Genomic DNA, 128178 nt, shown 5'->3' on the forward strand with positions numbered 1-128178 from the left:
CCTAGCTCAGACTCAGACAGACCATGGGTTGAGGGCAAGTAATACAAAAACGCCAAACCTTCAATATTCTCAGTCGTTTTGCTGTGAGTGGGCACAGCTGGGTCCCACTGGCAGCCACAACACGGGGTCAAGGGGGGAGAGGATGCAGGCAGAGGGCTGGGAGGTCCACTCAGCACACAGGGAACACAGCAAAGAGATTTAAGGTCCTGTCATACCGAGGAGTTTTATTAGTTCTTCTGCAGCAGTTATAGGGCTGAATTTTTTATTATTATTTTTTAAGAGAATAGGCATAGCGGTAAGGTCCTAGCAATAAAAAGTGCCAGAATGGAATAAAAACTGAAGTATCTCTGTTCATCATACTCACAGAGTCATGCTATTGAACCAAGGTCACACAGAGGTAGGACACAAACCCACATTTCTCTGTCCCTCTGCCCACAGCTGAGCCCCATGGGCGGCCCCACTCCTCTGCCTCCAGCAGCAGCTCCTCACCATCAGCACAGCGACCTCAACTCAAACCACACAGCCAGAGAGCACAACGTAATCAACGCAGAAAGGCTGAGAAAATTAACTTAAAAATGTTAACTGAGAGGAACAAAGACTTCGGACGTGAGCTGGAAGATGAATCGTGCTGAGAGAGGAAAGCTGTCCGGGATCTTGGGTGCAAAGGCGCCGTGTTCACAGCGGCTGCGACACGGAGGAGGTGGCAGGCGAGATATTGATTTGATAAGCAGATGAGTTGAAATGCTGAGTGCATTGAAGATGCTGATAGAAAAAAGGGATGGATGGAGAGACAGGGGAAAGCAAGAGAACAGCTGTGTACACTGAGATGCACGAGACGTTATGGAAAATAGAAGGTCATCACGATCCATGAAATTCTCAAAAGAAATAGGAGAAGTGGAGATCGCAGAGAGACAGCAGATGTTTTCATGCCAAGACAATGATGGAACCGTAATTACAGCGAGATGGAGCATCCTGCATAGTCACAGCGACGGAGAAACAAAACAAACCCCCAAACCAGACACATCTGATTGGCAACTGGAAAAGGCTACAAAAAGGTAATAAGCACTTAGCCCTTCTATTACACTGAAGTCAGATGAGCGGAGGAGAGAGGGCACTTCACCAGTGCAGGGCACCAGCACCAGCCAGGAGGTCAATCAAGCCGTTGATGGGAACCCACAGGTCTGCCTGCGTCCTTCCCACAGCCTGCTGCCAGGGGCTCACAGGGCCGCAGCAGAGTCAGGAGGAACATTTTGTCCCTCATTTCAATATGGGGGAGCCCAGACACACAAGGATGGGGGTCAGGACACCCGCCAGCATGGCGAGTACCGCCCTGGGTCAGGGCTAAGGCTTAGGGCTCTGAGCCTTGGGGGGCTCTGGGTATGCAGCCCAGTCCAGGGGCTTCCCCAAGCACCACTGGGAAAGCAACTGCCCAGCTGGTATTAAGCTTATAGCAAGCAAAGGCAACTAAGGCCAGATTGGATGGGGCCCTGGGCAGTCTGGTCTAGCATTAGGTGGAATGGTTGGTGGCCCTGCCTGTGGCAGGGGGGTTGGAGATTCATGATCCTTGAGGTCCCTTCCAACCCTGGCCATTCTGTGATTCTGTGATTCTGTAAGGGAAGAAAATCCAAAACTCGTGGGGACTGGAGCAGCATAGGACTCCACAGGAGGCAAAAAGAGTGCACGGATGTGAGTGCCTGCATGAACATCACCACGGGGCCTCAGTTTCTGACTCATCTGTGCAATGACTTCTGCTTTTGCAAGCCAGTTCAGACTCAGCCTGCCCCTGAGCACAGGCAGCTGTCCTAGGAGGTATACAGCACTGCTGGAAGGAAAACAAGAAGGCCTCGGGCTCTCGATATTTTTAGCAGGTGCCAAGATACACTTCCAAATGCAAAAGTGACCACTGTTACAGTAAATCTGCAAAGCGCATTTAGATCCTGGGCTGAGGCAGCACAGCACCGAAACTTCTCTGCTCCTCTGGGCTTCATACCGGCCATCTCTGAGCCTCCGTGTGCACAAAGAAGATAATTAGCTCGATCTGCAACACTAAAAGCTTGGTTTCGCACCGTTCAGGAAGGCACGCCGCTAACAAAATAAATACATTAAAGCCATTTAAATTAGGGAGCAGACTCCGCGAAGTGAAAAGCAGCGCTTTGTCACCTCGAGTCCGAGCACCGCGTGAGGACAAATCGCGAGCAGAGAGACGATCCGCGCGTGCGAGCGGAAGGCAGCGCTCCGAGCTCGTGAATGAACGCCTGCAGGCTCCGCTCACGGCTCCGCACCGCCCCGCGCGGGGACCCCTGGGCTGGAGCTCGAGTGCCACCTGCAGCACCGCCACGGACGGCCGGGCTGAAGCGAGCGCGGAGCTCCCCGCGGGCGGCCCCTGCACGGCTGGGCGGCCTCGAGCTCCGGCAGCCGCGGGGCCTCCAGCAGCGCCATAAAGGAGCCGAAGGGTGAACGCGAGGCAGCCGAAGCCTTCCGTCCCGCTCCGGGAAACAACCGCGCCAGCAACGCGAACACCTCGAGGAAGGGATGAGAGCTGAGCCTGGGCAAGGACAGAGGGTCCTGCGGCTCTGTGCGGGGCAACAAAGCACCGTGAGCCTCCCAGCATCGTGCTTTCTGCAACCGCTGATGAAGGAGTGTTTGCAGGGTGCCAGAAAGGTGCACTCAGACACACTCTAGACCCAGACAGCACGTGGAAAAAAACCAAATCCACAAATTACTTTGACAGTGCTGTTTTTCCCGCTTGAAACAGCATCAAGCATTGCTTCAGCATCCTTGAATCCAAACCAGGGAGTTCTGATGTAAAACAAAACAAAAAAACAACCACCAGTGTCACCCACTGACATGGCTTCAGAGGGAACCAGGGCTGCTATCATGCCTCTGACCACGTTTTCAGGCACAACACCACACACCTGACACTCAGCAGCTGTTCTCCTGTTCCAAATTCAGCAGAGGAAGGAAGCTCTGCTACGTGTCCCATTCAAAAGGCTGACACAGGACTAGGACAGGCACAGGGTGCACAGCAGGGAATCACCCACCAACATCCACCTGAGGAGCTGAAGGCACTGCGGGCATCTCACCCTGGAACAGAGGCCAGGGACAGAAGTGTATAAACTGCTCACAGCACAGATAGGCAAAGCAGGGACCATTGCTCACCTCAGGCAGCAGTCAGGAAGGTGGATTATCCAGGGACGTGCTCAGGCAATTCTCAAGGCAAAGAGGAAATAACTCTTTCACCCACACTTACGTTAGGAGATGCGTTGCCACTGATCTTAGAGGTCAGAAGGATGGACGGCCTCACACATGAGGGCATCTGAGCATCTGCTATGGCCACACGTGGCACCTGGTGCCACTCCCAGGGGGAAAGTGGGAGAGCCCCTGGGCCAGGAACATTGCATTCAGCTTTTGCATCATGCACCTCAAATACTTGAAGGGACAGAGCTGACGGGGGCCAGCCAGAGCTACAGCACGACCAAGGCAGAGCCCCGACACGGGGCCATCCCTCTCACAGCAGCCCCAAGCACACTCCTGCCCCTTTGCCCAACATAGCCCCACTTTCACGTTTGCAGTGCTGCTGCCCCTCCTGCGTCCCGAGAGCCAACGTGGCTCAGAGGTGCGGAGCTCAGCGCGCTGCTCAGCTGCCCTGCAAACCGATGGCACCACGACAGGGAGCGATGCGTGTGTGTGACTCGGTAGCAAAGGAAAACAGATGTAAATTTCATTTTTACTTTCACAGGAAAAGAACCACCATCAATAAGGCTTTCACTCCCCAAAGACAAAAGCCGGGCTCCACCTGCACCAACACAGAGCTCTTCGCTCCGGCCCGCAGGCAGGAAGCGCTCCAGAAGGAAGCGATCCATCAGGCTTTCTCCAGAGACCTCATCGATTCCGCCCGTAATAAAATTACAGCTTTTCAACGGGGACAGCGCCTCCGCACGGCGTCGAAGCCGCCCCGCGGGACGGCCCGGCCCGAGGCTCCGCCGCTGGGGGCGGCCACCGCGGCCGCACGTGGGCAGCGCCGCGGGGGGAACGGGGCGGCACCGCGGAGCCCGAGCCGCGGACAGCCGCTCCTTTTCAACGCGCCCCGCTTACCGAACCGCCTCGCTCCCCTCAGCCTGAGCCCCCCGCCCTCCCTCTCCGTCCCAGCCCACGAGCCGCCCCGCTCCTCCCGCCCAGGAGCTCCTTACCCACGGGCCGCCGTCCGGCCGCGCTGACCGCAGCTCCGAGGAAGGCACTGCGGCGGCCCCGGGCCGTGCGGGCGCTGAGCGCCGCGCCGTTGCCTCGCGGCTGTTCCCCAGCACCGCTCCCGGCTGCGCTGCTCGGAGCTCCGGCCAACAGCGCGGCACCCGGGGCGGCTCGAGGAAGGGAACGCCGGCTCGTTGCTCGCCCTACCACCTGCCTCTTTCGGTAACTTCACCTCCAGCGTTCCACTCGCTACAGCTTAAAGCACAAACATGGAACGGCAAGGCATTTGTGCTGCCGAGCCTGAGGAAAACAGAAGATGCAGAGCACACAGAGGAGAGCTCCCACAGCCACTGCAGCAGATCGCTGATGGCCCCACGAGGCCGGGGAAATGTGCAGAGGAGCTGAACTTCATAGTCAGGTGCAGTGAGTACACACCCATCCCCACCAGCACAGACTGGAAGTCCAGAGCTCGTCTCAAGATCCTGAGAAGAAAAAACCACACTTCCAGGCTAACCTGCACTTGTTTGAAACCAACAACCGCAGGCTCTGGGATATGGGAGTGGCCACAGGAGATCTGTTTGCTTAGATCTAAAAACTCTGAAAACTGCAGTGTCTGCATTACCTTGGGATGGCAATAGCGCCTCTGAACTGCCAGGCTAAACTGTATTCTCCATCTTTGACATCTACAAAGAGACAACAGGCAGGCGCTTTGAACCAGCCACTCCAGCCTGCAGCTGGGGCAGAGCTGTGTGCTTGCACAGCTGCCAGCACCCACCACTCCAAGGTGTGCTAGGAAGCAGTAATGATAACCACCCACAGCACCTGCCACCAGCTGCTTACCTGGGAGACCATACCCCACAGCAAAGCCATCCCTCGGCAGATGCTGAGTGTGACTGCAAGGACTCAGGAATCTCATGAAATGAAACTCACCTTCTGCAGTGAGAAGCAAGGAAAGACACTGCTGAACTCTGCATGCTTCCAAAGCACTACACCTCCCAGCATCAAGATGCTTTGTCTCCTGTCCTTGCCTATACAGCTCCGAGGTGCAGTCGGCAGAATCCACAGACTGTATATTCTGCAATGAACCCGACAGACTGGTTTTAAACCTTGGGACCAGGAGGACTGACACCTCGAACAACTATACAGTCCACAGATATGTATGCACTCACAAAGGCAATACTCTCAAGTTTAACACTTTGTTTTGTGCCACCTCGGAGTCAGCTCATTCAGTGCTTTCATTTCTCTTCCTTTCAGAAAGCACAGATACATCCTGCTGCCAAAAAAAATACTTGACCAATTGCAGGGTGCTCTGGTACCAGATATGGACAAACTATTCACTGGGATACCAATTCACATCATTGCTCTGCTTGGCTCAAACAACAAACTTGTCAGTGTTTTAAAGAGGTATTGCTTCTGCACCATAGGAGGACTCCCACGTTTTGGGAGCTTTCAACACACGTGGGAGCAAGCAGTTCCTGAGTCCACAGGGTAAATTCACTGCATGTATACATCAGCTGTGAGCACCACCGCTCAAACGAGGGCTTTCTAAAAAGCAATTCATCACAAGGTTGAGTCCAGTTTTCAGTTCTTTCCCAAAATTTGAAGTAAAAACAAACCCAAAACCAGGAGACTTGAAGCTTGACCTTTAGGTATCTGTTGAAAAGCCATTGGGACTGTACCTCAGCTGCTTATCCCACTGAGCTCTCTTCCCCACCCTACATCCCAAAAGGTCCAGAAATGAAGGCTCTTAGTCATCACAGTTTGATTAAGACGGCTTAAAATTTGAGCTTTAATTGAAATGGAAAGAAACATTCCAAAAGGATATATGTTTTATAGATTTAACTGAATTACCAAATTTAGTTTCCGTTGGAAATTATTGCAAATATGAACATTAAATCATAAGCGCCAAATAGGAGAAAATTCAAGAAAGGATATAATAATCATAACAGAGGGACTGGACCAAATGCTTCTGTAGGCAGTTATCCAAACGTGCAATGTACTGACACATGAGCTCATTGGATGTAAAGACACCTTGGAATCCACCTGAAAAAACCTGGGAGGCCCTGACTACATCATTTGCCTGGCAAGTATTTTCTCCATCAGCAATAAATCCCGACTCAATACGTATCTAAAGTGATATACATTAGAGGGCATGTGCTTAAGAGCATTAAGTCAGCTTAAATTACTTGGGCAAAAAATGTTGTAAGTTTGTGATACAAATAAATCTAAAAAGGAGCAAAAAAAACAAAACAAAAAAAAACTGTGAGAGAGAACACCACTGCAATATTAATGCCAAATTGTTACTTTTTTTTTTTTTTTTTAACAGGTCTGTACAGCAACATAGCAAAGAATGCAGTGATCACAATTCAAACCAGACAGCAACCTAAGGGAATGCTAATCCTGTATACATACAGCAGAAACACTCCCATCTCCAGATGCTCCAAATACGTTGGCTACCCTAACGCACTCCAAACCAGCTCTACCTACATAGGACATTTTGGTGTGAAAAAGTTTCTGTAAAGTTCCCTTTGTTTCCAGTGTTTTTCTTGTACAAAATATTACAATGTTTTTATATATATTTACAGACTTGCACAGCTAGAAAAATACAAATTACAATTAGGCTTGGCAATCAGTTCTTTTCTTTAAATACATGATATTTCTGAGCAAAACTGTAGTGGTAATGTATCCTGCACTTCAAGCATTTCTTCCGTAAGCATATCAAGCATAAAAAGCATGATCGCAGTGAGACGTGTCACAGTATGGGCAACAAATGCAGCTCATCAACCTCCTGGCATCAAGAAGATAAAAGATGAATGCAATTTATGCACGTCAGTGGCACAATATAGAAAAATCCATAACTGAACATTAAATTCCTTAATAACATTCATTAATTTCACAGGCAGAGCCTGTTTAAAAAATAAAAAGGACAACCACTGTAACTTCCAGGAGAAGCAGACACCAACTTCATGGGGTTCTATACATCTTCAACACAAACATAGCCACAGCTAACATTTCAGGGGCATCTGGTAGCTTCAAGCAAGCCCCAGGATTTCAAAGGCTTTTGCCTTCTAAGTAGAGGCCAGGCAGGACTTTTTGCCTTAAAGCTACAGTGTCTCTCGTTATGGCTTTTAACACCCTGCCTGTCACTGAGATGAGGTATGTGTTTCTAGTGAAATGGTAACAGTTGAGCAAAACGGTTTTCAATGGACCACAAAACTCTGCAGGCAGGTGTAAACAGATGTTCTGTAAGAGGTTGCCAAACCGAATTGTAACAGTGCAAAACAGGATTTTTTTTTTCCCCATTAGGAAAAAGTTGTCGAGGCATCTAGGACACCGCTAGTAGTTGTCAACCCACTGAGCAAATCCTCTTTCCACCAGAGTTCTGTTTATTGACACCACCTGAAGAAAGGGGAAAAAAGAAAGATGAATAAACCACTAACAAGAAAGGCCAAGTTCTGAATCAGCAGTGTGCATAATCAAACTGAAAGAAGTTAAACAACAGTATGGTAGCATACCTCATCTCCCATCATACTCCACAACTGTATCAGTGGCAGACCTGTTGCACTGTCGTAATTCGTGACCTGGAAACAGAAAATAGTGTGCAGCAATTTGGTCTCATCCATGACAGATGCAAAGCTGGTGTTATTCACTGCATGATACTCAGTTCCTCAACCCATGTGCAGACCAGAGGAAACAGCTGCTGCCGCCACACAGCTGAGGCACTGCTGGCAAGTTTACTTTATTTGCTCAAATCTTTGCCCTTGCCAGAATTACTGATGCCTTTAAGCACTGTGCTAAGCCAAAGGAAGCTATAAAGCTATCACAAACACTATCAAGCTTCCTGCTCATCTCCTTTCAATTCATTTACATGGATAATTACAGCCACTATGGAGAAGCACTTCAAAAGAGGTAAAGTCCCCTTCAGTAAGACCTAGCGCTGTGCATGGAAGCCTGTGAGCTCCACCAGAAGCCCTTCTTCTCTCTGTAACCAGCCACAGGCCACATCTTGTATATCAGTGTGGCAAGAACACTCCACGCTGGCAGGGCAGCGCAGTGCTTAATCTGCTGCATAAGAGTCCACTTTGGCTCCATAAGCCCATTCCTGCATCCACCCTCACCATCTGCATCAGCTGACAAAAGGGAATTCTTGCTCCTTTCTTTGCGCATCTCTTAGAGGCACACAGTCCCATGCAGTGGTGACGCTATACAAGATTGCTACACAAGCCTATTCTCAAGAGCTGAGGCTTCTCAAAAAGAATCTTGCCCAGCAGCCAGGCTTACAGGTTCTGGACTTTGTTTCTGATTAATACACACACTGTACTAGGGGTAGAGAGGATAACAGCAGCAGTAAAATCATCAGCAAGTCTTTTCCAGACAGCTCTCACGTACCTGCGCCAGCAGTGCTGCCCCTCTGGTCATCTCACTAACAGCAGCGTCAGCTTCTGATGAAAAGTGATCCTCATCTTTGGAAAGAAAAGAACAGGAGAAAACAAGTGAGATATTCACAGGCTTTAAAGTCCAGAAGGCACCATTAACCTAATCTTGTCTGACCTCCCACATAAGCTAGGCCAGAGAGAATCCTCACCTACTGCTGCTGCAGGCATTTGCTGAAACCAGTCTATTAAGCTGGAGATCACAAGTATTATGCCTGCTGTGTTGCTGAAGGGAGAGGATGAAATGCTTTTCAAAGCCACTTGCTAAGTTAACGTGAACATAAGCGGTTGATAAATTAGGAAGCTTTAAAGACAGAAATGTTCTTTTGCAGTACCTCTGTCATTAATATTTTGATCCTTAATGAACTAAGCTCAGGAGCCTCAGGCCTTTCCTGACCCTGCAGCATGCAATGCTATATATAGAAGCTCTGAGACATTTGTCCCACTGGCTGGCTGGTACTCGAATGGTGCCAAACGCACTCTGCAAGCACTGGCAGCCCAAATCTCACAACATGCACAGCTGACGGGGTACTGCTGCTAACTCCACACACATCATGCAACAGGAAGCTCTCGTGGCCCAGCCAATGAAGTTAAAATCTACTCAGGAAAGATGAGACAGGACAGAAGTGTTTCCATTTTGGAAGAAAGTTGCTCATTTCCTATCTAGAGGTTACAAAATAAAGTTTCCTCTTTGTATTCCCCATCTTGAGATGATCTCCAGAAACAAAGGAATTCCCTGCACTTCCAGAATAAGGGGGGGAGAAGAAACAACTGAAAACACAGCAAGCATTTCTAGGCAGCAACTGACATCAGAGCGCTTGGAGGGCTGTCTTTTCTAGGCAGAATGTGTACATCAGTCTTTTCAGCAGGAAAATATCTGGTATTTGTCTAGCAGACTGAAAACCAAGTCTGCATTTACGGCTACACTATGTCAGAAGGCAGCAGAATCATTACAGCTGCTTCAGTTACATCCTGCCACACTGCTGTTTATGACAGTAACTCATTCTCTCCTCTATACAGAAAAAAAGCCTAGATATTTATTATCTTCCTCTTAGGTAAGACAGATTGTGTCATACTAGCAGATCCAGAATAATAAAATATAATTTTTCCAATCCTTGATCTCATCACTTCAGAGGCTGCACTTGCAATAGGAGGGACAAGTTTAGACAATCACTGCTTGCACACAGCTGGTGTGCATTTAAACCTGCAGGAGGAACACGAATGGTAGCTCAAGAGCTCCATTACCTGGAAGTGGCACCACGTTGTCTAGTAAAACTTCTGCTCCTTGGAAAGGTAGTGTTACAAAATCAGACCTTAAGAAGAGAATCAGATCAAAATAAGAACATGACTTCAAATCGCTTCTGTATTCTTTAGGTGATATTGATTAATCAACTGCTCTAATAGGAACTCAGTTTATAACATACAATGGCCAAAAGAAAAAAAAAAAAAAATCAACCTATTCCACCAACAACCTAACTAGAAGCAATAAACTACCTGCTTAACAGGCCAAGTCAGTTTGAGCTCCAAGCAAATATCAGCTCCGTGGCAGCCTATGCTTCTTACCTCCAGGCTGTTGGGCCCTCTTTCTAAAACAATTAAGTATTTAACTTGTATGCAGCATTCCCAGCCAATGGGTATGGAGCATACAGAATCTGAATTTTAGTCCTACCTCATCAATTAACAGTACATTAACATACCATTAATAATGGTACTGACTCTGGAAGGCATCCTTTTGTTCAGTTTCCAAGCTGAAGTGGCAGAAGTCACATGGCTTTTTTGAAGGAAGAGAAAAGAAACTGCAAGGGTTTACCACGCACCCAAGAAGTCCACACCCACTGCTGGGACAAACCATTTAACCATCTCCCACTTCAGCAGAGAAGTGTTTCAAACTAGATGGATGCTTTTGATGCAGACTGAAGCCAGATATTGCCTCGGGCTGTGGAAGAGGAGCTGCAGACCTGATTTGTCTGAGTGTGTCAATCTTCACTCTCTCATATCCTCCATAGTCGACGTATCTGATCTCCACTTCACCACTGTCTTTGAAGTAGCCAACAACTTGTGCCCGCCACCATGCCCCATCCAGGCCTGGAGCAGCACAAATAATACCAACTGCAAAGAATAAGAGCACAGAGAAGAGAGGCTCAGCATTAATAGATTTCTGGAAAACTTTCACACGTTAGCAGTACTGCACAGTTATTTACAAGGAGTCAACAGCATTTCTTATGTTGCTTTTATTTTCTCTCAACAGCTCTCACATCCCCAGCACATAAAGCCTGCAGGTGAAACCAGAGATATGCATTTTACCACTAAATCTCAGCCACTATAATGCTGTTCTACGCAGATATTCACTTCTGTTCCAGCCTCTGGTCACTAGTAGCAAGGTCTGCTGTCTCCAACAAGGAAAGCAAGTGCTGATTACTCCTTCCCTGTGATGCACCCTCCACTTCACATCATGTCCAAGTCACTTACCTTCCACAGGCGTTGGCAGGGTTGGAATTCCAGGTTGAGAATAGCAGACATACATCTGCTGGTCCAGGCTACGCAGGACATGGAAAGTGGGGTGTGTATGCTGCTGTAGAAACATGTGTCCTGCATTGACTTGGTTAGCCACAACCACTTCTACAGTGACTCCATCTGGGAGCATCAACTACCACAGGAAGGAGAGAAATATGCATCAGCTTTGACTGTCACATAAGCTTCAGTTGCATTTAGAGACACTGTTTAATTCTTTGTTCTATGAGCAACTCCTAAAGCTAACAGCCACCAGTGGGAGAACATTGACATTCTGGTAGTTGGCTTCCAAAGGCTGCTTTGGAACAGAACCAGAAAAATACCCAGCATTACTCCACACTAAAGGAAATCACATCTGGGAAGGGGCCCATCTTGTGCACAGAAAGATTATTAGCACAGAACAGCTGTGGGATTTACTACACAAAAGATTAGAGAGTCAGCAATGATGTAGGTCAAGTCATGCTGCACTATCGATGCTGTACAACTTCCAAGGATGCCTTGCCCACAGGATTTTTAACATCAAGGCAATCTCTGCAGGGGCTGTCTAGGATTTGTCACAGAGGTTGTTTTAGAAGTTAGTTTGCCCTACATACCAGAAAGCTGCTGTGCTGGGCAACTTCCCAGAACACAAAGCATTAGTCTGCTCAAAATACACCAGAAGTGCCTTTAACTTTACTAAATTTAGTCTTCCTGAACAAAGCCTGTCTTCACATCCACAGAGACAGTTATGTGCACAGGTACTGTACAGATTCTAGATGCCCAATGCAAGCAGTATTTCCAAGTACCTTGCAGCAAAAGCAGCAAAAAAAGCAAAAAAATTATTCTATGAAATGTTAAGGCGTCAGCATTCTCCAAATGCAGTTAGGTATCATAATGCCACCAGAGCCAGCAAACCAGGGCTTACCCAGGAAGTCATAGGGAGGGAATGAAGTGCCAATGATGGTGGAGGTGGAGCATAGATGTTGGTGAGACTCAGCTCTTTGAACTTCTTGCCAATAAGGCTCAGTGCTTTTTCTACGTGATGCTGGGAACCTGGAAGACAGAAGTCCAGCATAAAATCTGTTGTAGAGATATTCTGGGGACATACATGTATCCTATGTGAAGCAATACACCTACAAGAACTTCCTAGGCTACATCAACAATTTCTAGAAAATTAATAGATTGACCATTAAATCTGATGCTGGGGCCATCGTAAGCAACTCAGGTTGCCAGGCCTTCACTTCAACAGCTTTAGCCTGATGGTGACCTATTTCCCAGAGTACTAGTAGATTTTCTCAGCCACGTTTAAGTCCAACTCCCACACAGTCAGAGTCCATTTGTCAGTGCACGTCCCCTAGCTCTTCTCTCAACACTAAGTGATCCTCCAAAGATACCGGTTACAAACTACAGCAGATGAGGACGTTAAACTGCACTCTCACCTCTAAAATAGAGAGCTCACACACTCAGATACAGGTGACTTGGTATACACCTTTATTGTAACAGCACTGTCTGAGAGCAGAAAAGTTTTGTAGAGCACTGGACTCATTAAGCCTGTAAAACTGTTTTAAATTCCTTGCCCATCTAATTACAACCCACAAGCCAGGTATTAGACCATGAATAGACACATCTTACCTTCAATGTGGCAGATTTGGAAGTCGTGGGAATAAGGTAGTGTTGAGATATAAATTTTGGCACCAGATGTTTGCTTCAGGAAGCTCACATACCTCCCTTGTTTGCCAATCAAGCGGCCAACTAAATGCTTTAAAAAGAGATAAGAAAGCAACAGTCAGGAAGAGAAACAGATCAAACAATGCTGCTCTCCATGCCTACTTTCACCCACGCTCCCATTTCCCAGAGCACAAAGGGCCAGGCAGGATGAGTACAAAGCAACACTGGACCAGTTCTGTTTGTCTGCAGTAAGGTAAGGCAGTTTGTACAGGTATTGATCAGCGGGAACTGATTGTTTTGACATCTTCACATCTTGCAAAAAACCCATGAAAACAAAAATAAATGTGATAAAGGCTACTGCCTTCCTACAGCAGTGAAAGAACATCTCCTCCCAGTCTGGACGTATTTTTATTTTTAGGGGACTGTATTCAACATACTACTTTATATTTTGAATAAAACATGTGTCAGTTTTAACACAAGCTAATTAGATTAGAAAGGGAGTAAATCAGGCTATCACGTGCTGGACCATACAGTTCTGGAGCAACTGTGCAGTTTGCACTCAAGGCAGCAGCATGCTTATCCTGACAGAGCTGCTGTTTCACTTCACTGACTGTCAGCATCTAGGTCTGCTGAGGAGCAGAACTGCAAGGGCAGCGATGTGTACAGTAGCCATGGGTGACTGCATACACGAAGTAGGAAAAAAGGGATGAACGCAGTCCACGAAACCATACCCACTCTCTCAAATTCAAAAGAAAGCTCTTTATAATAACAGATGCAAGCCGCTCCACAGAACAGCTCAGATCAGCATTCTGTTTGTGAGGGGTTTAGGCAGGCTGTTAAAACATAATTCTCCTATACAGCGAAAAATAAATCCTCACCTGCTCTTAATAACCTTGTACTCTCAAGCCATTGTGAAAACACTTGTGAAGCAGCACAGTAACAGGCTGGGGTGGAAGATAATGGGGAGTAAAGACTTGAACGCCCGACATTACCCTGGGTATAGACCTTACGTGCCTCTTGGTTACAGCTGTGTACAGGCTCTTCACTCCTGATCAGTTGCAACAGGAGCTAAATGCTTAAATCCTTGTTTATTTGTCGATCTCCTTGGGGTGGCACTGAGCCACTACCAGACCGCAAGAACCAGAAGATCGCTATGTAGGGCAGGGCAAGAAGCACGATGGGCTGGTGGCTGGTTACCTTTGGAACCTCGATTTCCCAGATAGTGAGGTCGGACTTGCTGGATTCTCCTCCTGGCTTAGAGTTCTGGCGGGTCTCTGTCTTCCCCAGGGCACAGCCACTGTCCACAGAATCCATGCTATTTACATCCGAACCTACAAAACACACACACCAGCATTCCCATTACTGCCACAATCCACCCAGCTGCCAGACACAAGGCCATAAGAACACGTCATCTTGCAGAGAGATTAGGTTGAGCTTTTCTTATGTATATTCATGTGACACGCTCCTGTACTGAGTTCTGCAGCATTTCTGTACAGATCAAACCCTGTCACACAGTCTAAACTGTTTCCTTTTGTTCCTGGAGAGGAACCTGAGTACCTCTGGGAACACAACAGTAGGATGCTAGAGTTCAGCACGAGTCCTTCGAACAGGGTGACACCTTACACAGAGACAGGACACTAAAGTCACCACTATCAGCTGAATGGGAGCTACGTTAGCATCAACACACAGCTACTGCTGTGGAAAGATACTCTGCATTTTCCCCACGGCTTATACAGGGCTCCTTGCAGGGAGGGACACACAACCTATTTGTCTGCCTCATATCACATTCCTGCCCGCACAGGAGGAATGCACAGTGAATCCTGAGCACACCCAAACTGCCTCCTGCCTTAATATCTCATATGCCTGAAGAAACACAGCACCAAAGCTGAGCTGTGGTTTGTCCCCAAACCATCTGTCGATATCAAGGTTTCCCTTGGGAAGGGGAAAAACAGTCTCCTTCAGATTAGTGTATCACAAAGTTGATCCTTCGTGCAGAGTAACGCACAGGAACATGAAGACCATCCAGTACAAGACCAAAAAGAAAAGTAATTGAACAGCTACTTTACATTTGCTACATCTCAACTAGTAAGACAGCACAGATGCCAAGAGAGTCAAAGACAAACAGCACAGCTGCTTGCCAGACTCCCCAGACAAGGAGGAGGATTGAAATCCCACAGCCAGGGTGTGAAGGTCAGCTGTAGGACCTCTTCTCCAGCAGTCACATTAACAACTTTACCTGCTGTATCCTTCCTCCCCAGCCTTCAGCTTTAGCACAGAGCTTTCAGCTTTTGTTATTTATCAGCGGGCTCCCAACTCGTTCTTACATCTTCCCATCACATCAGCACTGGCAGCAAGGCACAACCATTCTCTTCCCATAGTTATTCTCACTAGTGAAGATGTTTTGTGGGTTTAATCCTTAATTCTTGGCAGACTCAACCCTTGTCTTGCAACAAGCAGCAACCCTACTATGCAGTGATTACAAAAGACATCCTGTCATTAAGAGCTGTTGGCGCCACAGGATCCTAAAGGATTTTAACACCCATCCCCAAGGTCACATGGGTCAACATTTGCTCAGACAGTTTTGTATTCTGTGAGGCATACATCATCCAGGATCTAGAAGGCAAAAACAATACAGAGACAGATGGAGGATCTCCACAAGCATTGCTGCCTGTTGAGAATTCTTGGCGTGCACCTACACTTCCAAGCAAAAAAGGCTTCAGGGTAATTGGTCTCCAACCAACTGATTTTATCAGGATTTATTAGAGCACTTCGCTGGTTCACCAGCAGCACCTCAGAAGCCTGCCCTACAGGCTCTCGTCAGAAGCAGCCCACAAATGGAGATAAGAACTCACTGCTTACTAGATGTTACCTGAACTGGAGCAGAAACCATTTGCATTAGCAAGTTTCAAACCAGTAAGGTGTTCAATGCCTGACCTACATCCAGTCACACCATTTCATGGGGACACTCACACGCTTCGCTTTAGACAGCAAGCAATGTGCTGGAAGGGAATCACCCCGTTCATCCCTTTGCAACACATCACAGAACCCTGTGATTCAATGGTATGTTGAGCATCCAGCTAACACTTGGGATACCCATCTGAATAAGAAGGCTGAATATTCATCTGCTGGGGAAAATTTAAACAGAAAAAGGAATTATCTGAATGTGTTGTGAAGAAAGGTGTTGCTGCCCATGAAATGTTTATTCCCCGTGTTTTGTTGGAAGCTTTACAAACCCTTTACCTCCTGAGTGATCTCCATCCACCTCTGCTGCCCAGTTACCCTCATGGCGTGAATCTGAACCGTCTTCTTTCAGCGTCCCATTACTGTATGGCACTTTGCTGTCTTCAGGTAGCTTCGGGGTAGGAGGTTTTTCACTTGGTTCTGAGCTCTGCTCAGCAGATGTGTCTTGGGTTGCAGATGTGCTCAGTAAGTCCGAATGCTGGCCTGATGCAACAGACAGCACTGTGTTCTGCAATGGGTCCTCCACACTTGTCCCACCTTCAGATGCACCTGTGCTGCACCCAGAGTCCTCCATAACCAAGCGTGACTTTCCCAGTGATCCTCCATGGCTTGCCACAAGAGTCCTATCAACTCTCTGGGACTCACTGTGCACACAGTTCTTTTCCTGGTGGTCTTGTGCGTCTCCCTGAACCGGGCTAGATAAATGACCAAGTGCTAAACAGCTGGAATATGTCACACACTGATCATGTTCCTTTGTTGGCAGGGACGTTGGTACCGCAGCATCGCTCGTAAGAGCTGTGTTCTCATCCACTTCTCCAGCTTCTGCTACAAGCAGCTGATCAGAAGAAACAGTGCTTGCTCTCTCCTGAGGTCTCTCGACTCGGCTGGCTGCAGCCTGGCAGATCCGACTGGACACATCGCTTACAGAACCAGACAGCACTTCCTCAGTTGCTGCCAAAATGACCTTGGAAATTATTTGTATTGCTACTTGCTCGATTTTCTCAACTTCCTCCTTGTCCAAACTCACTCCTCTGATCCTCTCTCTCTCCAATTCGTTTCCTTTTGCATGCGTGTCCTCCCCCTGACACACAGGTACAATACCATCATTCGACTCAGATGTCTTTTCTTCCCTAGATTGCTCCAAACAGGCAGACTCCAAACTGTCTGATAACATCCTAACTGCAGAATCCTGGTGACTCGATACAACTTCATTAGTGAGAAGGGCTTGCGGGGTATCGGCTTCCTTCTCCAATCCCAAGTGAAGGGCTGTCACACAGCCAGTATCTGACAGCGCAATTTCTGGCATCTGGCTTTCCTTAGGGGGCTTAAATGAAGACTCATCTGACTGCTCTGCATTGCTGATCTCCTCCGTGATTCCCAAAGACCCTTGTGTCAGCACCACCGATGCTGATGGGCACTTAGCTTGGTTTGCACTAGAGCCTGAATCCTCTTCAGGGCTGACTGCAGCACCACTGCGACACTTAGCGCTCTTTGAGATCAGAGGGAGAGAAACACAAGCAGGGACGCTGCTTTCATCTTGAGAACCTTTAATTTCTAGTTTTTCACTGTCGTCCTCAATGGTGCTGGGCTGAGTTGTCCTTATTGCTGGGGCTGAAAGGTCCCGTGAGAAATCTAACCTCTCGTGAGTCTGACGCGTAAGAGAGGGCGTCATCAGCCCTGCTGGCAGCAGGGAGGTCGAGGTTTCATTCTCTGGGCGTTCCTCTTCTGGGGAGAGAGGCAGTCTTTGAGGAACACATGCTTCTGTTTTGGGCGGTGAATCATTCTCTGGCAGTTCTTTCTGCTTCTTTTCCACAATAGCTATTGCTTGTCTGTTACGATTGCTTGGATGCTTTTTTCTATGGGAATAGATCCACCAGCAGCCAAGAAGTGCCAGCACTCCAGGTATGGCATACGGGAAGAAAGTGCGAAAGCGTAAAGCCATTTTACAAAGCCTCAGCAATTAATCCTAGAAAGGGAATAAAAATGGTATTAAAATACAGAAAAGGCAATGAGAAGTTTCACAAATACCTTGAGCTGTTTCTATTAGCAGAACAGGGCTGCTTTCCAGCTGCTTTAAATTCACGTCTCTGCTCGATCAGCAGACCTAGCAACACAACCCTCACCTAGCAGTAGGGATATCTGGACAGCTTTCACCAGTACATTTATCCTGGCCAACACCTTCAGGTTCTTTCTCCTGTCTTGCCTTCGTGGGTCAGCACTGCACACAGGGCAGCATCCCAACAGCACATTTCTCCTGCACCAGGCCGAGTTCCCAGCACAGCCATATTGCAAGCATTCAGCAACTCAGACTTGATACACCACAGGTCTCCCCAGCTCTCTGCTTTGAGGACAGCATCACGTTCTCAAGAGCATTTTATAGGCTGACAAACACCAGCGACTTACTACATTTGAGAAAACAAAGGAGAACTGCTTCACAAACCTCCTCACCCACATCACTGCAGGAGGGCAGCACATGGCACACAGCCCAAGGCAGCACTTCTGGAAGTGCAGAAGAGCACTATGCAGCTACTCCATTGATTTATGAACAAAGCAAAGGCATTCCTGAACAAGGAGCACTTGCCCCCTCATGATGACGCAAGGGTCTGCAATAGCCAGAAGTGCCTTGACAGATTTCACACTTTCTACTGGAAGCCCAACACAGCTATAAAAAAAAAAAAAACACCCTACCCTTCCTCTTATCTAGCTATTACCACCACAGGATGGGTATTCATTGAGAACAAAGGGGCAGTAAGTCCACTCAGAACTTGCAGACCCCTCCACGCCACACATCAATCACTGGATTTGCAAGCTAAGCAGATGGGAGGGCTGACACTGTTCTTATTGCCCATCTGTCCGCAGTGTGGTTTCTGCTAAAAGAACAGAGCTATATAAAGGGAGAACCGCAGCACTAAATCAGGTTACAGCGCTAAGACAGGCAAGTTCCCTTCTCTGGAAAAAGCAACCCCCAAGCCAACAGGTGTCACAAGACCGGCTGGATGCGACCACACATCCGAGCAGAGAGGACAACACGGGCAGGAGAGAGTTACTCTGCCTGCTGCAGAACGATGCCAGGGATCCCGTAACAGAAAGCCCTGCAGGACGGGCTCCGATCCACAAGTGTCTGGGATGTCTCTGCAGCCCGACCTCAGCCGTTTAGTGACTGAGACAGACCAACAACATTTGCAAGCTTCTGTGTGACTACATGACCAGTGTAGAACAGGAAGGCCTGCAGGCAGAGATAACCCCAAGGAATTCAGGCTACAGAGACAGCAGCACGCCAAGGATCCACAAAGCACCCGAGAGCCTGCAGAGGTAGCTATTGGATGCAAGTAAGCCAGTCCTAGCATGCCTTCTGGGCCCTGAGAAGTACATACAGTGCTCAGCCAGGTAAAACAAGCTCTGAACACACAGAGCAGCCGAATCCCCAGCTTGCCATGCACTGATGAGTCAGAAAGCCACCACCACCCCACAGGGCAAGGGGCCTCCAGGCCTTCCGCTGCCTTCTTGAAGGCAGCAGGTGGGTGCTCCAGCAGAGGGTTCTGTGTCACCAGGGCAGCAGCTCTTTTATTCGTGTTAGAAGGATCCCACTGCTCGTCCTGTGAAGCCTTTCAACAGGAATCATCCTACCACTCTAACTGAAAAAATGAACCTTGCCCCCCTTCAAGAGGAGCAAAGTAAGACTGACAGTTGTTATTTCAGTTGCTTCAATCTCACAATTCAACAGAGGGAGAACAAGCAAAGCAGCCTTGAGTGCATCTAACACCATGGGAACTCTGCCTGGGTTTAAGCTGCATACATCCTGCAAAGGCACACGGCTCCTGGGGCATTATGGTGGGCAACAGGATGGTCTCAAAGCTTTCCTACGCTATCTAAATCAGTCTTCCTGCCACTATTAACAGGCAGACAGGAAGAGACTACATTCAGGGCTGTTCCACCCAGGGTCACCACTCAAGATGTGTAGGCTTTGTGTCAGCTGGAGACAAGTACTGATAGATGGAGTATCCTGCCTTCACTGCCAGCAACAAAGGCCTCTTAATACTCAGCAGGTGTCCAAGAACACAACATCATGAGTTCAGAGCTTCAGTCTTTGCACACACTTTTGGAAAGATGCTGTAAAATTTGGAAACATATCTACCCATCTGCAAAGGGACTGCCAGCAAAGGGATGCACGCTCAATGCCTCAGCAGCAGCTCCTCATCACATGTGAAGCTCTAATGCAGGGACAGCACAACCAGGGCTGCACCATGAGCATGCAGCCCTCCAGGGCCCAGCACAGCACATCATCCTCCCACATTGCTCACCGCCCAGTTGTGTTCATGCTATGACCAGAATCCAGGACACAACACATTTCTAACATGCTGAACCTCTTAATTGCAGTTTCAGCCTTTGTTAAAAGGGGTTCTGTGGGTTTTTGAAGCACTGAAGCAACTTTGGAGCACGCTTTCATGTCTATAAATAGAGCAGTAAGCAAGATGGCACACAGCACTTTGCTTCTTCTTTGTATCAGCATGCTGCTTGGATAAAGACAGACATCACTGTGAATCAAGTCCACCACATTAACAAGTGTCCAGGTCACACAGGTGGCTCGTGCACTCCCTGCTCTCAGGCTGGTCATGGCACTTGCACCCATGTCCCCGCTGCTCCCTGAAGACAGGAGGGTCCACACCAGGGATTTTCGGAGTAGCTGCCCTATTCTTTGCCAGCACTGCTCCAATGCACACCTCCCCACAGCCCAGCTGGGTGCACCAGCTGCCCGGCAGGGACATCACACCTACCAGGAGCCCCGGCACTTCCAGGGTGTTACAGCAGCAGACCTGCAGAACTGTGCACACTGTGTGGCCTCACTGGGCCACCCTGCTTCCAGCACTGCTGCAGACAGGGAGGCCTCTCCTGCACTTTGGGCTGAGGCTTGGCCCACACTCTTGCTCTGCCATCACACTCCCTGGTCACCATCCCGCACTGCAGGGCAGGACTGATGTGCCTTTCCTTAAGGAAAGCTGGAACAAAACCCAAACCGCTGCCTGCCCCCCACAGCAGCCTTGCGGCAGAGCACTCGTTACATTTTTACATTTTCTCTGAGCAGGAATTAAAGCAAAACACGACATGCCTGACAATACCCACATACAACAGACTTTTCTCCAACCGGGCCACGACTTTTACCAATGAGTGACACAAATAAGACCTGTTTTCTCAGGAGGTAGCAGCCACAGAAGCGGGAGCCACCCACTAAAAGCGTATTATCTAGTTCCTTTTGAGAAGCATAACATTTCTTAGGGAAGAAAAAACAGTAAGGCAGCCTGTAGACTATGCTTAGTCTGTCTCCACTGAAAAAAAACGATTATCAGAGCAAGTGTTCCAACTGCAATTTCCAAGTACAACCCTCCCAGTCTTCACAAGGAGCTGGGGAACAAAAACATGCCTCCCTCTAGCTCTGAGCGTTCAGGTCCCAGACAAGCCAGTATTCAGTGCACTTTTCACACCTGTTCCTCCAGCCACACTCACAACCTTAGCTGAGCTGGCTCAGTCACGAGCCTCAGCTCCTGGTTCAGTGCAGATACGATTTAAGAAACCCAGTAACGCCTCCTGTACCTCATGAACGAGGCTTTTACGTTGTTCTGTGCAGAAGTGGAAGCTGCGTGCACTGGGCAGTTCTGATCCGTTCTGCAGGAGTTACCTCCTTGCAGTCAGGCAGCAGAGCTCATGGCTGAGAATAATGTTTTGGTTAGTGTGCTTTGGATTTGGAACCGAGGGGAAAAAACAACACAGTTTTGTGCACTAATTTGGATTTTGTTTGGAAGGGTTTTTTTTTGTTGCAGTTTGTTTTTGAACTTGGTCACTGGAAAGTCTGCACACTGCTAAGACAAAAGGTTTGCGTGCGTCCCCTGCAGCACAATGGGACATTGTGAGCCACTGCTGCTGCTCATCTGCTGTCCACTTAAGTCTGTCATAATTAATGCAGAACCACCCCACAAGCTGTCTCATACCACAAACTCAAATTAAAGTAGCTCACAGAAGCCCATTCCCAGCAAGCTCCCCCATGCAGACTGTCCCATTATGATCCATCCCTATGGAGCTGCATCAACCACACACACAACAGTCCCACACACCTCTGCAGTGCAGCAGAGAGCAGCAGGATACCCTACGGGGTCGGGCCTGTCCCAGCCTGGCAGACAGAACACTTCCAAGAGTTATTTTGAACAGTACAATCATTTAAGATAAAGATCTTTGCTCTTCTGTGATATTTAAATCAAAGGGAATTGGCGCTTGGGCTGAGTGCTCCTTGGGAGCCCGTTTCATTTCTGGCTTGCCATTGGACTCATTTCAGCAAGCGCTGCGTGCTGCTCCCAGTGATGCTCTGCCACAGACAGGGGGCCATGGATGCCCCACACTGGGCTGGCAGCTGTCAGGGGGACCCTGGCTGCAAGCAGCTGAGCAAAGGATGCTCTGCTGGACCGGGCTGTGGAAGGTGTGAGGATGTACAGACATACACCTCCATCTTCTCTGAAAGAGTTCCTAAAGCCACATCCATTTTCCAACATGTTCCAGAGTGACAGAGTCCTCTCGCCATTGCTCATCTGACCGTTTGGGCACACGGGGCAATGGGACATTTACACACACGGGGTTGAGCGCCGCAGCCTCCCCCAGCAGCAGCAGGGCACGAGATGGCAGCTTGTCAAGTCACAGGGCCCGAGCACTGCCAGAATGGAGGGGCCTGGTCTGCAGCCCTCACAGCGGGAGGAGCCTGTGGGGGAAGCTCAGCAGCTCCAGAGCCTCAGCTCAGATCAGCGTGCCAGCACCAAGCACTCCTGCCTGGGTCTGTCCTGCCTGCACCAAGAGGAGCCATCACACAACAGAGCTCCCACCATCGGCATCTCAGCAGTCCGCTCTGAACTTCACCAAGGCCCGGCTGCAGCTCCACACGGCGCTGCTCCGCGCTGAGCGCTGCCCTCGGAAGGGGTCAGGACAGCAGGGAAGGCAGCAATCCAGGTCACATTCTGACCTGATTTATGGAGAACTCCTGGCGAGGACCTGGGAGATAAGGACAAGGATGGGCACACATGCTCACCTACCTTAAAAAAAAAAAAAAAAAAAGAAAAAGCTGGGGACAGTCAGCTCATTCCAGTGGCTCGCAATAGGGTCCCAGAGTAGCTTTAAGCTACCTTGCTTCTCCAGCCAGGCCAAGCAATCCTCCAGTGCACGCATCCTTATAAGGCCAGAAATGTTTGCAGGACGAGCTTTGCAAGGGAAGCCAGACAGCTCATTCCTAAGGCCCAAGAGGAGAGCGCAGCCATCCCTGGAGCACAGGAAGGTGCACTGGGGGCACTGTCCCACCGCCTGGTCCCCCAGCCAGAGCCCACCAGCAGGATGGGACACAGCCGGAGCTCAGTACCACCCTTACCAGGCAGCTCTATTGGAAGTATGGCTTTCCCAGCAAGGCTGGGATGCCTCCCTGCAAGCCCTGCAGTTAGCGATACAGCAGATGGGAAATGAATACTATCTGGGTGAAAGAACACTGGGCAAGGCTGCCTTAGCTAAAGCTACACTGCCTCTTAAAACTTTCCATACTAAAAATAACCTGCAGCACACGCTCTGCCTCATAAGAGGCAGATGAACAAGAGCAGACAAAAACCTAAAGAACTGGAAGTAAGAACAGAGGAAGTGCTGCATAGGAACAGCCCAGAGGTGGCAAACACAAGCTGCCACCTCCGGTGCCCAAATGCCTCCACGGGAGGCTGCAGGTCAGGCTGCAGTGAGTGCTGCCCAACATGAAGCTCACAGGACGGGCCGTGAAGCCGCAGCCATCTGCCACATCCCCAGACCACCAGCCTTGTGTCACCCACCTGGGGCACCGCAGGACATTTCAGACTCCTGCCTGTCCCACCCTCTCCTCCCAGGGCAGCGTACCATTCAGAAAGAACATCCACCACCCAGAGCTGAGAGCTCAGGAGATGTGACTCAGAAGCAGCAAGGAGCTGACGGCAGGTAGGAGCCAGGCAGGCAGATCTCAGACAAGATGGTATGTACTTAAAAAAAAAAAAAAAAGTGAACAGGTGAGTTTCTCTGTACTTAATTAAAGTGAAGAGTTCTGCAGCAATTCCTGCCACTAACACCAGCACCGGGACACAGGGGATGCTCCGGAGGCAATACCTCCCTTTACCAGCTGCACAGCTCACAAAGCTGTCTCTCCTACAGATGGAAACTATTAACAAAGCCACTCTACAATCTTCAAGTTCTAAAAAACCAACGAGTGCTAGCTGCAGAGGGGTTATTATGACAAACAAGAGGCTGAAAAAGCTGGTTGTTGTAGAGCTAAACTAGAGCTCTGGAACATGAAACACCAACACCAGGCTGCTTTTATCTCAGAGATAAAGACTGCTTTTGGTGTAATCAGCCCCACTGATGTTCCTACAATAGCTCACTCCCTTCCTCTGCAGCTGAAGCTGCTGTGCTTATGGCCCAACTTTATCACTGCTTCATTCTACAACTCTTCATCTGTGGCCTCTGCCCCGTCAAGGAGCCTGAGATCGGACCAGCAGAGCTGTTCAGCTCCAGCAGCATCACTTCACGGCCCAAAGCAGGTCTCAGAGCCACCTGTATGGACATAATCACAAGCTGAGGTTTACAGTGAAAGTATCAGTTTTGCCAAACTGTATGGTTTTTTTGCAGACGTCTCAGAAAGCACCAAGCAGCCCATGCATACGCAACCACCCAGACCCAGCAGCCCTCCCTGCCTGCGCTGCTGCGCAGATTAATGCAAGGCCCTGAGCTGATGCCACCCGCTATGCAATAAGCCACAGGTTACTCTACGTAATTAACATTAACCCTATCAGATTATCAAGCCCCTTACTGCACTTGGTACCTTACTACCTTCCTGCTCCCTCGTTTCATAATTCAGTTTCCTCAGCCACGCTGGTGACTCGCTGGGAGCCCCCCATCACAGAGAAGGCCAAGGTCAACTGGATAGAAAGGTAAAGGTAAACCTTTCTGTTAAAGGTAAGGTAAACAGAAAGGTAAACAGCTTCTGTACCACTTCATCAGTACCAGCTTCATCTTTCTCATCTATTCCTCAAACATTTGAGGAAGTTTGCCAGCTTGAGTCTGCTTCTGAAGCAGAACCAGACCAAACGCTCTTTTGCTTCGAGCAAGCCAGAAGTTTAGCACACTGGCCACAACCTTTCCATTATCACCCTGCTTTATACAGCGGAGATTCAGAGCCACCCAGCCTTGTCACAGATATCCCCGCTGGGAGCAGCACCACTCCCTGCTGCCCAGGGACCACTCTCTGCTCCTGCCACTCCACAGTCACACAGCCGGCCGTGCTGATGCCCTCCTGCCTGCTGGGACTCACCTCCAGGTGGGCAGTGGGCAGCAGCCAGCACAGCCACGCCGTGTCCCCGCTGCACGGCCTGCATTGCACCAGGGCGACTCAATGTTTTCAGAAGCATTTTTCATAAAATGCTGAAGAGAATCACTCCTTGGTAGTACAGGCAAAGCTGCTTTTATTACCTTTATAATCTACTGACATATTATAATCATTAAAAAAAAGGATTTTTAGCATCATTCCTTCTTTCTGCATCGTTACGCAGCTTGGAAATGACTTCCCTGAACTTCACAACAAACACATTCAATGCATACATGCCTTGTGTTTGCTTCTATATCAATATAAAACTCAGCCTTTGCTAAGGGCAACATTAACGTCCACTGCAAGCGCAGCTTGCAGTTGAAAATCTAAGCAATCAGTGAAGTAAAATGCCTGGCACACACTCTGATTTCCAAAACCCAGGCACGCACAACACCCAGGAGCAGAGACTAAACTAACCAAAGGCTTCCGCTGTGCTCCGCACACCGCGCAACAAACAGACCTGAGTTTTCAAGGAGACAGAGCGGAAAGGTTGACACCACAGCACTGATAGCGCTCACCACAACAAGGCCTTGACAGAGTGCTTCTCAAAACAAAACCTGGGCTAAAACAGAACAGCAAGAGGTGGTGTTGCTCAGCAGGAAACTGCGTGCCGAGGGCTCAGCTCGCTGCAAATAAACCTCAGAAGTGCATGGAAGAAGGATATTGAACATCTGTTGAAAAAAGCTCTCCACGTTCACCTACGCTGGGAAGGAACAGCAAAGGTTTCAGCACAACACTTAGAACAAGCAGGAAGATGACTTTTATGCATTACTAAGCTTGCTACAAGAAGTTACACAGCATACTTGAGACCTAATCAGAGAGACGAGCTTTGCTTTGATCTATATTACAGGAGCAGCTACAAGCCCTCGCCCCAGCTGTGCTGGGGGCTGTTCTCAGGCACAGGACGGCTCCCCCAGACTTCAGTCCACTGCTGGAGGCAGCACACAGACCGACCTTCCTGCAGCCCAAGCTGCACACGCGCTGCCCATCCCTTTTTCCAGCCAGCAAGCAGGACGCTGTATGCTGTTCCTTTAAAATATTTTGGAGTTGGGATGTGCAAACTTCTTTCCTGCAACCCTGAACACCACACTTATCCCCACAATTCAACAGGAAATGGAACAAATCCCAAGCTCACAAACAGAAGAGGCTCCTCATTAAGGAAAGGGGAAAAAAATACAGGATCACACCCTTGAGTTTTATGGAGAGATTTTTCTCTCCAATTCTTGTTCCAGAGACTTCAGGCTTCCAAGCCACTGATACATCCTCAAGCACAGCTGAAGCCCTGGTACAAGAGGCACACACAGACCATGAGCTCTTGCTAGGGTCTGCTGCTATTTATACCCACGGAGCCCAAACCAGCTAGAGCACATGGGAAGTTTCTCATCCTCATTGCCAGGTGGCAGCAGAGGTCACAGGCAGTTCCCCCCAGGACCTCTTCAAGGTCTACAAGCACAGATTTGTTTGCTGAAGAACAATTTAAACAATCTCTTCAATTCTCCCTCTTAGCTCACCTCTGCTAAGAGCAACACATGGGGCCACCACGTGCTGGTCAGCAACAAAGCAGGGGAACAGCTGAGGAGATCATGTGCAAAAGCAGTGACTGACAGGGAAACACCACCTCCTGCAACCCCTGCAAGGAACAAACCCAACAGCCTGACCTTCCAGCAGCGCAGCACGTGCTGAGCAGCACAGCATCCTGCAGACACCTCAAAGCAGCTGAAGTTGGCAGCTTCAGGTTTTACCAACCATTTGTGTGAAGTGTTCCACAGAAGCACTGCAGTTAAAGATCAGGATTTTAGAAAGGGCAGTCATTAGATCTGAAATATTACATAATTAGAAGTAATTAATGGTTTTTAATGACTTAGAGATGTTCTAAGGGCACCTGGGGATACCAATCCTGAGCTCACCGTCCCTCTGGACACTAGAAATATCCAAAATAATTTTTTCACAGCAGTTAAGCACACACGAAAGAGAAGAGCCATAGACCCACAAGAGTCCTGTGGCGGGGGGGATGGAGCTTCATGATCCTTGAGGTCCCTCCCAACCTGGGCCATTCTGCACGAAGCAGAGCACGTTGCTTCTAGAGCATCATGCTCCTCACGTAGCTCTGCTACGGCACAAACACACTCGCTCTTGAATATGCCTCAAGTCAGCCTACAGAGCTTCCAAAGTGAACTTGAGTCTCAACACAGCAGCTGATGGCTCTTGGTGTAGAGCAGCTTTGGCAGCAGCCCTCACACTGCTGGCACTGACTCCCAGGAGAACCTGAGAGGATCAGAGCCCACAGAGCGGGTCCGACCCTCAGGTACCGCTCCTCACACTGTTTGGTGAGGGGAATTCCTGCTGCCTCACCCCCGCGCTGGGGAGCAGCTACCTTTACCCCAAGGCTTTCGAGGCAGCTGATGAAAGAGAGGGAAGCTCTCTATGCAAGCACCCCAATGCATCTCCAGAGCTTTAAGGAATGCAGTTCCTCCAGTGGGTATCTGAGCTTGGCATGACTAACAGGAGCAAACCTAAATAAGGAACAGCCACCAGAGCGTACAAAAATGGGTTCCTGCAGCACTGTCCCATACAGATCCCCACCATCATCAGCTGTTTCACATCTGACAGCCACCAGCCCGTAGCCCCATGGCACAGGCGCTGCAGAGCCTCGTGAGAGCTGCTGGGAGTCCTTCAGCTCTACAAACCACTGCAAGCAGCAGGTGCTGGGTGAGCAGTACAGGCTGTGCAAGTGACGCATTAAGGCAGCTTCTATTGAGTGTCAAGCACAGTTTGAGTCCTACAGGTTTTGTCTCCCTTTCACTTACTAAAACTCGAGTTTCCTTCAGCACAGTAGGCAGCACATGCAAGCAAACCAATCAAACAAGAATGAAGCTGTGAAACGAAGGTGCGCAGAAAGAAGCCGCGCTACCTTCATGCCGAAGGAATCACAGACAGACATCAGCCGGTGCCAGGCACGGCACTGCTTCATCCGGCACCCAGGAAGCTCATAAGAGACAGCGGAGGCTCAGCGCCGAACTGCGTCCCACGGGGAGCTCCGGCAGAGGGGCGGGCGGAGCCCAGCGCAGCTCCACGGCTCCCGGCCCGGCCTCCCTCCCGGCACATGCTCAGTAGATCATTCACAGACAAAGTAAACACGAGAAAAATAAAGTTAGCTTCTCTTGCTACAACTTTCCCCAGCAACGAGCCATTTCCTTTCAGCTCAAAGTCCACGGCGGCTCTGATAACGCTCCCGGGCGCGAGGCAGCGCACGGCCCTGGAAACAGCGAGCAGCCGCGCTGCGCCCCGCCAGCTGCCCGACAGATGGACCGCCGCGGCGGGCGCAGCTCCCGCTCGGTTCCTACCGCGGCGGAACGCCTCCGCAGGGTGCCCGCACCGCGCCGCGCTCCCAGCTCCGCGTCGGGACATCACACAGCTCCGGAAGGCGGCACAGCCCTGCCCGGTAAACGGGACCTTCCTTCGTTACGGGGCGGGGGAGCAGCGCGGGACCGTTCGAGTGCAGCTCAGCGAGCAGCGACGCGCCGGAACGCAACCGCTGCGCTCCCGAGAGCGGACCGCGCGGCGTGCGAGCAAACAAACGAGCCCACGAGCAGAAGCACGCGTTGCACCGGGCGGCGGCTGCTCCCATCGGGAACGCCCGCAGCGCAGCCAGGCCCCGCCGCCTCGGTGGGGGCCGCCGTGCGGAGCCGGAGCGGAGCGGCCCCGAGCGGCTCCCGCCGTCCCGCTCGGTGCCGCCGGGTGACCTCCAGGCCGGGCCGATGGCACTGACCTTGGGCTGGGCGCGGCCACGCGGGACCCTCCGCGGCCCCCGGAGCGCAACGAGCGGCTGCGCGCAGGGCGGGCGGCGGGCGCGGAACCCCCGGCACCAGCGGAGCGGAGCGGCAGAAGCGCCGGGCCCGCGGCCGAAGGCTGGCAGCCCGGGACGGAGGGCCGCGAGGATGAAGGGATCCGGGCCCGGCCGCGCGCGGTACTTACGGACGGTCCGGCGCGGCGCTGCCCCTCCCGGCGCCGGTGCCCGAGCCGGTCCCGGTCCCACCCGCCGCCCCCCGCCCGCGCCGACCCACGTGCCGCCCGGCCGGGCCGCCGCGCTGGGACATGCACGGCACCGCGCCCCGCCCGCGCGCCACGCCCCTCTCGCGAGAGCAGCGCCGGGACCGCCGCGCCTGCGCACCGCGTCCCGCCGGCACCCAAGGGGCGCCCCTCCGCCCCGGCACGCGGAGGGTCGCGGCCCCGCCCCTGCCCGCCGCCATTCGCCGCTCCAGCGCTCCGCCCGGCGGTTCGCGGCGCGGCTCCCGGAGCCGTGGGGACGTTCCGGAGCACGGACGCGGAGCAGCACGGACGCGGAGCACGAGCCGGCGGAGCGCGACCGCGGCCTCTGCGTGCTGGGCGGAAAGGCGCGCGCCGGGGCGGGTAACGCCGCGCTGCGGGCCGTGGGCGCTTCGCTTTCGTTTCAGCGGGAAGCGGCGGCTCCTCGCAGCGCTGCGCGGCTCGGCGCTGTCGAGCTGTCGGTGCGCCGCGAGGAAAAGCTCTGGGGCGGCGCGGTGCTGCGCGCATTTGCGGCGCCTGATGGGGAGAGGTTTCCTTTACCGAGGGTCACGAGGGCGCGTGTGTAACGTAAACGTTTGAGCTGCGGGGACACAAAGCTGCGTCCGTCTGTGTGCGGCACAGAGCCGAGCTCCTCGGTCAGCTGAAGTCCCGGGCTGTGCTGCAGGGAAACCAAATCCGTGTGATGCTGCTGAGCATAACGACGCGCCAGATAAAGCTGACAGCTACCAGTGGATACCCGCTGCTGTCTCACAGTCACGTTCTCAATGAATTTCATGAGCAGGAAACGCCTCCTGGCCGCCTGGCTCAGCTGCCGCCACGGCTTAAAAAGCAAACAAATGTCCCTGGCAAGAAGAATTGGCACCGAACAAAGCAAAAAGGACTGAAAATGAGAAAAGGATGGGCGAGTTATGTCAGCAGCCTCAAGGCCAATTTACTCCTGGTTTGTTTTGTTTTTTACCTCTGCCTTTGCTGCGAATTGCAGGCGTGCCCAGTAGCATCTCAAACAGAACTGAAAAGTGAGAAGGCCAACAGAATGGTACTTGCAGAATTGCTTTGCAGGGTATTTGATTTGTTGTTGGAGTGTGACAGCAGGATCCTGGCTTTCAGTGTGAGCCTGGTTTCATCTCCCTGAACCCACACTGTTGGTCAGCAGTGCTGGCTGCTTGTTGCTCTGGTGCAGAGCAGCACAGCTGGCTGTCAGCTGCAGTTACAAAGGGAGCAGCAGTAATTTTTCCTTTTCCAGGAACCAGGTGAGACCAGCAGTGAAAACCAATGACCACCCTGGCTGGAAAGGGACCAGAGAAGAATCACACCTGGAGAAAGAGATCCCAGCCAGCTTTCCAAAGGACAGGAGACACGGAGCTGGTGACAGCCCCTCCTTTATCCATGAGCAGTAATTCAGCTCACAGAAACTCAGGAGCCAAATGTTTGGAGCAGACATGTAAGTTTCTTCCCTTGTTTTGCTATCCTGCCCCTGCCAACCCCCGGCCTCACCTGTGTTCGTACGGTGAGGCCTTTACTCCTTTGTGTGCTTTGCATTGCTCTGAAGCAGGCTCCCCTTTGGCTCACTGCCACTCTGTGCCATCTCTGGCCCACGTTCAGTCATGTCTGTAGACAGTTGGGTGGGTTTTACACACTGTAGAACTCTGCACATGCTCTCACTGTGAGAAGAGCTGGAAGAACCAGTAAAAAGGGGAAAGAACCCCGGCTGATACCGCAGGGAGCGGGAGGACGCAGCCAGCAAGTGAATGCACTTCACAGAGTGCAAATTAAGTTACGGAGAACAGAAGCCAGGACAGGTGAAGAGGTAGAGGCAGTCACTGCAACCCTCACCTAGCATCTTACCTTAACCACAAGTACTGAATTAATAAACAAGGGCTTGGAAAACTCAGCTCCAGTCAGGCCTGTCTCTGATCTGCCTCTTCAGGACACAGTCACTTCACTTACCTCCCTCTTTAGTGCCACGGTCTGGATGAGCAATTCTTGTACAGCTCAACAAAGCCATTCTGCTGAGCATCCAGCTCTGCACAAAATTCATTCTCTGAGCATATTAGTCAGGAGCAGAAGCTGCAGAGCAGATCTTTGTCATTTTTCTAAAGGACAGTGTGCTATGAAAAAAAAATCAACAGTTTAAAAGTTCAGTGGGAGCTTCTTAAACACACTTAGTCGTCTAGTCATCACTATAATGCTATCATTTGACTGTACCTTAAAATGCAGCTGTTGAACTTCTTCATTGTTGTGTTGAGCAGCAAAGCTGTACTTGTTTTAACAAGTTACATCATGGGAGACTTTATTCTACGCTCTCTACCCACACAACGCCGGGATTTATTTTCACCTGAGAACTTGTTAATAATACCAGCAAAGAAACTAGTGTTCCAAGATGCTTAGGATTCACACACAAATCTTAAATTCTACTGGTAGGAACAGAACATTATTGCTCTGGTAGGAAATAGTCAATAGCATTCTTCACAGCAAGAAGAGTTTTAGCTCAGTTCCATGGTGCTGTGCTGAGCATGATATACTTACTTAGGTCAATGTGTTTTCTGCCTACTTTACCAATCCAGATGGACTTAAAGGGAGGAAAGAAAAATAAGCATTTAACAATCACAGAAGTGACCAACTTGCAGCAGAACTCAGTGCTGTGGTAGGATGCTAAGGACCAGACTTACTACATTTCGTGCACACGGGTGTTTCTCAGATGTAGCAGTTTGCCCATGACAGCATTTGGTCACTTTAACAAATGGCTCTGAGGAACCCTGGGGTCAGCAAAGTGGGGCAAAGAACAGGACATCTCTCCCCCAGCCCTCGAAGCAGTGTGCTGTGATAAACAGAACGGCCACTTTGCTTTTATCTGCTGTGTTTCCTTAAACCAGCTGCGCACAGCTGTGAAGCAGCCTGAGATGAGGCTGATCCTCACAGCAGTGTTACCATTCAGAGGTGTCAGATTCAGCTCAATGCCAAAGTTGCCCTCAGTGCTGGCACCCCACCAGCTTCTGAAATGGGCTTTCAATTGTTACACCTGTGCAACTTCTGTTGTTTTTTAGCATTCACAATAAAGTCTGACATCGTTAAAGAGAACTACAATTTCTTACGAAACATCTGGGCTGTCTGAAGTGTGAATATTGAAAAGACTTGTTATTCCAATCAGAGCCATTTGGAAATATTTATGCTGGCCAGAGACAGCTTAGTGTTTAGGAATTAGCTACTCTCACTACAGGTCAGTCTTATTCCAGGTGTTTACAGCAGTTTTAACAATTGCAGTTTTCCTTCTTGTACAGTTTTACCCTTATTTAACTCTAGAACAAAATTTGTACCCTTTCATCGAAGAAGTTCTGAATTTAGACTTTTTTTTTTCCTTTGTAAAATGTTCTGGCATATTGGTGCCAGCTGGGCAGGGATTCTGAAGTTATTTCCAAATAGAGAAATGGTTGCTCTGAGGATGCCACTTTTTTCCCTTGTGTAGAGTTGTTCAACTGCATAAAGACTGAGCTAAAATAACTTCCCTTTCATTCTGTACCACAAGTAACAGAGAAGGTTAACTGTCCAAAAGAAGAATGTCAGCATTTTTAGCAGCAGTCACTTAGCATGGCTCAGGAAATACCTCTTAGGGCTCCTCTTTACACACAGTGCTGCTATTTCTGATACAGATTAATGCACGTTTCCTCTGAAGTAAAGAAAACGTACTCCTATAGAAGATACTCAACTAGTTATGGTTCATAAAGGCAGCATATAAGTACTTACACATTTTTGGTAGAAAAGTATTCACCTAAAATAATTTTTTTTTTTTTTTTTTTGGTCATAAAGGTTGCCTGACAGTTGGAACTTGAAGCTTTTAAGCTAGAAAAGCCCAAATAGACAAATTATACTGATATGTTCTTTAAAGGCCAAGCAGCTGTTTTATTAAAATACTGAATTTACATTTAAAAGTCTGATTCTTTCAATTATAATAATCTTACTGAAGTGACATGAAATTCACGACAAGGAGCTAGCTTTATTCTGTCCACATTCTGTCCTCAGTTATCCACAGACAGTTCTGCTGCTATTCAAAACCGTGCAAGTTCACACCCACACAGGAGCACATTTGTCTGGAAAGACAAATCCCAAGGCAGTTGGTTCTCATTTTCCCAAGGAAAAACAGCTTTTCAAATCTCAATTTCAAACCCATCCAAATCTGTGTTCCAAGAAACAGAGAAAGGATTCCAGAATATACCAACTCCCTTAAGTGAATGACCTTCAAACAACTTGAAGCAGGTTGAATTTACATTTTACTTCAAAAAAAGGCAAAGTACATACATGAGGAGAAGATGGGAGGAACAACAGTTACCTGAAACCAGGCTCCTACCATTTCTGTCTAAGCTTACCAGCTGTGTCTGAATCAGCAGGGCTCCAGCCCACCCTGGCACACTTGCTTACCATAGGAACAGGACTGTGTATCGAGGGAACGTTTTCAAAGTTGAGGCCCAAATGGAAAGAGTAAGATATCATACACAGTGTAAGTTTATAGTACACAGCTTTGTTTTTAAATGACATAACGCAACAGCAGGAAGGAGAAGTAGTAGTTAACAATTACTAACACTAGAATAATCAAATTTGTATGTTATACATATACAGCAACTAACTGCTTTACAAAAAAAGCAAAATAATACAATATATTGTCACATGTATTTACAGTGTAGTAAATATACTTTTCTGTCAAATTTTACACAAAAAATATTTACAGGTGAATATACTGCATTAAAAAAAATGGTGGGACCAACACTAAAAGTGACTTTCTGTGGTAAGTTTGTTGCATAACAGTAAGACGTGCTTCATTACATTTGTAAAAATTAAATTTAGGATGAAACAGAAAGAGCCCTAAAACCTACAACCCATTTAGGAAGAGAGCACTGGAATGCTCCCAAGTGCTCGGTCCACAATACTTATTTGAAAGGTTTCCTATTCCTGGAAACTTCATGCACATTAAAGCAGAAACATTGGCATAATTAACAGGTAGGTTATGTACTATTCAAATACTACTGAATTATCTTTAAGTCAGGGAAAATACAAACACAAAATGTTAATCATCTTTACAGTACTTAACTGTAGTTAGTACGTAATGGATAGCATGTTCTAAAACAGGGGTGTCAAACATACAGTCCCCATAGTGTAGCTACGTGGTCCACGTGTTACAATCAGATTTTTCTGAATTTAAGTTTTCATTCTGAAGTACACAGACTGCATGGCTGCAGAGCTGATCCTCTGACCATGATGAGGGCAGCCTGTGCAGTGCTGAGCGCCGCCTGAAACAGTGACTGGAAGGTCTGAACTTGGGAGTCTCCCACTTCTTACATCAGGTGTCAAGCCTGTTCTTGAAGCATTGTCACCAGCAACTAACTGCTGATCACTAGCATCAGTGGAATGACAGGATGAGGAGAGGGCTGAAAGAGGCTGGGTTAGAAATGGAGAGCGGTTCTCACAGGAATGAACAGAGCAGGACACAGAATATGCAGAACAGGAAAAGGGAGCAAATAAAGGAGGATATGAGAAAGAAAACAAAAAAGTAAAGCAATAGCAATGGCTATTGCAGGGAGCAAGTTTTCATAGTGATGGATGACAGTAAGGCACTGACCAACCACATACTAATCAGAGTTTACGAATGAAAGGAAGGCGTTTTCCCCCTTGGTCTAAGCACAAACTTTCTAAACCCTGGTGCTGCTGTGTATCAGGGCAAACATAGCCCTGAATTACATCTTTGCTGTCGACTGTGGCCACCTAGAGTACTGCATTCAGGTCTGGGCTCCCCAAAGGCAGATATGGGCCTGCTGGAGCAAGTCCAGAAGAGGCCAGGAGGATGCTCAGAGGAGGGCTGAAGCAGCTCTCCTATGGAGTCAGGCTGAGGGAGTTGGGCTGTTCAGCCTGGAGAAGGCTCTGGAAGACCTCACAGCGGTCCTTGGGGCTGCAGGAAAGGAATGCCTGGGAGTATGAGGGCTTTAAACTAAAAGGGTAGACTTGGACCAGGTAAAAGGAAAAAATTCCTCACAGTGAGGGTGGTGAGGCCTTGGCACAGGCTGCCCGGAGCAGCTATGGGTGCTCCATGCCTGGAGGTGCTGGAGGCCAGGCTGGGTGGGCCCTGGGCAGCCTGTGCTGGTGGGAGGTGCCCCACCATGGCAGAGGCTGCGACGTGAGCTTTAAGGCCCTTCTATCCAAACCATTCTACGGTTCTGTGTCTCCAGTTACACTCAAGCTCAGCTCTTTTTACCGAAAATGTTTGACACCCCTGCTCTGAAAGTTCGGGTCACCTCACTGAACTACAGAGAGAAAACGTTAAATGACTCCTCCCCAAGAAACAGAACAAATTAAACTTTGCCGACTTGTCATTTCTAGTTCTCACTGAAAAGGTAATTTTGGTTTCACCATACTCATAGCTGTAAGAATGCATTAGTTCTTATTTCATGATGCATTTTTTATAGAGGCAATGCAAAATATTAGAAGAGTTGCTCTCAAACGCACTCAGTCCAAACAGAGCAGAGCTGGCAGTTCATCTGGAATTATTTTTAAAGAAAATTTTCTCACAGAGAAACAACTGAACATTAACTTTTTGTATCAGTAAATTACAAGAGATTCTTTTTTCCTTCCACCTGTGGAGGGAATAACTCTATAGGTTTCTACAATTCATTGTCTTCAGCAAAACAGAAAGGGCTGGAAATAGCTTGGTTCAGGATAATCAGGTGCAAACCGACAGCGATAAGAAGCTATTAGCAATTTGATGTACGAGATGAAAAAGGTTTTTAAATCAGTGACTCCCAAAATTACAAATGCATAGCAGCTGAAAAACATGGCACAAGTCACTGCTCTATTCCTTAATTTAAGTCTAGCCTTGTAACCCTTCCGTAGATCTAACAGTTCAGGAATCACGATTCTACTGCAGCTCCTACACAATCAAGAGTAAAAAAATGTGGTTAATTGCACAAGTCTTTGTATTTTTTCCAATGATTCTATTTCAAGATTGCTAATTCTACATTTTCATATTGTTTTGGCAAATTATTTGCATATTAAGCTTGTGTTCATAGTTCTTCCAGGACTGTAAACAAATTAGAAGAATTGTTATTTTATGAATCAATACAATAAAGGCATTTTTATTTACATAAATGTTACATTGTTACTGTGTGGATACACGTGAATTATGTGCTATATCAATAAAATTTGAACACTTATAATTGTACCATTCTCTAATAATTTAGCTGTGGAGTTTGATTTACTGAAAGCCACTAACAAAATTGCACTAGAGGATTTTACTTTTTTCATATAGTGGATATACTTTTTTTTTTCCCTTCTAAAGCCATTTATCAGTTGTTAACTTCTAACATACAACAAAGGTCTGAATCTAGGAAGTTAACTGTTCTTTAGCAGTAGATTTGCTTAGCCCTACAGTGAGCACCTGGATGTCAGGCCTTTGTCAGAATGCCCATCCACCTCTGAGGTCCAACGCTCTGCACATCTTCAGTCCGTGCAGGTAATGCCTGTAGCACCCAGTGCTACATCTTTACACGCCATTCAACATAGCAGCATATTATCACAGTCCCCATTGCTAATGCACTACTGTGGCTGACAAGTCTTTCACAGTGATAGCAATTTCAGTTTCATATAACCCCCAAGTACGAGCCCTTACAAACTAAAACCCCTTGAAAGTTCTGCAAGAAAAGTTTGATTGCAAATGTCTGTACTGACAGCAGAAATTGCACTGCAAACATTCAAACGTAACCTGGATTTGACAAAATGTCAGTTACTTTTAAATTTGTGTACCTTGAGCAAACATTACTGTTTTTATATCACTGCTTGGACAGCACAAAAGCAGCTTTGCCAAACAAGAATTTTCCCCTTTGTATCCCAATAGTTCTTCTGCCAGGAATTTCTCGAAAGAGTGCATTGTTAGAAGGGCAAAACTAAAGCATATGTTAAATGGAAGAAAGAAGCAATAAATTTTAAACACTGCTATAATGACACTGTAATAGTCAGTTCTTGATGGTTTTCTTAGAATCATAGAATCACAAGGTTGGAAACGACCTACAAGATCATCCAGTCCAACCGTCCTCCCATCACCACTGCTACCACAAGCACTAGACCACATCTCACAGCTCCTCGTCCAGGCGCCTCTTGAACACTGCAGGGACGGCGACTCCACCACCTCCCTGTGCAGCCATTGCAGTGCCTGACCACTGAGAGAAAAAGTTCTTCCTTATGTCCTACCTAAACCTCCTCTGGTACAACTTGTGGCCATTTTCTCAGGTCCTGTTTGTTGCCTGGGAGGAGAGGCCAAAATCCTCTTCACCACAGCCTCCCTTCAGGAAGTTGTAGAGAGCAATGAGGTCTCCCCTGAGCCTCCTCTTCTCCAGACTGAACAATCCCAGCTCCCTCAGCCGCTCCTCATAGGACTTGTGCTCCAGACCCCTCACCAGTTTCGTTGCCCTTCTCTGGACACGCTCCAGGGCCTCAATGTCTTTTTTGTAGTGAGGGGCCCAAAACTGAACACAGCACTCGAGGTGCGGCCTCACCAGTGCTGAGTACAGGGGATGATCACCTCCCTGCTCCTGCTGGCCACAATGCAGGCCGGGATGCCGTTGGCCCTAACGGCCACCTGGGCACACTGAGCTCATGTTCAGCCGAGCATCAACCAACACCCCCAGGTCCCTTTCCTCTTCACAGTCATCCAGCCACTCAGCCCCAAGCCTGTAGCTCTGTATGGGGTTGTTGTGGCCAAAGTGCAGGACCCGGCACTGGGCCTTGTTGAACCTCATCCCATTCACCTCAGCCCAGCGATCCAGCTTATCTGGATCCCTCTGAAGGGCCTCCCTACCCTCAGGCACATCGACACTTCCTCCCAACTTGGTGTAATCTGCAAACCTACTGAGGATCCCCTCATCTCGGTCATCAATAAAGATTTTAAACAAGATGGGCCCCAGAACCAACTCCTGGGGGACACCACTTGAAAGGAGTCACCAGCTGGACTTCACTCCATTAACCACTACCCACTGGGCACGGCCCTCCAGCCAGTTCCTTACCCAAAGCAGGGTATACCTGTCCAGGCCACGGGCAGCCAGTTTCCCCAGAAGAATACCGTGAGAGACCGTGTCAAAGGCTGTGCTGAAGTGGTAGGTAGACTAGATCAGGTAGGTAGACTAGGTAGACTACATCAACAGCTTTTCCCTCATCTACTACGTCCCTTGTCTTTCTACTGTACAAGCTTTTATAGTGCAGTTAAAGTACAGCAAAAAAAACAAAAAAACAAAAAAAACCAAAAACAAAAACAAAAAAAAAACTTTGGAAAAGACAGTTTATCCAGTCTGGTCCATATACAGTCCAAGTGTTTGAAGCTATGGTCTGGGGAATGAAGAGACTCATGAAGCCTCCTTGTCCTCTCAATTTATTGCTAATTACTAGGAATTTAATCTAATCAACCAATTCTGGCTAAGCTCATTGTACTGCAGCTATTGTTAACTTTCTTTTAAGCATGGTAAAAAAAAGTCCACAGCTAAAATTCCTACAGGTTTGAATTAAAACCAGGATAATAGTAACTTCCCCTGGCTCATAAAGCCACTACCTTGAGAAGTGTGCAAACAGGATTAAGTATTAACACTTTCCTTTATAGAAGAAACAAACAAGGCGAATCACAGAAGCAAGGTAGAACCGTCTATGGAAATGGCTTTCATATTTGGACAAGGTTCCGCAGTGTTAAAGAACTCACATCTCCTTCGCCTACAAAGTCCTTCAGGGTCTACAAGTGGTTCTGAAACACTGGCTTAAATTAAAAAAAAAAAAAAAAAAAAACAGAAAAAAAGAAAGAAGGCATTAAAATTGAGGCAATGTTTCAGGAGTTGATCATCTGGCAACATGGCTGACAGGATGGGAACTTGAAAAATTAAGTGCAGCATCACAACTGGTGGGGGGCCCTTTGCAAGAGGCCCACGTACGTCAGTCAGTTTCAAAAAAAAAAAAACCAAAAAAACCCAATTAAACAAAAAAACCAGCCCCAAGTTTCACACAATCTTCTTAATGCTGTGACGTTTCAAGCTGCCAGCACTTCGCTGCTTTTGCACCTGGCTGGCAGAGCCGTGGCGCATCCTCCCGCTGTTGGTGTGGCCAGCGGTGGGCGAGAGCTCCACGTTCTCCTTGTCGATCCCTGGGGAAACACACAGACCAAGTGTTAGCCTCGCTGCTTTGCCACCCTGCGACTCAGCACCATAACAACAGACGTTTCTGCAAACGAACAGGTTAGCATGGAAGTGCCTTCACGGTACAAAATACTGTGACACCCTCGATGCCAGAATCAAGGCACCCTGCCGGACCTCGCGGGGCCGGGCGACGGCGACACAGGCGGCACTCGGTGACTGTGCTCAGGATACAACCCAGGTCTGCCATGCGAACAGGTGGCGGTGAGGAGACAGCCTCTGGGAACACAAGCAGCCAGCAGTGCTGCCCTATAGCTGGGAAAGCACCTCAGACATCCAACTAACAAAATATTTAAAATAACTCGTAATTCTCCTGGCAAGAAGTAACACAGCCTTACTGGTGACAATGACTCGCAAATGAGAGATCTGATGCAGCTGTTTTATTGCAGTACTGTAATATGAAGAATGATTTTTTCAGATCAAATGTATAACTCTGAGCTCAGAAAGCACAGCTGCTGACCAGATCCAACACTTCCCTGTGCTAACCTTCGTAAGGACAGGAAAAGTCACTGCAAATACTCCTGAAATTCCACTAGTAACAAACAGGGCAGTGAGACTCAGGTCCAGTTCAGGAGGGAGGGCAGACTGCTCTGCTCTGGAGTTGCCTCAACACCCTGCAGCTGACAGCAGTGTCAGAGCTGGCTGTGCACGAGGCTGCTCGTTTGCAGGAGCACGTGCTCTGATGTATTTGTGGGCAAAATGAACAAGGGTACTTGAAAACAAAATGCTCCATCCATACCCTCAAAAGACACCCTCCCAAATCAAGAATAAAGAAACTCTAGGGCCAAAGCTTGGACATAATTGCACAATCACTGACAAGACATGAGTCTGGAAATATACATGACTGCTATTGCAAAAGTGTTGCTCTCCCAGACAGAGGCAGGAGGGAGAAGGCGAGGATGAAACCAGCCAGGATTTCTACCCCAGTGCACATATTCTCCTAAAAGCTTTAGACGAATTCTACTGTGCTGTGCTAAAGGAATCACATCAAACAACCAGCCTAAACAAACCCCACCAGTTTAACTTCATGCTGACATGATGACAGCACATGATTGGGTATGAGCCACTGCTCTCCATCTCTGGGATACAGTCTGTCATCTGAAGACATAAATGTCTTAGTGCAGACGTGCTTTCAATCAGTCATTACTTTTATGCTAACCCTACTTTGAGTTAATCACTCGTGTGGCAGCATCTTCGTGCAGCTGTCAGTTTACTTCTGCTACAACAAAATGAGTATGCTTGAGGCACGTTTAACAACACTAAACACTTACAGTACATGTGCAGCATTGGAATGAGTAGTAGGAATGGTATGTTAATGGGAGAGGCTCAAAGTATAACCAGCAGCAAAAATTAGGATGTCTGACAGCAAATGAAAAGGTTGGAGCAAAATCCTGTCACTACAAACAGTATCTCCCACACTTTTATGTTTCATCCCTCTAACAAATTGATTCTCATTGGCACAAGAATAGTGATTACACTCCACTGTTTCACACAGTTACAGTGAAAATCAAAACTGCGTTCAGAAGCTGTCTGTGGGCTGCTGTCCTTCTGCTCCGTGTGTGTGTGAGCTCATGAAGTCACAAGCTATGATGAGAACAGGAAGCAACCTGCAAGGTGAGTAAAAAAAGTCTTTTGCAGTCTTATTTATTTATTTTTCCACACAGAAGCAGAAATCAAATGGTGCTGATGAGAATTCATTTTTTTTAACCCTCTGCCTGCTGCAATTTAGTCCAAAGGATTTGTGTCTGTTTCCTGGCAGTGTGCAAATGATGCTGAAGCTGACCTGTGAAACTAAAGAGCTCATGAAATAGTTTTACATTTTAGCTTAGTATGTGCAGCAGAATATTTTCACATACCAAGCTTCCACTTCTCTATTACCAAATGTATCTTACTCTTGAAGATGTGAGTGACCTTTGCCGCTATACCATTAAATATTACTAGCATCAGATGAGAAATGCAATAGCTTAGCACTTACACTGAAGCCATTCCTGTGTCCAGGATTAGTAAACCACTTCTCATGCCACAAGCCCAACCCTAAAGCAGATCAAGCAGCATCTCGTGCAAATATGATGGAAGTAGAGAGTACCTTGATGAGGAAGCTGCATGAAAACTGCAGATTTAGAGCAAGGCAGAGAAGCTTTACAAACACAGAATGAAAGAAAAAACGTAAGTGAATAATGTCCGTGACAAGGGGAATGGGGTGGGGAGAGATGACAGACAAAACATTTAATGCAATTGCAAGAATGCAATCATGTTTGATGTGTAAACACATTAAAAACATAACAAGATGGAGTACTTGGCCGTATAAATTCAGTACACATCCTTACCTATGAAGTACCGCAACTGCTACTGACCTGGGGAGTGCTGGGAAGTTGCGAGCGAGGTCATGGAATTGGAAAGGTTAAGGTTAGCAGTAATGCTAAGCTGGCTCTGCACTGCGGGAGGATACGGAGATGTGGGTGTCAGGAGAGATTCTTCACTGGTTTCCTCATCAATTCCAGGCAAATACGTGTCAATCAAGGCATCAAGAAACTTCACTATGAGCTCAGCATAGTCTGGAATTTGTGTTTGCTGTGAGTGATGGGGGGAAAAAAAAGGTTGGTTCACTTCCTCCTTCTTTACTGTCGATCAGTTTCACCCCTAACTCACTGTAAGTTTTCAATGCTTTTGCCTGAAATTTATAAAAGGCATTTGGAGGCAACTATGTGTGAAAATCCATTTGTGGTCCTTCCCAGATTAATCTAAATGCAACACTACAGAGCACTCGCAGATGTAATTTCAGTACATCTAAGAACTACAAAGCCAGAGGAGGGGGCTGTTCCATTCATAAAGTTCACAGCAACCAAACTTAAAATGTTATTAGGAGTATTACTTGTGCCCCCCAAAGCCTACTGCCAGAACACTGCTACTCTGCTCATGTATTTTTTGTAGCAATGACTAGAAGCAACAAATGGGAGCACAGATGGTCAATGGTTTTATTTCTTCTGTTGTAACATAGAATTTGTCCTTATGGAATTATCACTCTTAACGATTTAAACTCTTAAACAGTAAAATAAGGACAACAGAATCACAGAATGGCCAGGGTTGGAAGGGACCTCAAGGATCATGAATCTCCAACCCCCTGCCACATGCAGGGCCACCAACCTCCTCATTTAATGCAAGACCAGGCTGCCCAGGGCCCCATCCAACCTGGCCTTGAACACTTCCAGGCACGGGGCATCCACAGCCTCTCTGGGCAGCTGTTCCAGCACCTCACCACTCTCTCTGTAAAGAACTTCCCCCTGACATCCAACCTAAATCTCCCCTCCCTCAACTTAAAACCATTTCCCCTCATCCTGCAGTTATCCACCCTTTCAAAGAGTTGATTCCCCTCCCCTCTGTAGGTTCCCATTAGGTACTGAAATGCTGCAATGAGGTCACCCCGCAGCCTTCTTTTCTCCATGCTGAACAAGCCCAGCTCCCTCAGCCTGTCTTCATAGGGGAGGTGCTCCAGTCCCCTGATCATCTTTGTGGCCCTCCTCTGGACCCTCTCCAACAGCTCCCTGTCTTTTTGTACTGCGGGCTCCAGACTTGGACGCAGTATTCCGGATGGGGCCTCACAAGAGCAGAGTAGAGGGGAACAATCACCTCCCTGTCCCTGCTGCCACCCCTCTTTTGATGGAGCCCAGGATACCATTTGCCTTCCGAGCCACAAGGGCACACTGCTGGCTCATGTTAAGTTTTTCATCTATCAGGACCCCCAGGTCCCTCTCCACAGGGCTGCTCTCAAGGACCGCTCCTTCCAGTCTGTAGGGATGCCTGGGATTCCTCCAGCCCAAGTGCAAAACTCTGCACTTTGCCTTGTTGAACCTCATCAGGTTCATCTGGGCCCACCTTTCTAGCCTCTCGAGACAACAAACCAGAGTTTCTGAATAATAATCCATGTCTTTGGAGTCTTTACAAACTTCGGGGTGCTGAAAAGCTGTATTTACCACCTGACTGCTTTTATCCAGCTTCAGTAAGTTTACCTTATTGAGTTCATCAAAATAGCTGCTGCAGGCTAAAAAACTTCTAGCCATAAAAGTGACCCTTATGTTACTGAGTTGCTGGTGTAAGTTTTGTCATTTATCACTTATCTGCATCATACCTGGACCATCAGCGTGGTTTATAAAGAGAACAAAGGTAAAAAAAAAATCCAAGGTAAATCTCTTACCTTGGAAAATGGGCCAGCAAACCTCCACAACCCATTAAATCCGAAACCTACAACAACAAACTGAATGTTATGAAGGTTTTATGAGGTCAGAGAGAATCCACACAACAAAACCGATCAACTCTTTTGCGAAGGCATTTTCATTAGGATATCTAACTTTGAATTCAGCAATAAAAAAAAAATTACTTTGTAGATAAGAAGTTTGGTATTGGGGTGGAGACTCCTCATGGTAGACAACACTCTGAACAATCCCATGAATTGGATTCAACAAATTTGGATCTTGACACAGCGACAAAAGGGTGTTGATCTTGGAATCCAATAAATTATGCCTAAAGAGAAGAACAGTGGATTATCTTTTTCTGCAAGATAAATACACAGTTTTCTAACCCATATCTAAAAAAAATACATTGAAAGAGTATCCTGAAGTACACTTTGTATCAGTTTTGATATGCACTTGGGTTACTGATTAAAAAATTTGAGTCTATCTGGTACAAAATTATATAAAACTGTATATGTTGACTTCTATAGAAAACTAGATGAGTAAAAAGTTATTTGATTATACACTTAAAAAGTAATTTTCCACAGTACCAAATAAATGCCAAAGCCACACTAAGTCACCAGACTACCGAAATGGCAGCAGTGATACTGAAAGCTTTTGGGAGGAATGGATGGCTGCACAGACAGGCAGTCACAGACTGGCTGCTCTGCCAACCTGCCCAGAAACCAGACGTGTGCCAGAGGACCACCTGTAGCAGTGCTATGTGAGGATGCCCATTCCCCTAGAACATTCCTTTTTCCCCTATGTTAAGTAAACATAATGTTCCCAAGCTGTGATGGACATCTGTCTGAAGCAAAGGACAGACTGCTGCTCATAACGTACAAATGTGTAAAGCACCTCACACGTGCTTGCCCTGGTCCAGAGACATTTTATAGGAATGCCAAATACAGAATCATCACAAACAGCTTTAGATACTTACACAACAGGAAAGACCTTTGGGAAGACAACACTGGCTTCTGCTAAATATTCATATAGAATCCGCTGGTCAAATTCATCAGTAGTGTACTTCACTAACGTTGCCTGTGATAATGCAAAGGACTAAATCAGCATGCTTCTCAGGGAGGCTGAGTAGTTACAGGCTTTTTCGCTTGTTACTGTAGTTTAAGGTTTTTAAGATTTCAGGTTCCAGAAGAAGCAGCATTACAGAAGATTAATCTGAAGACATTAAGTTTTTTTATGTCATGAGAAACAATAAGAACAGTTGGATAACAGCTTCTATTTTGGCCCAAAATTAGCTAATCAGTTTTTGACAAAACTGTGCAACTCAGTCTTTCTGCATTATAACAGGAGTGCAAAGTGTATTGTTGTACCTGGTGAAAGCACTTACACACTGGTTGCTACATTACAATTTAGTCAAGGTTTAAATTGAATTGCGCTGGTATTCTAGCAATTTTTTCTTCCTAACTTTTAAAATATGTAATACATAAGAATAGCTTCTTGTTATATAAAATCAGTTTGTAGTAAAATTCTGTCAGGAAAAAGAATCAATTGTTAGACATGTTCTGAACTACAATATAGAATCATGGAAATTCCAGATTTCCCCTTGCGTTGTTTTTTTTAAATGGATTTATAAGACTGATTCCTAGGAAGTGTGAAGGAAAGCAGCAAAAGAGTAGAGTGGCACAATGCATTCTAATTCATGAAGTACCACAAGGAACATTTCTTTGGCCAGTGAAAGAAAATCAGAAAGTAACACACAATAATACACAGAAAGAAGGCTTACAAGAACTGTAAGCAGCAGCGCTTGAATTTTTGGATCAGTCAGAACTTCTTCATCCAGGAGAACATTTGACTCAGAAACAGAAACTTTTCGGAGATGGGGGTGCTGCTGTGGTGATATTCTCTGGGTTTCTGCCAAATAAAAAAGACCAACTAATCGAAAGCAAAATAAACCTAAACCAAAACAGAATTAGATTTTGCATAACAAGCTCAATTATATGCAAACTTCAGAGTTCACCAGAATTTTCATAAAGTATAAAAAAGCAACAATTATGCTGTAATACTAGCAGAGCTAGACTGTCACATGGGATGTATTATCAAATGGCAAACAATAACCCCAATTTCCTATTCAGTGAAATACAGGCCCAGGGGTGGTAAGTAATGTTTTCAGGGTCAGGCAGCAGACTGACATCAGATACAACAGAAGAACCCTGGTCTTGCATTGCAATTGGGGATGGGGTCACAGGAAGCAGATGTGGGAGAAGATGAAGAGAGGCATTCTAGGCATCATGTCAGATTCCACTTGCAAGATCTGCAGCTAGGGCTCAGTAAGCCATAAAAAGCCAAATTTTACTTATTTCACTCCTGTATATGGTACTTTATAGCTGCCCCTTATTCTGCGCCTACAAACTGAGCAACTCTAACTCAAACCTCAATTGCCAGAGATATGGAAGACTACACTCTCCAGAAGCCATTATTAAGATATTTCTCCCTTACCTTGTAGTAACCTAAGCAAATAAACACTGAATTTGGAAATAATCCTTTGTATATAAATACAAAGCATTTATAATTAGTGTTATTCTGAAAATGTTAGTCCTGTTTCTCACCCATTTCATAATCATTTTCGGCTACTCTCCTCATTTTGGGAGGCGTTGTGATTCCAGATTCCATGTCTTGCCTTTTAGGAGCCTTTGTGTCCGATATCAAATGGTCAAAACTTTTCCTTGTACCTAAAAACAATTTATCAGGAAATTAAAAACATTAAACCTAAATCCATACTTTAATATTTCTGATTGTCTGGCCAACCTACTATCCTATCTGCAACATATCAATAGGAATCTGGGGACATTTTCAGAGATGGTAGAGAAATTATGGTTACACCATGCCGCTCTCCATCACAGTTTCCAAAATGCTTCACAATGCATATGAGAATAGCATGCAGTTTATTCAAGTATGTAAGCTGTGGGCATGCTATGGTTTCCTGGTCAACACATCACATTGAATAAACATGCCAAAATGTGATTACTGAAAAGGAAGCAGTAACAGGATTGTAATGAAAGAAATGCCTCTCTTCTTCCATGTACACTTATGTACAAGTTATGTGGAGAACTCTTTTCACAGAATCATAGTATGTTTTGAGATGGAAGGGACCTTTACAGGTCATCTTGTCCCACCCCCCTGCAACGAACAGGGACATCCACAGCTCCACCAGGTGCTCATGGCCTGGTCCAGCCTAAACCTGATTGTCTCCAAGGATGGGCACCACCACTTATCAGGGCAACCTGTTCCAGTGCCTCATCATCCTTGCTGTAAGGAACTTCCTCCCTATATCCAAACTACATCTCCCCTCTTGTAGTTTGAAACCATTGGTCCTTGGTCTGACACAACAGACCCTGCCAAAGAGTCTGCTCCCCAGAAAACTGGCACTATGAACCTTAAGTATCTGAATTATTATTATTTTTTTAAAATCACTTCAGCATGCATATTCTGAGTAACATTTCCCATATTCCTGATCAAAGCAAACCAAATTATTCCTCTTCAATTGTAGTGTCCTCTCTTCCCATTTTGTAGAAATCATGTGTATTTCTCTGAATCAGGAATAAGTACTTAGAGTAAAAACAAATACAAGTATAATTTTTCTCCAGTAACGTTTCATGGAGTATCCTGTAGACAAATTAGTAAATTAGGCATCTTAATAACCTAGAAGCTTTTTAGTGTTTGCTTGCGAAGGCTGCCCCATATCCAAACTCATGGACTTTCGTGTTCGAGGGCTTATCTGTCCCACTGTTGGGTAACTGGCAGCCAGATGTCTGTCCGAGCCCTTTGGTGATGACCACGGTTGATTTTCCTTTAGTGTCCTGAAAGTGCAGAGAAATTAAGAAAATCTTTAAAACTTTTGCATATTCAGACATTAATTTTTCAGCTAGCCAAAGTATCCTTTATTAAAACCGTATTTTCTAGCAGGTTAATCTCCCAGAAATATGTAGTTATATTTATTTGGCTAGAAAAATGTCTGAGCTAGTCAAAATGAACAATTTGGTATGAACCTAATGCTGAAGAGCCAAAAATAAAGCAATAAGAACATAAGCAAATCTGCCCATAAGGCAAAATGTAAGACATTTAAGATCTGCTGCTCCATACTGGATACTAAAAGGAGAGGTACTGAGTGCTCCGTACTGAGAAAATCTGACTCTGCATGGCACTTCAGGGTTGATTTCCTAGCCTACTTTTGTGGATGCATATGGACAGTCAATAAGATGTCAAAGTTTTCCAATGTAAGGAATCAAGCAATTACTTAGCATCTCCTTACTTCTTAAAAAGACAAACAATTTTACTCTAAAATGCAAATGAAGAATGAGGTGAGATTAGATCTCATAGAAAAGGGTTATAAAAAAAGATTAAGAATCTCCAAAGCAGTTAACTGAAGTCTGAAATTGCTCCAGAGATCTCAAAATCATATCTCTAGGGATTCAATAAACAAAATGTCCTATGATTCTTGGTCACAGTAGCATATTGGTCAGGAACCACCAATGTGCAGTTGAACATTGACTTAGCTTTAATGAACATGGGGTTTAGTTTTCTATATATCATAGCTTACCTTTAGATAACTTAGTAAAGAAAACAGAGATCGAAATTTGGGTAACTTTTATTATCGAAAAGCTAGACAACCAACCTATAGCTAGTGTCACTGTGATGTATGGGATATGTATCCATAGGAACATTTTCCATCGCGACATCTGTCAACAAGAGAGACTTCCTGTGTTTTAGGCTGCAGCGACTTCGAACTTCCTCAGACACTGTCAGCAAAGCTAAATTAAAAAAAAATCAAAGAAAGTTGGTGCAAATTTTCTACGTCAGGAATACACTGAAGAAGGTAAGCATCTATTCACATTTTTTACTTAGTACAAAAAAGACCACAGAGACGTAATTACACCTTACTGAAATGTACGGATTAAAAGTAGGTCATTAAAAAAATAATTGTATTCTCCAACCAGCTAGAATTCCATGATCTAAGCATTTGCCCTCATACAGCCATGTTTTCTGTTTCTAGACCACTAGAAATGTAAATTCTGCAAGGAACACCACACTTTAGAATTTAAAACAAAACACCTTCAGTCTCCCTGAAGCATTTTGGAAGTTGCACAGTCGGTCCTGAGCTGACAAGCCTTCAGACCACACTATGTCAGTGATGCACAGCAGCCTAGCCCAGACTCTTGTCCAACTCCAGTTACAAGTTTCCTTCATATTGATAACAGAGTAATTAGCCTAACACCAAAAGATATTCCCACAATAACCCACTCCTTTCCAGTTAATGCAAGTTCAAAAGAATGTTTGTTTAATTTCACCTGCTAGGTAAGCCACGCTCTGGGTGTTCACCTCAAACTTGTCACAGTTCCTGTGTTTGTTAACCAGAGCTAGTAGTGTATGTAGAATCCTTACTGTTCTTGCTACAGTGGTAGGTGAAGGATGCCTGTACCCTGCAAAATGAGGTTTAAACACCAAATCTTGTATTTAATTTTTGAATACATATTTATGAAGCATAAATATTTTTTAAAAGCATTTATAAATATTTTCCAGCATGTTCTCAGGACACTTCACATGTAGGGTAATGAAGTACAACACTAAAAGAAATTGCACATTCAGGACTATTAATTTGGTCCCTCTGTCCAAAATCACATAATTACAAATGTCTGCACATATATTGCATCTATATCTCACAAATCAATCTTCAGTGAGCAGATACAGGCAAGCACAGGGAGAGAAAGTATTCTGGGAGAAAGAAGTAATGTACTATAGCAAATGAAACCACACATTCATTTCCACACACGAGCAACATGCACTCTTACCTTTCAAGAGGTGCCCCACTAGTGCAAAGTTGAAGTTGGAGTTGAAATTTAGCCCAACAAAATGATCCATCTGTTTGCAGTGCCATTCAAGTGGTCTCCTGATCTCCATGAACACCTCTTCTGGGCTCTGACTCAGAGAAAATAAGACATAAGAATATTTCATACAATCAAAGAGTAGTTTTGGTTGGGACCTCAGTGCACATCTCCTGCCATGGGCAGGGACACCTCCCACCAGCTCAGGCTGCCCAGGGCCCAGCCAGGCCTTGAGCATCTCTGGGTATGGGGCATCCACAGCTGCTCTGGGCAGCTGTGCCACGGCCTCACTGCCCCCATTATGAATTTCTTCAGAACAGCCTATTTGATTGAAGGTTACTCATCATAATCAATTAAAACAGTGACAAAACACAGTAACTTAAGAAAGTACAGGAACCTATTGACTGCACTCCTGACTTGAATACATCTATGTATTTCTCTGTTGCAGTTTGGGACTAACCTAGTTAGTTTGTCATCTCTACATCACGGTGTACTGCTGATACTACACAAGTAAACAGCTTGCAATGCAGATTTCAGTTTTAATTGCTTAATTATTGTTCACTTGGACAAGGAATATATGTAGTTTTTCTTTTGATTAGAACTAACTGCTTGCATGAGCTAAGGGTTAATCATAGCTGATTACTAGCAGGGGGCTTGCTTACCTTATCATTGAACACTCGAAGGCTATCCAAGGTATGCAGATTCTGTTCAAGCAGTGCTGTACCTGCTGAGTACAGGTTGACTTCATCCAACTGCAGTACTGCCATGGCTACCCAGAAGAGGGCCTTGTGCATAGGGGAGTCCTGGAAGGAGAAGGGAAACGAAAAGGCCACGATTCTACTTTCACATAAGACAGTGCAAAGCTACCAAGTAAAGAGTGAAACAAACTGAAGTTAATGTTAATTTTTTTTTTTTAAGTCTTTGGCTATGTGAATGAAAGTCAAATGTGCACATTAAAGCAGCCATTCAAATACACCTGGCCGGAAAAACAAGTTTAATTTTTTTAGCATATCTTTTAAGGTATTAACAAAGAAGGAGTTCTGAATACATCCATACTCTCCAGAAATCCCTTCTAGAACTTTGCCATAGAAGTGTGTTCTTTTAAGTGTGCATGACAATGCCACTCCACAGGAAAATTTTGAAGTGATTCATTAATGGTGCATCTACTGATATGCTGAGCAATTCACTGAAGTAACATAAAATGGCTAAATTAATATTACATAAGACATAATCAAAATGTATTACAAGGCATGATCAGAAAGATGTACGAACAATTGCAAATTCAAAAGCCAAGATGGAAAATCTTTTGGTGAGAATGAATGCAAACTGTGGTGCAGCCTTTGCGTACATTGCTATGGCCCAGTTTGATGAAGCAGAACAGTACATTCTGAAGTCTTTTTAAAGCTTCTGCACATACAAACATCTGTGACATACTTCCCATATGTAGTACTTTCAAGCGTGAGTCATAGCAGTGATGTGTGAACATCAGATACCACAAGACTTACATACATTTTTAAGTTTATACTCGTAATTATAACTTACAAAATACATTCTTTTTACTCCAGAAATCCAGTTGCTTACCTTGTTAAGAAGAGGTTGCAGTTTGGTGAGTGCTATAACCGTTGCTTCTATTAGAACTTGGCTATTGTAATTATCAGGGCCTTTTAAACAGCTCTCAAGTCCCTTTTTGTAGAAAAAAAGAATAATAAGAAAACAGAACCCATAATTAGATTTTGCTTTATGAAAAGATGAAAGCTCTAAACTATAATGTAGTTCTCAATTAGTTTACAAAGGCTGAGTTCCCTTTAAACCAATTTGAAAGGAGTTTCAGAAATGAAGATCTACATAAGCATTTATTCATTGCTGTAAACAATCATGCAATGTGTACTAAAAAAGTAAGGGTGCAAGAGCCACAGAATGGCTCTTCTGCAGTTCAGACACTGCACAGCTAAATCTTATGTCCACATAACATTAGTAGAATACTTAAAGAAATTTACCACTGTTCAGCTGCTTTAGAACACAACCTTCTTTAGAAAATATGGACATAATTACCAAGGTAGGTAGTATGTTGCAAAGTTTTCTTATACAAACATTCTGCTTTTTATTGTATTTAGTTGTTATACACTGTTAACGTCCTTAAAAAAAAAAAAAAAAAAAGAGTAACACACACAGCTAGCTGCATTACCAGAAAATTTCTCATTTATCTTAATACTGACTCTTCTGGATCTAAATTCAGTGTCTCAAATTTTAAACTCAATACTGAAAATTAATGTTACTCTAGAAGTAGCTGCACTGATAAACTCATTGTCACCAAACTAATTTAAAATAGAAAGCCAGGCAGGCCTACAAAGACAATTTCCTATCAGGTTTCCCTGTAGAATATGCTTGAAGAATGTATTTCCTGTGAAATTATGCTGAGTTTTATATTCAATAGGAATACTAAAAAATTTAGTTACTTTATGTGTCAGAGAGGAAGACAAATACAGACCCATATACCTTGCTAAGAATTCGGATTATTTGTTTTATTTGTCCATGAGAGACACGCTTACTTATACAGCCAAAGACAACAAGTGCTCTTGGCTGCAGGGATGGATTATACTGGAATGCAAACCTGTGAAGAAACAGAGTACACTACATTAAATGAATATACAGCAGACAAGCTGCACAATGGAAAACTGAAAATTCTATGTGTACTACACAGGCAGTCAGGGGTCATGCTTTGAGATCTGTAACATACTTTTGAGCCAGTTCAGTCCACTGGTCCAGCCACTTGCATGTTGGAATATCTCTCATACAAGCCTAAAAAGAATGACATTGTTTGAACATATATAACATAAAGAAAATGAATTATTTTAATTCAGAATGTTCAGTTATTTTGGTTGTCAGAAGTGTTCCTTATCATGTCATTGGAGGCACTCCTTGTTAAACTGCTTGTGGTAGAATAAGCAGCACTGTAACCTTGTTTTGAAACACATACCTCCATGATCTCCAACAAAGCTTCAGTAACTGTTTCCAAGGAGGTCAGTGCAAAAGTCTCCCTCTCGTAGGAGCCAGGTGAAAATGACCTGTCTCGATAGCTGGAGCGGAATGCTATGACTGCAGCTGACTTCACTTTGCTGATTCCAAACAGCAAATAAAATTTAGGCAGAGAAAATTCAGTCAAGCTCAGTCTTAAAACTTGCTTGGTCTCCTCTGTTGAATAAATTTTTACACATTAGACTTAAAACACTGACACACAATTCATATTTTAAACACACTTAAGCTCACTCTCCCACAACTACACAAGCAGATGATAAACCTACGCACGTTTCTATACTGTTTTCTTTGCTACCTGTCTCAGAACATGCCAGAACAACTGTGGCCTGTTGCACAGACCATTGAAAGCAGTCACGAGAGAGATGCAGTCTGGAAACAGATAAAAAGAAATCTGTCTACAGATGTGATTTTCTGAGACTTTTTCTCATATTTGTTAGGAGAACGGAAACACGGAGTGCTCCTGCTTTGGAAGGCCAACATTATGTCAGTTCAAACTGCAGTTAAATTCTGGTTTGGGCTCCCACTGCAATTAAGTCACTTAGATCAGAAGAAAATGAAGGCCCTAGTACTGGCACTGCATATTCTTACAATCCTGAACTTTGTTCCATTACTTCAAACCCATTTTTTAAACAGGAAGGCTTGCCTTTCTCTTTGTGCATCACAGCAAGGCTTTTCTTTAAATACAAGTGTCTGTTCTATGCACACACTCTGTCAATACACTTAGATACAAAAGGAGCTTTTAGATACTTAAAAAAACAGGATTACATAAACTTCTTGATTTTTTTTTCATGAAATCCAGCCTGATTTTATACTGTACTTCTGTGACTGCTTGAACCTTTGCTATCTCAAATATTTTAGGATTGCTAAAATACAGCTGTATGCAATATTCCTGCTTTAACCATGCAGTTTCAAAATTTCCTTATGTAACTGATATTTGTTACCACATTATGCAACTATTCAAAAGATGCACATCTGCCAGTTTTAGCACAGATGCATTTTATCCTTAATCTGCATTAAAGGAACTTACTGGTATTTACTTTCTTCCCTTTTTCAAAGACACGTTATACAATTCATACTACACACCTGCTTGAAACCAGTCATATTTTAACTCCCTCTTCATAGTTACTCTGGCTCATATCCTTATTCTGGTTTCTACAGAAGCTCAAAAGCAACACAGTGTTTTCAAGCTCAGAATTGTTGGAAGAGAAGAAGATAACTCTGGTATTTCTGAAACTAAGAAGCAACCAATTGAAAACCTGTTAAGAACTTACCACTAAAATGAAGCTGTGAGCAAGTGCACAGAGAATGAATGATGTTGATGACAAGACCATGAGTGGAAGCTCTGAGAGAAAGGGGTCCAGTGGCCACCAACAAAGTAACCACATGAAAGAGGTAGGGGAGATGTGCAGCCACATCCAGAGAATTGTTGAAGGACAGCATCAGCATGTAACGTGCTAGAATGGCAATATCATCCCACATCAGGTGCTGTTCCAGCGTAGGAGTTGGAGACAGACAAGTCTTGTCAATTATTTTGCACATCCTTCCAATCACCTGAAAAGAGAGCAACCATTTTGCTTTTATGAAACAAAGAGCAGAGCTCAAAATTTCAGTAAAATCAACATTGGAGTTATTCTTTTTTTTGTTTTGTTTTCATTATTGCTCAGTCATCAGAAAGCACCTCAGTGCTATGTTGTTATCTAAAGGTGAAATTACTGGTTAAGAGGCAAGGAAGGAACTCACTTTGCTTGAAACCAATTTTACATTTCCAGAAGCAAGTGCTACTGCTGTGTCTGCCATAACCTCAGCTTTAATGGATCCTAAGCCCCCTGTGGCACTAGTTTTGATGAAGCTGTCCAGCACTACGTCAAGGAGATCTGTAATCTGGTAGAGAAAAAAAAGCCTTTCTTACTGTTTGGTTAACATAATTTTTCTACAGTAAACAACCTTCTGAATAAGTAACCATTATATTTTTTTTAGGTGAAGGTGCATAGCTATCATAAATAGAAGAAACAGTCCCAGTGATTTGTCACCTTTTTGGAAAAAGCCTATTGAAATATTAGAATTGCAAAATGAATTGCATCAGATCAAAATGCTTCACAACTGCAGAAGAACTATGATACAGTATCGTTTTTATTTTGTTCTCTGCTTCAAAGCACAGCTATTCATAAAATGCTGCTAAAATGCTATTGAGAAGAAACTGGATTTGAGGTGAAAAAAAAAACCAAAACATACTTCTGAGAAATAAGCAAGGTCCTGTCTGTCAAAAATTTTATCCTTATGTAAGTGATTGAAAACACTATAATCTGCTTATAAACAAATTACAAGAAATCGTTCATAATTTATACCTGTCCAAGACTTCCCCATATTTTAGCCTGAATAGAAGGGTACATCTGTTTTTCATTTATGGTCATTGTTATAAGCTTATCAAGAATAGCAGTGACTCGCTGGCGCTTCGCATCGTCGTTGTGTTTGCAGAATCGAACCAGATTGGACAGCCAGGGAGTCATATACTCCAGACAAAGATGTTTCAGTTCAATACCTGAAATTAAAATTCACTTTGTAACAAAAGATCACTGCTGGTCTCTATGAACAGGTAAATAACTATTTCCAAGCACTACCCCTTTCATTTTCCTCCTAAAGTAACGACTATCAGATCTGAGCAAATAATACCTTAAAACATAGCTTTTGTAAGGAGCACACTGCTAATAACAACATCCAATGAACATCTGTAAGAATCTAGCAAGGAGATTTTGACATTTTATATCTTAAGACATGTGACAAAGATGTGTACGCTTAGTATGAAGTGGGACTAAAGACAATATCTCTTTTTAATCTTGAGAATGTATTCCAAACTGCTTCCAGCAGTAAAATCAGAGCTGTTTTATGTCTGGAAAACAGAGATAACAAAAGCAGAATGGCAGAACCAGATAGGAGATATCATCAATCTGAAAGGCTTAAATTTGAAAGACACGAACTGTTTTCTTAAGGTATCTGCTAGAACTCAGAACTTCATCAAGCTCTTTTTTTCCTTTTTTTTTTTTTTTGTCCTCTGCATTCTTAATTCTGGTGAATCAAAAACAGTGTGATAGGGATCTGATCACCAGATCATTCAGTATACAAAACTGTCAGGGGTATGAAACAAATAATTTGTGTTGTGATCACACTGAGTAATTGTCTAGATAAATGAGATGGCTGGTGTAAGCTAGAAAGACTGGGCTTGGACTGCTTTATTTCTTTTTAAAATATCTGCTTCCTTTCTTTTCATGCAGAAAGAAAAGGGTACACTCAGAAGTGTAAATCAAAGTACTGTTGGAATTTCTGCTCCAGCAGATGCCCCCCAGGTCACAACATTGGCTTCTGAGAATTACACAGCTTCACAGAAACACAGAATTATCTAATTAAACTTGATTATTAAGAAATAAATATAAATGGGTCATCTTAAAAACATCCAAATCAGTTTGAGGAAGCATTAGTAACTTAAAGTTGCTGTGATTCAGTAACATGAGGAAGTTTGTTAAACTTGACAGCTAGCAGCTTAAATTGTTTCATGTTCATGGTTAGCACTGAGGAACACCAGTGTTACTTACTCGATTTGCTAAATCCTGAAATACACTCTTCCAAGAACTCCAAGGTAAGGTGTGGCTCATTAGCTGCAAGAGTCTTACTAATTGACACAATAAAGAGCGTGTTGTTGGCAGGAATACATAGACCTGAAGTTTCCAGTAACTGGCCCTCAATCTTTAAATTAAAGGTACAGGTTAAGGCACACAGAAGATTATAGGCAGCAGACCTGTAAACAAAGCAAGCAATGTGATTTGTAATAGTCTTCTTGTCTGTTTTAAAATACACACATTACACTGAGACATTGCAGCAATGGCAGTCACATTTCCAAAACCAAATCAATATTGTTATATAATGTGCTATATTTAAACCTTGAGCTGCTTTTCTGCATCAGTTAAGATTCAGAGACAACATTTGCCTTGGACAAATGAATTAAATTACTCCTTTGTTTTAAACTGTTTCTGATAAGGTTACAGAGTATGCCTGAAGAATTTGGTACATGACTTCTCAGAAGAGCATCTAGTTCCAGGAAATGCTAGGTATTTCCACATGCACCTCAGTGGCTGAGAGGCAGGAGCCAAGGGCTACAGAGGCTGCCAGTGAGCAAGGACTCATTTTTGGAGGCAGCTCTCTTTGATGAGACCCAAAAACTTGCTCTGCAACGTACAGCTATTAAGCAGGAAGTTCAACAGCAAGCCAATCAAATGTACCCAATAAATATATATTGCAAACCATATTTTTCCTTACAAAGGGAAATTAATTTAAAAGATCAGTACCGCAAACTGGGGTCTGAGCTTCCCAAGTTGAGCAATGCTATGTTCAGTAGTGTTCCAGGAACATCCTTAGGGCGAATTTTAGTGTGCTGTGGGATGGAGTCCGGTTGTGACAGCTCCCACCGTGTCCGTATATGAATAATGGACCTCACAATGGCTTCACACTCCTGATGCATGAAGGTGAGTGGTGTTCCCTGGTTGGCAATTGTCAATGTAAACTGATTCTCATCAACAAGACATATTTCCTCAATTTCAGAGGCGTAGTATATATCATTTAAAAACACTGTCTGTCCCAGGACTCTTGTTCGTTCTGCTGATGTCACCTGCACAGCTGTTGATCCAACCTTAGAAAGAGAATCAAAAAATGGTTGAGCACCTGCTGTTAATGATAGAAGGAGACAAGTCTGACATTTCTATCTGATCAAGATAAATGTATGAAATTGTATGAAATTATACTGTGTTGTGATTTCTCTATGAGACAGAGAAGAAAATTAAAAGACAGCAGAAACGCATTCAAAATCTTATCAAAATACAACAATTCACTAATAAAGCATGAAAATACTTACTTTTATAGACACTTTGGTATCTTTGTGAGCCAATTTGAGGGCATTGTGAAATACTTTCAAGTCCTCTTCCAAAGCTAAGGTAGCTGCTGGAAGCTTCTGCTGGTCATGTTCAATGTGCTCCGCCAGCTTTCCTGGAGAGTCTATGAAAATCAGTCTTTTGCTTCCTTTCAAACCTGTCAAGAGTCTTTCGTGGTATTTGGTGTATTCTCTGACCCAAGAATTACAGTTATAAATAAAAACTGCTGACACATTTTCATAAGCAAAGCCTGGAAAAACTACAAACCATTTAGAAAGAAAGTCAGTTTTAAAGCGATTACTGGGGCCAGCATGTGTGAGGTCCACCACAATTTCATATGGCTTTGCGTAGTATGGCTTCAGAGTTAGCAGGACGTGGTATATCAATAAATCTCCATTGATCTGGCCAGTCTTGAAACTGTAAGAAAACATGACAGGCACTGTTGGGTTTGCCTTTTAGACCCATAATAAAACATTTCAGTGCTGCGTCACACACACTGCTACACTACAACAGACTGACATTTACATAGTCCCAAAAATGTCAAACTCAAAGCAATGACATTGGACTGACATCCATAGCCTAATTTCTGTCACGGCTCATATTCCAACCAAGTTCAGCCCAGTATGCTAAAGCTTGGATTCATTCATTTTGAAGTGCCACATCACCTACCACTGTCATGAAGTCTCTGGACAGCCAGGAGGCTCATCTAGCACCTCCAACAAAAGGTAAAATAAAATCTACACTGGTGAGGAAGAGTGCATCAATTGGCCCAAAGCTGATGCAAGTTAAGGGTTTCTTTGAAAAAAAGTGTAAAGTATCACCTCAAACTCTATTTTTATTATTATTTTTTTTAAGACATTTCTACAGGTTCATATTATACCCACTTTTATAAGTAGAAATAAATTATTTAAATAGTCTTGGTTAAGACTAATTAAACTTCCACATACCATTTTTTTCAGCTAATTTTGTCTGCCAAATACTGCAGCAAGCACAACAATGTACTCTAATGCTTGGTGGATTGTTTCTAAGAATGGTTGGTCCTTTGTGTAGTACAAAGGACCCATCTGTGAAATAATTCTTACCTGAAAAGCATTCAGGTACTATAAAAATATTAAGAACCCTTTGCTCTCATGTAATGCTTTGCTGAATTTTATGAGATCAGACAGAGCATCCGTCTGAACCAAGTTTTCAGAGTTAGTACAGCAGATAAAGTTCTACTAGAAAGAATTAAAAAGCAAACTTAGAGTAGTTTTTGAACTTCTAACGACTCGTGCTTGTTTTGAGCTAGCATCAACCCAACTCTTTCAAAGCAAGACAACAGGCTATGGAAATGTCTGCTAAGCACTGCGAGCACAAGTCATTTTGGTCATAGTGGGACACTGCTCTTGGTAACATCCAGGGTAAACCACCTGAGCACAGGATAACGGAGGAGATACACTTCACAAATGTAAAGTATTTATTTGTCTGCCCAAGAGGCTTTTTTTCCTGTGTTACTTCCTGTTACTCAGAAAGCTAATTTGGGCAAGTTGGTGTTTTTCCCCCTCTAAGATGTCATGGCATCGTAGTTTAGAAGAAAAAAAAAAAGAAGAAAAAAAGAAGGAAGTGTGTCATCACTGTGGTTTTAGTTCTCCACTTAGAATACAGGACATGTAATTTCAGTTACAGATTTGCTTAAAAAAAAAAAAGCAGCACTGTCCAAGCTACTTGCCTCATGTTAATGGACGTTTGCATCCTAAGAGCAAATACATGCACAGAGAAATCTTACTATTAAAGGACTAAATACCTAAACACCAACTTTCTTTTGATTGCACCGTGGAAAGGTAAGTGCACATTTTCCTTCTACTTTCAGTTCCACTTCAAAGTTTCCTAGATTTGGTAGGAAATTATACAAGAAAGTAAGGTTGACTTTTTTTGTTTAAGTACAACTCCACCAGTAACAATAGTTAAAAATCAATCTCTGCCTGATTTAAGGAATCTGGTAAACAATTGCTTTTAGTGATGTTAGAAGTTGTTCACAATCAGACTCTAAAGAAATAACAATAGCAGTCTACATTGCTCTGAAGTTCCTGTTACTGCGCGCTGACAGAGGACCCCATCAATACCTGGGACAAATGGATGAGTTAAAGAAAAAAACTGAAAAGTTTTTAAACTTTAAAAAAAAAAACAGTTCCTTTGCTAACATGATTTTAACTGAAGCCTTTAACAATACTAGTTTCTTTATGTTTAAGAAAAGCATATCTGGTCCAAATAAACATTCATACAGCTGCAGTTCTCGGGCAGTAAGGACTGGAGTGCATCTGTACTGGAAAGTGCACCTCATTTCTGTATGTCATGCAGAAACTCTGTGAAAGGTTTTGTTTCTTTCCATCCCAAAAAAGGCTGTGCTGTTGCTGCTTTTCCTCCTTTTTGAAGAGTGCAACAAGGCATTTCCCCAAGTAACCATTACCACAGAAAGATAAATATTGTACCCAAGCTGTAGCTGATTACTAAGATGGTTTCTAATTCAAACTTAATAATGACTCATCTCGGAGCAGAGTTTAGTTTGCAGTGTGAATTGCAAAGAAAGATACAAATATATTCTCCTCTCCTCTGCCTCGTAAGCAGCCACCACCACCTGCTCCCTGCTCACCCCCCAGGCCCATCACTCCCTTCCCTTCCCTTCCCTGGGGGACTCCAGGAGTATGAAAGATGTCATTTTGGACACTGAAAAGACAGGCAAGCTTAGCTCTCTGATTTTTGAGTGTAAACACATTAAGTTCTCTGGTAGATAAGCTTCAACTATGGCAAAAGCAAATTTATTTCTGGTACATTTCAAAGTTACCAAAACCTAGAAGCATACAGATGTGCTTTGTTACCTTTGAAGTAACAGCTTCAAGAAGAAACGCATTTCTACAAAGAGCACCATTAATGTCAGTCATCCTTTATACACGAACAAGATGTAAACTACAGCACTTGGAGGAAACATTTCATTCTGTTAACAGAGACAGGTAGGAGACGGGAGCACAACAGCCAGCCGTAAGACCTGAGGGTGTCTCACACATGTAAACCTGAGAAGACTCAGCACAGACATGATGCAGTAACTTCTCTCTCTCTCATCAGCATCACTCTGAGGTTATCCTATTTGTCTCTGATTCATGATGCAAATCTGAATATTACCCTAATGTAGAGCAGAGCATAATACTAATGGTAATCTGCATAATTTCAGAGGTTTTAACGGAAATATCACAATCTGAAGTATGTTTGCAATACAGTCTTTTGTACAATAAATCAGATATTAGAGAACAAAGATTTTCCTAGGGATTTATGAAATATTCCAGACATCTGTGATAAGAAATAAAATGACTAGAACAAGTTACTGCTGCCATTTACAGGAACGTTTTCAACTAAAGCTCTCTGCTTGGCCATCTGTACGAGCGCAGTTACTTCTCCCACATTTGGGGAAACATGGTGAAGCAGAAAGCGGTACTTTGTAGGTTTTACATGGGTGCATCCCTTCCCCATTTAAAAGCAGAAGTGATGAACTCAAAGATGTAATATGGTTAGTTTTAAAGAGGAGGAACTACAGCAGAGTCCATATCGACATCCACAAATCACTGAGCACTCAGCAGAAAGCACTTTCCTCTGTTTGCTCCATGTTCTTTTTTCATCTTCATACACATCACACATAAGCCTCCAAACACTGGAATTCAGCACTGTGAGAGCTGAAGTCCAAGACCACCGATTCAGTCAGGATTCCAAGCAGCTGAGTGCTCCCTCCTAACGGTAAGCACGAGGCCAAGATACAACACATTTCTGATCAGAAAAGCTGCTGGCTACTAAACCCGACAAGCCTGATTCAAACCTCTAAGAACTACCATTGCTACTTCCTAACACCAGAATTTCTACTTTTGTAGGTGACTGAAGAGGAAGATGAAGACAAAGAGACGTGGCAAACCACATTCTGCTTTCCCTCTTGCGATAATCTTTTCATTGTGTTTGCAATTAAGTGCAAACCATACTGACTATCCCAGGGTTACCAATGAAATCTGGTATCCAATCTGCCAAAACCGAACTTGCAGTCAGAACATAACAGAAGCCAACACAAGATCTCCTCCAGGCATTGATTTTAATGGCAACCCAACACCCACTGCTGAAATGCTGACAGCCACCTCCCAGTCTTTATCTTCAACAATGGGCCCAAACTCCTCACCTTCCTCTGCCCAAAGCGTTCCTGACACTGGAGGACTTAGGAATACCAGCAAACCCAAGATCCCCATGACAAAAGAAATATGTGAAGACAATAAGTTTCTTACGCTGATTTGCTTCATTATAATAGCAGCCCTTGTACTCATCTGCACCTTTTTGTTCCTGTCAACTGTCGTAATAGCAAATAAACTGTCCTATCTCAAAAAAGCTCAACAGGGAAAACGTCGGCCCAGGAGCAATGGCGATATTCTGGCTACCAACAGCTTCTGGCCAACGGCAGCAGGAACGTGGCAGAGGACACCTAAGGAGACAACTGGCACTAACGTGGTAATGCAGGACTTGCTATCAGAGAGAGATGCTGCAATCCAAATGAGAACCCAAGATGAATCTGCTGAGAGTCACGTTAAAGACACAGATAATAAACATGAAAACAAAGAAACAATGTCAGACAAAAACATTTTAACCAATTTTGTAGTTGAGATTTAGTCAACTAAAAAGACCTTCAGCTTTTACATTTTATACTGGATTAACATGAGACAGAAACTTAGTTTTCAAGAAACAACACACATTGTAACACGGTAAAGCTAACTCTTCAGGTTTCTCATTTTCTCAGGCAGTGGGTATGCTGTAAAAACCTGTACATCAAGAAGGGAGCAGGACTGCATTCAAGAGATTTTTAGAAATAGCACCAGGGCTGTTTTAACTCTCTTAACCAGCAATCATGGTTGTAGGAACCACACAGGATAAAGCAGGACAGAACTTTGCCATTTTTAAAGATCACTGGGGGACAAAAAAAGGAAAGGACAGTTAGAATATGCTATTTAAGCAAACTAAAGTGCTACACAGGCACCTGCTATTTTAAGAAAACCATAATTCAGTCACAACTTTGATGCCATTACAGAATCAGAAACTATTCTGTTAAAATGCCTTTCAGGTTTATTCCAGCAAAACTTCTGAAATCAGCTTAATTGCTTTTGAACCAGATTGAGAGCAGTCATGCTTTTTGCTTTGATTTTAGGTGTAAATATGTGATGTTTGTACTGTATGTTAAAATATAAGAACTCCTTTTTGTAATCATCAATAAACTAGAAACATCAGTTTTTAAATAAAGTTTACATTCTGTTTTTTCTCCAAGTCACAAGGGGTAAAACCGCAGTATTGTGAAAAAGCAGGAAAAAAGTAGAGAATCAGGATCCTATCAGTGGAAAGAAGGAAAAGAAACAGTAATGAGGGTGGGATCTGCAGCCAAAGACAAGTGGAAACTGTGAGGATTGAAGGGAACTTGGATGAGGTAAGACTCAAGAAAGTGTGTGCCATAGTATCAGCATGGGATCAGGATTTGCATGTGCAGCAGGATTTGGTAACAGACTGGAAAAGTGCCAGCACAGCCAGCAGAGCACAGGGACATGGAATGGCTATGGTGGAAGGCACCAGAATGCACTTGCAAAATGCTGTGAGGATAGACTTGTGCACGTTTCTTTTGGCAGGCAGCCTTTCTTGGCCAAAACACTCAAGGAGACAAAAAAGTAGTTTGGGTTACGATAGAAAGCAAAAAACAACTGCTTAGAGCATGCAGTCCTCTTTTAATGGTGGCAACAGGTGCCACCATTGTCCAGACAGAAAAGCAAAGTGGGGAGGGGAGGCAGAGGAAGGGTGAGATCTGCAGCTATCTGCCTGTAACACAGCTACCTAAAGGAAGATGTGCAAGCCAGCACCTCGTGATCAGATAGTGCTCTATGACTCACTGTAGCAAGCCTATGGTTGCATTTCCATTAATAACAACGATAACTCATCAAAACCACCATTGAATTTTTATTAGTAAAAATGAAATCCAATCCAAACTTACTTCTGTGTCATTCAAAAAAATTTGTAAGCACAACCATTTTCAGCAAGGACTGGAAAACAAGCATTCATGAATTCCTACGTAACAGACACATACCCAACAAAGGCCACTTAAATATTTGACTTTTATAAAGACAACTGAGCTGAAAAGTTTGCTTTTAAATCATGCAAACCTTGAGCTAAGCTTCTTAGTAGTCCTCCTACTCTTGACACTTCCTGCAGCAAGTGTTGGTAAACTTCCTCTTTAGCTGCAGAAACTTGCTTCAACGCGCAACAAGCCATTTTAGAGCTGCTCGACTCCTTGCACAGTCTGTCCTCTTAAGGCTTCAAACAAAAACTAAGAGAATGCTTGCTTGACAGAAGACAAAGGTAAGAATCAAATTCAAAATGTAAAGACTTAATATTTGCATTATTTATTTTTAAATGAACTGCACTTTGTACAGCACTTCCTAAGCTAATTCAAAGTTCCTGTAGTACTTGGAAGACGCAGACATTCCATCTAGTGCTGCTACTGTGAACTATCATGAACTCTAAACGTATGCATCATTTTAATATATTTTGAAACAGAATATATTTTCGAGCAGAAGAAAATAAAATGGTGTCATTTTTATCCGTTTTAAATCTCACAGTTTAGACAGTGATCTCTAGAAGCATTAATCTGCTGCTCGTACATGTTTGCATTGTTGCATCTGAAATTGGCTTTTATAGTTACACACACTGAGGCTCCAGGGGCAGCTTCACAAGAGCAGCGTGATCACAAATTATCTCAAAACACACAAAGTAACTTCAGGTAGAAATCACAATAGGTGTCTGTATTTTAATGATGTGCATCATACAGACATTCAAAACCTGAACTCTGAGCAGTACAGAAAAAAGTCTGCTCCATCCCAACCTCCTAACATTAAGACAACCTTCTCTGTTACAAAACCTGCCCCCTGTGCAGGAATTTATTTACAAAGACAGTTAAATATTGCAGTTCTGTACCATTACAGTCGCAATATTTGGTAACTTTTGCAAAATTATTACACTCTAACCTTAACTGCGGAAGTGAGGGAAGAACAGGAAATAGACCTTAAACCTTTCACCCAGGTCTCACTTATCTCTAGGCTTCTCTCTCAGTCCTTCAGGTATAAAGTAGGGCAATTTTCTTTACTCTTGTTTTCAGTACTGCTGTGAGTGTTTATATTTCATTTCACATCCACAATCATTTCTGTGATAGATAAAAGTTATTTTGAAACACCTTTGCACTTCTCTCCAAACACCTTTTTCAGAGAAGGTAGAAAACAAAAAAACCCACCATGATACTGATGTCAGTGACAAAGCTGTTGACCATACAAATGACAAAAAACATGCAAGTTTAATCTGGCCTATTTTTTTTAGACTATAAATATAAAATTGTCTGGTATCAGCACTGTCACTTCAGGTTCAATTTAATGTGTTTTACTTTATTCTTGATGTAGGAGGAGATATTTAAACAGACTGTAGGAAAATGGTCAGCAACGCAGTAATGTGGGTTCTCTTCTGTGGAGAAATTTGGAAATCATTTTCCACTGAAATACCTTCAAATGCTTCCACAAGTGGAAGCACTGTGCACACCAGCACCGGCAGCCCGGCAGAGGACAGATCTACCACCTCCCAGCTGCAAACAGCCGGCCCCAGCATGCAGAAGCCTGCAGGAGCGCTGACTGCGGGGACAACATCGCCACAGCTGCCTGAACCACACATAGAGCCCACCAACGGGAGCTGGGTTGCAGCTATGATAATGGGCATTGTTTTGGTTGGTATGGTAATTGCTATTAGTATGATTGTTCTATGGAGATGCTGCAAGAAGCCATTGCTAGCCGATTCAAACTGGGCAGGTCAGTCTCCGTTTGCAGACGGAGACACTCCAGATACCTTTATGGACTCCAGCCAGGCTACCAAACGTTCATCAGTTTTATTTATGTTGCCTTGGAAATTAAGAGAAGAAGCATCCGTACAGCACGACCCTCCCGCACCGGAGAAATCACCCAACGGCACCGCCGGCAGCGGCAGCAGGCAGCAGCCCCCAGCAGAGCGCGGCTGCCCCGCCAGCGCCGCGGCTGCGGCTCCCGGCCCAGAAGCGGCGAGCCCAGAGCAGGCGCCGCGCCCACCGCCGGCCGAGAGCCCCGAGCTGCCGCCGCCCCCTGCGTGGCTCACGGAGCCGGCCGAGCTGCGCGCCTCGGACCCCGGCCAGCAAGAGGAACTTCACGCGGAAGCGCAGGAAGCGCATCCCCCACCGCTCCCGCTAATTACTGAAGAGATTTGCGAACCGCTGCCGCAGCCAGAACATCCGCAGTAGGTTGCCAAAATAACTTTCCAAAATGCTTCTCATTTTTCTTAAACGAAGCACTCCTCAAATAACTGACTAATGGAGAAGTTGACACAGGCAAGAACAGTGAGACCGCAGCACGAGCAACAGCTCCCCAGCATTTCTCAACGGCAGCTTTCACAAAAGGGAGGAACCCCTCTCTGCCTGAAACAGACCGTGGCAGAGCACAGCACGCCCGGTGCCCGCTGCACGGCCAGCAGTGACTGCGCAGACAACAAACGATTCCTGATTTTGGAGACTGTACCTCTGTGCGTCAGTACAGCCAACACACAGATGTGCAGAGCAAAACTTTAGAGCTTCTTGCAAAGGTTTGTTCTATTAGACTACATAAATGAACGCAATGACTTCAAGTTAATTTTAATAAAGCTTTCTAATTCGAAGATGTTTTGGTTGCTTAAAGCATAACAGAGTTATCTGCTTAGATACAAAGCTTCTAACTCAAAACAGCCTAAACGCCCTGGCATGCACACATGCAGACTCCCTCACACAGAGGCCTATTTTCTGCATCACATGGAGCAACCGCTGGGGAACAGAGGATGAAGGTGTTTAAAGCAAATCCCCCAGCCCTCAGTCCAGACCAAAGACTGATGAAATGCTTCCTGTAAAAACTCCCCTTATTTTGGATTATTTTTCAGTAACATAGTAGCATCTTTTTGGTAGTACAGTGGCTGTGAAAAAGAGGATATGGCTTCACACACATGAAATACGAAAAGGTGGTGTTTTACCCAGACACGGGGTTTTGGTGGATGAAACAAACTGTTCACAGAACACCCAGGCAGACGACTATCAGAATTAACTGCACTGTAATGTTTACTAATTTCTTCCTTTTCTTCCTCTCAAGCAGGATTTTCAGATTGATGTTATTAAACTTCAAAAACTGGTTTAAGGTTGTCTAGACTGCAGGTTCCTTTAACTCCAGATGCCCAGGTGGGCCCATCCTCTTGGGCCTCAAGTACAAGAGAAGTTCACTGTCCTGCCCAGAACCAGGCATTTCTATTTTAACTATTTGATGGTAAATTGAAGGGAATTCTCAGAGGTAAATTATAAGCATGCATATTTTACTGGCATTTAATGCCTAGATTTGTAGAAAAATAAGATTTGTAGAGAGAAGCTGCTAGATACTAGAGCTAGGTTTCCATGACATCTCTGCAAAATGACAAAGAACTTGCAGCCTTGAGTTTGTTGGGGGAGGGAATATATGTTTGGATGTCACATAGGCCGCCTGTTTGTACCTATTACCATGGACATTACATTTTTAAAGTTACCACTAAAAATTAAGTCTGAAGTTGCACATACGCAACTCAACACTGCTGCATGTACAGAGAGAGTAGGAAAAGATGCTTACTATTTCTTTTTCTTATTGTTCATATGAGATGTATGAGCGTGTATGCCTGAAGAACAGCGTTCTGGTTGCTCAAAGACTTTGAGGCTTTATGCATTGCACCATGTTACTATATATGCATATATTTTGTATGTGACAAATGTATGCATTTGAAACTATGCACGCCCTTGCCATATTGTTTGGAGACAAGCAGATAAAGATTTCCTATAGAAAGCAGTAAATTCCTGCAGTATGTGCTGCTGGGTATAACCCCAACAACACAGAGACAACCTGATCCAAGCAGCACAAAACCAAGGATTTTTAAATTAGGAAAAGATATTCTGGCAGGGTAGCTTAAGTAAGCTCAAGATAGGAAACCTAAATTAACACTAACCTTTCTTACTGGAACAGAGACTAAATGAAGGCAGAAAAGAGCACAGCTTACAGGACGTTTAAAATGGAAACATTTAAATGCTATTCATTTAGATGCTGTTCATATGCTAAGCTAAGAAAATTTTATATGTAGTGTCTTGATGCAGTATCACGGCTACAAATACATAAAGAAGTTAACTGACTCAAATTAGAAAACCCAACTAATTTATTGAATATATATGCTTTGCAATAAATTTGAGTCAGCACCAGCGACAGCTCTGCAGTCCTCCAATGTAGTGCAGATCAGGTGGTTGCAGAGCCCCAGCTAGCAGCAATACGATGCAGCTGAAGAGGCAAGCACAATCCACAGACAGCAACTGTAGCTACTCTCTAGAACAAGACGACCTCTAAGCTTAAATCTTTCACAGAAATAATGTGCTGATATTGCAGAAGACATTACGGTAAGTTTGTGTTTTCTGTTTTTAATCACAAAACCTACTACAAAAGTAGAGACAGAAATAAGAACGAAATTATTAGTTGATGAGAGATGCTTGCACCAGGAATTTGCTGCAGTGTCAGAGATTTCTTACTAACATTAATTCAGCTTTCGAACATGTGTTAGCAGCTTTGGGAATGTAACTGACACGGTAATAAGGACAAGTACTAATGTGCATGTTACTATGAATGCAGAATTTGGGTTTTCAACTAAATTCCTAACAATTTAAGATGTATGTTAAGCAATTCTGCTTAAGCAAATAGCATGCCTGTATGGGGGGGTTCTGCTACATTACTGCAGAGATTTGTAAAGCAGATCCAGTTGACAGCCATTTTTTCATCCTGTATAAAAGAACACATTATTCCAAACATAATATAGGCTTGAAATCACTAAAAACAAGAAGCAGACATTGTATAACGTTTGGAAGAGACTTGCATTTTCGGAAGAAAGCCCTCATTTGAGCTTGAGGGGGAAAGGCAGATGAAAAAACAAGTCTCGTTCTGCCAGACAACATGACAGGCTCTGAAGGGATGCTTTGTAAAGTCTCTCTTGAACAATTACAAAAAGGACTGTGCCACAAAGGGGTTTATTGATATTTTTACTTAATTTCTGCTGCAACTGATCACTGCAAAGACAGCCCTTACAATTAAATAAAATATATTACATGGATTTAAAGGGTGTCATTTTTGTATATTTTTAGGCAGCAATGGAACACCAGATACTGAAAGCATCTACCTGCCTGCTGGTCCTTCTATTTTTCATACCCACTGTTCTGGGTATCTGTCCTTCTAACTGTACATGCTCAGGAAACAACAGGAACGTGGACTGCTCAGGCAGAAACTTAACAGTATTGCCACACGGACTCCAAGACAACATTACATATTTAAATCTGTCATTTAACCAGTTCGTAGATCTCGATCATCAGCTGACGAGATTCAGCAATTTGAGGACTCTTGATATTTCAAATAATTGGCTCAAGAATGTTCCTGCTCATCTGCCCAAGTCCTTGTGGGAATTATATGCCACAAATAACAACATTAAAGTCCTTCAGAAACTTGACACAGCTTACCAGTGGAATCTTAAAGTGCTGGATGTTTCCAGGAATATGGTGGAAAGAGCTGTTTTGATCAACAACACACTGAGCAGTCTCAAGTTTCTCAACCTCAGCAGCAACAAACTTTGGACAGTTCCAACCAACATACCCTACAACATAGAGACAGTGGATCTATCCAATAACTTCTTGTCTCAGATACTTCCAGGAACCCTGTTGAGATTACAGCACCTCACAAGTCTCTACCTACACAACAACAAGTTCACATACATTCCCGACAAAGCTTTCGATCAGCTCTTCCAGCTGCAAGTAGTAACACTGTACAACAACCCATGGTCCTGCAGCGACGAACAAAATATCTCTTATTTGCTTAAATGGGTGCAGGGCACCACTGCCAGGGTGCGAGGGGCTCCCTGCGCCGACCAGTCCGTGCTGTGGGCCAACGTCACGCCGACCTCCGGCGCCGCGCCAGATGCCAGCTTGGTGATTAAAGGAATGAAGGCAGCAGACACTGCTGCCTCTCCAGCGGCGGCTGAACCAACCCAAGTGACAAAAACGCACAAACAATTTAAAGCTAAGGAAGTTACTACCTTGGCTTCGTTAAGCCAGACAGTACTGTTCACGAGCACAGAGCGGCCCGTGCTCCTCTACCCTGAAGAGCTGACAACCAGGAAGGTCAGCGCTTACGAGGCGGCTGCCACACACACCATCTACATCAAAGATTCAACCGATGTAAACTCAAGCCTGACTCATTCAGCAGGATCATCCACCACCACTCCAATGACTCTTAGTATCACCAGTGGAATGCCAACAAACTACTCCAGAATGCCTCAAAGCACAACTGCTCCCTTAAGGAGAGAGGAAGCCACTACCAGCGTTCTGAATACTGACGTGCCCTCCAGAGCGAGCATCTGTGAGATATGTTTGTTTTATGCCGTAATGCTTAATGCTGTGGCAGTGTTTATTGGCTAGGAGCTCGTACTCTTTGAGGTTACTCCTGTGATACATAGCTGGGGGAAGGCATCCAGGCCAAACAGTGAATCAAAACATGAGAAGTCTGAAGTTCTGACTGATCTAAAGAAAATAACAGTTCCTAAAGAAGTGCAGACTAATGTCTCGATACTAAGCTGCTACTTATTTTAATATGTCTTAATTGAGTAAAATTAACCTATGATCTTGTTTTTTAAAATGTGCTTATTTTGTATTTAAATTTTTAATTTTACTTGCACAGAATTTTAAGTACTGATTGTATTATTTTGTCACTAAACAACTGGAAAAAACAGAAGTCCTGTATCATATCTGCATTGCCTTGCTTGATTTGCTGGTAAGCAATTCTTGTACTATAGCAGCACAGATTATTTGTAAGTTATGATGCCATGCATAAGGAAGGGAAAATGTAAAGAACCTAAGCCTAGCTGTTTCACTAATCAGAAGTAATTCTTGAGAAAAATCGCTAGCATGTATATCTATGTTTGCTTCATATGTACTAGGATATTTTAAATACAAAGAACAACCACTTTGAATTTAGGAATTAAATATGACAATGCCATCATGTCTATCTACTAAGAGAAGGTCAACTGAGAAGCTAACACAGTCCAGCTTCAGCATGGGAAGAGTGGTAGGGGCTGATCTCTCTTTTTTGCTCTGCCTTGACTTAGAATTGCAGGCAAGTTATTCCCTGCTCTCCATAATAGAAAACAAAAAAAGATAGAAGTAGAGGAAAACGCGACATGTTCAATGCCATGACACTCTCCAATAACACGAGCTTTAATCTACATGCATTAACAAAACCAAACAGCTTAACTTACAGTCAAACATCTGCATTACTTATTGTTAAAACAAAATTCGTCCAGAACGCTTCAAACCTCTTTTTGATCAAAATAAAATAAAATATTGGCCAATTTCAAATGCAAGTTATGTAACATATCAATGGAGCAGTTTGTTTAAAGCTCTCATTTAAACAATTCCTGAATCTTGTGACTTAAAATTTAAGCCAATTTAAGTCATGCCATGGCAATGAACATGCCCAAAGCCTTCCAACGGTGAGCACGAATGCTGTTCTCTTTGACATCCGCTATCAGCAAGTAGAAGTAGATGCACGCATGGTTCTGACCACTCCAGGAAAATTATGTGGCAAAGGTACTTGATATACTACTGATGAAGTTTTGCAAACAGCATGAAATGAAAACTGAAGAACAAGTTAATTGTAAGAGTATTATTCACTTAATATTGCAAATCTTTATTCAATATTTTCCATGCATTTCAGGCCATTTAATTTCCAGTTATTGTAGCACGAAGGTGCCACAAAATCTCGAAAACCTCAATACAACAACTGCAGTCCTTTACCTATTTGTCCTAGGTATCATTCAAGGCTGTAGATCATTTATAACCACTGGTATCAGAAAAATCACAACTTTCAATTGTGAACCGTATTTCTATAATCAGAAATGTGTTTTAATTTCTAACAGTACTGTAAATGTTGCACAATGAATTTGTACAGTTATTTCATTGGCATTTAAGTAAAAATAAAGCTATGTTTGTATTGAAATGAACTAGTGACACTATTTCTTTTCACTATTATCTTGCGGACAGGTAACTGTACAGAATAGATGCTATTGTATTACACAGATCTATTCCAAGTGGGCATTTGGCTCAATCTTTATGCCTTACAGAGATGAACTACGGTTTGATCACATAGTACTATTTTGATACTCAAATTTCCCTAATACTGTTTATTAATAAGCCACTGAAATAACGATAGTTGCCCACCCTTCTGCTTCTTACCATTTAGAACTTGCAAACCCCTAAGACCAATGTCTACCCACCAAAGAAGGCACTCCTTTCTTCATCTTAAAAAAAAATAAAAAGTACCTCCATGCTAAATAGAACAGAAAGCTTTTTAAGACAAAAAGCCCATGCAGGTGATATTTCCTAGGTGTTTTGGGTACATAAGAACCTGTTATCCAAGTCAAAATTTACAGAACTTAGACTATGAGCAACATGTGCAGAAGTGCATCGTTTTAGTAAGTGGCAACATCTGAAATCTGAAAGAGTTCCCCACTTGCACAAGTTCCAGATATTTTCCACATATAATCTGATATAAACAGATAAATTCCAGTAAGCAGCATCAGTATAAAGAAAATGCCATGGCCCGCCATCCTCTTTGGACAGGAATTGTACATGTCAGGTACTGTGACTGGCTCTAAAACAGCATCAACCTACTGACTGTGTTCAGAATTAGGCATTTTCTACAGTTACCTCATTCATATGGTGTCATCCCACACAGTTTAAAGCAGCTTAGACTGAAAGGTAAGACAGTTCACAAAATGAGGTGCTGTGACTCAAAACACCTTAAGTGAATTATGTTGAAAGAATTACACGAAACATGACACGTCTCTTGGCATCCTGTGCTGAATGGCTCAGCAAAATCCTACTGGATGCAAAAAGCCAACATGGAATTAACTTTTAAACACTCTGAGAGTGTTTCAATTGCAATTAGACTACTCAGTGAACAACAAGCCTTTGGGAAATCCTGCTTTTCAGAAGTTATTCAAGGCAAAAACTAAGTCCCGTACTGAATGATGTGCTACCCAGGCTTCAAAGTCTGACGCAAGCTGATAAACATTGGAAGTGGAAATGGGGTTGTGCATACTGAAGGCATACACTGAGAGAGGTGGGGGTGGGGGGAAATCACAGATGTGTATGGAAGTGAGATGTCGTTCCCTTCAAACTCTAGGGCCATGCTCTGTATCCAAAACTTGTCCTTGGTAGGTGCAAGCAAAGAGGGCTTCTCAGTCAGACTGCCTTCAATAAGCAGATTAAATTTGGATTCCCTTGTATTTTTCTGGAATACAAATGAGTTGATAACAGAGCACAAGTAGGCAGGCAGTGTGGGAGGCAGGCACCTGTTGCTTGGCAACAGCACAGTCAGATTGAAATAAAATCAACACGCATGGATGTGAGTGCTGCAGAACAGCTTGCTGTGCTTCTAACAGGCAGGGCACTCAGTCCACGATAAATATAAATACCATAATCCATCCTCAGGAAATTCTTTGTTTCAAAATAACAACACTTCAATATAACATTCAATAGTCTCTTTGAAAATGCTGCTGTCTTTATCTGCTGGCTGCTCCAGACATGATCCAGCACGCCTTGATGCAGAAATATGTTTGCTTTCAAAAGGCTAAAATTGCTCCACGGGCAGCTGCAGTGTGAAGCAACTCTGAGGTTTCTGTTCCCATGCTTCCTATTAATTAGTCTGAGATAGCAGCTTTAAAACTTAATGGCAGTACTTCAGGATCAATATATACTGATGTATTGATCACTGTAGTAACAGAGCAAGGATTAAAGACAGAGAGCACTGGCTTTGGAAGTCTGGTTGTTACCCAGGAAACAAAACACAGAGAAAAAAAGGCAGAAGAGATTAAATTTCACAGCACAAGAGGATATAAACTGATCCAGATATGTCAGAGAAATGACTCAACAATGCCCTAGCAACAAGACTTTAAGCTAAAAAAGAAAACTTGCCTGCTGCAAGCCCTCAGATGTACTGGCAGCTCAGACCTCAGCCGCCTTTCCACATTTCACACCTCAAAACATGACATCTGGCTCAGAACCGTGAGCTCAATACCCCAAAGGAACACCACTCAGCCACGTCCCTGTTTGCAGTGTCAGTGCAGAAAAGAGGTCCCACCTGCTAGGTTTGAACAGCAGCGTCGTGGAAAGAAACCACAGGCTTACATAGCAGCCAAAGAGAAGCAGTAATAAAAAGGGTGGTAAAGGCAATAAATAGTAACTGGCATGACAAATAGGTGCCATCCAGCCTCATTTTCCACATACTGCTTTATTCTGGCCCATTACCAATTTGCCCAACCTGGACAGATTTCTCCCAAACCCCTGGACACAACATTCACACACAGAGCTGGCACCTTATCCAAGGAGCATCAGACATCCAAATCACAGTCAGCATTTAATGACACTAAAGATCATACGTTTTCTCAGATAAAGCAGAAGCTGAATAAATTCCAAGTACAGCTACCAAGTATTCAGGGTTTGCTTCACTTATCTATTTGTGTTCACTATGCATCTCACTTGAAGAAAAGTAGAAGAAGTCCCATTTCAACTGGCTCATTCACATCAAAATTAACTATGCCAGGGTACAACAGCAATTTTAAATGTATTTCAACAGAAATCATATTTATTCAAATATAAAGGAGGTATATTTTTATTTTTGTTGTCATATAGTCAATATAACTTCCGTAAGATATGGAGGGCAGACAGAACAAGTTCCAACCCATTTTCCTCAACAACAGGATTGGTTACCTTGAAAAACTGAAGTATTTCTGAAAGTATACCTTCTGCTTTTTTCCATCCTAAAGAAACTACTTTTCCTCATGATAGATACATGCACGAGTCTCAGAGAAGCAGTTTCCAAAATGCCTTTGACACAACTGAAGGAAGGAGCAATAAATGCAGGAAGGGGTTGAGGTATGAAATGACCCAGCTGGTCCTTCTAACTCACCACGGATAGATGACAACTTTTCAAGCTCATTCAATTACAGCAGTGAACAAACACAACAACTGGGAGAAAATGAGAGTTTCCAAACATCCATTTTTATTCCTGTGTTTTCCATGCTAGTTTTTGTTTTCTCTGTTGAGAGCAGCACAACTAGTTTAGAAGGGGTCTGAACATAATACATCCTATAGTCCTTAAAATTCTACTGACATTCAAGTTAGTTACGTTGTCTGAAACAACCCGCAGGCTTTAAAAAACAAATTTATTCAAGCTGAACCATGCTGGCCCAAGAACGCCATACCCATTTTCAAGCTTATGCAGAAACCAACTTCAGAATAACCCAAAGATATACAATTTTAAGTCACCTACATGATGGAGCAATTAAAAATGGGTCCTTAGCTGAACTTTTGTAACCATGTGTGAATTTAGTTGCAGGAGCCTCTAGGGAAAAAAAAGAACTTAAAAACAAATGGAATACCTCAAGCTAGGTGAGCTAGTTTCAGTCCTGGCACTGGATACGCTCACTTTACTGCCAACTCTCTATCACAGCTCAACCTCTAAGGCATCATTCATGTCTTCTCTACTGCCTAGCATAGATGCAATGCTCAAAAATTAGTTTCTAATTCAGAACAATAAATTGTTGAAAACAGTTCAGAGAGAAGTGAGAAAGAAAACAATTCATGTAGTGAGTGCTTCTTTACGTTCAGTATTCCTTTGACTGGCACAGGCTTACCTATTCATTAAGTATACAACACACAAGCAGCTTGGGCACTTTGCTCTCAATCCCTGGTCTACTTCCACATGGACGAGCTGTCAGACTTCCTTTTTTCTCCACCTTATGACCACCTTACCCAAACGGCCATTTACATAAATTGTTTAATACAAACAAAATATGCTGCCAAGAGATGCCTTCCTCAGCCCGCCACGTGCACACTCAGGCTCTGCTGACAGTTCGCTCCAGCTCACAACGCTGTTAACTGGAAGAGGCCTCACAGAGAGCAGCAGGCCACAGCCACCAGCTTGGGCACCACAAAAGCTGCTCCCAGCCTCACATCAACAAGCAGGAGCACCATCACTCTGACACTGCGCACCCGCCAACACGGTACAGCAAGCAAGCCCCCCACTGCCAGCACACAAACATCCCATCAGCAGCAGAAGCACCAGGAGGAGACAAAGCAACCGCAAACAGTGCATCGGGAGCAGTGCTGGGCAGCTACGTTGGCGTGGCTCTGTACCCAGCAGCACCAGCAAAAATCACATTGCAATAGCAGCAGAAGCACAACCATGAACCCTAGGGGCACCAAAAGGCAAAGCAACAACCCGACCACAGCAGCATCCACAAGACCTGTCAGCATGGGTGAGTGCCACGTGGACACGAGGCCCAGCAGCACTGAGGTACAGCAAAGGCACCACCAACACCGCCACAGGAAAAGCAGCGAGCTCAGGGGCACAGCCTCGCTTGGCTGTGAGCACGAGGACTCTCCTTTCGTTAACAAGTCTGTGCTCAGTACTTAAAGTCATTCTCAGTTTCTATGGATACTGCTTTGAACATGCTGTCCTCACAGATCCACAGATTTTAAAAGGTCATTATTTAGTAACTGAATTAAAATACTAAGTTTCATTTACATTCTTACTGTAGTAGCACCTTCGCAGCCTTATTTCATTTGAATTAAACACAGATTTAAACAGAGAGAATTACTACTTGTTTGATCATAAACTGATTAATATTAACCTTGGGATATTCTTCCTAAATTCAGTATTGCAGCATGCTACTTGTTATGAATAACTGAAGCAACGCTATGGTGTTCACCACATACAAACCTTCTAAGTACTTGTATTACTCTTTAAAATGGGATATGGGGATTTTTTTGAGAAACATTTTAACTTGTTATTCATCTTATACTTCATAGTGTGAAGATGTTATAATCACTGATAAAGGGTTAACAGTAATGTGGTTGAAGGGTAAATAGTAATGTGGTTTACTTCAAACAGTGAAAAAATAAATAAAATTCATTTAAAGCTTCAGGTATATTCCTACAGGTACCCACACAGTCTGGGGTGTAAGAACTATGACAGTTCTAATTTAGTTCTGATCACAGTTCAGAAATATGGTCTCCAAAACTTAGCAGATAAGCTGCTTTCAGAGTCCTGTTTGTGTCACTTCACATATACACTTAATACTTTTGATTTTGCATTTTGTTTATTTTAGACAGGGTAGGCGAAAGATTCCTTACCGCCGAGCAATGTAGTAGAAAACAGGATTGCCAGCTTTAGATGTCCCAGCCTGGTAGAAAATATTTAACGTTTTCAATGCTTTGAACTCTTCTTTTTCATGTACCTGATGCCTAAGAAGTAGAACATGACATCAACTTTTCACAACTGCCTTACCAAAACAAACAAGCAAAACCCAAACCCTCTATTTGCATCTTTAAACAGAAGTATTATGTTCATAAAATCTGGAACCTTTGTTAAATCACAAAAGCTACTGAGGTTTCTCAGTTATTAAGATCTACTTACAACCATAGCAGGTGTGTGCGAAGCCAACTTTTTGAACGCTCTGCAGGCTTAGTAACTACTTACATTACTCAACATGCTGAAGACTAAAAACCCACAATAATCTCATTACCTTGTCATAAATTCTTCAAATTTTGAACTGGTGAGATTTAAACTGGACCAGTGTGTATCTGCCACAGGTTTGTGCTCAGGTGGACCCAGATAGGCAAGAAGAGTAGCCATTTTGTCAAAAGGTCGTCTTCCAACAGCTTTGTGGTCCCTAGAAACAGCAAATTTCTTAAAAGATAGGTCTTTCTTTACTCAGTAATTCTTGTAGTGCTTTGCCCAGTATCCTCCCTTATCTTGAGGAGGCTATATTTTCTTTTTTTAGAGTTTGAAAACTTTTTTTAAGAGAAATAATGAGAAAAATGCGTTACATGTTATTTCTACAAACCATATGACAGACACTGAGATATAACTATGTAAGTGCACAGAAAGCTGGCAGTAAAGAGGCCAAACACCTCAGACCCTTTCCCAGTAATGGGCTGTAAGTAAGGAAAAAAAAACTAAAACTAAAAAGTTCCCAAAGGTAAGACTTCCATCTATGAAATTCTTCTCAATATCAACCACTAAAACATCTGATTCCAAATTCCAAATCTTCATTCCCAATTAGCAGTTCCTTCCATAGCATTCCTAAGTCTTACCTATTACTGGAAAGATACTGGCCAATTTTCTCCTGATTGTTCCACAACAACCGGTGCAAAGCAAGAACATTGCCATCACTGATGAAAGACAGGCTGTGATTGACGGTGTCACTCGCTGGGCAATCGGAAGCAATATCAAGGAAAAACCTAGAGATGAAAACCAGTGATTGCCATAAACATATTAGGGAAATCTGTCACGTAGGCACGAGTTAAAAGGCCATAAGAACACATCTCTGCTTACAGTTCACACAATAAAGATCCTTTGCAGAAATTCCAAAGGGCCTACCTTCGAGCTGCGTCAAAATTGCTTTTCACAAAGTCATTAAAAGGCCTCATATGTTCTTCTTTTGTAAACAGGACGTGGTTGGCAATACTCTGAAGTATCTAAATAACAATAAAAACAGGTAAGGGCACAGAAAGGCTTCATGTCAAAACTGCTATGATAGCCAGTGTAACTTCACTGCCAGAAATACCTATCTTAAGTTGTTGTGAAACCTCAAAACAAAAGAAAGCCACACAAGACAACTAATTCGAAGTTCTTCTTTTACAGTATTTTAAATATTAGGATAAGACTTCACTGAGGCATAAAGGCAATAATATATGCTTATTTAAAGAAAACCACCATTTCTCAGCATTAAAAACACACACAGGTCGCAGAAATACAGAACCATTAAACTATCAATCTTGAGATTCAAGACAGGGGAAAAAAAGTCACTTTAGAACTTGTATGAACTTAATATCAGCACATTCTCTCTACTCAAGAAATAACATTGTTTTCAAATAAGGTTATGATGTGTAAAAGCAGCAAGGCAGCTCAGTTCAAATAAAAGTGATCTTTGCTACTCAGAAACAAGTTTAATTAAACGTTCCTCACATCACTCCGCTGAAGAAGAGAATTACTTCAGATAGAATACGAAATACGGCCAAATAAAGATATAAGCTGATTCACCTTTGACATCAGTTTCAGTCCCCTCTCAATTCTGGGCGGAGGCTTTTTATCTAAGATCCCTGCCTCGTACGGGGAGACGATCGCAGGGTTGATGAACCGCAGGAACATGGCGCTCCCAACCGCCCCAATGCTGTTCTGGGGAAATCGCTGACTAACAACCTACAAAGTCGAGAACCATAAATAATGTATTTGCATTAAAGGGAAGGCAACTGGAGAAAAGCCTCGCACGGCAGTCCCACATTATGTATTCGTTCCATAGCAGCCAAGCTCAACAAGTCTGAGTAGGATTCTCTTGCCTTGATAGGTCTTGCATTGCATGACAATCAAGAAAGAGAAGGAAGGCAGAGAAAGGGAGAGATGGCTGTGCAGACACAGGCCAGCTTCACTTCAGCTTTCACACAAACTTTCTCGCTGGGGTCAATTTCTGAATGCAAAATTCCAAGTTCTTGACTACTTAACTCCAGCCAATGACAAGTGGACAAACACCTTGTAAATGTTTGTAGTCAAGCATGCAGGATTCTAAAGAAACATGGATAATTCTTTTTAGATTCTTAGGTCTTTTTATTTGCATAAATATTTCACTTTTATTCTCAAGGTCCTCTCCATCAATGTGACCTAGGAAACAAAGTTTCAGGAATAATCTGAATTTGAGGGAAGGAGATATTTGTTGAAATACTCTCCATCACCATCGTATCTCATCAGATTTGCCAAAGAAGGAAACACAGAATGGTCCAAAGCTGAGTGGACAATGTCATTAAAAAAATTCAATATTTACACACATTTTTGTAAAACCAACAGCTAGTAATAATAAATCTGATTCTATGTTTCCACATAACAAAATCAGCAGTTTCATATGAAAGTTAAATTGTTTACATAGAACACAAATGCTCCCCAGTTTCCCATACTTCAAACCAAAACCAGAGCAATCTCAAATCATGCTTCTTAAAACAGACAAAGCCATTAGCACATACATAACATATCAAGATTCACTATGGTTCAGTAGCAACTTCATTCATAGTTATCTTGTGATACAATTACTGATAATATGTTCTTGTAAAATATTAGTTTGCAGAGAGATTTTGTATTTCCACACGTTACTGTTCTGCTCAGCTACTGCAAAATGTAAGGGAATGTTTAATAAAAGCCTAAATTTTCATTTTACTCAGTTTTATTCTTACATTATGTTTTGAAGTCACTGTTAAAGAAAAGGGTAAGCCTTAGCTTTTAATGACAGCACTTCATCACAATTTCCAGTAAGTCAGTTGCAATGGGAAATCTGCTTGTCTTCTCTAAGTAAATAAATACGAATGCTAAATTTTATTGCTTACTCACAAGGCAAACAAAAGAAAATATCTGAAATAAGTCATGGGATCTTTTTTTTTCTCCAGCAATTCATCAGTTAAGCGTTCTTCTGGCAGGATGCAAGCTGAAGTCGTTACCTACTAAAGCATTACAACAACTAAACAGACTCAGATTTTCCCCAAAACCAAAGAAAACATTTTCCTTCTCCATTTTTTTTTTTTAATTTGAAGATGGCAAAGGTAGAGGAATCAGAATATTACATACCAAGAAGTAATGTTAAAAATGTTTTTTTGTTTACTCAGATAGGCACACAGAGAATATTTTAAATATAACTTAATTCCAGTGTTAATTGAAATGAAAGCTATTTTGTGCCAGAATTAGTAGAATGATTTCACAGTGAGTTCAAACAGACTAAAGTGAAGATGTTTTGAACAAACAGCAAAAGATTTCTGTTGTGGGTTGAAAGAAATGGCTAGTAAAAAGGTCTCCAAACTTACTGATTTTTTGTTTTCCTTTTTTTCTTTTACGGTAGCTTTATTCAGTAGAGAGTGGCAAGTTGCCTACAGAACAGAGATGAGCACAAACAAGTCACAGCACCAACTACATACAGCAACAAAAAACCAATGTTGACTTGTACGTAAATTGCACAGTAAAATGTAACAAACATAACCAACAGAAAATGAAATATATAAACTAAAGACTGATGATGGAGGTTTTATTCCACTTTTTTTTTTAATTAAATCTTGTTTACAAAGCACTAAATATAAAACAAGCAAATGTTGCGTTTCAATCATTTCTACTATTTCTGGCTAGATTAAAAGTCAAACCACATTAAAGTGTTCATGATACACAATATATGGCATTAAATTGTATATTCAGCTTTCAGATGCAATTCACCATTCCCAAATAATTTTAATAGTACAAATAACAAAGTGTTAAACCTCTGAAATGCGCATTAACTTTTAAAGTAAATTTAGAGTTTAAAATCTTCCCAACGTTTCTCTGTGTGTCCTTCAATTTGGTTAGATCTGTGATTCATCACGGTTATTATGACTTTGATAACACTAACAATAAACACGTTTCTGTGAAAAATGGAGGAAAAAAAAAGCAGGTCTACATGACAGTCTAGATATTCGTTTTGATGACGTTAATTTCAAGGCAAAGGGACCCACCACAATGCATCACATTCTCCCATATTTTACATCAGGATCTGAGCAAAGCTACAGCACATCAGCCCTCTACTGCTCTCCTCCAAAGAGGAACATTTTGCTCTTGGAGCTCAACCCTCCATCTTCCATATAGGCCCTAACACTAAACTAGCATCACCAGATGATTGGAGCTCTATCAATAGAAAAGCTTACAGTGTTCAGTGGTTTGAGATCAAGCACACACCAAGAGTTCATATAATCTTTAGAGTATCAGAGAAGAAAAGAACTGGAAGAGAACTCCTGTAGCTTAAAAATGTGACAGAGTAAAAGCAAATGAGTGAAACTAACCAACTGAAGAGTTCAAATTTACTCAAGACCTTTTAATACTCAACCAATGGTGCATTTACCAAATTTTTGACCTCATATACTTTCCAGAAGGAAACAGTTAATTTCAGAAGCAGTCTTATCCATGCCTATTCATCACACTACTTCATTTAAAGGAACTAAAATTTCCATCTCTCTTTATTAAGAAAAATCATGATGTTTGCGTGTTTAATTCCATATGTTTCTATGTTTTTAGGAAATATTCGGCACCATTTCTTTGTCCAAGGGGCTATAATCCAGTTCATTCCTGACCACATAACATTCCAGAACACACATCACCTGAAAACGAGCAAGTGTGAATGTGATGCAGTTACTGCAGAATTAGCAGTTAGCTGTGTGTGTCCAGGGGAAAATGCTTATTAGGAATCTGTTCTGGCAAAAGAAGCACCTGTCAGTGCAGCCTGCAATATCCAATGAAATACAGCACCTGTTTCTATAATGTTACCACGCTAATTAACATTAGCTACAGACCTCTTACAGAATATGAATACCTGATGAGTATCACTGCTAAGCTAATTCGTTTTTTTCACTCGTTTGATTGATTTGGAGAAGACCAGCAATAATCTGGTTTCAGAAACAAATTATCATTTCTGTTGAAACAATGCAAATACAGCATTCACTTACAAAAAACAAGTAGTACCTACTGTGTACAACTTTTTCTGACTGTTCATAATTAGTTCAAGGTTTTTTCTCCTGTGTCTGCTTCCACTTGCCACAACTATCTCCCACATGCAACAAAGGCTGATACTCCGTGCATGTCCTCCTTCCAAACAAGGCTCAGAAAATCTGTTTTCCTTGTTTCACTTTACACCTGCTCCTCCAGAACACCTCAGGGCTCACAGCTCACAAACTGCTGTGCACAGCTCTTCTGTGACAGCATTCTCCTCCAGGACTGGAGACTAGATTCCGTACAGGTCCCACAGGCAGCAGGAGCATTCTACAGGTTTCCTATGTTCAAGCATTATTTATAAATGGAAGCAGAAACACACAAAGGAACAGTCCCAGTTTGGTCATTTTCTTTTGCAAGTTGACATGACAGCACAAAATAACTTTAGCCACAAGTCACAAACTCAATCTTTGTAATTCGCATCATGAAGAGAACTCCATCAATTTATTTATCTTTGTCTCTTCCAGGTTCTCTTCCTCCTGCTTACTTGCTTTATTCATCAATACTGTGTGTGTGAAAAACATCTGGTCACCCATTTAAGCAAAGCACAGCAGTCCTTTACGCACAACATACTCCAGGCATCTGGCAGGCAACCCTACAGTAACTCCAGGAGAACACGTTGCCCATATCAGTAGGAAGGTATTTACTTTATAGACTAAAATGTACTCCCGTTATCATTCTACATTTCAAATATAACAATTTCTCCTCTGTCTAATCATCCTCAAAGTACAAAGCATCTGCAGCATTCCAGTTGCAAGGTTGATGCTATTTACCAAATGATATGCAAGTGGACATCCTTCCCAGTAAAAGTTAATAGCTTTGCTTACAGCTGTCCACAGCAAACTAGAGACTCCTGCTTTCAGATCTTAATTGAGACACGATGCAGTGAGATCAGAATAACACTTGCATACTGTAATGTCTTGGTTTCACCTGTAAAAGAGCTTATTGAAGGAAGTACACATAACTACAACAACTCTCTACCAAATACAGCCAAAACATTTTAGATATTTCCACTACAATCCACTACAATCAGCTTCTAGTCATGCTTTCTAGAATTCAGGACTTCAGCTAGTTCTGTCTCACCAAAACCCATACAATTTTGTTGCTTTTTGTTGTTGTTTTTAAAATTTATTTATTCACAAGTATTTTATAATCTTTTTAGCCTGCTCTTCTAGCAAAGGTGTAAAGTGTGAGGTTGTATCCACCTGTAAGTATTATTCCCAGAGCAGTGATCTAGGTAAGATATTTAATAGACAGTTTTGGAAAAATTTACTGCAGGGGTGAAAATCCCTTGAAAAATTTGCCAAAATTTTTATGCAGAGAACTTAAGATTAATAACTGCACAAGTAGTTACTATACTCAAGAAGCTGATCAAAGGTATGAAGTTAATAAATTAACTTTAAACAAGACTAATTAAATCAGAAATAAAAAGTGAACAAGTACAGTGCTTTTATATTCAAAATGTAGTTTTGCATTCTGCTGTCCAAGTAGCAATGATTTTTTTTTTTTTGTTCCCTATTTGCTGCCTTCCCTGCAGAGGGAGCTGTATGACAAACTGATAGAAGTGAGTATAACCATTACCTCCATTGTTAACCTTTGGTCTCCCACTCGAGATGCTAAAACACTGAGATTATTAGGTCTGAATTCTTAGCTGTGATACAATTCCTTAAAAAAAGAAAATATTTTAGTCACCTCCTTACTGCCAGCTCAAGTCCTAAAGCAGCATCTCATCTTCAAGCTCAGATCCCTGCTATCCACCAAACTTCTGATAGAAGACTTTCAGTAATACCCACTGTGCACCCATTATCAGACCAAGCTGTCAGAATTGAAAAAACAAACCCCAAAGTTCAGGGGCAAGCAACCATTGCAGGCATACCTGGTACAAACAATGGCACACACTGCGAAGTTGTGGAGGGAATTCCGAAGAAGAATTAATGATTGCATGAAAAAATTTTTCTGTCATTTGCAAGAGACTCCGCTGGTTCTCTTCAAGGCTTTCTGTAGGCTCCAGCCTGAAACAGATCCATAAACATAAGACTGGAAATCAAACAAATCACACTATCTGTACTTGCACTTGGAACAGTAACCTTATTCCACAAAGTAAACAGAATTTTTATAGGAACATTTACAATCTTTCACCACCAATATTTTAAATTGCACAAGTAGAAGGTCATTTAAAACTCAGTAATAAACAGACAGCTAAGTTGGACTCTCTCTTCCATACAAAGACAAGCATTCGTCACTTCCAGAGGTCTGCACTATGAGTTTGATGGTTTCTCTGAAAGCAGTTTCTGAATTAAGAGACAGATGTTTGAGAGCTAAACTATTAAGAAGGCAGACTACTTTTTGTGAGCTTTTTAAAGCAAGAATGATGAAAGTTTTCTAAGAATTAAAGTCAAAACAACTAACAACTAAGTTACTAAATCCAAGTCTTGAAGTGACATGAGAAATTAAAACAAAAAACTGCACACAACATACATGCATTCCATCTTGCTTCTGTAACTAATTCAATGACCTAAACCAGATGCCTTCTGGTACTGCTGGAAAATGCCACATTATGCCTACACAAAAGCATGAAGTAGTATGAAGTAGCAAGCAGATGAGGTTTGTAAGGGCTCTAAGCCCTCAGGGCTTAGTGGACATGCAGCAGAACTCATATCACTACACTGGACAGCTCTGTAAACTCTCCCTGGGTCTAAGAAATGTAGATACAATGAACGTGCCTAGAGGAATGAGGAGCGGAAAGCATGAAAGTGTGAGAAAAATATTTGCAACAATGAAAAGGGAATCACAATGACTGGGAGACAAGTATATAAATAAATACATTTGTTTCCCCCTTTGAATTTCAAACCTTGTAGGATCCACCTCAAAGCTGACATGCTGCCATTCAGAGGATGTGATCACCGTTCTTAATAAAGGTTCCAAAAGCTTCTGCAAATAAGTAGCACCATATACCTGTTGAAAAAAGAAAACCAGCATATATGGCCAGGTTAAGATAGCAGTCCACAGGAACACTACAAAATTGTGTGAATTATGACAACCTGAAAACACTTGATTTGTTTTGGTATTAGACAGACTCTTAAAACACAGTTGTGGTCAACTTCTACAAGTATTTTAACTACTTAGAGAAAACTATAGGTTACTTCAATAACCATAATAAATAGATGAGAATCCTTCTTGGAGCGCAGTGACTCAACACCCCATCTCTGTACAGTACATCACATTTTATACTGAAGTGAAAGCACAAACAAGAGCTTGGAATTCGTCTCACCATCTTTAAATGCCCATTAAGTAAAAGGTCATCATATTACTGAGGTGGACATAAGTTTTAAGAGACTTACTATGACTGAAGATTACGTAGGTTAGGACTTCAAAATAACTAAACTCTGTACAAGTATTTAGCTGTTTTTACCAAGTTAGATCTTCTAAATATCTAGTAATGTTTGTCTTCAAACCTACAAATCTTGCATACGTTTTTGTTAAGCAATCAGCCAGATTTTTCCACAATACAGAGCACACAGAACAAGAGAAATGAAACATTTATTACTTTGGAAACTTTCAAAGGGACTAAATGCAACGAGTCAGACAGTCCTGGTGAAAGGTTAGTTCCAGAAGGATTGGTATTTTTTATCTACAAAATTACTTTTATCAACAAAAAATCATTTCATCAAGCATTAAACACAAAACTCCCTAAGTTTTCAAGAGGTCAGTAGGTACAACCAGTTTAAACTGAGTTTAAATTTAAACTCTGTACTATTTCCATAAAGTCCATTTTCTCAAATGCTTGACACCACAGATGGTTAGCTTTGTATTTCTATATTACTAAACCGTTCCTGTTGTTGACAGGATTTGTAGCAGAAGAAAAGGTTAGATAACATACCTTAAAACAAAAAGTCATTATTTTACTAGCTAAGCTGTTTCCTCGGAAGAGTGTCTGCATGGAATCTGCTAGCTCAACTTCCTTTGAAAACATATTCCAAAGTAGCTGGTAGAGCAAGTGTCGGGAATCAAAGAGCGTGACCAGGACGCGAGCTAGCTCATCCTGAAAAGAATCAAGGAAACATTCATCTGAGTGCCCAGTTAAAGCTTGTACTAATGCTTTAAATTTGCTATTTGAATATAAATATCCAATTAAGCACACACAACCTTTTCTTAAATCTTCCCTATGCTACTGTGTAGAAATCTCTTTCATTGTAACTCCTCATGCAATTTCAGAACGTCCAGATAGATAAGCAGCTATTCTGCTCTATAACAAAGATCAATTAATCTTGCTAAAATCTCTGCACAGGAGCAAACAGAGTTTTGTTTTTCTGCATTACAGCACACAATCTGTAATAAGTAACGTCAATCAAAACAAATACATTATAATAACCGTATATAAAATTACTTAGACATCAACTAAAATTTAAAATAAAACTCTCATTTGTAATTAAGATTTCTTAAAACTGAATACATTTTTTGAGAATATACTAAGAAAAGCTAACTGCTACAAAAGAGAGGTCTAATCTCACTTTGGTGGGCACTGTTACACTTCAAAAATGTTTGCACTAATTATTTCAAGTCTTATTACTTTCAAAAAACATAGGAAATAAAATGCATGAATCAACTCACCCACTGAGAACAAGGCACCACGTTTGCTAAAGCCATAGCAATAGGAAGCTCCCCCTGATCACCCATCATCGTAACCAACTCCACCAGCCTCTCAAACCGATCTGCCAGCACCGTTTCTGCTAACGTATCAAATTCTGTTCCCTGCTGTAGAATTTTGGTGAGCACTTCCATAAATGTAGCTCTTGTCTGGAGGTCTTTATGATAGCCCAAGCCTCATTTAAAAAAAGCAAAAAAAAAAACAACCATCCAATAAAGCTACTAAGAAAACATGTAAAAATAGATGGAATACATAATTACACACAGTTTTCTCCAATTACATTACCTATTGAATGCATAAGACCACTGTCCACGTTTGCATTGAGTAAATTTGACATAGCGAGAACAGTGCAGTGCCGGAGCGAAGCCAGTCTTCGGGACATCCCGCGTTTCCTGCCACCTGTTTGTGCACTTTCATCTTCAACTTCACTACAGTCATTTAGAAGGTTCATAAACAGAGTGAAATATCTAAAGGAAAAGATAACAACTTGGATCACTGAAAGATTATATGAAGGCAACACTACGAAGATTTGCACACAAAAACAAATAAACCATAAGCCTTTAAAAAAAAAAAACATGCATGCCCCAAACCTTTTTTGTAGTACTGTCTAAATTGTCTAAGAGCATGCTGAAACAACAGGAATGCAATGCCCTAGAAACACGTACACAAATTCCTCAGATCAAGAAAATGAATTTCACAGGTGTGGTTTTACAGTTAAATATAATTTCAAACCCATTTAATACCTCTCCCATGAGTTAAAGATATATCTATGTTAAGGGGAAACAAAACCAAGCCTAATAATTGTCTTCTAAACAAACATGTTTCCATAAACATTGGACAATTAAATTAATTCAGCCAGAAGAAAAAAACACAGTTTGTAGTAAAAAAAAAAAATCAGATAGCGCATTACTTGGAGCCACTGTATAGTAAAAATAGTTAAAAGTCACTATTTACTTAAGAAATAACTGAGATTTGGCTTCCATCAACTCAACACCATCTCCCTCTTCAGGTTGTAATGGAAGCCCAGCAAGAAGAGAGACCACCGCTTCCATACTTGCTTGGTCCAAATCTCTAGGAAAAAAAAAAAAAAGAGCTGTGAATCACTTCAGATTTCAGCAGGATTAGTCTCTGCTCCCTCCTGAAGATTTCCCTTCACGCACCAAGTCCTCCACTTACGCACTTAATTGCAGCTGAAAAGTCTACCAGAATCAGGTCTGCATTCTGTCCAGTAGGAAAACAGCAATCACATAATGCAGTACAGGTTCAAGCAACACATTATTAAAGGACAACAACTCAAAAGCAAGTATGTCACTAAAAACATTTAATACTAATTTTTGATGACTTTATAATGTATCACAGGACAACCTCATAAATTAAAACAAACAATCCTAATGCTAAATCAGGAATTGCATTAAGGAAAATTGAATAGAAATTGGAACACTTTGAAAGAACCCTTAGGAGCCATGTCAGTTAAGGCTATGCATTACATACAATCCTGTTGCTGCCCATCAAAAAATTAAGTTTCAGTTTTGGCATTTTCCTTAAAATTACAACCACTAAAGAAATTCCACACAGTCCAGCTGATCCATGGACATCAAATGACACCAGAAACACCATCAGCAGTTTCAGAAACAGCAAAACAGCATCCTTCCATACCTTGTCAAGCACTTCACATCTTCATCTGTTGCTTGATTAGATGTTCCCATAACCCAGTCTGTCAAATATTCCACCATTTTGTTCCTGTGAAATATATACATACACAGAATTGCTAGCTTTTGGTTTTCAAGTCACAATCCATTCCCTCAAGCACACTCAATACCATCTACCTCATCTTAATTATTACAAATTCGTATTTGAATCATCACACAGTGAAGTTTTACTGGACCATGGAATACCCCATCCAGCATCACATGCAGATTTCTTTTCTTTTTCTAAAACATACATTTAGCACCCCCAAAGTCAAAATAAAATTTTAATGTAGCACCGGATTCTAAATTATTAAATTTGAGGAGAAGGACTGTTGTGAAGAAGTGCTGTTTTTTTTAAACAAACAAACATGTAGCAGAACAAAATTACACTTGTACATGCTTACACTGTCCTAAATACTTTACTTACCTAAATTTCATTTCTTGGCAAAACGAAAGGTCATCTCTCCGCTCCATCATTACCTCCACCAACTGACAGAGTTTAGTTTTTATTTGAATCGCATGTACCAAGTTCCCAAGTACACGCACGTACCTGGGGATAAACAGCAAAATGATGAAGTAGATGCTTCATGGTGCACAAAAAATGGCCCACGCATCTGATACATCTTTTCAACTTCATCTCAAAAGCTACACGCTGGCTGATGCAACGGACCCGCGTAACAGCCAGCAAGTGTTTGGGCTGATGTTTTTACCAAGTGAGGAAACCAATCTTCATATATCAGCTAATTTCTTCTGGTCAAAAAAGTTTCCTATCAGTATAAAACTGAACAGAAACCTGCCCGTCATCTGACTGCTAACCACAAACACAACTGCATGTAAAAGAATGAAGGAATACTTCCAGGAAAGGAGGTGAGCTATAGAATGGTTGGTTCTGATAAACAAAAAAAAAAAAAGTCACCTTCCATCAGTTCACTTAACACTATGGTATAACTTGTCTCCATGACTAGTGAAACTTTTAGGACCATAAGAAAGGGGACCACAATCAACTTCCTTGATGGATGCAAGCAAAGGTATGAACTAAAAGAGTCCTCCTTAAAAATTTTCCTCCTTAAACATATTACTTTGTACAGGAAAGTCAAGAAGGTTTCTTACCTAACCAGGTTTAGCATCATTGTCTCAATACTAGCTTGTCCAAGATGTTCTGAGCTCCCTTCTGTATGATTGTCAAGCAAGTTCTTCATTATAGCAATGGTTTGTTCTACAAATTGTGTGTTGGTCTCAGTTAATAAAACCTACAGGAAGAAAGTTTCTGGTCTTAATTATGGACAGAAAAAAAAAGTGGTGGGGGGGCAGCTGTTTATCAAATATACTGCAGAATTTCAAAATCTAACAGACAAGCATTTTTCAATTATCACTTGATCAAAAGAAAGTTACTGTATGTCATTACTAAAATAGGTTAACACTAACCAATCTTAGAGATTCTGAGAACATTCTCACAGGTTCTGTTGTCTAAGAGTTTACTAAGAATTCAAAAGTATTTTTAATAACTTTATGCTAAATACAACTTGGAATCAAATACAAAAATTACATGAAGCATGCTCTCAAACAGTCACAACGTTAGCAGATATTTTGTACAAAACACGAACAGACACCTCATTTCAATTACCAATGTGAAAGACAAGACTGATGCGTTTTATTAAGATACAAACATGAAGGAAACACTTTACCTGTCCTTGAGAATCAAAAAACTTGCTGATGGTATTCTTCAATTTGTTAAATAGCATTGGATAAAGTGCTGGACTCAACTCCAAACCCACCAGATCTTTAATATTAGTCCGTATTTGTAGTCCCACTTTCTCATGGTTACAGACCATCAGAGTCAATAATCGATCTATGAATTTGCTAACAGGAGTCTCTGCATTTCCCTCAGTGGATACCATAGATATCATGGAGCCCTTACGCTCATTGACTGGGCCCATGGGTGGACTGTAGGTTGCTAACCCTGCATTGCTACGATGCTGTAGGCACACTCCTCCGAGGGCACAGAGGAATCCCGTCATGTTGATCCATTCCTGGAGAGAATCTGTGTCAGACAAGTCTATGGAGCCTCCCCCACTAACATGTGACATTCGTCTCTTAACAATTGTCTTATGAAGACTTTCAGTAACCTGAAAAAGAACAACTCAGAATGAAATCTCTTCAATTAAACAAAAATAACAGAGAGAGATCAGAATTTGAAAGTATTCCATATTGAATCCTGCCATTTAAAATTCCAGTCTTAACAGTTTTCTAAGATTTGCCTTTTGCAGTTCATTTCAGTCGTAAAAGAAATCTATCCAGGGGAACTATTTTTGAAGAAGTTGAAAAAACAAGGCTAAAAATGGCCCAAAGCAGGTTGTCTAAATGACTCCCGGCTGAATACCAGGATAGAGCATATTTAAGTGATGATTGCCAGCAGCTTTTTGTTTTCCTTTAAAAAAAAACAAAAAACAACCTTTCAGTGGAAAGGACTGCACAATTTCTCTAGTAGTATTCCAGAGTATTCTTTTCACTTTATAAGCTTAGACTCCATCTATCTTATAGCAATTTAAGGACTGATTTCTGGGATACTATCATGGCACTTATACCCTCCTACAGAACTAGCTGCCTAAGTTAAAGTTAAATTCCTTAAAATACACAAATTTAAATATTTACTTTGAACTTCTAAGGTTGAACCTATGGAAAAATCATAGTCACCTGCCCATCTTCCATTTTGGTCTTTGGATAGTTAAGGATTAGTTTTGTAGCTTGTTCCCATTTTGCATGTGTATCCTCCCAAGCCTAAAATAAGACATATCAAGATTTAACTTCAAAATTACTTGAAACAACAGTCTTTTCTGTGCTCAAAAAAAACAAACCATATCAACCAAAAAAAAAGAACCCACAAAACCAATAGGTACGTATATAAATTTATAAGAAAGTTTACCTCTGTGTTCCCTGCAGTTGGATGTTCAATACGTCTTAATAAAGCCATCACTCTTTTCTGAAGAGCTGCTCTCCCTACAAAGAACAGAATATTTATTGAACAGGTTTTTGAAAAGCTACCTGCATCAAATGTGAGATCTTTGAAAGTAATTTTTAAATTAGCAAGAGGAACATAACCCCTTAAAGTGTTTCAGAAAAGGTTCTCCCTGTTACACTTTCAAATCATCACAGGCACCCAAATTCCCATTTTGTTCCACCTATTTCAATGAAAGCAGGAGTTACACTTGAATCAAGAATCTTAAAGAACTTCAATCCCAATAGTCTTATTACCCAAGGGCAAAGATATTTTTCAGACTCATCATTCCTACCTGTTGACATCATATTGCTAACAGATGCAAACTCCATGAAAGTGTTGTAGTTTGGCAAAAAATTATGAACTGAAACTTCATCTACTCCACATCTGATATCTGCTTCCTCACAGAGGTGACGGAAACAGGACATTGCAACAAGGACTGCCTCAATATCTGGACTCCACAAAAACATGTATAAGGCGACTTCCAGTTTTGTTTGGGCCTGGCGACAAATAGGTGTTCCACTGCATCCTGCTGTACTTTCCTTGGGAAACAAAATTCCAAATTTGGTAATATTGCCTAAGAATATGACAGTTTTCATAAAATCTAGCTTTACTCCAGAAGAATACACAGTCCTAACCAAGATCAGAACTCTACTGTATATGATACTGCATAAACAAAGTGGCAAGAAACCACCTTCATAAAGATAACCATGTACTTATGGAAGTCCCCCTGATACTAGAAAATTGTGTGCCAATAAACAGATTTTTTTGCTCATAAAACATATTCAAAATATCATTTTCACTTTTTCCTGCAGCTAAACAGTAGATCAGAAAACACTGTCTGTCAAATGGCATACCTTACTGAAATGTTTGATATTTTCATCTTTCGCAGTACATTTCAACTGCATGCAATACTTTAAAAGGTGAGATTTCAGGTTTATGTTACTTACCATGGAAGAATTTCCTTTCCCTTTCCTGAGGGTGGCTCCAGGAGCACAGCGCATCATCTCTTCATGGTCAAGAGACATCTGACTAGTTCCACCTCCAGAGACATCATACAGGAAGAGAAAGTGACAGGAAGTTCTGTCTGATTGCTATGAAGAAAGGAAAGAAAAAAAATAAACCACCTTATCTTTTAAAACAATATGATTCAGGACATGGCTTTTTCCAAGGGAAAAAGCTCCTCAGAATTTACAATGTATCTTTCACACTGGGGCTCTAAGAGTGCCTTATCAATACGCCCATATAAACAGTATCTTAAATGATGCTTTCCCTCATGAAATTTGAGAACCATCTTCAAAATGTATCACCTTGAAGGAAGCTTATTATGCCTTCTCCTCCCTTCCTTGGGCCTGCCCTTGAAATCCCAATAGGTTTCCTGGTTTTACTCCACAGAACCAACATAATTATAGTTTAAATATAATAGTCTAAAGAAATCAAGCTCAGCAGTACTGGAAATTTTCTATACATTTTATATTTTAACACAAAAAGTAAAAACTGAGAACATGAAGCAGCGCTCTAGAAACAATTATTATATTTTTCTTATCCTGATACTAATAATCATCCTCTAAGCATTATGAAGGAAGAGACTTTTAACAACTAAGTACTTCTCCACTGAAAGCAGAATTACAATATTAAGCACACTCTGTGTCTCAGGGACAGCTGATTCCTACTTCAAGGCAAAACATAAAGTCTTCCCAAACTCATAAAAAGCCAGAATGCCCATAGTCCTGAGCTGCAGTATGAGATCATATTTTACAATTTTACATTATGTTGGAGATAAAGAAAAAAGCCTACCACTCAGCATTAAAACAAACTCAAAGTCTCCATTAGTAACAGCTACCAAAGTTGAAAAGACAAAAAAGTTCATTTAAAGATAAAAATGCTCTTGGTACAACAGACATTTAAGCATGTCACGTATCACACACGACATCTTCTCATGTTAGTACATCTACTCACAAGCCAGACAGAAAAAAACAAACTCTCTATTTTCAGTAGTAGGCCTTTAATTTAAAAAGTCTGGTTTTAATTCTAGCAAGTGCGGAGTTCAAAGTGTGTTCAGCTCAGAAAAAGTCCCATAGTATTCGAAAGAAGCGAGTTAGTTCTAGGACATGACTGAACACAAGATCAACGAAGTACATTTTCTCATAACCATCTTCCCCTCTCTCTCCTCTTGCAGACTATTTCCCCTGTATTAGGGAAATAAGTGTAAGGCATCACCTCCTCAGAAATAACTGAGGTTTTGGAAAACCATTTTCAGGGAAAGTAAAACAACACATGTAGCTGAATCCTCACCCAAACTTCAGCTAAGGGTTCTAATCACAGATGTCTCACAGCATTCTCTCATAGATGACAGAAGACAAAGCTTTTTTTCTCTTAGTGGAAATCAGAAAACAGAAAGTGCAAATGTAGCTAATACTCCTTCAATCATAAAAGTAACTTAATAAAGGGGATGACAAAATAGATATTTACATACTTTATTTTTTAGAAGAAATTTATTCCTACAGATGAGAATCTCTCGCAGCCACTTGAGGATTTCTGTACTGCTGAGCATCTGATGACTGGTTAATTTCTTGCAGATATAAAAAAGCATTTGTGAACTGCAGCAAAATGAAATGAAGCATTAACTTTATCATCTAATAACAAAATATTTGAAAAAGATATTACTACATTTTACATAGAAATAGATGATTAGCATGAATATCCTATATATGTGCTAACATCTTCTTTTAACTTGTATAATAGATATAATATAGGTGTGTACTTTAAAATGATACAACCCCCTCTGACCCTTCCCACCACCCAAATGGCCTCAGAGGTTCCTTAGAGGAAGTTAAGCAATTTGGGTACTTGTAAGAAGTCCAGACTCCAGGGCTGTTGATTCAGAAGTCCTCCATTTATCCACAGAACAGATACAGCACAGACAGTGGCAGTACAAGTTTACCTACACTGCTCTGATAACGTGTCTCAACTCTGTTCTGGAAGGAACATATCTAGGGATGTTCCTTCTTCATATCCATTCAGGCCTCACACTCTCTGTTAAAACTGCCAAAGGGTCCAAATTAGTGTCAATTTTAAAGGGTTTTTCCCCCAGCCCGAACAGACCACAGATTCATTTCTATTACTAGAAATTATAGTAATGGGTTTGTTATCGCCCAACTAGGTAGGACTCAGCCCCAAAACTATCCCATAATAAGCCCTTAGAGCCACCTCTAGCAGTCATGCAGGCCCATTTGTTGATGCTACTGAAAGTGTACCACCTAGACTTCAGACTTTCTTCCAAAACAACCTCCTGTACCAACTTGGAAGAGATCACCAAATTCTCTTCTTAAGTTGGTCAGCTCATGCAGTTCTTAGAATTCTGAGTTTACAGGCTCCTTAGTTTTTGGTTCAGCTCTTTTTGTAACTTTGTTTACCTTAGTATTCTCCCATAAATCAACTGCAACAGCTGCTGTGAAGTTATAAAAAGCAAGACAACTTTACCAATAAAAATTCTTTAAACACACACGAAAGACAAATGGAAACCACAGGTCAGGGTCAACTACAACCTTCTTTAGGTGAGGGTTTCAAAGTCATGATCAGCAAATTCATGCTTCTAGAATTGCTTAGCATTACCCTCCCTCAGTCCACACAAATACATCAGAATTCAAACAATAAACACTTGTATGCAGGGATAAAGCCTTTTTCTATCAACAGTCATTGCTAAACTTCAACAGGCTGAAGAGAATCATTAAGAAAGCCTGCAAAACACTTGTGGATATTTTTGTTAGAATTCAAATTGCATAAGAAAGATGCAGCTTTGTCATGAGAAAAATGCTTTAATAGAGTGCCAATTCATGCTGATGTTACATAGCTTTCCTGAACTATTCACAGGAAACAACAACTATTGCAAAAAAGAAGAGAAATCAAAACCTATTCCTCTTACTTACAAAAGTTAACTTACCTGATTTCCCAGAATGTTTCTATAGGTGCATCAGGATTCCATAAGTCAATGCTGTCTAACTGGTGAAGAACTAGCAAGGCCTAAATTCAAAACAAAATAGCATCTCACTTCAGATAAGTTTTTATTTCAATATTTACTGAAGATATTAGTTCAAGCAGTCCTACACACATATACCTCTAATGGTGACTACAAGATTTCTTTAGTTAAAGCTCTTCACCAAGGCCAGGCAAATACTTTCCTCTTTGTAACCATTCCCTGCACAACCAAAGGCTTTGATAGACAATGGCCAGAAGCTATTGTTAAGTGCTTAAGTGAACTATCACCAAAACTGAGACAAGAAACTACAAGCCCAATGGCGCTGTGCAGAGTGCAACAGAGGAACTGTCAAACTCTGTTCGATCAATGCCAGGGCAGAATCAAAATGTTTTAGGAGGTGTAGGGCAGTCACCAACTGGCAATCTGAATGGCTGTGTTTTAAAACTTTCCCTCCAGGTCTCTCCTGTAAAACTTTTAATGCAGGAGACATTTAGAAAAAGACCAATAGAGACACATCTCTAAGACACAGCCTCATAGTTGATCAATTCCTTGTAGTTTCTAGAAAAGCCTTGATTTGTCTAGCACAGCCTGTACGAACCATTTGGCATACAGAACATTCACCTCTTACCTCCATGGCTTCTTGTGCTATATCTGGCATACTGGACTGTGGAACGAGTTGTACAAGGCCTGTAATTAATTCAGCAGTGCTGCCTTGTGTCTCAGGCCCTTGCTTCCTTGGATTCTAAATAGCAAAAATAAAAGCAAGTTTAAGAAGCAAAGCTTGTCAATGACTGACCATGCTACTGACTGATAAGCAACCATTTTGTAACTAGCGGATTTCCACATCTTTAATAGTGCAGCAGCCACAACACCCCATATTATATCTTTGACATAATAGAAATCTGTTTAAATTAAACAACAAACAGACCAGACAAAAGGAAAATGTTTAGTGCTCTGGTTAGATGCTCGTACTGCCCTAGTTTTGGCAACACTGCATTCCCATGCCCTCCATGTGTAGACATTTGATCAATACTCAGTTTACTTCTGATATTTCAGACGTGATGTACGAGATTTACAGTCACAGAATGATACTGCAAAGAACATTCATTCTGACATGAATTCACAAGAAAGCTTAAACATAAAGCTTATTAAGTTATGGTTCTCTTTCACACCACCACAGTGAAACTTTAGCAATTTTACATATCTATTTTAAAGAATGCTTGCCCTAATGTTCCTTTTACTCAACACCATGGACAACAGAAACTGAAAGCTGTAAGGAACTAAGAAAGCATCCATTTTTCTGGTCACTGAAACAATGACTGTAAGTAACCCCTTCTTTCTCCCTTCAGTTACAGAGCTTTATGTTCCCTTTCATTGTGTTCCTCTGGTTCTGTAAGATCTTTCATTTTTTTTGTTGTCTTTTTGGTTTGACAGTGCAGATGAAAAGAATGAGCAGGGAAGTATCCTAGATGTCATGCGTATATTTTTAATTTTTATTCATTTAGAAACTTCAAAATGAAATTCTACTATGTGAATGAAATATTCTATATACTTACACACAGCAAAAGCTTTGGATCAGCATGGATCAGTTTTACCAAGGATAACAGCAAGAACTTGTAGCTTTTGGTTTCCAAGTCAGTAGGTTTTTCTTTAAATTTAAGGCTTGTCATTTTCTCTTTAAACGTGAGACTCTGACAGGAAGAAAAAGCAGTCATCGTCAGTAAGGCACTACACGTAGAAGTTACAACTAAACAGCTTACAAAGCATTATTGTTTATGTTATCTATGACTCACGAAAGAGTTAAAAAGTATATTCAATTCACTTAAGTACAGCTGCATGGACTTCTGCTTAAAAATTCCCCATTAAATATGCATATGCTATCACTATTACATCTTTCAAGTTTACTTAATAAATATTTTAGTGAGCTGCAGGTGGACATAAGGAAAGCTCTGGATAAGACAAACTATGCAAATGAAACGTAGAAGAAATAATAAAAATTTAGAGCTACTTCAGCTGTTCTGAGAGGAAAAACAAAAAAGATTACAAGAAAGCCTGAATACATGAGAGGGTAGGGAATTTTTTTTTTTTCCAAAGGCAACAGACACTATTTTCTGTCATAATTAGTCTGGATTAAGACATTTTCATCTATGTGATGTCTGAAAAAAGAGTGCCTTTCAGTTCTCACAAAGTACACAGTGCATCTTTTCATTAAAAAATGCTAGTTCCATTTGAAAAACCAGGAATTGTTCCTGTACCATTCAACGTCCTCATCTGAAATGGAGAGCACTGTGAAGTTGTATCAACAGCTCACATAAGGAATTCTGACTGTGAACAGTAGTGTGTTCACACTGCCATTCACACAACAGAACCCAGTTAGAAATATGACCAACACACCTAACTAACAGTCACACAGTGCTGGCTGTGCAGTGTGTGGATGTCACTCATCATAAGGATTTCCAAAACTGAGAATACGCTTCGGTCCTACAGCATGCACAAACTCCAGAGTGAACGATCTTGTTGCACAGCAAACTACTTCAGCATCTTCACCTTAACAAAAATTATATGGACAAATGCTAAGGCCTGTGAAAAACACTCATTTATCTCTCTATATGTATTAAAAAGATACGAAATATATTGCATTAACTGGACCCCAGGATGCTCAAATACAGATTTTCATCTCTCTCCAGTGAAAGTACAGAATTTACATTTTCATTAATTATAAACTCCATCACCAGGGACTAAGTTAGTATTTTTGCCTACTGCTACCAAAATAGTCGAGAGTAAACTGCACAAAAAAGTGCTGTGGATATTCACACAGGACAGAACACTTTAGAAACTCAGCTTTTTAATTATCTTGTCTAATTTATTATTTGATAAAATCTCAAACAGTAACAAGTTTAGTGAAGACAAAAAGCAAGTTCTAATTTTGAACATAAAATAAACCAGCTCAAAATCACCCTCAAGTGAAGTGAAGTGTATATACAATATTGTAGAATGCAATTCTTCCAGAAATGCTCAAAGCTCACACTATTTTGCTGGCCAGTGACTACATATGTGAAAATAGAATAAAATCTACCACAGAAAGTATCTGATTAAGAAATTGATACTGTGCTAGTAGAGCTAACTCATGCTGAGCAGAATCTTAGTTTGCTACAGTAAGGGAGAGCAGACACGTGGCAAAAGAAGCTGATCAGCTTCTGTGAAGTGTTTATTTACTTCACACTATCAAAACTAAAGGCAGGGACGTCTGCACAGACGTCAGGGGGATAAACACCAGTTTGAAGTGAGCAGACAACACTGGAACAAAAACACATGGGGATAAAGTTATACATAAATAAGTTTAGGCTGGAAATTAGAAAACAGTTCTAACCACAGAGCTAGGAGATTCTGGAAGAGTGTTGTGATGGAAATGTAGAGGGCAGAAAGAACAGAACAGATCCGACAAAAAGCCTTTACCAATGAAACAAGTTTGTATAAGGATGACATTGCGACTGCCAGACCAGCAGAAGCGGTCTCCTCCAGTCCTGTGTTCCACGGAAAGCATGCCACCTTTTGTGTCCGAGATGAAGTGATGTGACTGCAGTGGTAACTATGCACAGAAAAGTCAGAGCAACGAAAGGCTTTTCTGCGGTAGTTACGATGGGTCATACTTACAGCAACAGAGGCCCACTGCCATGCAAAACAGTGACTGGTTGGCATCTGACCATGAGCGACAGCAGCCAATAAGAATAGAAAATAAGAAGCAGAAGACAAAGCACCACCAATCAATGTCAGAGTTGACACTACAACACCCCTGCTATTTTCTTAACAGAGGAACATACACATGTAAAAAGCAAGTTAAACAAGTTGTAGCTTTCAACTAAAGGTATTTTGACCATTTTTCTTTCATATGAGAAGCCCAACGGGAGTATTTTCATGCATAATTTTAGGCCTTCTAAAAATAAACATCCAACACACTGTGACACAATACAGAACATCAGTGAGCTAACTTGACACATCCAAAGTCCTACACAGAAAGATTAGGAGGAAATGTGGTTCATCTGTATTTATTCAGTAAGTTCACATGCAACCACAAGTCTGAATTTTCTCAAAATTTCTTCTAAGACAACCGAGAATATTGACTTCATTTCACAATGCTTGAAAGATCTTTATCACTGATGCTGTCACCAAGACCAAACAGTCAACTTGCTCATCAGAAAGCAAGCAAGACAAATAAAATGAAGTAACAGTGTAATAATCATGCTAATCATAGTAAAAGCATTCCGGTTTTCAGAAATTAACCTCACATACAGAATGCTTCCATTTTTCAGATTAAAGAGAAATGGATATATTATCTAGCTATTCACACAGCAAGAACACTTAAAATGAATGGTTAGCCACAGAGGACAGTTACAGAATACTTCTATGTTGCCAGTTTAAAAGCAGCATGAAAAAGAAATTGAAGAAGCACGTGTCACTACAGCGTAGGAACAGCTAGTCAATACACCATAACCTGGAAAGTTTACAGAGCATGTATGGCTCTCTGTTGCTTTTTGGATTGTAATGTTCTTCCCCCCTCTAGTTTCCAGTCTAAAGTTAATGAATAAAAAGTCAAAATGGAATGGAGACATGGGAAAAGCAATAGGTTTGTGTTTTACCAACTTCTTTACAAGTCTTACCGGAGTCATGCGAATTGCTGGATGTGCCCCACAGCCCTGAATGGCTTTGTGAAGTGTCTCACTAAACATGCTGCGAAGCTCCACGGAATGGCAGTACACAGCATCGATCCTGGGCCACCAGTCCAATGCAGACTAGGAGGAAAATACAGAAATTCTCAGCAGATGCACCAGTAACATGAGTTACATTATGGTTTACCTATGATTCTGGAACTTATTCCACGATTATCTTAGACCTCTAAAAGTTACAAAAGGTTTAATATAACAAATGAGTGTTTTGCACACTATTACAGATATGTTAGTTTTTCATTTCAGTCTTAAACGAATTGTAACTGAAGCAACACCTCTAAGTTAGCTGCTTACTACTGAACAAACACAAACTGAAAATCCAGGAAACCAGAGTAGATTTCAGGATACAGAGAGCTAGATAATACTATAAACACTCAATATGCGCTCAATTCATTTTGATACACTAAGCAAAGTAGAAAAATGATGCTCTAAGAGCTTGATAATATCTAAAAAGCTGCATTATTCAACATATTAATCACCAGTAAAACAGCATTAATTTGAAAATGTACAAATATCATAGCAATATTATTTAAAATAACATCATTATTTTTCCTCCAGACACACTACTACATCCACAGTAGCACATTCTTCTCTATTTGTCAAAATGCCTAATAATTCTGTTTAAACAGCATTCTCGTTATCATGCTGGGATAAACGAACTAGGTTAACATCATGTAAAGTCAGTAGGGCTGGTTGCTGAGCACTGACTGGTTCCATTTTCACACTGACCAGGAAAACCTCTCAAATGGAGAACCCAACCAGCAGACAGTGTGAACTAAAGTTTGCACATGCTTGGCTATTAACAAGCAATTCTTGTGGCATGGATTTAAATCGAAGCAGCTACGGACCTGAACAGAAGCCACAGATAGCTGGGCTGATTAAATACTTTCAGAACTTACATTTGTGATTATTCGGTGGAGTGAATTTACTAGTACGTAATGAAATGTTGATGGGGAACTCTGTGCCAAGCAGATCTGCAATGAAAATAATACATAAAACCACATTTTTCTCTGACACCTTTCATACCACACTGAATAACATACTGGAGCCTTTTAATTAAATTGACAAAACTGTCAAACGTATAGACATGAGAAAAAGGAACTCTAACTCGCTAAGAAAAGACTTATAAAAACACAAAGTAATGTATCACTAAGGGACACTTGCACAGCTGACATTATTTACCAACTCCCAGCTGTTGCTGGCACATCTTTGATAATTTACAAGTCACTGACAGTATGCAGAATGACTTACCAGAATGTTGTGCTCTCACCTTAAAGTGTTGGTTATTATGCGGGTTTATGCGGAAGCATGAAACTAAGCAGTCAATCATAAGGTCTACATCTGCATTCTGATTGCTTCTTGAAAAAGGTTTGCTCGGATTAAACAGCAAATTCTATATACATTTTTTTTTTGTTAAAGAAAGAAGAAAAAAAGAGAGACACCAAGATTATTCTTGTCTATTTTCAATACATCACATGGGGGGAAAAAAGGAGCATGTATTCTATTCTAAAAATTGCACTTTTTTTCAAACAGTATCTATCATATCACTGTTGTGACATGACACCTTTGGGAAGCACTGAAGTAGTCAGTAAATTACCCAGGTGTCATGGCTTCACTCGTGAGGCACTAAATGAAGAAAAGAATGCAAAACTTCAGGAGATAGAAAGCAGACATTAATGAAAAAAATAAGGGAGTGAAATTAAGAATTGCAACAACTCAATCAAACGCCGCAATCTTAAAAAAGAAAAAAAAAACATTCCATTAAAGAACACCATGGCATTCATTTAAGGGGAAGCTTGAAGATTTAAAATTCATATTTCTTCATTGCAATTAGAAAACATGGTTTTACCTTAAGATCTACTACCATGGACTGCACTAGTAGGAAAATGACAGAATTATCCTCCCAGTTGATATAGGTAGATGCTTTGCACAGCTTAACACAAGCAATAGCAGCACTTTCAGTCAGCTGTCTGCTCCCACCGTGGCCTGCAAGTGCTTTCCTGAGATTGTCCAGGAACAGTTTCTGCAGAATTCAAGTGGGTAACAGTTATCATCAGAGCTTTGGTAACCTATGATCAGATTTTTCAGAAACTTAAGTATTAAACCAAATAATGTTGCATTTCCTGAATAGAAGTCACAAATACTGGGGCTGCAAAAAAACAACTTGATGCAGCACTTTTGAGAAGCATTATTATTTGAGAAGTATTATACATTATTAAGTATTACACATTCATTTTGGATTATCTAGGGCAATCAGAATGCAATAAGATTAGATGGTTGTTCACTTGTAATAAGAATGTTTGCAATCACACCAAATTCTTCTTCTGCAGGTACTGCAGTTACAGAACACACATTACACACAGTGCAGAACGATACAGAACAGCTAGAAGAAATGCTAAGCTTGCTACTGGTGGAAACAAGGGCACTGCAACACTGGGATTCAAATCTCTAAGCAAACATGCAAGTTCTGAAATAACATTATTTAGGACATACTAGCTGCATGGATTATTGAGAATGAAAGAACGTATGCCAGTTGAGAACAAAAAGGGTGCAGAAATTTATATATGGAATTTTACTACACCTGAAGAATAAAAGACGTAGTAAAATAAATTACAGAATAAGCAAAGACAAGCATCACCCAGAACTCAGAATTAAGATAATTTTCTTTTCTTACCTTGTTCATTTTAGTTTCCTCTACCACATCCTTTGCTATATCTTGAATTATCTCTGGACACAGGACCAGGAGTATGATTTGTAGTGGCCACACGGCTGCTTTACGTTTTGTGCTCTCTGCAAAGCCATCCACTAAATCAAACAACTTCTCTGCACAATCTGCACAAAATATAACCTCAAGTTCAATACTGACTTTAATTATGAAAAGACAGGAGTAAGACAACAATGATATCTCCACCTACACAGAAAAAAGTTCTGCTTTGCACATTACAAACATGCTACCCAAGATAAAATGGGATCGAACCATTCAAAGCCCTGGCTTATCTGAAAATATTAATTTTCATCCCTTTGGGATTAAAGATAAATAGAGCTGAAGGTTTTTTTTTTAGCATATCAAGAACAAAAATACACATCTGAAGACTTCGCATCCTTGGGGTTCTATTTCTTTGTGTTCTGAACCACAAAATGAATCTCTTTAGAAGTTGGGACAGGAAAGAAAGCAGAAACATTCTTGCCTGCCCTGTAACAGGCTGACAGAAATTTGTTCTGACATGTAGGATGGACAGGAAGGAAAAAAAAAAAAAAGACAAAATGAATGAGGGGATGCCTTGTGGGAAAACAAAACCAACTAAGAATATCCACAAACCCCTCAAGATTTAGTAAGAAAAAGTTAAAACCAACTTTTGAACAATGTGTCATTTGTTATGTCTCACCGGCCATATCAGTCTGTGGTGTCTGATACAGCTTTGTGAATTCATCAGGATAGTTTTCCACCCAGTTCCAAAATGCCTGCAGATAACACAGAACATCTTTACGTTCCAGAGCTTAAAAAACATTTTTTTAAATTACTTATTTAAATAAATATTTCAGTCTTAACTTTCAACAACTCAGCATTTCTTGCAGGACACATGCATCAAAGGGAAGCACCAATGCATATTTTTCAATAAAATTCTGAATTGCATATATTTTTAAGTTACAGTAAAACAGCAAATAAGCAATGAAACAGAAAATTAATAATACTTGCCTTTTCAAGACTGTTGATAACAGCTAACTGAGCTACTTTCTTAAGGGCTTTAAACTTGAATACTGTCTCTGTAAAGGTAAAACATCTCTGCATTAAAGAGGAGCGTAGTTCTAAAAAGCAGCAAATAAAGTTTACAAAAAACGTGTAAGGTACAAAGCCTCACTTTTTAAACATTTTGAAAGTAAACACTTTTTAATACTTTAAAGGTACTTGGATACCTGTAAGCAGATGGTAAAAACGTATAGAATATTTGGATTAAAGAAGAAAAAGTTGAATGTATCAATACCATTGTGTCATCTCTAACAACACATATTCAGATATAACTATTTCAAAAAACAGCTTCCCATCATACCTTGCAAGAGTCGTTTTAGCTTGGAACAATCCACACTGATGTACTGTAAAAGTTCAATGTCATGAACATCAGCATTATCTTCTGAACAAACAGTCAGTTCCTGCAATCTAAAAATATGCAAAGTAAATTAATTTCTCCTTCAGATGATGTCAGACAGGTATGTGTACACACCTACAATTGTATACATTTGCAGAGCAGCAGAATAATATATGATCTCCACATCTAATATGATCCTCTCAGATAAACTTATCCAGGTTTAGAAATAAAAGGCAGATTTTGCAAAATTAAGAGTTAAAATTAAACCCTGCTTAATCCTCATATTGAGAATAGATCCAAAAATACCAGTGGTAAGTCTCACAAGACACCAGTATCACCTGGTGACAGCCTGTTTACAGCCAAGATTTGCCGTCTTCTGCTATCTCCCCTCTTGTAGCTCTCATCTTGTAATCTTTTCATCCAAATTATTCACTTGATGGAGTCATGACACCTTTAGACTACCATTCCTTAGCAGCAAGTCTTGCCCCAGCTAATTTCTCTATAGTAAAACAATGACTGATGCCACTTAATAGCACAGAAGGGAGCTACAATCACGCTCTGTAAGCTGAAGAAAGTCCTTGTTATTTGTGCAAAAGAACAGGCTGAAGTTTAATCATACCATTCTAAATCCAATGGCACCTTTTCATAGTTTTGTACTGGATAATTTACTAAGCATCTCAACAGATACCAGGCCACTAATAACTAAATCATATGTTCTCACAAACTAAAGATTGCTATGTCTAGTTCCAAAGCTACAGATGTGTTTTTGACAAGGAATGCAATTTCTAGTACTACACACAAAAGCAGCTCTTCATTTCTTCAACACCAGGGAAACTTAACAGCCCACGCTGGGAATGGGAAGGTCCCCACTGCACTGCTTTTCGTGCCAAAAATCCCCCAGCTGCTGTACAAGGCCTAGAAATATTCCTAAACAGGAAGCACAGGTCAAAAGATCAGCAATGCTAACTGTCGGCAAGCTGACCCCTGTGGAGATCAGCAACAATTGGTCAAGTATTTAACTATTTCTGTGCAAGCCATCCTGAAGAGAAAAACAGGTCAGGGGGCAAAAGCACTATGTTACAGTCAAACTGATGCTAGGATGGATTTTGGAGCCTGAGAAGTAAGCCATACTACACACACATGAATAAGGATTATTATTAATTATTAAACCCAAAGACTGTCAGAAAGTCTCAGCTGAAAAATGTTTCCTATAAAAGGAGCAAATATTCAACTTCAGGCTACAAAATACATTTCTCTCAGTCATCACTGTTTCATTTTACAATAGAGTTTGACTTGGACTTACAAAAGCAGGTAAAAAAGAGCAATAACCACAACTCAAGTAGTATGCTGACAGTAACCCAGAGCAGATATGGAACGGGAACCTTTTCTAACCTGGAAGTCAGGTAAAACTTTGAAAGGCACAGGAAATTTCTCTAAATACCATTTAAACAGTAAGAGTTTTTCAAAAATGAAAGACTGCAGTTCATGAATGATCTTCTAGACACTTATTTTCAGGTGTTCTAATACACTGGGCTAAGTCAAGCTACTAAAACACCTACCTGGTGGAAATGCGGCTGAACACAGCATTGAAGTTATTGCAGCTAAGGGAAAAAAGAACCCCAGAGGCAGAGTTGCGCAGTTCAGCTGCATGCTGGTTCCCCTCACGGTAAGTGTGGATGAAGTGGCAGATTTCTGGCAGCAACTGTTTTACCAGCATAGTCTCATCCAGTCGCATCGTGTCCTTCGGTTGCTAAAATTAAACATTTGACACTTCATGATATTCAATTTTCTTGGTTCAAAGGCAAAGAATGGAGCATCTGCCACTAGTAGCACAGGACCTGAATCTGGATTTCAAATTCCACATGCATGCTACCACTGACCCTGGCATATGTAAGCTATGCAGAAAAGGATTCTTCCCATTTGAACAACAATCTGCACCATTCAAACTATGTTAACAGTTTTGAATTAGTCTCCAAAATATTGTAGGATATGAAGTTGACCAATGCCACCAAACAAAACACCAAATTCATCTCTGAAGTAAAATATATTACCTTTCTGAGTAATGTTCTCTGTCAACATATGTCAAACACTAACTGTCTTGGCTTAGAACAGTGGCCCAAAGGGCACAGACTCACCCGTACTTCTCTTTTGGTTAGTATTCTGACCCCTACACTTTAAACAGCAAATAATCTTTTAAATGAACTGAAAAAGAGGTGTTTCTCTGTTCCTCTTCCCTGGAATTGCTCTATAAGAGTCAAAAAGTGTCTCAACTTTCCTACAAAAGAAAATTTCAATTTTTGCCAGTTTGTACAGTATGAGAAATAAGGAAACTATTTGCTGAAGAATCTGAAGTGAAACTTTGCTCTAGTAAGAACAAGTTTTAACAGAAGGGTCAGCATTAAAGCTTTCTAAAATTCTACCAATGAATTTACCATAGGGAATTGGGAAGTTTCAGAGACTCCCACTTCGTTGACCTGAGCTCTGTTTCCATGAGAACTTGATGAAACATTGAGCAAGAACAGCGAGCAAGAAATAAGTCTGAAGATATCACAGAACACAACACTCTTTGTATAGAACTTTGGCTCAGTCTTACTGTACATATACAGGCTCAATTTGCTCTCATTTGAATGGACAAAGCAAGAAGCATCCAACATAATTTTAGGCTGCTGAAGTATCATCGTGTATCACGAAAAAAAACAACACTGATATTTCAAGCAAAATGTGTAAAAGAAATTTTTAAAGAAATTAATTTCAGAAATTAAACAGGTTTTGGGATGGGGTCTCCTTTGATTCTCTATATGAAAGATGGAAAATGAACCAAAGGAGATATTTACTTTAGCTTGTACAGCCATACTTTATTATGCAAAATGCATTTACCTGGATCTTCTGTGAATTCTGATGAACTCACAAATACTGAGACTGTTCTACTACTGTAAGATATAGTGCTTGACAAACCTAGTCACAATGTAGTTATTACCTTATAAAGAACTTCCAAAAACAGAGAAACAGCAAGAAGCTTGGATGATCTCATGATATTCAACCAGGGGCACAGCTTTAAAAAAAAATCCCTTTCTTATTAAAGGGATGAACCACAGATTTGCAAATTTTGTTCACAGTGAAATCTGACTTTGCAATTACACAGTTTAGCACAGTAAGCTGTACAACCATCAACATCCCAAAGGTAACAGCAAACTGCCTTTCAGCACAGCTCTGACTGGAAGCCTGAGGAGGGGACTCCCAGTGGAAGTTTGAACAGAGTTAACTAATGTAAACTAGGAAGCACCTGCAAAAGTAAATTTCAGAGTAGTGATAGCAAAGTTTCTACTGTAAATGCAATTACACAAAACTGAAATAAAATTACCAAATGAAACTCACAAGAAACTTTAAGTGGAATATGCCAATGCATTCAAAGTGTACAACAACCTAGCTAAGCAAGATAACCAAGTCTAATTCTTTACCTGTGCACCCCTTCTTACCCCAGGTCACATCTGCCTCACAGAATACAGTTGTGTGAAATTTTCTAACAAATTATTACATGAAACTCGTTATTTATAACTCCAGAAAATCAGCTGAGCACTGGGAAGGCCAAGTTCACAGGTTTACCTGAATCTATTTAGATGGAAAAATATTTCTAATCACTATAACTAAAGTCACTATCATTAATTTCAGGCAGGAAAAAACAGCCCACAAATACTTAAGTTATCAATTTTGTAAATAACTTTCATATATGTAAAATTTAGTCTTTTTAAAATAGCATTAATACTACTTTGCTCTATATGAGCTAAGTTTTATGTTTTGTACCAGTAACATCTGACAGACAGGCATTTGACTTATTCTCTCTTAGCTCATTTGATACCATGCTTATGCAAGTATACTCACCCCTGCTAGACATTTTTCCAGTGTATCCAAGATAATCAGTTGAGATAGATATAAGTTCTTTTCAGCAGTTTCTCCAAATATTCTCTGGAAGAAGAAAGGATATGGATCTGAGTGGCACAAATTTGACTTGCAACACATTAAAGTAATGCTGCAGTTACATAGAAAATTATGGCTCCTTTACTGCTCTAAAGTTAAGTTCAGAAACATAGCTAGTCCAAAAAAATTAAAAGAATTAAAACCCTACTGCTGAAGAAATATCTCTATACAGCCTGCAGTGCCAAATCTAATAAGGAACGAGCAGTTACTGCAGCATAAGAGTGGAGGTGCACTGCAGCCCCCTGCCTTCATCAGATTGGTGAACTATTCCGAAATGAAGGCTACACCTTTTCAGAAACTATTTTGGTATCAATTACTGCTGACTCTTTTCCAATTATGTATTTCATTGCCAACGTCTCACTTAACAGAAATGATGTTGCAACAAATCTATACCTACAAGCTTATTCAAGTGCTGCTAAATTTATCACAGACCACAGGAAGAAACATGAGACTCTCCAAAAAGATGCCACGCTTCAGAAACAGGATGGAGGTAAAGATCCATCCAACACTTAAGCTATCACCCAATTGTATTGCTGGTAGTGGCTGGTTCCAACAATACAAAGACAGCAAAACAACGCAGAAAAGATTTAGCCAGAACTGTATCAGTACTACTGCCTGAGTCCACAGCCAACGTAAAGCTGTCCAAAAGAGATTCCTCTCAAACATTTCACACTGCTCAAGAGGTTGGCTCAAAACTAATTGCAACTTTTGGCAGAGTGCAAACCCTACAGACCTTTTTCTTAATGCCTTTACAAATAATGCTGATTTGCACAGTAACTTACTCCACTGCATAGAGGAAAAAAAAAGTTCTGTTCCTCAGTGAAAAGCAAACATCAATTTTTTAATTAACACTTTTAACTAGGTCTTACTGTATATGCTCTGTAGATTTTGAGAGCTTCAACAAAACTCCTGGCAGGTCATGCACTGACAGCCTGAGTAACACCTTCCTAGCACTGCTGTTCTGCAGCTCCCTTGCTCTGCTGCATTCTTCACCTAAAAAGGCTGCAAGCACTGCTCCCCCAGCCACCTGCAGCACCTTTCCAGGCAACAGAAAGCATCCTCCTCATCTCCCAACACAGCCAAGTTGCACAGCCAGTACATAAACGCTACTCAGAGGCCCAGAGGACTGTTCCCTTAGCTGCCTACAACCCTCCCAGCTACAGACCCTTCCCATGAATTAACAGAGGATTTCCCTTAACCACCACCCTCCCTTAAGTTCTCTGCCATAGCGATCTCCCCATTGTGATTTGTAAAACAGTGCTGTTGGTGAATGTGATCACACAAGAAGAAAATATATAAGAGTAAAAAGCGACCAACACATTGACTGAGCTTCAGTGACTCTTTGCAGACATCGTCCAATGTGAATAAATAAAAATCATTTTGAGAATCATCCAGCAATCTAAAATGAGACAACTCACCATGTTATTAACATTTTTTAAGATATTAGTGAGACCACTGATGACCAGAGAGAACTTGTACTTGGAAATGTTGATGAGACACTCCTTGTTGTGCTCCGTGCTGACTTTGGTGTGGGTATTCTGCTGGCTGGCCTTTATCGGAAGCTACGAAGAGAGATAAGTAGTATGAGCTTTCTTGCACTGAAATTTACATTACTAGAGATGAATTAAATAAGACACCAGGAACAACCTTGAAACGCATTCTATAAGACAGCTACAAACAAATGGATTATTTCACTTTGTCTGCACTTCTCTTCCTACTAGAGATGTCTTCACAGCAGTAACACCAGCAAGCTGAAACAAGAGGAGATGAAAGCAAAGGTGCACCGGGGGTGCGAGCTGCAAGGAGACCAGGGCAGTTCTGAGTAACCCCTGCCTGGAACTCAGGGCTGCCCAGGAGGAGCCCCCAGCGTGAGCCTCAGCCACACCTCAAGGACTGGGAGCCCCACGTCAGCCCCTTCAACACCCTGCACTGACAACTCGACTGAAGTGCAGCTTTTCCAGAATTATAAGATTCAGAGTGACTGAAGAAAACCTGAGAACACCCATCATGCCGTACCCCAATTTCTCCAGGGTCACAAAGCAGCCACTTCCCAAGCACGCAGCCACTGCCCTCTGCTTCTCCACAGTCAGTTACAAAATATCACACAGCAATGTGAAAAGCAGTAAGTCATAAAAATTCATTTTAATGAGGATTTTTATAAAGTAACCAAAAATGGGAACCAAAAAAGTAACGGGTATTACTGTCCCTTTCCATAACTCATGTGTGTCACTTATCTTTCAAAGTATGACTCGGGAATTCCCCATCTACAGAAACTTCAATCAAATGCCTCTGCTAGATTTAATTCAGGCCAGAGCTCTCAGTAGGGCATATTCTGGAAGACCAATAGCTCGAAATGAAAGCCACAACCTTTTTTGCATGAAATGTAATGAAGAATCCAAAACTTGAAATATTTTTCTTAACAAGTTCTGATCTCATCATTAAACACAACCACTTCACACCCACATCTCCCATTTGTAGGGAAATGGACCTCTGTAGCACACTATCTAGCTTTTATGCCTGAGAGCAATTTCCTCTCCACATGAATTGCAGTGCAGTCCGAGTCCAAAGCACTGGTTTTTTGGGTACCGCCGTCCCAATCCCAAAGCGACCGCAGTGCCACGCTGGGTGCCGCAGAGCAGCGCCGCATCCCAGCAGCAGGCACAGCGAATGCCATCGGGGCCAGCAAACGAGCGCAGGGAGGCCCTCGAGGACCTTCCTCAGGTCGGCGGCTCTGGGATCCCCCAGCCCAGCGCTGCACCCCGAGCACAAAGCCAGCAGCATCGCTGCCAGCCGCAGGGCCGCGCGCAGCTCCGTCCGTACGGCACTGCTGCCCCTCAGGGCGCCGGGCCTTCAAGCAGCGCAGTGCGTCTCAGCGCCTTCATTTCAGAACTGGAAAAGGCACATCAAAGCATTTATGACTCAGGCTTTGTTTTCATTGCTAGATGTTATTTTTACAATGTATTTTCGGAAGTCATTAGTGGAAGATAGATACATTTAATTAAAAATTTCAGCATTACTTTTATTGGAATTCTGAAGTCTGTGCTGACAACGGCAGAAAAGCTCAGTACCACGAGTGACAGAACGCTTCAGAAGTGCCTCTCAAAGAAGTGTGTCAGATCCAGCTCTGCGTGCTGCCATGCAATGGAAACATCGCGTTACACGCTTCTGGAGCTTCCTGCCACCACAGCCACTGCAGCAAGGTCACCTAGAAGTAAAGCTGCTTTTATACTGCCTTTTGAAAAAGGAAGCTACATTAAAAGGAAATATTAGCACTGAATTTTTTTTAGATTCCTCAGCTATTTCCTTTGTGCTTTCTGACACGCCGGAGCACTCTGTGCACCCAACTGAAACGCAGTGCTGAGTGACCAAAAAGAAACGACTCAGCTTCTCCACCCAAACCCAATCTAAACCTTACCAAAAAGTTGAACCTTTACTTCCTTAAATTTTATTTTAGGAAAAATACAGACTGAAAACGGATTACCTGTACAGCCTTTATTTGAATCAGAAAATAAAGCACGAGGCTTCTGTATAACAGGAGTTCCCAAGTATGAGCAGGCATCACTTTGAACTCACTGCAGTCTGGCACAGGGCTGGTCACTGCGCTCTCCCCAGTAAAACAGGAAGCAATAGTCAGCAGCCTTATGAAGCACAGTGGGACACACAGCCCACGTGGAGGTGTGCTGTGATAAACCTCCCTGCCTCTTACCAGTTTGACTAAGCCAGGTTTAGGTGTCAAACCACCTAAAAAGGACAGGGAACAATGGCATTTTGGTCCACGATTGGCTTTCCTTCATGAAGCTGGCAAAGAAAAAAAATATGTAGATTGAATCTGGAATCTTTCCAGCTATCAAGCTCTAAATATTTTAAGATGAGCTGAAACAGAATCTTGCTGCCACAGATGAGGAAAAGCCATTAAATAGCTGAGCCTGACAGTTGCAGTAAGAGTACAAGCCCCTGTGCATCCTGAATTCAGGACAGAAGTAATCTTGTGTTCCAGTACTGCTGACACTAGAAAAGCCAACCGGGAGCAAACAACAAACATAACATCCAGAACAAAAACCTCCAGTGCCATTCTTAACAGCATAAACATATATCTACATTTTTGATTTCAAACAGTTTATTGGAGCTTCTTCATTAGGCTGTAATGCACAACTGTATTACAGAGACTGAAAATATACACAGCACCATTACTTCCTCAGCATCACCAGTTAAAGATCAACAGGCATCTCCCTCTGAAACTATAAACATGCACTGCACCACCTTCTAACAAGTCTTAGTTCAGTGAAAGTACCTCATAACTAAGCCTTCTGAAGAACAGGGAACTTTGAAAATAGTTTATAGACGTTGCCCTTGAAAAAAAAATAACATTTTCAAACAGTTAACTAAGGGTCTGTACCATCAACAATGCCTACTTCCCTTCTTAAACAAGGAATGATCATCAAACCACCTTGCGGCTTTTCAGCAGCTGATGAATGGACTCAGGTAACATCTGCTGCACGTCGACCATTCCTGTGTCTGTTCTGCAGGTCTGCACACAGAACAGCAGCTCTGCACAAGTGCTTTACATACACTGGTTTAGAAAAGTAAGACCAAAGCTGCTTCAGGTTTATGTTAGGGAGACACGAAATAGCACCTCTGTGCTTCAGCCCAGTGCCACAGCCTGCTTTGCCTCTCAGCTCCTCCAAAAACTTTTTTCAGACTAGTTGCACAAAAGAAATTCCACCTTCTGCACTGCCTGGTCCCCCTTGCAGCAAAGGGCTCTGCTGTGCCCGAGCACCAGAGCCATCAGAACTTACACAGAATACTTTGAAATTCCTTAAAATACGAACTCATCACTATTAGTGGTTTCTTAACAAGCTCAGATGAAAAACAACGAAGAATACAAAGCCAGTGCTTGCAGCCAGCACTTCTTTGGGTCTGCAGTTCTGTATAGATTTCAAATGCCACAGAGAGAAGCAACAGGAGGAGGGAAGAGCTGCTTTAACGCGATGCCTTTCAATGAAAGTTAAGAAGGGAACATTCCTAATGGCATTCAGTTTTTATACAAGCTTTCTTAACTGAAAGTAATCATATCTCAAACTACACATGGGGACACTAAACCATAACCTAACCCACAAGGGGCTTCTTCCATTATAGTATATCATAACTGTTTAAGTTGCCACACATTTATACTAGATTAATATCTTTATTCTGACAGTCTTTAAAACAGCCTAGATTTACCTGGTTAGGCAGTGAGGTTTCTTTGCTAAATGTAGAAGAGCCTTTTCTGTGATTTCACCACTGCATCAGCCTTCCCATGACTTCAGTTGTAACACATTAAAAAACACTATAAAATTACAGTACATAAAATTGAACGTGAACATTTCCAAAGGAGAAAAAAGACCATTTTATTTTACAAATTCCTGGATACATCTGAAATAAGAGAACTTCACTAAAACACAGCCCAGCCTCTTGGTGCTACAGCAGTCTAATTCCATCCAGACCTCTGAAAGTTTTGAAAAATGTATTCATAACTACTATATATGAAACATCTTAACTGAATTTGAATGCACTGTACAAGAAATGGGATCTAATCTCACAAGTACAGTCAATTGCTTCTTTCTGCACCAGCTGAAACCTTCAAGCAGCCTTCAAGGGTGGCTCAACACAGAGTGCTGCAGTAACTGAAGTGTCAGAATTGAGCGCAGATGGGCAAAACTGGCACTAGCTTGGAAAAATGCATTCAGTCAGTCAGCCCTTGGTTAATTCATAAAACTGTGCTTGCCATTCATTGTAGGCCCAGAGAATCATGCACACAAAAGCAGATTTTGGTTAAAGCATCGTTTATAACAATAAACAAGAGTAGACAAGAACAAACTGGTTTGCACTGATTTTGGTTGTTTTCAGTACGATTAGCATTCTCTCACTTTGTTGTTCATCTGTCCTAAAATGAATGAAAAGATTGGGTGTAAATTTTGGTGAAAGATGGTTACATTTTCTTTCTCTGTAAAAGAAGGAATAAACCTTGAGAACATTTGTCCTCTCCCCCGCAGAAAACAAAACAGAACAACTCACAACTCAAAACAAACACAACTCCCCTTCCCTACTCAAATCAGATGAAAACATCATACAGCATTCTGGCTCCCTCAGTGCTGAATCGAAAGGTCCTGCAAGTAGCAGGGCAGACACAGAATGCAAAGGCTCAAAAATGCATCATCATCACTAAAATGACACGCACTATATTCAGCACATTTTGATTAATTATAAATTTAATTTTCAAATGAGCGATCAAAGACATAACAAGTCGATAGCTCAATAAGCACGTGATTACCCAGTAATGACACAGAAGTAAGCAGCTACAAGAAGCATGGCAGTACCACCACCGACTCAGAATTCACTTAGCAGCAGAAAGCTGTCCCTTGAGGATTCTTTTGAGAACAGACACTTTTCCACCCTGAAGATCGCTGCCAGGCGAGGCAGAGAAATGCATTAAAAAGAAACCAAATTGAGACCCCTGAGCTGAGATTAATAAATGAGTGCAAAAACTTCTTGTAAAAAGTAGACATTAACATCTCATGCTTGTCTCACTGCTTCCTTCATTTACTAGTTGATGCACCGTAAAAAAAAAAAAAAAATTGGACTGGTTAAAGAGAAGCACTCAATAAACTGATTAAAATATTGCAAATAGAGCCCATCATCAAAACTACCCAGCGACCACAACAGTCAAAACTGCATTCGATGTAGATTGTCCCTGCAACTCCAATATTATAGCATCTCAAAAGCCAGAGCAGCTTCCTTCCTGTCAGGAGGATTCCTCCCACATACCTTTCTGCAATTATTCCATAAAATGTGCAGAAAAATGCTTCTGTTTAAAAAGCTCAAGTTCTTAACTCTTAACAGATGTTGGCAAGCCCAGTTCCACAATATACATAACAAAGCAAACGACAAAGCCTTGGGCCTTTAACACCAGTACACAAAGAAACATATTCTAGCAATACTGGGAAAATAATCAGTACCATGCCTTTAAAGCCTATGGAGAAAATGATCTATGATTCAAGATAAGGCGGTGTGTGGGGGGACACATTGGCCAACTATGCCTAAAACATGAAAAATCTGTATCATTTTAAAGTCAATAGACAAAACTTTTTTTCCTTAAATAAATTTCATTCGGAGCAGTTTTTAAATAACGTAAAAAGAAGAGCAGCTTATTTCCATACAGCTAAGCTGCCGTCTCTCCGCAGGCTGTCCGAATCCAAGGGTCACCATCAGGGACACACGGCTCAGGCAGGTGAAAAAACCCAGGGCTCGGAACCAGCGCCATGCGTTGGCCCAGAGCTGGGCTGAGCCCTCAGAGAAGTGCCTTTGGTGCCACGAGGGACGCGCTCACGGCACGGCCAGATGAGACACAACAGAAACCGGCCGCTCAGACTCAACCCGGCTCCCACTTACGTGTCAGGAAAGCATCCCGGGAGTAAAAACGCCAAGCTTAAGCAGCAGGCTTAGCCTCGCTGCGAAGTCACGCCACCTAATCCCAGTAAGCAGTTCCTTCATGCGGATCACAGACACAAAGTCCAAGGCCCACAGATCTCTCCTGCTTCCATTCAGAAAACCCTTCTCCCAGCTGCCGGCGCCGGCTTTCATAAACAGAAGCAAATATCCGTCACCGCCTCAGCTCGGGGAGCTGCTCCATCCCGCAGAACAGCTCCCAGCGCTGGGGGTGAAATTTCACACCCACATTCACCGTTAAGCGATGGGGAAAAGGCAGAGTCGCCCGAGCAGCTCTCCAGCCGCCCTCCTTACGCTCGTTTTCGAGGCTTTGCTCCTCTCCGCCGAGCAAGAAGGCGAAAAGCAAAGAGACGGAACCCGCGCTGGCATCCACAAAAGACGAGCACGCTTCTGGGAGCGGGGAGAGCGGAGCCGAGGCAGAAGCGGCACCTCGGCCCGCCGGCTCCCCCAGGCAGCGGCTGAGGCGCCCCAGGCCGAGGCCGGGCCCGGAGCCCCGCTCGGCTCCCGGACGCGGCTCCGCCCAGCCCCGCGGACCCGCACGAGGGGTGCCGGGCCGCGCTCCGCCGCCGTGAGAGCCGGGGCCGAGCAGAGGGGCCTCGGCGGCGGGCGGCGCTCCCCACGGCCGCCCCCCGCCCCGGGCCCGCGGCCCTCCCCCGCCGTTCCCCGCCCCCGGGCCCCCGACCCCCGCGCCGCCGCCGCCGCCCCCCGGAGCCGCCCCGCTACCTGCTCGTCGAAGCGGTTCACCACGGCCTGCACCCACTCCACCGGCTTGTGGGCCGCCATGTCCCCCCGCCCGCCCGGCCGCGGCGGGGGGCGGATCCCCGCGGGGGGGGGGGAGGGGGGAGCGGCAGCAGAGCGGCGGGGCGAGGGGAGCTCCGCGTATCCCTGACGCGCTCCGGGACCCTCAGCTCCCCGCGGCCATCAGCGCGCAGGGCCCGCCATGACACCACACCGGAAGCGGGAGCCCGGGCCGCCCCCGCCCGCCGAGCAGCAGCGCCTCGGCCGCCGCGCCAGGGGGAGCGCCGACACACGGCGGCGGCGGGCGGCGCCTGCGCGGCCCCCGGGACCTCCGCGCCTGCGCCCAGACCGCGCCTGCGCCGTGGGTCGGGCCGGCCGAGCGCCGAGGGGCGGCGCGGGGCGGGGCGGCGGCGGCCGCGCCTTCGGCGTGGGGCGGAGGCGGCGCGCGGCTCGGCTGTGTGCTGCTGGCGGGTTGCGTGCGGGCTGGGGAGCGTAGCTGGTGCTGCTGTGAAGAACGCGGAAAGGCGCTTTGGTAAATCAGCTGGTGGCGGAGTAACGGCTCCTCGCTGCGCGCGCTGTCGTCTCGCTCCGCTCGCTCCCGCTGATTCGGCGGCGGTACAAATAAATGCGCAAACTGCGGTGGGACCTCCCGAGTGAGAGTTCGCGTTGGCCGGCGCGTAGGGAAGAACCGAGGGCTGAAAAATAAAACTGAAATCTGGGTGCTGAAGCAAAGAAATTTTCCATTTGGCCAAAGCGGAAGAAAATCTCAAAACGGGTTTTCGAAACCGACAGCGCGAACGGCACAGAGCGAGGCGGGGGGCGGCGGCGCTGCCGGCTCCTCATCAGACACCGCCGTGTGCGACAGCGGGGAGCGGTTCCTCGGTGTGCGCTGCAGCCGTCAGCAGCGACACATCTCAGAAAGATTTCTGAAACTGAAGGTTGAATTCTGTTCTAGAAAATACTTTTGCTGAATTTGTTATATATATTTATGCCCAAATCAAACCGACGCGATATGTGTGCATCCTTGCTAAGTATCAAAGCGTCCCATAGCAGCGAGGAAGGAATGACGTCCACCTGAGGCGACACAGCCACGATCTTCATAGGGATCTCTGCACCCTGCCGAAATCAAAATAATGACTAACTGGGGGGCAGAAAGGCTTCAGCTGACTGATACTCGTGAAAAACATATCTCAAAAAGACAAAAAAAATTAGAGGTGATAAGATTATGTGAGACGGAGGCATCTTGGGAACTCTCAACTTCAGTAGAAAAAGACTTCCCCTCAGAATCAACTAAACCAAACAAACAGTGCTTCTTCCTGTTTCTCAGGGTGTTTTTCCCAAAGCAAATCTGTTCCCTAAAAGCAAACATGACTTGCTGCAGCCTTCCCAGATCCTGGGGAGGAGGGGTGTTTCAGAGGCTGGCTGGTGATGCTGGAAATCCTCAGTGCTTCCCTCAAACTCTTTGGAAATTTCCAGCCAGTATTTGGTCACAATCACTCTTCCACAATGTTCTGCTTCCTTTTATTTTTTTTTTCCTTTCCTTTCTAGATTCAGTACAAAGTGCTTCAAATCACATTATCCTAAAATCCCTATCCTAGAAAAAAGCACAGCATCTCTACTGTTAATTTTGGGGTAGCACTTTGCCTGCTGGACACATGAAAAGCAGCATGATTTTGTCTTCCAGCAGGCAGACACGTGGCAATTTATGACTGCTAGGTACAAATTGTTTGAAGAGAAATCATTGCAAGGTCCTTAGCTCCAGATAGATTCTGAGTTGTGGTCCCATTTCTCAGCAGCTTTTGGCATTCTGGTGCTTCTTGATTATTTTGGTAAGAGTTTTTTTTTTTAAGACACTTTAGTTTAATACACTTTCTTTAGCTTGTATGTAAACTCAAATAAGAAATTACAGCCTAACTCATCCACAAAAATACCCCACTGTTTTGTCAGGCTTTAAAGTGAATGTTGACGGTTTTTCCTCGCTAAAAATTTCTTTTTCTGGCTGTCAAAAGTGACAATGGTGATAGGGTCACACGTAAGAGGAAAGTCCCCACTTCATCCTCTGCCGCCTCTCGGCACAGGCTTTGGCCTCAGAAAACCTAAAGTGCCAAGCAGCTAAGCAAGAGCTGCAAATCTATCTACGTGGGAACAGTTCCAGACAGTCACGATTCTAGTTAAGTCAAGAAATGCCCCTTGAATCACTTCCTTGGAGGTATTCTGGCACTTCTGCTTTTTGCCTAACTGAGAGGATGGGGATTCAGATGAGCAAACCAAGGCATGCAGAGAAAACAACCTGGCCAGATCTGCCTTCCCCTGTAAGTCACATCTGAACTCAGTTCTTGATGGAGAGGTTGTCATTTTAGAGGAAATGGGCCAACTCTGGGGCCAATGGCAAAAATATTTTCCTACTCCTTTTAAGCACAGTTTGTTAAAAAAACAAACAAATTTCAGTTAAATGTGGAAGAAAGGCAGGAAGAAAAGGATCTGCCAAGATTTTGGTAAAAGGTGACAATGTCTCTAAGCTACAAACTCAGCAAACACGGATTTTCATCTAAGAGCTGGCAGGCCCCCAACGAAAGCTGCACAGCCTGTCCGGCAGTGCTGCCAGTTCTATCCCCATTGAGATGCTGGTTTTCACCTCGCAGGAGGACGTTGCTCCAACAGATTTGTCCATTAGAGGGCATTATAGGCCACTAAAACCCCTGAAGTTCCAAGTGTAGGAAAATATCCGTATTTATTTTCATTGGATAAAAGAATGGTGGGTTTGTATTCTTTCCATGACATTTACCTTATTATCTCATCTGAAATGTGTTGTAGAGATTTCAAAATGCAAAGAAACTCTCTCTGGTGGATTAAACCATGGATTTTATTCTGTATATTGTGCTTTCCAATTTCTCTCTGGCTGCAATAGGATCTGTTAAATCTGAGGAGAGAAAGCAAATGAACTAACTATCTCAATGGTAATCACAGAATAATGGATTATAATTTAGAGAAATTAGAGGTTGGACACAGAATATTCATACTAGAATTTTTACAACAGATCATTATGGGATAATTAAAACTGAAGCACATTATTATACAGTAAACCTATGCTGCTGGCCACCAGTAGCTACTGTTGCCCTCAACATGGACCTGACCCTACAGGGAGCTGGGCACTCATTAACCTACTTTGCAGATGTGGTCTTTTTTCACTCAGTCTTGCAGCACTGCAGCTCCACAAATTTCTTAAATATCATCACATGAATTAAAAGCAACAGTGAAACACAGAAGTCACTTCTGCCTTACTTGCAGCACTAATAGAAATTGAGAAACAAGAAGAAAACATTCCTAAGCTGCAAAGCACAGGGAAAAATGCCAAGCTCTTTAGAGAGTATGTAGTAGGACAGGAAAAGCCAGCTAAAAAAAAAAAAAGAGAGAGAGAGAGAGAGAGAGAGAAGGCAAGAGGAAAAAATACTTCTTCCCAGCTCAGCAAGAAAGGAAAGGGAAGGGAAGTGAAGGGAAAGGGGAGAGGGGGTCTTTGCAGTGCAATATGGACCGCTCCTAAAACCTAGATCCTTTATGTAAGGTGCTGCGCAAATACAGATTAAAATGAAACCCCTTCTTTGCAGCCTTAACTGATGAAAGGTAAAAGTCAAAAGGATAAACAGAGCCCAGGGAGCAGCGGACTGAATAACTCCGTTGTCACAGCAAGGCAGCACAGCCCTTAGCAGTGCCCATGCCCACCCTGTGGGAGAACTGCAGCTCATCAGAACCTCAGAGAACAGCTTAAATGTCTCTAGGAGAACATAACCTTGCTGATTAGCAGTTTAAGTGAGGATAAACACTAATTAGTAGCTTCTAATTTAGATGATATAGCACAAAAAGAGAGTTTACCTACTTTTATTTACAACTATCTTCAAGATCTACTCTCACATTATCTTATTACTGCACCAGCAAACTTTACTTTTCTGGAGTGAGTGCATCCCTGTCCCACCATTGTCACCGGTGTCCAAATGCCCTGGATTAAAACTGCCTCAAGTTTGCCTATGAGGACCGCTATCAGCCTTCTAATTGCACTGTAAGCTGAGCCTGATGACAGATGATGTTTACACCACATGATGTTGTTTCAGTGCACCTGATGCTACAGCATTACATCTTTAATGCTGTCATCTTCCGTTTGTGTGAGTACGAAGCGCTCGAACCCTCAGAGCACAGGATGTGTGACTGAAGAGCAGAGCTTACAGCCTAAATGCTACAAAGTGTATTTCTAACATAGTGTCGCTAAATAAGGATGCGTATGTATTTCCTGCTCATGTCAGGATATAGACTTAAGCTTCAGGTCTTGCAAAAAACCTCTCTTTCTTGTATCTTTTTTTAAGAGCAACCTTCTCCCACCAAAACTCTAGTGACCAGGTGTGCACGGCAGCAGAGGGGCAGCAGCATACAGCTGCTGAGATGAAACGTTCAGCTGCAATTAATGTGCTCTGCAGCAGCAGATCCATCTGCAGGTCTGAGCACGTACACCTCACCTCCCCGTGTGTGGTCACCCAAATGGCACCTGGGAAAAAGGTAAATTATGCTCCCCAAATCCTGCTTTGTCTCAGTGAGGAACACACTGCTACTGTCACAACTTTGTTACTACGCATTTTCTATACAATTTGTGACGTCCAGGGAGTCATAATGAACAGGTAACAAGAAATCTCATCAGACTCCTCTGGGAAACAAAGACAATACAAAACAGTTACTAGGTAAACATGAAGTACAGGCTGCCCACTATGCTGCTTGCATGAGATACTTATCACATGTTAACTTCTGGGTTTTCAGTACTAATGGCAAGACTCAGCTTTTACTTTCCGTGCTATGGAGCTGCTGGAATAATGGAGCACATAATTACATCCAGTCACTCTTCAGTACTCAGATTACAAAACCAGACTTCTGTGCCAGGCCTTCAGGAAGCAAGATGTGGAAGGAATTACACAAATAACCTGCAATTACATTAATGCAGAGAGCGGGACCTTCCCTTAAAAGCCATCAGGCTCACTGATGTGACCACATCTGGCTGATCCCAGGGCCAGGCACGGCGCTTTGGTGGAGAAAAAAGCAATGAAGGAAGCAAATTACAACAGCAGTGCTGGTGCCTCTGTGTGCAGGTCTGCTCAGAACCAAATGCGATGAAACAAAACCTTCAGCATGTAGGCATCTACAAAGCATAAATGTGCCTGCACTACTGTGGTTTATTCCTCTAATTTCAGCAATGAGCTGTGCTCACCCAGGGCCCTTCTACGTAGTTATAGCTCTACCTGCAATAGGAGTTGTTTGTGTATATATATTTATATCTGCTTTTGTTTCCTGAACTGTTTTACTCAATCACTGCAAACTGTTTGCAGGCCAGTGCTCAGATCTGTACGGATCCAGCTAAACTGTCAGATCACATCACATGCATTATTCTGAATGTGCCCACACAGAGATATCCTGCACTCTGATCTGCAGATGTGTTTGTGGGAATTTCCCCAAAAGCAGTGAGGTATACACGTTCCTTCAAAACAAATGCTGCTTTTGTTTGCCTACATATCTGTCCTTACACTGAGCAAACACAGGCATGCATTCTATAATCTAAGAGGCTGCACTGTAGATAGGCTTGTTCCCATTTCTCCTTTTGTTCTTATACCTATTTCCAAACATTTTTAACAGGCCATCAAAAATGGGAGCTAGGAGAGACTTTAAAAAATTCTCTTGTCCAACCTCCAGCAGCAGAGAACCTCCATTTCTCCCGAACTTCACCCTTTCTGTAACCCTCTGCACATTTCCTGCAGCAACAGGCCTGGACACAATCCAGCCCAACATTTCCAGGCTCAGATCCCTACCAGCTCCGGCTCACCTCTGGTCTGTGAGCAAACATGCTTTATCAGTAAGCAACCTGCTCTTTCCCAACCCAACTGCAGCAGGAATGCAGCCTACTCCATTTCCAGGCAGAAGCTGTCAGACACAACCTTATCATTCCCCAGTAGGGTGACTTTTTCTGCTCTTATTAATTTATCGATCTGCTTTGCAAAATGTAGGTATTCAATTGTTTCATTTTTCCTATTAAATTCAACTTGCTTTCTATAAATTTAATTTACGGAAAATGTATTGGATTTGACAAGGACACTCTTCATGTGATTGATTTTCCCTCTGCTTGCACAATCCTGCTCATCCAGTGCCAGAACACAGACTTCATCAAAAGCAAAAAAATATTCTTCTTGTTGTAAACACATTCAGCAGTTTATTGCTGATTGCAATTTAGGTCAGCATGTATCACTGTACACTCTTCTATTTATAGTTTTTAATTTTTAAAAAGTGATGCTTTTTTGTATCTACACAAACGTGTTTGGAACTGGCACCATTCAGAATATTCCCTGCTATCTCATTATCACACTCACAGCCAGCCAGGACACAGCCCTCCTTTCGACTGCTACGTGACTGCTTTGGCATTCCTCTGGTCTCACATCAGCTTCCCAACCTCAGCCCTTTTGGGCCCATTCCTCACCACAAAATAATTCAGTATTCAAATGCAGTATTTTGCAATTCTCTTAACAGTTAGTATCCTTATCTCAAAGCATTCTGTTACTGCTCCCAAACTGGGCGGTTTTATTTAAGTTTTGTTTAAGGCTGGACTTATTGAGTTGCTCACATTCACCTGGGAAGCATGTAGCAATGTCAGGAATAGTATTCTGACTGCATCCCATGCTTTGGCCAGAAGGTCTTCTATGCTGTTCAATTTTAATGAAATAATTAGAACAATGTTTATAACCCTGGTTATAATGACAGACTCAGTGTTTTGCACCTGTAAACAATCACATGTAACTGTAGACCAGAGTGCAGGAATTTAAGCCAAAAGAATGGAAAAGTGCTCAGTAACATTTTTCCCTGTGCACTGGAACAGAAAGTCACTGCAAATCCACCAGGACAGCACAGCACTGTGCTCCTCTGCAAGAAGCCATCATCTGCAAGGAGCCTTCGAGCTCTGAGGCTACAAAAGTCAACCACAGAGAAAGCAACCAGGCACAGAAAGCCAGCACACTGTCTGAAGGGCTTGTGAGAAAAGGAGAGCAAACTGCTGCTCAGCAGAGGTCAGAGACAGCTGAGGTTGTGTTGGCATATATCAGGTGCAGACACAGCAGACCCAACAGAGACTGCCTTGCCCTGTCTGCAGTACAAGGACCCTCTCTCACTGTCACAGCTTAGGGCAGCTCAAGTTCACACCTCTCCACATGACCTTCAGCCATCTGAGATAACAGCTCTTGTCGCTTCAGTGGGTAAATTTAGCACAGATGTCCCTGAAAGTGCTCCCTCACAAGGTGCAACACCCAGGGCCAGCGTACAAAGAAGGAATAATTCAAAAGTTTAAGTGAATAAACCCGGGGCTCTGTGAAGCTACCCATGGTGAAAGCGTCCAGTTCACTACACACAGAAAAGCCATCTGCTCTATTTATTGTAACAAAAAGATGTGGTCTAAAAATGATACAATCCCTAAGAGACCAAAAGAATGCTGAGAAAAAAAAAAAACCAACAATCTCATCTCTCTGATATTCCATCTGTGCACTTTTTCCCCACAGTGTGCCTTTAGCAGGCCTCTACAGATTAACCCCTTAGATGCCAGATGCATCAACTTACAACCATCTCCGGAAAACTAATCTAACAGCTAAGCAACAGAGCAATGGGGGAAATGGCAGCTTGGAAGTACAACGTGGAGGCAGCCTCACCCCGTGTGTGAGGTGACTGCGGGAAGTCAGATGTTGCTCCTGGTGCTCCACAATGACCCTGAGAAATGGCCTCGTCTCCCGACTCCCCTGCCAGCCAGTTTGTCTCTGTTTAGAATGCAGGCTCCTCAGGGCCAGCAGTCCTGTTCCAAGCAGCTGAGCTGTGCCAATATCACTTGTAGACATCAGGCAAAGAACAACACGTACATGAGATGAAATAGCCAAAACTGTGCCAGCCACAGCAGGGTGGCAACAAGGGTGGCAGGGAGAGACTGAGATGGGCAAAGATTAGAATTGCCTAGAATTGTTAATATTTATAGTATACGAGTATGTGAAATCATAAAGCCTGGTACACAAAGTCTCACACACTGCCACAAGTTTCTTGCAGGGCTGTGGTGTGTTTTCATGTATCAGTTTTTTGAGCCCTGTAGCTGGTGGGGCTGTTACCTGGACCACCTTCACTTTCTGCTGAAATTTACTTGTATTTGATCACCACTTGGAAGATCTGTCAACCTTGGGAAGTAGGTTACTTTCACCTACATGTCTTCAAGGAACAAGAAATTTTCTATCCAGTTCACAAATGCTCTGAGTATACAACTCTCAGAACTCCTAAAAATACCTTTTTGCTACGTTTGATACATTTTCTCAAGGGTCAATTAATCCATTCTTGCGACACATTTTTCCCCATAAGGAAGATCATGACTGGGGCCTGCACAGCTGAGCCTCTGCACCTCGCAGAGGAGCCAGGCAGGAGCCCAGAGCAGGCTGTGCCCACAGCCAAGACTGAGGCAACCGCACAGCCTTTTGGGGGCACCTGGATTTTCCCCTATTCCCCAGGCCTTCCACACCCACAGTCAGAGCTTTCCAGGGTACGCGGTGGCAGTGAGGGCAGCTCTCTGTCCTGGGATGCTGACAGCATTTCTCTCTTTGGCCAACACAGTGTTCAGCTGCTCACCATTCTCTCTGCTGCAATCCCTTTTTCTCTTCAGCCCACGCTGCCCTCTTCCTCCATTCTGAGTTTTTCTTTCACCTTTTCTCCTCCTTCTACAAACTAACGCTGAACTTTCTCCAACCCAAGGAGACAACTCAAAACAAACAGCAGATTGTGAATTATTAACAATGTGGACTATAAATAGTGTATTTTAATGACAGTTAGACCTCCCAGATGCATGCAGTACTGCACAGATCAGCCATCTTGACGTTCCTGTCACTGCCCATAACTGTCCCCTCAGCTGCCATTTGCCAGCGGTTCTCCACAAAACAGCAACTGAAGAGGAGGGACACGGGCCTGGCCATGGGCTCTTCTAGGACTTTGCTGTCATAATTGACTGTGCTGAGCTGGCTCCCAGAGGTTGGTCTGTACAACCCAAACAACCACAGATAACAGAAACATAACCTTGCTGGTCCCCAAACAGAAGATCTTTATTTGGATGGCTTGCACAAACTGAATGGGGACCTGCATATTAAGCACAGCATGAATAGAAACTGTGATCAATATTCACTTCTGATCTGTACCAGGATTCATTAACTGGAATGAACAGCCTTTCTGAGGTGGAAGCCTTTCAGCAGAAAGCCATAGCAATGGAAATGAAACAGAGCAAGCACTCCACCGACAGACCTGCAAGTGCCTAGAAGGCAGAAAATGCAGGAAGCAGACAATGCAGGAAGCAGACAATGCAGGAAGCAGACACCTGGGCTCATTCTACAAATTCCAGGCAGTGTATGTATAAGACCCAATTTATATAAGAGCATCATGGTCCCTTGTTTGGGATACACATAACCTAATAGAAAGTGACTGAGTCAAAACAACTCCCTCAAAGCTGACTGAAAAATACAAATCATACAAATTAGTTAAAAATTTCAGAGAAAAGATTAAGCACATGCAATGTGTTAAAGTAGATTCGTCAAGTCAGTACACAAGAATGTTGAATCAGTAGATCCTGGTGCCTTACAGCTGGGGAAAAGCCCTGTAACCTGGCTCTTAGGAAGTACTTCAGGCAAGCAGAAAACAAAAATCCTCTTTCATTTGTAACTGCTTATAACAATGCGTGGAGTCTCAATGGAGTTAGATGGCACTGAGCTTATTAGCTTCCCAGCTGAACAGCGCTGAGCAGACTTGGCAGCTGCATCCACAAGGGAGGATAATGGAAAACACATAAATCAGCCTTGAGTCATCCGCACAGTCCTGCAGGCCCTTGCTACATGTGACTGTGTGGGGTATGCGCTGGTGCCACCCTTGATTCCACAGTTATGCCTCACCAGTAGCCCACGGCAAAAACCATCTGAAAAGCCATCCACTTACATGGCAATAACTACAGCAAGGGCTCTGAGAATGGGAAGTGTGATTTTTTTCTCTGAGTTTTGACTGATTTTTAGAACAAGACTTTTTACCAGCTATAATGGTTAAGTCAGCATCATGCAGACAGAACTCAGCTTTCTGCCTCTTCTGTCCAGGCTCCAAACACGAGATAAAAGCCCTGCCAGCCGGGTGTGAAGAGAGATGTTGGTAATGTCTCCAGGACAGTCTGTGACACCAAACAATTTCCAATAAACTTGCAAAAATCTGGGAATTTACCTATCACAATTTGTGTCCAAAAGGCAGATTGGAAAGCTCGAAGACTGGCAGCTGGACTCGAGAGCTGTGATGGCTGAACAACAGAGCAACTGCTGGAAAGCCTCACTGCTAGAAGGTGCCTTACAGCAGACTATCCTCTATTCCTGTGTTATACAAAGACCATGCTAAACAAGCTAATCATCTCTTCAGGGCCTCAAATCTATTACACAACTGAACAGAAGGCACGCTGAAGAAGAAAGACAAACTACTGAAGTAGTCTTTACAAGAATATCAAAGCTTACAGAAATAATGAATTGGCACACACTTTGCTTCTTTTTAAAAAGCAAGAAAGTCAGTATCATGGCAACACTCCCACAAAGCCGTGTAATCTGACTGCTATCTTCCCAGGCTGTAACAGCCCCCAAGGTAAGCAAACAGAACCCAGCCTTACTCCGGCTGTAGGTGAGGCTCAGGCCCTGAGGAGAAACCTCATGACATGAATCGCTTCAGCCATGAGAGGATCCAGTTCAAACATTCTACACTTATGAGTAACTCCAAAGCAACTCTTTGCAATATCCACTGGCTACCAATCTGCCTTCCTGTGCAAAGCTGGTGAGAGTTTTTCCTTCTGCAGCCAACAAAGGACTGATGGAGCAGGAGCTGCATGGTGCCGCTAGGGAGTACAGTGCAAGCTGGTGTTACAGTGAGTAGAGAGAGCAGCAGACAGACATTGAAACAAAACCACACCGAGACTGAGATGGCCTCAGAGTCACCCAGTAGTTCATGGACAACCCTATCAATCTTAACTGTAAATTAAAAACTTAAGCATAAAACCAGATCTTGCTGGATCTAGACACTGAACTGTTCTACAAAGAAAAGTCGGGAAAGCAGGAACCTTCCCAGCATTTTCCAGCCTCTGGTCAGTGAAGATGGAATCAGGTGCACACATCAGTACGGTACGCAGACTGCAATGCACTCATACAAGCGTTTACATACTTCTTTGTTTACAGGTTGCCTCGCAGTCCCATGGTCACAAATATCAAGCATGCCACAATTTGTCTTAAAAGATAACAAGACATCTGCCATGTGAGGCACTGAGTCACCAGATGCTGGCCGGGCAGCAGATCCACGCAGGAATGTTTCTGACCCCACATGGAGGCCCTACAGCCCATCCACCAGCACCCCATGTAACAGGGCCATCTGGCTGCAACAGGTTCCCCCGTGATCCTCCCAGCAGGGAGAGCCCCATCTTAGGAGGAACCACGGCCAGGTTTGGTCCATTTCTGCAGCGAGGGTGCGGTATTTTTTGGCGGAGGTGGGACTGAAAGCCGCTGCTAAAGCGGGAAGGTGCAGGAAACCGCACTGCCTTGCTGAAGCAACGCCACGCGCTCTTTTTTGCC

At 42.8% G+C, this 128178-nt stretch overlaps 5 protein-coding genes and 2 long non-coding RNA genes across 10 annotated transcripts; 5 read left to right on the top strand and 2 right to left on the bottom strand.

Annotated features, from left to right (window-relative positions):
- Positions 1 to 5948: 5948 nt before the first annotated feature.
- Positions 5949 to 29201, bottom strand: AKAP1 (A-kinase anchoring protein 1). The gene is made up of 11 exons (XM_031591447.2): positions 29119 to 29201; positions 16020 to 17706; positions 13977 to 14110; positions 12744 to 12870; positions 12037 to 12164; positions 11091 to 11268; positions 10580 to 10730; positions 9867 to 9934; positions 8578 to 8651; positions 7704 to 7769; positions 5949 to 7587 (listed from the first exon to the last, which is right to left on the bottom strand). Exons 2-11 carry the CDS (start codon positions 17680 to 17682, stop codon positions 7525 to 7527), a joined length of 2652 nt encoding a protein of 883 aa, XP_031447307.2. The 5' UTR covers positions 17683 to 17706; positions 29119 to 29201; the 3' UTR covers positions 5949 to 7524.
- Positions 29202 to 29319: 118 nt separating this feature from the next.
- Positions 29320 to 33661, top strand: LOC116227918 (uncharacterized). Its single transcript, XR_004166677.2, has 3 exons — positions 29320 to 29553; positions 30434 to 30631; positions 32995 to 33661. It is a non-coding gene; the product is annotated as an uncharacterized LOC116227918 (long non-coding RNA).
- Positions 33662 to 33766: 105 nt separating this feature from the next.
- Positions 33767 to 116782, bottom strand: NF1 (neurofibromin 1). Of its 4 annotated transcripts, XM_090122557.1 has the most exons (59): positions 116495 to 116782; positions 109705 to 109848; positions 108191 to 108274; positions 105871 to 106061; positions 104276 to 104382; positions 103924 to 103991; positions 103613 to 103688; positions 102901 to 103058; positions 102076 to 102249; positions 101497 to 101619; positions 101126 to 101200; positions 100161 to 100292; positions 97059 to 97193; positions 96131 to 96244; positions 95467 to 95546; positions 94000 to 94123; positions 92474 to 92617; positions 91819 to 92065; positions 91452 to 91525; positions 91223 to 91306; positions 90214 to 90654; positions 89639 to 89778; positions 88956 to 89078; positions 88497 to 88580; positions 87795 to 87911; positions 87126 to 87307; positions 86804 to 87015; positions 86073 to 86234; positions 85044 to 85147; positions 84069 to 84204; positions 80491 to 80553; positions 78692 to 78850; positions 78029 to 78126; positions 77743 to 77889; positions 77172 to 77318; positions 76780 to 76890; positions 57398 to 57830; positions 56835 to 57175; positions 56085 to 56287; positions 54843 to 55036; positions 54238 to 54378; positions 53769 to 54048; positions 52439 to 52653; positions 52199 to 52260; positions 51958 to 52072; positions 51043 to 51144; positions 50124 to 50264; positions 49429 to 49555; positions 48928 to 49059; positions 48255 to 48390; positions 47282 to 47439; positions 46189 to 46311; positions 45366 to 45493; positions 44562 to 44662; positions 43771 to 43913; positions 43588 to 43634; positions 41750 to 41966; positions 41482 to 41532; positions 33767 to 39346 (listed from the first exon to the last, which is right to left on the bottom strand). In XM_090122557.1, the coding sequence occupies exons 1-59, from the start codon at positions 116552 to 116554 to the stop codon at positions 39204 to 39206; spliced, it is 8553 nt and encodes a 2850-aa protein (XP_089978683.1). In that variant the 5' UTR covers positions 116555 to 116782; the 3' UTR covers positions 33767 to 39203. The 4 variants fall into 4 exon arrangements, with proteins under 4 accessions (XP_089978683.1, XP_031447302.1, XP_089978681.1 ...); XM_031591442.2 differs by lacking the exon at positions 41482 to 41532 and having other exon boundaries at positions 116495 to 116781; XM_090122555.1 differs by lacking the exons at positions 41482 to 41532; positions 116495 to 116782 and adding an exon at positions 115715 to 116141.
- LOC116227917 (uncharacterized) lies at positions 48371 to 53742 on the top strand. Its single transcript, XR_004166676.1, has 3 exons — positions 48371 to 48455; positions 51027 to 51067; positions 53656 to 53742. It is a non-coding gene; the product is annotated as an uncharacterized LOC116227917 (long non-coding RNA).
- EVI2A (ecotropic viral integration site 2A) lies at positions 59105 to 62690 on the top strand. The gene is made up of 2 exons (XM_090122558.1): positions 59105 to 59233; positions 61307 to 62690. The coding sequence occupies exon 2, from the start codon at positions 61323 to 61325 to the stop codon at positions 62082 to 62084; it is 762 nt and encodes a 253-aa protein (XP_089978684.1). The 5' UTR covers positions 59105 to 59233; positions 61307 to 61322; the 3' UTR covers positions 62085 to 62690.
- Positions 63683 to 65768, top strand: EVI2B (ecotropic viral integration site 2B). Its single transcript, XM_031591445.2, has 2 exons — positions 63683 to 63809; positions 64901 to 65768. The coding sequence occupies exon 2, from the start codon at positions 64930 to 64932 to the stop codon at positions 65758 to 65760; it is 831 nt and encodes a 276-aa protein (XP_031447305.1). The 5' UTR covers positions 63683 to 63809; positions 64901 to 64929; the 3' UTR covers positions 65761 to 65768.
- Positions 67806 to 71578, top strand: OMG (oligodendrocyte myelin glycoprotein). Its single transcript, XM_031591444.2, has 2 exons — positions 67806 to 67944; positions 68680 to 71578. The coding sequence occupies exon 2, from the start codon at positions 68686 to 68688 to the stop codon at positions 70000 to 70002; it is 1317 nt and encodes a 438-aa protein (XP_031447304.2). The 5' UTR covers positions 67806 to 67944; positions 68680 to 68685; the 3' UTR covers positions 70003 to 71578.
- Positions 116783 to 128178: the final 11396 nt, after the last annotated feature.

The sequence above is a fragment of the Phasianus colchicus genome, chromosome 21, assembly GCF_987193195.1.
Source record: "Phasianus colchicus chromosome 21, bPhaCol1.hap1.1, whole genome shotgun sequence".
Lineage (NCBI taxonomy): Eukaryota > Metazoa > Chordata > Aves > Galliformes > Phasianidae > Phasianus > Phasianus colchicus.

Coding starts and splice junctions, on each gene's coding strand:
- AKAP1 (XM_031591447.2), bottom strand. CDS start 17,682: ATGGCTTTACGCTTTCGCACTTTCTTCCCGTATGCCATACCTGGAGTG. Junction 12,871..13,976: donor GGGAAATCGAGGTTCCAAAG/GTAACCAGCCAC, acceptor CTCTTTTTAAAG/CATTTAGTTGGCCGCTTGAT. Junction 11,269..12,036: donor CCCTCCCTATGACTTCCTGG/GTAAGCCCTGGT, acceptor TTCCTGTGGTAG/TTGATGCTCCCAGATGGAGT.
- EVI2A (XM_090122558.1), top strand. CDS start 61,323: ATGAAGACAAAGAGACGTGGCAAACCACATTCTGCTTTCCCTCTTGCG.
- EVI2B (XM_031591445.2), top strand. CDS start 64,930: ATGGTCAGCAACGCAGTAATGTGGGTTCTCTTCTGTGGAGAAATTTGG.
- OMG (XM_031591444.2), top strand. CDS start 68,686: ATGGAACACCAGATACTGAAAGCATCTACCTGCCTGCTGGTCCTTCTA.
- NF1 (XM_090122557.1), bottom strand. CDS start 116,554: ATGGCGGCCCACAAGCCGGTGGAGTGGGTGCAGGCCGTGGTGAACCGC. Junction 77,319..77,742: donor CAGTATCTTTCCAGTAATAG/GTAAGACTTAGG, acceptor TGCTGTTTCTAG/GGACCACAAAGCTGTTGGAA. Junction 52,654..53,768: donor CTCACAGCTTCATTTTAGTG/GTAAGTTCTTAA, acceptor TTTATTCAACAG/AGGAGACCAAGCAAGTTTTA.